This window comes from Mus musculus, chromosome 18 (genome assembly GCF_000001635.26).
Source record: "Mus musculus strain C57BL/6J chromosome 18, GRCm38.p6 C57BL/6J".
Lineage (NCBI taxonomy): Eukaryota > Metazoa > Chordata > Mammalia > Rodentia > Muridae > Mus > Mus musculus.
Window position 1 is genome coordinate 34205090 of NC_000084.6, and position 122667 is coordinate 34327756.

The 122667-nt window shown below is 41.9% G+C and overlaps 1 protein-coding gene and 1 pseudogene across 32 annotated transcripts; one reads left to right on the forward strand and one right to left on the reverse strand.

Annotated features, from left to right (window-relative positions):
* Positions 1-2685: 2685 nt before the first annotated feature.
* Gm10548 (predicted gene 10548) lies at positions 2686-16683 on the reverse strand (annotated as a pseudogene). The gene is made up of 2 exons (NR_040534.1): positions 16394-16683; positions 2686-5024 (listed from the first exon to the last, which is right to left on the reverse strand). The product of NR_040534.1 is annotated as a predicted gene 10548 (transcript).
* Positions 15208-117101, forward strand: Apc (APC, WNT signaling pathway regulator). 31 transcript variants are annotated; one of them, XM_030250283.1, is made up of 18 exons: positions 15824-16187; positions 55916-56068; positions 60969-61133; positions 63209-63290; positions 63967-64165; positions 67350-67458; positions 71475-71588; positions 74180-74263; positions 84749-84853; positions 90942-91040; positions 93334-93712; positions 94877-94972; positions 96173-96226; positions 99494-99633; positions 100477-100554; positions 101174-101290; positions 105604-105818; positions 106916-113492. In XM_030250283.1, exons 4-18 carry the CDS (start codon positions 63251-63253, stop codon positions 113490-113492), a joined length of 8406 nt encoding a protein of 2801 aa, XP_030106143.1. In that variant the 5' UTR covers positions 15824-16187; positions 55916-56068; positions 60969-61133; positions 63209-63250. The 31 variants fall into 31 exon arrangements, with proteins under 31 accessions (XP_006525592.1, XP_006525601.1, XP_006525597.1 ...); XM_030250284.1 differs by lacking the exon at positions 15824-16187 and adding an exon at positions 42587-42645; XM_030250290.1 differs by lacking the exon at positions 60969-61133 and having other exon boundaries at positions 15794-16187; positions 93637-93712; positions 106916-117101.
* Positions 117102-122667: the final 5566 nt, after the last annotated feature.

The following is a 122667-nucleotide window of genomic DNA, read 5'->3' on the forward strand; positions in this document are numbered from 1 at the left end:
ATACAAATAACTTTTGTTATTATCTGAAATCAATTTGTATCAGTCATATGTGGTTTTTGTACCAAAGTACATCTTGGTAGAACAGCTTAGATTGTTTGCTTTAATTTTCAGAACTACTTTCCCCCAGCTGTAACTAGCCCAACGATGACTGGATAGTGCCGTGGTCTCCACATAAGTGGTTCTCTGGGGACCTTGAGGACCCAGCAGTCTTTGGTTACTTAACTCCAAATGGAAACTTTCAGCAGAGGAGCTGGAGGAGCTGGAGGAGCTGGAGGAGCTGGAGGAGCTGGAGGAGCAGGAGGAGCTGGGGGAGCAGGAGGAGCTGGAGGAGCTGGAGGAGCTGGAGGAGCTGGAGGAGGTGGAGGAGCTGGAGGAGCTGGAGGAGCAGGAGGAGCTGGAGGAGCTGGAGGAGCTGGAGGAGGTGGAGGAGCTGGAGGAGCTGGAGGAGCTGGAGGAGCAGGAGGAGCTGGAGGAGCTGGGGGAGCTGGAGGAGCTGGAGGAGCTGGAGGAGCTGGAGGAGCTGGAGGAGCTGGAGGAGCTGGAGGCGGAACTGAAATAAAAATGAAACCACTTCTGTCTTTCCGTTGTTCAGCCCCCTACAAACTTTGGGGACCAGAACAAGAGTCTCCCCAAGATCCAGCTTGTTGTCTTTGTTTCAGAAAGCACCAAGAGTAAGAAAATTTGTACTTTTCTGTGGGAAAACTCTGTTATTTAAGGTCAGTCGAGGTCCGCCAATGACCAGATAGCCTCTGAGCTCGGTGGAATATGGAAGACTCCGTTTCCTTTTCTGACCTTCTCTGGGGAGTTAAGAATTCTACCTGTGGAATGAATGCCACATAGCCTTAGTTAGATTACAGGAGCAACTTCTTTTTTTAAAAAATTTTTATTATGTATTTTCCTCATTTACATTTCCAATGCTATACCAAAAGTCCCCCATACTCACCCCCCACTCCCCTACCCACCCACTCCCCCTTTTTGGCCCTGGCGTTCCCCTGTACTGGGGCATATAAAGTTTGCGTGTCCAATGGGCCTCTCTTTCCAGTGATGGCCGACTAGGCCATCTTTTGATACATATGCAGCTAGAGTCAAGAGCTCCGGGGTACTGGTTAGTTCATAATGTTGCACCTATAGGGTTGCAGATCTCTTTAGCTCCTTGGGTACTCTCTCTAGCTCCTCCATTGGGGGCCCTGTGATCCATCCATTAGCTGACTGTGAGCATCCACTTCTGTGTTTGCTAGGCCCCGGCATAGTCTCACAAGAGAGAGCTATATCTGGGTCCTTTCAGCAAAATCTTGCTAGTGTTTGCAATGGTGTCAGCATTTGGAAGCTGATTATGGGATGGATCCCCGGATATGGCAATCACTAGATGGTCCATCCTTTCATCACAGCTCCAAATTTTGTCTCTGTAACTCCTTCCATGGGTGCTTTGTTCCCAATTCTAAGAAGGGGCAAAGTGTGCACACTTTGGTCTTCGTTCTTCTTGAGTTTCATGCGGTTAGCAAATTGTATCTTATATCTTGGATATCCTAAGTTTTTGGGCTACTATCCACTTATCAGTGAGTACATATTGTGTGAGTTCCTTTGTGATTGGGTTACCTCACTCAGGATGATGCCCTCCAGGTCCATCCATTTGCCAGGAGCAACTTCTTTTCTCCTGATAAGAACACAGTCAGCTAGCACCTGAGATTCCTGAAATGCTTCCCTGTGCTAATGAGGTATTTCGGTACCCTACGTCTTCAGCGAATGACCTTTGCCTATCCTGGATGTCCTTATTCCCAATCCCCCAAATTATATAAACCTTGAATCACCCCCAAGTAAAGTTGATTTGACTCCCCGCTGCTGGTCCTGGGGTGATCATTCACCCTAAGTACTCACACCGAGGGCTTCTGCCCTCACTCCCCTCACCCTCGTTTGTCATCTCTGCTCCCACTGTCCTCATGGACCTGATGATCCCCGAGGGAAGAGAGAGCCACACTCTACAGCTACAGTTCTTGAATTCCCAGCAACAGAATGTGATGTTTCTTCTCCTTCATTAACAGGAGCAGTGCGGGGCATCACCTGCTTCCAACCACAACCACAGATGGGTTCCATTCTGGTACCCAAAGGAGTCACTTCGTTCCCTTACTAAAGGCAAAGACAGCATCTTCTTTGCTTCTGTGGGAATAGCTCGGTCTGGATCAGGATTCTTCAGCGACATAACTAGAAACAATATATCAGATAGCTCCTTATGAGGAGATCTTGATAAAAGCTCTGTTTTATTCTTTCATAATCTCTAGGAGCTAATGTATGATATAAACTTTTGGCCCTATGCAAATTTCTTAGAAGTAAATAAGGAATTGAAGCTGCTACTTTGCACTCGATCACTATCAGTTTTAATAACTGTTTTTAAAGTAGCTTGTTTTGAAGCGAGCTTTGTTTTTCTGCATCTCGTTCTCCCATCTGTCAGGTTTTGTAACAAAGCCATAATATGCTGTTCTGAGGTTAGATGCTGTGTTAATTAATGCACTGCTGTGCTAGAAATGCTTGCTTAGACGGCATGGGTAAGGACAGGGGCTTGGACTATGAATAGTAAGCTACAATAAGCATTTTTAAAAAGTAAACCATCTATGATACAGAATCAATTTTAGAATTAATGCATATTTCTTAGTTGCAGGTATATTTTAAAGGATTATGCCAAAGCAAAATGTATTTGAAAACATTTATTGCTTAGAAAATGAAAGGATATACCAATGAAGAGATTCAGCTACTATTATTTTTTTCTAAACGATTTACTTACTTTGATTTATGCATATGGGTGTTTTGCTTGCATGTATGTCTGGGCACCATGTGTGCCTGGTGTTAAGGGAGGCCAGAAGATGCTGTTGCATACCCTAAAACTGGAGTTACGATGGCTGTGGGACACCAGGTGGATTCCGAGACTCAAACTCAGCTCCTCTGGAAGAGTAACCAGTGATCTTAACTGACTCATCTCTCCAGCCCCAAGACTCTTACATTCTCAAGTAGTCCTTCATTTCTTATCCCAGCATAAAGTTAAGTAACTTCTCTCCTTCCTTGGACTTTATTATACTGATAAAACAGTGTGTGTGTGTGTGTCTCTCTCTCTCTGTGTGTGTGTGTGTGTGTGTGTGTGTGTGTGTGTGTGTGTGTTGCACGAACACGCTTGTGTATTAAGGGTAGATATTTGAATTGATATGGAAGAGCTCCCTGAAGAGAGGTAGAGTTTCTGCTTCAATTAATTATTCTCTTTAAACATTTCATTCCCACTACTAGAAAGGAAGACCTCCTCATTTCCCTGACTTCCCAGTCCCTCGGCTCCCGACTTCCATTTTTCTGCCATAGATGACGGCGCCAACACCAAGCTATCGCAGCAGCAGAGCACCCTCCCCCAGAGTGAGTCCAGTGCCTTCATCCCACTGCACGTGCCCTTGGTTCAGAGGAGACTTCTGGGGTTGAGGAGGAAAGACTCAGACCCAATGTGTCACAGTCGGGGAGTTGATGTTTGCACAGCTTCTTCCCCATCATTAATGTCTGTCCTGCTCTGATGCCACCACATCCACTCACTGACTCATTCCTGCCCCTGACTTCGTGCCCTGCCTCTTTGCTGCCCTTTGTCATCAAGGGAGAAGGAAAAGCAGTCTATTATTTGAGAGATTTAGCTGGGGTAACATATCAAATGCTCTCAGGCGGAGGTGGTTGTCAGCCTGCTCCTCTCTTTGTTGCTGTCATCGAGCTCCGGGAAGTAAGTACTGCCTTTCCAGCATGACATTTACAGACAGGCATTAGCATACCACACATGCCTGATAAACACTTCTGCCCCTTTGAGGTCATATTCAGATGTTGAATGGATGGATAATACATCCCAGCCTCTGAAGAAGCTGCACCATCACTGAGCTGTTATTGCTGGGAGAAGCTGAAAGCTGCTGCGGACTCCAGGTCAGACGCCCAGAAAGAGAAATGCCCCTCCAAGTGTACCCCCTGGAACCCACAAACACTTCAGATGCTGAAGCAATGATCTCACACTCATCTGAGTAATTCTCCTGCCTACAGCACACACTAATGCTAAGACTTCAAAGAGTATACCATAGAGTAATGCGTTTAAGATTTACAGCCCACAGCTCAAGTGGAAATAGTTTATTTCTCTATCTCGGAATTCAGCTTATCTCTAAAGTCCTCATTTTTACTGATGGGAGGAAACTCCATCTTACCACTCTTAAGATAACTAGGTATTTGCACTTTCAAAATCAGTCTCTTGGAGTAAATATTCAGCTCAGTAAGACTGTAACTCAATCTTTTTGGAGCAAGTTCAACGTAATTACTGTTCAGCAAACAGCCTTGAAGAGTTTCTTCTTCTCTCCCCATCAGGATGGGATATATGTGGATGGAAGAGAAGAACGAATGGCCACACCTGGCTGTGCCCCCAAATGCCTCTGTTCTTGCTGCAGCCTTATTTCATAACTGAAAGATATATAGTTTTTCATCTGACCCCTCCACCCCGAGGTCAAGTGGAGCTTGGCGACTCAACCTCACGTCCATCCTTTAGGCTGCCCTCCCTACAACCTAAGCTGTAGTCACTGTGTCCAAAAACGGGACAATGTCTATCATGCCAACTCCTTCACTTGCCGGAACTCTGACGTCCTCTCCCCTGTTGAGGTCATGATTATCTCTGGTCTCTGTATGTATCTTTCATTTCTGCTTGGTGTAGTTAGGCTGAGTTTGCGGCTGGGGCCCTTTGGCATCTTGGGCTTGACGGCCTGAGGCTTCACCAGTGCCTTGATGGCCTCTGCACGCGCACTCACTGCCTTTGCACTGTTGGCCTGCATCTTCTTCAGGCCTTTCTTGTTGTGCTTCTTGGCAAAGAGCATGTTCCTCAGGAACTTCGGGTCAACCCCCTTAAGAGATTCGTATCTTTGCGACCGGGGTTTCTTGATGCCATTTCTGTGCCATTTGCAGGACTGGTTGTGTGGGTCTTGGACTTGGCCATGTCTGCACTGTAACCCGAGGCTCCCTGGACCATTTGTTGATACCTATAATGCAAAGAAATACTTAGGTTTCAAGATACCAATGTGGCACCACTGAGCATGGCTATGAAAAATGTGTCCTGGCACATCATACAGAACCCTACCACAAAAATACAAAAGATGGAAGAGCAGCCAGAGTGTGGGAATAGAAATGCAGTAAACTGACCAAAAATTGACAGCCTCAAGTAATCACTAGTTTTGTTTTCAACATTATAATTGAATTATAATTTGATATCATTTAATCTTTAATAATGGCTGTCTTTAATAGCCAGCTCATAAAATCTCTAAGATTTCACAATCAGCTCTCCCCATCAAGCTAGCTCCAGCCTACTGAAGATGCTGTTGCAACTCTAAGGACCCTTTGCTCATTCCCCATTCTAGCACAGCAGTGGCACCATGAAGGGAGACAGAGTGTGTGGTTGTTTCCCTTGGACCTCACTAATCACAGACTGCTGCTGGGGCTGCCTTAGGTTTATAGATATCCCCCTGAATTATTCAGACCCGTTGCTAGAGTTGAATTAGCCATGCCATCAGTCAAGCCTTGAGCTATGTGGGGACATGGTTATGGGTTTCAGTGAAATCAATAGATTCATTTTCTTTGTTAAATTCCATTCATTAAAATGTTCTAGATTTTTATGGCAAAGCAGATCTAAAGTGTACATAAAAGAGTCATCATTAAAATGAACTTAGACACTCCTCAGGAGAAAAAAAAAGGATTGTGTTTTAGAGGTGTGTTGATCTTGTGTTGTTTTGGTTTTGTCTTTTGGAATAGAATTTCACAGAACTAATCTGCCTTAGAAGTTGCTTATGTAGTCAAGATGACCTTAAATTCTTTTAAATGAAATATTTTGCATCCTTTAAATATTTATTTATTTATTTATTTATTGTGGGGGGGGCAGAGTGCATAAATACACGTGCTGTGGCATCCTTGTGGAAGTCAGAGGACAGCTGCTTCTCTCCTCTACCTTGTAGGTCCTAGGGAGCCAACTCGGGTCTTCAGGCTTGGCGGCAATGCCCTTACCCACAGAGTCACCATAACGGTCTCCACTTTTCTTGTTGTTTAAAAAAAAGATAGATTGCTGATGGAGAAATTGTTATTCTGAGCTGTTGTTTATGTTAAAATAAGTCTGAAAAATAGTTAACAATTATCCCAGATGTTAAGTTGGCTTTTTCTTTCCTTTCCTTTTCTTTCCTTTCCTTTCCTTTCCTTTCCTTTCCTTTCCTTTCCTTTCCTTTTCTTTTCTTTTTGTTTTTTTTTTAATTTTTTTTGGTGATTTTTCTGAACTTCCAATTTTTGTTTCCAATAAATCCACTACACTTGTAATATAAAATGAAACAATTTTTAGTAACCTAATAATCAAGTTTCACTGCTGTTGTCTCTTTAAAGGCTAGAAGGACTAAATAACATTTTCAGTAAAAGCCAAGGGAAATAAACATTACTGTGCCTGATTTCGTTTAAAAGCCAAATATCCAGGAACTGGATATGGCTAATTATCAATTTCTATCCAGATGGAGAGTTTTCCTTTTCTCTATCACTAGATGGAAAAGCTCAGCGTCTCTGGCTGCTTTATTACATTCAGCTGATTCAGTTGGAACACATTCCAAAATCGGTGGAGTTCAGAAGGGTGGCATATTGTATAATAAATGAGAAGTTGATATGGATGTGGTGGCATAGCTTAGTTCAGTCTCTGGCAGGTTCATGTGTGAGTGCACACATGCACTTGCACACACACATACATGTGCACATACACACATGCACATGCACATGTACACACACATGAAAAAAGGAAAATAATAAAAATGGTAATGGTTTTATGATGAAAGACTGACTGCAGGTCGGTTCTATGACCACCTTAGTTGGAATCGGAGCTCAGATGTTCTTGTAATAATCTATTGCTATGTAACATTTTGCCAAGACTCAACTACTTACAAGAAATATGTATTATTTCATGGTTTTTGTGGAACGTGAGCCTGGTTTTGCTGGATCTGTCTGCCTCAATGTTTGCAATGAAGTTGCCAGCAGTATGTATGTAAGTAAGTACCCGAATGTTTGACTGGGGAAGAACATGGATCCAAGCCCTGCTTTCTTAATCATGAGTTTTAGAACACAGAGTAAAATTTAGAAGATAGTGTCTTAATAAAATGGTGCCCTAGGTTGTTTCTCTGTTGCTGGGATAAAATACTGACCCAAAGCAGCTTGGGGGAAATTAGGGATTTCTTTGGCTTGCAAATTCTAGGACATCATTGAGAGTGTCAAGGTGGGAACTTGCCAGTGGGAACTGAGGCAGAGACCACAGAGGAACAAGTCTTACTGCCTCGCTCCCCATGGCTTTCTCAGCTTGCTTTCTTACACAACTCAAGACCTCCTGCCCAGGGCTGGCTGGGACTTCCCACAGCAATTATCAGTTTAAGAAAATGCCGTAAGACATGTCCACTGCCCATCAGATGGAGGCAATCACTCAGTTGAGGTTCCCTCTTTCCAGGTGACCCTGGATTATGTCAACTGACATAAAGCCAACCAGCACAGATGGACCAGGGGCGTGGATTCATGTTAAATAATTGCTCATGCGGGCATGTTGGGTAATGAATCATATGGTGAGAATCTGTGAGAAGTGCTTCTTTTTGGTGAAGTGGAGATGAGGGCAGAGAATCCGGGTGGCTGGGCTGCTTTTCCAAGCCAAGCAATTTTAGAGACAGAGCCAGGTCACGCTCTGGTCTCGGTTTGCCAATCACTCTGTGTCTTCATTTGTCAAACTCTCTTATTGACTGGTAGAACATGCTCTCATTCTCAACAGTCATAGCTTTATTTACATTATGAACACTTACTGTGCAGGAGGGAGATCCATATTTTATTATAAATGAGTGTTGGGTCTTATCTGATTCATTTTCTGCATCAATTGATAATGATGCTATGTGAATTTTCTTCTTTAGCCTGTGATATGTAATGTGGCTATATTGGTTGGTTTATGTAGTTAAGATAGATGGTAGCTATTTACTTGGTCATATTGTGTACTTTTTAAAATGCATTTTTATTTGAAATGCTAGCACTCTGTTGAGAATGTCTGCATCTGAGTTTATGAGAGATGTAGTTCTCTAGTGTTCGTTTACGGCACTGTATGATTCAGGGTATCCGAGTAGCACTGGCCTCCCAAAGTGAGGAGAGAAGCATGCCTGTCTTTTTGGTCTCCTGGAAGACTGTAGAAGGTTAGTAATGATGTTTGCTGGAGCTGTCCAGTTGAGAACATCTGTATCTTCATCTACAACATTTTAACGGCAAGTTCAATTCCTTTAATGGCTATAAGGCTATCTGGTTTCATCTCATTTGACTTTCAGTAATTTGTGGGTTTTATACATTTGGTCCGTTTGTTTAACTTCCACATGTAGAAGGTTTTTCTGTTGTATTTTTCTCACTGATTGCTTTAAGGTCATAGGCCAAATCCAGCATCGTTGGCCTTCTAACCCCTATAAGAATCTATCGTGGTGCTTGAGAAAATAAAATGGCACTCCATTTCTTGCTCTCTCTGGAACCCTGGGATTGCTCAGGGCACGTGCCACCACCCCTAGTGATTTTCTTTTAAAAAAGTGGCTCTGTAGACCAATTTCTGCCTCTTTACATACATAACCGTGATCTCTGGTTCAGTGCCTTTGTGCTATAATTCCAAGAGAGCTGACGGTTGGAGTGGTCCTGGAAGCAGGTCTTCTGCCATAACGGTTAGCAATAAGACCGTACACATAGTCGTGACTGTGAGTAAACACTTGCAGCCCAAGTTCAGCTTCCCATGGTGGACCTCAAAAATCACTGTGGCCACTCTAAGAATGCCTGACACAAAAAGAACTGTGACAGTGAAGAAGTCAGCTCAGGGCCTTTGGGAAATTCCACTAGACCCCTCCCCTCCTGGAAGAGAGGGGTCCTGAGCACACGGGTACAGCTCTCCAGAAGGGAGAGACTGATTGCTGCATCCCTCAGAAAGAACCACAGGGTAGATTGACTGTTGGCTGCCTGCAGTTATGGGAAGCCTCTACAACCTCATTCCCTAAAAACCAATCAGTTTAAAAGTCACACTGTTCTGTCAATCATGTTATGCCTAGTTGCTGTTGCTGTATTCTACCCCTGAAAAACTATATAAAAAACTGGCCGAACAGGCTGCCTGAGATGGCCACCTCTCCTTTGGGTGCAGGACGACCCCAGCACTCTGGAATAATAAACTCCTCTTGCTTTTGCATTGATTCCCCAGCTCCACATGGCTCACTCAGAGGGTCTCTGGTAGTTAAGGCTCGTCAGAGTCTTACAACAGGGCATAAGTACTAAATACTAAATAGAGTACTAAGTAGTAAATGCTAAATAGAGATGATGCCCTCAACCAATTGTGTTCTGGGTGCATTACATTTGTGGCTTTCACAAAAGATTGTGACTATCACTTAGACACTTCCATCAACTTGGGGCCTATGCTAGTGATAGTCTATGACAATTAATATTCATTGGTTTCATAAAAAAGTAACCCTGCTGCTGACACTTTAGCTGTACAGAAAGGAGGGAAGTAAACATTGAAGTATCAGCCTCAGAGATGTCTTTAAAACCTTGTTATTAAAACTTCTTAGCATATATAAAAGAAGAAGATTATTATGAATAGTTGTTGTGCTCATGATTCAGCTTCTAAAATTATTAATCCTCTTGCTTTTGATTGGATGCTTTCAATTCAACAAAGAGAGAGAAAGAGAGAGAAGAGGCAGAGAGAAGGGAGAGGGAGAGAGACCAATCTCATCATGCCCTCTTGTTGGCATCTAATGAAAATAGGCATGAGTGCAGCAAACAATACTATTTCAATCAAAGGAGAATTATAGGCTATGAAAAAAGAAGTTGCCTCTAGACCTAGATGGCCACCAACAGGTTCACAGAAGAAATGGGCTACTTAAAAAACCAACACTCTCTCTAAGCCATCCAAGATGAAACAGAATAGAAATATCTAATATACACATTTTCTCGATTTTTATTCCAGAGTTCTTGGATTTGGCAAAATCTTCCAGCCTCTTTGCTGTTTATCGGTTTGTCTCACCATATACTCAGATTTATTTATATTTAGATCACGTTTCTCAAATGTTTATTAAATATGATAGCTAAATTTATATATCGAGTTAACTAGGTTATGGAATTCACACAGAGCCAGTTCCCCCGCCACCCCCATTGGTTTTATCTATACTAGTGTCTCCTGAAGAGATTTGCTTTGGAATTGGTGGAAGGAATGAAGGTGAATGAAGTGCCCCTCACCATTGTAGACCTGCGCCTGTTCCACTCCTTGCACCTAGGTACTCCTGTTTTGAGTTTTCAGATTCAAACTGGGACTTACACTCATGAGATGCTCATTTCACAGGCCTTGGGACTCAACGAATTGTATCACTAGATTTCCTTCTTGCTTGCAGACAACAGAGTCTTCCTGAACCACTAAAGACCAATTCCCATAAACACACACACACACACACACACACTTCCTTCTGTTTCTCTAGAGGCCTTTGAATAATGTGCCAGATACTAGGCACTTTCACACGCACTGTTTTATGTAATCTTTGAAACAAGTCTGAGGGAGCTGTTATCATCCCTATTTCTGAGGTGCAAAGAGAAGTTCAGAAGGGTAACTTGGCTAAGGCTGCACAGAGAAGACAGAACTCCTAACTCCATATTCAGATATCCTCCATATCATCTATACTTGCATAGCTTTTTAAAACTTCAAAGTACTCTTTTAGCTTATGAAATAGATAAAATTAATGGTAAAAGTCCTGAATCTAATTTATCTTCCATGTGCAAAATATCTTAACTTTCTTCCTCTGTTTAGAGAATTGTCCTTCTCATGAGGCAGAAGCTGGTCTTGAAAGAGTAGTAAACTCAGTGCTCCAAGGTATGCTAATCATAAAACAGATAGCAACATCCCTCCCCCCACCCAGTTCCTGGGTTCAAGGAGTATTCATTCAAAGAAAGTCACCCTGACCAACCCTGACCATTGCTGGAACCCGCTATACAAAGGTGCTATTGCTAGGGGCTCTTAGATTGTTAGGGGCTCTTAGAAACTGTCTTGAGAGTTAACAATTACCATTCCTTGTGACACTTGTGACTTTGTACTTCCTTGTGACTCTTAACTGGTATTTTTGGTATTTTCCAACAACGCCCTTCCCACCTCCTTGAGTTGTGGTTTCTTCCTTTAAATACCCCCTAATCCAGCTACTCGGGGCGCCACAGTCCTCTACCCCTGCGTGGTGTATGACCGTGGGCCTGAGAGCGCTCTTAAATAAAAATCCTCTTGCAATTTGCAGCAAGACCGTTTCTAGTTGGTGATTTTGGGGTGTCGCCTCTCCTGAGTCAGAACGTGGGGGAGTCCTCACGTTGTGGGTCTTTCAGTCTCACTATTGAAATTGAAAATCCATGTACTATACTAATGTTCCTGGTAGATCAGTTTGGAGTTGTGTTACTACATATGGTAGCCACTCAGCACACATGACCACTAAGCACTTGAAATGTGGCTAGTGTCCATGTTGGACATACTGAGTCAAATAAAATACACTGTTAGGTGGCTAGAGAGACGGTTCAGTGGTTAAGAGCTCATAATTTTCTTTCAGAGTTTACCGGGACCGTGCGGGGCAGCAGGCAATCACCTGTCCACCTCCAGCTCCAGAGGAGCCAATGACCTCTTCCAGCTTCCTGGGGCCCTACACAGAGTGCACAACCCTCCCCCACATATGCACATAAGTAAAACCTTTGAAACATATAATTAGGGTGTGGTGGCGCATGCCTTTAATCCCACTGGGGAGGCGGAGGCAGGTGGATCTCTGAGTTCCAGAACAGCCTGGTCTACAGAGTAAGTTCTAGGACAGCCAGGGCTACGTGGAGAACCCTTGTCTTGAGGAAAACAAAACATAAAATAAATAATTAGAAATCCACTTGTCTTAAAATACATTTTTATTAATTTTTGGAGAATGTCAGACATGTATGCAATGCATTTTGCTTAGATTGACCCTCCAACTCTCCACCTAACTCTTCTCAGGTCCATCTCAAATCCACTCCCTACCCTCAAGCCCCTCCTGTTTTTTCATTTTTTTGAATAACATATCAAGTCTAATCTGTGCTGTCTTTATATTCAAGGACACGAGGTCATCCACTGGGGCCTAGCTTACCAGCTGGGGCCACACCCTCCAAGAAAACTGACTTGCTCTTCCCCAGAAGCGATCCACTGTCAGTGGCCCCTCAGCTTGGGGTCCGGGCTCAGGAGTTCCTCCCTGCTGCGTGTGAGCTTGCTTATTGACCAGATTAATCTAGAGCAGACAACCACAGCCACTGTGAGTTCCCGAGCACAGCAGTCCTGTTATGTCCAGAACACACTGGTTTACTCTGCTCCTCCCCAACCTTTGACTCGTACAATCTTCGTGCCCCCTTTTCCACAATGTTCCCTAAGCCTTGACTGGAGGGTTCACTTGTGATTTTAAAACACCTTTCTTAATGTGGCTCTTCAAAGTCTTAAACTGCACAGGTGGCTTGCATTATCCTTCTGCTGGACAGCATGAAACATCGGGGTTAGTGTATGACTGAGTTGCCCCCGTTGAGGTGGAAAGCGAGGGTTGGGAGGCAAAGTGACCTATTCCATTCTACTGAGAGCGGTGCTGGTGATCACAGCTGTGTCTAGTTTGGGGGCATCAGAAATAGCATTGACCATCTAAGTCACCAAGCATCACACTCTCAGTTTAGGTTCCTATGCCCAACAGTGGCTCCAGTAGAGGCCTCAGGACCACAGAGAGCACAATGGTGATTGTTGCTCATGAAGACCATGTAGGTACCTAAGGCCCTTCCAAGAAATTCTTTTCCTGTGCAGGCTCTTCATGGAGTTCCCTTCCCTGTCCTCATTCACAGGGTCTTTCCTCCTTTTAGCAATGAACTGTAATAAGATGCAAGTCACACACCTGTCACCAGCTAGTGATAATCTCACAGTGAAGTGTTCAGTCTTCTCAGCCATACCATAGAATTGCTGGTGACAAGAACCCTGTGGAGGTTTGAATGACAATGGCCCTATAAACCCATAGGGAGTGGCACTATTAGGAGGTAAGGCCTAAGTGTTATTGGGGACTTTGAGGTTTCAGATGCTCAAGCCATGTCTGGTGTCACCCTCTCTTCCTGCTGCCTGAGCGTCTGGATCTAGACAGAACTCTCAGCTCCTTCTCCAGCACCATATCTGCTTGCATGCTGCCATGCTTCCTGGGATGACAACGATAAACTGAACCTCCGAATTGTAAGCTACCCCAGTTAAATGGTTTTCTGTGGTCCTGGTGTCTCTTTGCATTGATAAAAACCCTAAGACAAAGCCTGTGTTTCACATAATTGTTCTTATTATCTGTCAAACCCTCTTGGTGATAACTGAATACTTGTTATCACTGCAGATCCAGAGATCTAGAGGCTGGGGATCATCCTTCTTGTTTGTAGATAGAGAAACTACCGCTGGGCATGGTGGCGCACGCCTTTAATCTCAGCACTCGGGAGGCAGAGGCAAGAGGATTTCTGAGTTCGAGGTCAGCCTGATCTACAGAGTGAGTTCCAGGACAGCCAGGGCTATACAGAGAAACCCTGTCTTGAAAAGAGTCGGAGCCCTATGGCCTACTCTGTCCTTCATTCCAGGCCCAACCAAGACTTGAAACTCGTGTGTAGGATCTGCTCCATTTCCCGGGTATTTCTTCTTTTCTCGCACTGATAATATATGTAAGTTTTTAATAAAAATACAAAAATTTAAAAACAAGAAATGATAAAATGAGTGAGTGCTCCTCCTGTCTAAGAGGAGAGAATGGCAGCTTTTTCAGTCAGGAGCCCAGGGAGGATCCACACAAGAGCAGCATAGGATGGACAGTGGTTCAGGTGGCTAAAGGAAGCCACAACACAGCTGAGTGCCAAAGACGCTGCCTCCACATCCCTTCCCTAAATGGAAGGACAGGCCTGGACTCTGGGTCAGCACTATCTTGAAAAGTTTTCTTGGTCAAGTGACATAATCACTTCATACAATGTGAGGATGGCAGGCAACCTAGGAGGGCTATGGTAAGGACTAAGGATCTACCTCAGTACAATGGACATACAATAGCCATCTCAGTAATTTAAATTTTTCCTTTGCTCACCTCTACACATACAGATAATATAATCTCTATCTACTGATCCATTGCCCCTGACATATATGAAAAGTGATTTACATTTCATTTAAAGAGCCAGTAGGTGAAAAACAATATAATACACCACTAACTGCTTAGGTTCAAATGTCCGCATTCATTAATTCAACAGGTATTTATTGAGTAACCCCCCTTGTCAGTCATGGTGTTAAAAATGAAACATCGTCCTGCTCTTAGGGAGTTTACTGCTTAGTGAGGAGACAATAAGTCAACAATGAATATATAATTTAAAATCATAGTCAGACACTGTAGCACATGTCTGTAATTCTAGCACTTGGGAGGTAGAAGCAAGACGATCTGAGGTGCATCTGAGGACAGGCTGGGGAATCTGAGGCCCTCTCTTAAAAATGAAATAAAAATTGAAGGGCCAATTACAGCAATGCACACCTATAATACTGGGGAACTAAGGTGGGAGGATCAAGGTCAGCCTGGGTTACAGCGATATGGAGAGGACACTCAAAAACATCCTCTGGTGGAAGAAATGACAAGGTGTGGTGGTGATGCTCATGCCCAGGGCAGGGCAGATTTAGTTAGGAAAGAGGACTGAGGGGCCTGTCTGAAGTGGCAATTAAACCAAAACGTGATGGATGACAAGAAGTCAGGCATGTATAAGACACAGGGAGGTCTTGTGGCAAGTCAACTTTCCATGTACAAAGGCAGTCAGGAGTTAATGCATTTGAGCTGTCGAGGGGAGGTTCAGCAGGCTGGAGGGACTACTCTGAGTTCTGCCCAGTCTCATACCCTGGCCTGGAGGCTCTTTCAACATGGCCTCTACCATTCTAGCACCGTCTTCGAACTTTACTTCTATTTGTCCGTCTTCCCTCACAAACTCATTCCGCCTAAACTTCCTGTGTTCCTGTCCCCTTGACATGCTCCGTTCCAGTATCTTCCCAGGGCATCTGGTCAGTCAGTCTTAGGGTCATATGTTACCTGTGGGAAGAGATTGCGCAACACCGTCCCTTGGTTTGTTCTTTTTCTATTCCTTATCACTACCATCATTTTTAGTTTTACTTTTTTTTTTTTTTGTCTATTCCTTCATACTAGAGTGTGAATTCCATGCGTTTATATTCCCCAATGCTGTAACCCTAGAAGCGGGATCAGTTTGTATAATAAGTGTTAACACCCAAAGAAAATTATGATAGACAGGTAATGCAAGCTGTCTGATAGCTGTTTGAGACAAACTGGGGATGTCCGGAGCAGGTAGGTTTGGAATTAAATCGGGAGAGGACGGACGGCTGGAGGGGCACCTACAGAACAAAAACCGATTTCTGTCTTCTCCACCGGGCTAGGGACTCCCTTTGCTCTAGGATCCATATTCACTCATTTATCTATTATCAGTGCGCTAGCCCAGGACGTGGCAATTGGTGGATGCTTGATATGAGCAGATGCTCACGATTAGCTGTAGTGTGCGCAGGAAAAGTCTACCAATTTGGTTTCAGTTCAATTGAGAAAGGTGAGCAGGTTAGAGACTCAGGATCCCCGGAGCAAAGACCAGAAGAGAGGAACGAAATACCGCAGAGGCAGGGCATAGGCTGCTGCGGCTGCGCAGTCCAATCCCTCATTCCGGAGCAGCGGGACGCCGGCCAGCCGCTCCCATCGCGCGTGCGCACTGCCCGCTTCCCGCCTCCAACAAGATGGCGAAGGCCCTGTGCTGAGGGGGCGGAGTGTGGCTGCCGGAAACCCGGCCGCTACCTTGGGGGAGCTTCGGGCGAAGGCCCGGGAGCAGCGGACCGAGGCTGGCGCGATGCTGTTCCCGGGGAGCGCAGTCGGCTACCGTTGAGGAAGGTGGAGTGAGGAGTGGCCCTTCCAGCGCCCCCTATGTACGCCTTCCTGCGCTCGGGGCCGGTCGCCGCGTTGCCCGCCTCCGTACCGCCCGTGACTCTCGGGGCCCGGAGCTCCGGCGGCGGCCGGGGTCGAGTCCCGGGGGAGGGGAGGCGCCCGGGCGGCGCCCGAGCTTGCGGCCGCGGAGCGAGCGTCTGGCAGGTGAGTGCGGCTGCGCGTGCCGGCGACTCCCACCCGGGGCGGCTGCGCTGGGACTCGACCCCAGCCGCCCGGTTCCGCCGCCCTCCGGTCTGCACGCTCCTGACTTGCCCCGTCTCCGGCCTTCTGCTGGCCACGGGCTCGCAGGTTTCCCTCCCCAGTCCGCGGACGGAGGTCGCGACTCCCGCCGCCCTCGCACCTTTCCTTACCTCGCAGGCAGCCTCGCCCTTACTAGCAGTCTTCTGTCCGCTCTAGGTGCGTGGGTCGTCCAGCCCATTTCTTTTCGCGTTCAACCTTTAAAAAAACAAAAAACCAAAACCTGAGTTCTGGGAGGATTGTCTGAGCCTGACTTATGGGGTTGCAGAGGAAAGGCTGGTTGTTCAGAGGCGGATGTGATCTGGTTTTGAGTAGAGTCCCGGTAGGCTGGGATGGGTAGGTTAAGAGCCCGACTCCTGCCTGCCTAGTGGAGTCTACGATGGCAAACCGATTGTTCGCTTTTAAATCATTTATCTCTGTCATAGGCTTTGGACTCAGCTTTTGAGACGGAAGCGTTAGGTTTTGTAGATCCATTGAAAGAATTGGGGAGTGTTATATTCCTTAAAAAACAAAGAAGACCTTATAAATGTAAGATAATGCCTACTGGCACAAGGGAGGATTACTTTCTTTAGGTATTAGCCTAAGGAGCGCATAGAGGCTTTAAAATCCTAATGTGCAAGCCCTTTGTTGTTTTGCTTTGTTTTTAAAGAAAGGACTGATGGAAAAAGCGTTTTAAATTCAAAACTACTCAAATGTCTTGTATGCTCGGTTGTTACTAGTGCTTAACAGCACTCGCAGCACTTGCTAGCCTCTATAACGTGGGGTTGTGCCAATCTCAGCTGCCCCTCAAGGGTAGTCGCGATTTCCAGTGTGGAAAAACTGTCCTGAGTAACTTAGGAGCCTTGCCAAAGTTTGCAAGTGCAAACTGCCCCTTCAGAGTGGCAGTGGAGGAAGTCATCTGGTAGTTTGTCGCCTCTGACTCGGATGTGTCAAGAGCCCCAACGTGGGATTAAAAATACATAGAAAATGCCCAATGAGATTGCAAATGAGTGGGGTTTTGAAAGCTGGTTTAGAAGACTGAAGCATTAGCTCAGTGGTAGAGTACTTGTAAGACGGACTCTGTTCATTCTCCAGGATTGTTTAAAAAAAAAAGTTATGGGGGCTGGAGAGATGGCTCAGAGGTTAAGAGCACGGACTGACCTTCCAGCAGTCCTGAGTTCAGTTCCCAGCAACCACATGGTGGCTCACAACCATCTCTAATGGGTTCTGATGCCCCCTTCTGGTGTGTCTGAAGACAGCGACAGTGTGTGTGTGTGTGTGTGTGTGTGTGTGTGTGTGTCTTTTTTAAAAAGTTACGAATTAAAGTTTTAGAAATAGAATTGCCCACCTTAAAAGAAGAACTCTTTTTGAGTTTTATATCTCATTTATTTGTTGTCAGTTTCTCTCTTCTAGCACTGAAGACTGCATGCTCTTAGGTCTGCCTGTCCCTCCAGTGCTGTGCTTTCCTTTCAGTTTTGAAGGGACAAGGGGGAAGTGGAGCCTTCTAAACTTAGTGGCTGAGAGAATCCCAGCTGTCTGAGGTGTACCTCTTCCATCAGCTGTCTGAGGTCTACCTCCTGCGTTTCCCAGACAAGAGGGAAGTGGAGCCTTGTAAACTCAGTGGCTGAGAGAATCTCAGCTGTCTGGGGGTGTACTCCTGTGTTTCCCAGGGCTTTTTTTGTTTTCATTACTACCTCCTTAATTGCTCATATTTCAGAGCTGTGTGCCTTTGCAAGAGCAACCCTCTCCATCTCTCTCTATTCAGATCTGTCCATTATCACTATTTGGAGGCCTCTCCCAGTTTCTCCCTCTCTGTGCTGTATGCATGTTACTGTTTTCTACTGAGCTGCCAGATACAAATCTGGAGGCACTTCCAGATTCCAAATTTCCCTTCAGGATTCTCCCATCCAGGGACTCAGATGTAGTTAGACTCTTTCCTTCAGTTTTGGCTTTGACTTGTGTTAAAATTATTTACTAGTAGCTGTGGTCATGTTACCACTTAGACTTCTGTATCTGTAATACCTTGCACGGTGGATCTAGAGGGAGTGAATGTGTTAAATGTCCATGTCAGTGCTTGCCACATCCTTATCGCCATCTTTTGTTTTCACTGTGATGTCACTGTGAAGTGGAAGTCCCTTAGCGTTCCACTGTGCTTGGGGCCATCTTGACAGGGGGTCAGTAGGTAAACGGGCCGTCTTGGAACCTGACAGCTGGAGTTAGCTCTCCAGGACCCATGTGGTTGAAGGAGATAACCAATTCCTGCATGTTGTCCTCTGACCTACATCATACACAATAAACGTAATTAAAAAAAAACATTTAAAAAAATCACTAGAGAACACTAAGCACCAAACCTAATGGCAGTTTCTCTGTCATCGTTGGTTACTATAGGCAATTGTAAATTACATAATACTCTGTAGTAGTAAATGACGTATTCTTAGTGTTCTCCAGTGTACTTCCTGGTTTCCTGGTCCTCGTAAGTTCTTTGCATGTCCTGCCCTCTTTCAACTTTATTCTTTCCTTATCCCTGTATCAGCTAGGCTGCGAATAGATTCACAAACAAAGGGAATGTAATTGGCCGATGCATATTTAGAAGTCACATGAAGTGTGGTTTGTTTAGAGATCATGTAGTCAGTACTAAAAGTCCATTTTTCTCCTTTTTTTTTTTTTTAAACATTATCTTCCTGTTTGAGTTCTTTGCTCAAACTTGCTTCTCTCCTGTTAACAGTGTTCATGTTATGGCCTTCATTTACTGCCGTAGGAAGTTGGAAGACTCCTAGACACAGCCCAGAGTCCTCAGCTCTTCTGTGATAGGGCGAGCACAGATCGATGTTAAGTCTGGAGCAGTATCCGTTTGTCCTGAGGGCGGAAGGACTGCAGCACAGCATGGGGCGGAGTGGGTCCCAGACAGGGAATTCAAGTCATCGAGCCTTTGTATGTTCTTTGGTGTGTTTTCTTGATAGATCATGCCATTCTTTTTCTTGATGATATAAATCATTTCTGTGTGGATTGTCCTGATTTCTGGATCTCTATTCCCACTACCACTGTTTGCTGGGTATTCCTATCTTAGATGTGCGGCTAAAATTCACATGACAACAAACCGAATCAGTTTCGTGGGCATGCATCTCTGTCCTATGGTGTGTTCATATGTGTTTGTACGTTTGGCATTCTCTTCCTCCCTATTTCTTGTTGTAACTGCTTTCTCTAGTCCCCAGTCTTGAACCTTATAGTCAGGTAGGCTCTTCTCCACTGCCGGGTAGTCATCAGCTCTTAACCACGGGTTAGTTAGGCTCCAAGTTACAGAATACTTAACTGGGTGATTTAATCAGTATCTCACATAAAAAGATGATCAGAGTTAGACGGCCTCGTGGCTAGTCAATGTAGCTGCACGGAAGGTTCTCGAGGGCCCATCTCTCTGACTGACTCGTCTTAGTGTATTAACCTTTGAACATAGGCATATGCCGTCATGGTTCTTCATGGCTCCCTTTTTCCAGGTATCACTTAATTGTCTTTGGTAGCCAAAGGCAAAGGCCTCTTATCTCTTAATTAGGTAAGTAAATCTCCCACAAAAGGCCTGTATCAATCAGGTGCCTCTCCTAACTGTAATATTTGTAGCTGAAGAGAGACAGAGTGTCCACGGCATACTTCTACATTGTTCTGTGGAGAGATAAATTTTAAAAAGAGAATTTGCTAATGACAGTAGCAGCGTAAAGCACTGTTTAGCTGTGCATTGTTATAAACCATACATAGACTATTTGCCAAACATTTTGATAACCATAAATAACTGTTTAAAGTAGATTCTTATGGAAAATTTGCAAGAATCAAATAGCCTGTACTCTCCCTGAGCTTACATTTTAGTTGAGGACATGGCCAGCAAACAGCGTACATCTATGTACAGGTCATACTTAGGCTTTGAAGTAAATCAAATGGGTTCCAGTGATAAAACTCAGTACTCTGGATAAGTCTTAAAAGGACTTGAACGGAGGAAGTAGTGGCAGAGTCATGGAAGGGGCTACTTGGGTGATGGTCTGTATTGTCCTTGCCACCTCAGTCCCTGTTAATGTACTTATTTATTAATGTACATTAATAATATATATTTTAATGTATGCTATATATTATATCAATATTATTTAGAGTACTGCATATATTTACTGAATCTTACATTTCCTATGAACTTTCTATGTAGGATCATTTTTACTAATCATAAAGAATATGAAGCTCATACTTTAAATGTTCTCCTGGCTGCTTGAAAGGTCTTTGTTTTCCATTCTTCGGTTTTTCGAGACGGCTTCTCTGTGTAGCCCTGGCTGTCCTGGAACTCATTCTGTAGACCAGGCTGGCCTCAAACTCAGAAATCTGCCCAACTCTGCCTCTCAAGTGCTGGGATTAAAGGCGTGGTCACAATGCCTGGCTAACGCCATGGCTCTTAACATTTTCTTTTAAAATAATTTTGTTATGTCCTTTTAAGGAAGGAAACCTTTTTTAACTTTGTTTTCCACTTTATTGTTCTGTGATACAGTATTCTTTGGACTTCGTGAATGTATGGATCAGTTCTTATCAGTCCCACACATTTGCCAGCCAAAGGTGATTCAGATAATCACCTTCAATTCAGTATTCTCCTTTGTTAATTAGGTTCTTCATTGTGATGATTTCTGCCTCTTATGTGCCCTGCCCCCTCTTATTTTCTCTTAAAGGCTTTATTCTGGACAGTTTTGTCCTTAAAGTATCTATTTTTCATCTATATCTAATATTTGATCACTCATCCGATAAGTGCTTAAGTTATTTTTTCCAAATGTATGTAACTTTTTATAGTCTGCAGTTCCATGTATATATATGTCATATATGACATATGTGATATATATTATATGTCATATGTGTGTGTGTGAAACTTAGTTTGGCCATTATCCTCGTGAGTATAATAATTAGGAGTTAATTATAATATCTGTCAGTTATAATAATCTGCAAACTCCAGAGTTTACAAATCTCTACATCTGTTGGAGAACTAATTTGATATATAGGATGAAAATAATCTTTTTGTGAAGATTTTTATGTGGTAGTATCAAGAGTTTGGGGCTGCAAGACCACCTTAACCAAATTTCACATTGTTAACTCTGCCAGACTACCTGCTTGACTTACATGTGATCAAAGGTCACGATCTCTGCTATGATGTGAATGTGGGGAGTGGCCTGAAGAGGTCATTATTAAAGGCTTGGTCCCCAAGGTGCTGCTGTTAGGCGCTGTAATGTGAGATGTTGGTATTGGTAGTGTCTCCTCAAAGGTCACTTTGCTTTTGGGGCTCATGTGATGAGCTGCTTGCTTTGACTTATGTACACCCACCATCTTGTGCTGCTCACCAGCGTTCCAGAGTAGTGGAGTCAAGAGGTTATGGGAAGCTCTTCTCTTTGTGCTAACTTCTCAGGTGATTGTTGGAATGGCAAAGCTCCGTGGTCTCCTAGTTCTTTGTTATCTTAAAATGGAGGGACCCTTGAGAACCTCGGTCCCAGAGCCAAAGTTGTTTTTACTATTCTTGGCAGCTGTGTCTGGGACTCTTAGTTTGGTTAGCCCCCAGTCTTGCAGTGAAAGCAACATTAAGTGTTTGTTTGTTTGTTTTTAATAAACTCACCAAAAGCAAAAGTTGAGATCACTTTTCTGAGTTGCAGCTTTCAGTGGGTTTGAACTGTTTACTTCTCATTATGTTAGTGGTTACTTGGTGCTTTGAAGGAGATTGTTTAGTATCTAACTTAAAGTTATTTTCAGAGCAAGTTGGTCTGAATTGCTTGTTGTTCAATTTCCAAAGAAGTCCAGACATTTGACAACATGTTCCAAGAAGACCAAACATTCTTTAGTCATCTCTTTGTGTTAATCCCTCTTTGTGGCATACATGAGAGACTCAGGAAACATAAAAACTAACATGCAGTTGTTTTCTTAATACTCTATGTTTGTTTTTTGAGACAGGCTCTCTCGATATCCCTGGCTGCCTCTAACTTGGAGATTCCCCTGCCTCTGTAATTAGAGATCTGAGCTGAGCCACTCCCAGCTCTGATATATGTTATTTGCCAGCCTAGTTCCTCTGCAGAGCCCAAGGAAGGGAGGCAGGATACTGTATTGGATTGTGGTCTAACCCCTGCAGACATGATGTGAACATTGTAAAGCGGGACTTTGCAGGGATGGAGAGGACGAGCGCTGAGTTACCAGGGCTTGCAAACAAATTGCCCTTTAGGGTTTTTTTTGTTTTGTTTTGTTTTTGTTTTTTTGTTTGTTTGTTTGTTTTCCGAGACAGGGTTTCTCTGTGTAGCCCTGGCTGTCCTGGAACTCACTCTCTAGATCAGGCTGGCCTTGAACTCAGAAATCCACCAGCCTCTGCCTCCCAAGTGCTGGGATTAAAGGCATGTGCCACCACTGCCCGGCCCTTTAGTAGTTTTGCTAGCACTTGGGTGTATTTTCAATAATTATTGTGAGAACTCTTATGCTATGTGATATTTTGATTTTTTTAAAAAACTTTTTAAGATTTATTTATTTATTTTATGTATATGAGTACACTGTAGCTGTACAGATGGTTGTAAGCCTTCATGTGGTTGTTGGGAATTGAATTTTAGGACCTCTGCTTGCTCAGTCCCTGCTCCCTCTGGCCCAAAGATTTATTTATTATTATACATAAGAACACTGTAGCTGTCTTCGGATGCACCAGAAGAGGGCGTCAGATCTCATTATGGGTGGTTGTGAGCCACTATGTGGTTGCTGGGGTTTGAACTCAGGACCTTTGGAAGAGCAGTAAGTGCTCTTAATAGCTGAGCCATCTCACCAGCCCTGATATTTTGACTTTTAAAATCACATTTATGTTGGGGTGTGGGTGTCCACCTGTGTCACAGCATGCATGTGGAGGGTCAAGGACTGTGTGGGGGGCCTCAGTACTCTCCTTCCCCCATGTATGTCCCTGGGATCAAGTGCAGGCTGTCAGGCTTGGAGGTCAGCACCTCTATCCACTCAGGCATCTTGCCAGCCCAGGGAGTTGTGAATTTTACTCTCTCAGGGACAAAATAGGAGTTTTAAATCTTACATGTCTATAAAATGCATAATTTGTATTTGAATTCTGAGTTTGATTAAAAGTAGAAGTCAAGCTTGGAAATTCTGGACTTTACATTAGTGGGCTGTCTTCCTTGTTTGGAAGGTTATGTTGGAAATTTAGAATAACATTGGTATTTTAAAATTATTTGAGATGCCATCCATATCTGCAATCAGATTGATGCATCAAAAACATACAAAAGCAGCCCTCTCGGTAGGAAAACTAGAATTGCTGGGTTTTGCTTGCTTCTTTTTTGTCCTCTGCCAAATGAATAACTAAAGGGAAGAGCCGTGCCGTGTTGGTTATGGCGCCTTTGCTTCCTGCGTTGTCTTTCCTTTGCCCACTTGCCTTCAGAGCACTGGATGATAAAGTAAGAAGCGATTTTTAGACTCAGAAGAGGCCCTGCAAGCATGGAGTCTGTTGGGCTCTCCCAACTTGCCACCTGTGTAGACTGTGACGTAGGAATGCCCTTGTCATTGTTTCCTCACGTGCTTTCTGCTTCGCACCTAGTCCTAGGCAAGGCCAGGATGGTATCTTATCAGATCTGTTGAATGGCTAATGCACCTTGATTACTTACATACTTGTTGCCAGAGCAGTTAATCTTAGGCTTCATGAATTAAAGAGTAAATTTTTATTTGAAACAGTCTTAGCCCATGGTATAGGGAGCTGTTAATTTTTGTGCCAATCCTGAGCCTGGCCTGTCTTAACTATTACTTACCCAAAATGCTTGAGACGAGAAGTGTTTTGGATTTTTATCCTTCCTGGATTTTGCAATATTTATATATGCATAATTTGGGAGTGGGACCCAAGTCCAAGTATGAACTAGCTTATATTCCTCACACACCTCAAGCTGTGCATGTGTGGACATAGTCATATAGTCTTCTGGTTGTGCCAGGACCAGACCCAGGGCCTAATGACATGATGAGCACAGACTGTATTACTCTTATTTTGTACATCAGTTTGTATTTTGACTCTGGCCTGTTACATGAGACTTGAGTGTTCATTTTCCGGTCATGTTGGTACTTACCAAGTACTTAATTATGGGAAGTTAGATTTGTGGTTTTCAGATTAGAAGTGCTCAAGCTGTTTATTTTCTGAAGAGTTTTACTTAAATTGTAATCTCAGTAAAGCAATTGTGTTAGATTATGTACCCCAGACAAGGAACAAATGATACTATTTGATACTGTTCCACAGTCATAGCATTTAATAGATTTAATTAGTGATTTTATTACCTTATTTCCAAAATCTCATTCTGCTTGACTGACAAATACTACGCTCAGTTTTTCCTGTTGTATTCTTTTGTGTGCATTGGAGTGTAGTTTCAGTTCCTTTAACCTCAGACCTTCTACCCACCTCGGTCTTTTAATTTCTTCATAGTTTTATTTCAGAAAAATCTTCCATAGGTTTTATAAATTTCCGGCAGCCTTTCCTTAGTTTCTCACTTCAAATACATTTCTCCTGTGTCTTCTCTAACATTAATTTACATATTGATAGCATTTAAGAATATATTAGCTATCTGTTGAAACAAACTTAAGGGTTGGAAAGGGTTACTGTGGACAGGTATCTTAAAATTTTTATTGTTTAAATAGTTTATCCCCTTAATTTTGTGTGTATGTATCTGAGTCTATCTAAGTGTACAGGAGCTGGAGGAGGTCAGAAGAGGCATCAGATCCCAGAATGGAGTTGCAGGCAGTTGTGAGCAGTCATGTGGGTGCTGGGAACCAAACCTGTGTTCTCTGCAAGAGCAGCAGGTGCTCTTAGTCACCGAGCCATGTCTCTAGCCCCTAAAAATTGTTTTGGTCTCTGTACTTCTTTGGTTGAATACTTACCAGCTAGCTGCATGTATGTCCTAATCATACATCATATTGAGTTGAAATTAAGTTATGACTTTCATAGAAATTTAATACTCACTTAAAAACCAAGTCATTCCGGGCGTGGTGGCGCACGCCTTTGATCCCAGCACTCGGGAGGCAGAGGCAGGCGGATTTCTGAGTTCGAGGCCAGCTTGGTCTACAAAGTGAGTTCCAGGCCAGCCAGGACTACACAGAGAAATCCTGTCTCAAAAATAAAAAAACAAAAAACAAAACAAAAAACAAAAAAACCCAAGTCATATTATAGAAAAATGAAGTCAGTTACAACAATATAATGTCTATGCCAACATCAAAATTTAGATATTCCTTCACTTTCATAAAAAAATTATGTATTTTTGGTATTGGTAGAATTTTTCTCACAACTTAATATTTAATAAGGAGTTGTCATGTTACAATTTCCCATTAGTTTATATTGAGCTAGTGAGTTTTTTGATTCAGAATAGAATTAGGTCTTTGATAGAAAGTTATATTCCAGTGTAGCCAAGAACTTGTTCATTAAATATTATAAAGGTGCTGAGGGCTGAATTTGAACCATGAAAGGAATGGCTTTTCACCTGTAACCAGTGGTGAGCACTTGGCTTTCTGTGCCTGGAAAGTAGCTGGCTGTATGCTTAGGGTTTTTCTCCTAGTCTGTTTCACTTTTGTTGAGTTTCCAGTTAAAATGTTTTGTCTTGTAGCTGCTAAAGGCCTATGATTCTAGGAGCAGAGGCTTCCTGTTTACTGCTTGATCTGTACCTGTCATTTACTTTGAGTATTTTATATAATTTAATTCTTACATAGTAGATGTAAACTGTCATTTTATTGAAATTAAGCTCTCATCATTGGTATAAGAAAAATCTGTTGAGAATTAATTGCCTTTAGTTCTTAGAGAAAGCAAACTTGGATTCAAATTTGGCAATTGTCTTAGTGTTCTATTGCTGTGAAGAGATACCATGACCACCACAGCAATTCTTTTTTTTCCCTCTTTCCAGACAGGGTTTCCCTGTGTGGCCTTGGAACTCTCCTGTTGACTAGGCTGGCCTCAGACTTACAGAGGTGCACTTGCCTTCCAAGTGCTGGGATTAAAGGCATCTTACAGCAACCCCTGTAATAAAAGAAAGCATTTAGTTGGGGCTTGCTTCCAGTTTCAGTGGGTCAGTCCATTCTCATGCAGGGAGCATCGTGGCACACCTACATGGTGCTGGAGAAGTAGCTGAGAGTTGTACATCTGGATCCCCAGGCAGCAGGAAGAGAGAGACATGGGCCTGACTTAGGCTTTTGGAGCCTCAAGAGCCACCTTAAGTGACATACATAACTCTCCCCACCAATGCCTCATCTACTCCAGCCAGGCCACACCTCCTAGTCCTTCTCTAATAGTACCACTCCCTGATGACTAAGCTTTCAAATACACGAGCCTTTGGAGGCCATTCTTCAAACGACCATCACAGCTTTAATTTGATCAGGAAAACCCATTGAACGTCTATGTGGTTCACTTGTAAGTCTACAAGATGAAGGCATAACATATTTTATGCTTTTTAAATACATTTTCTGAGCTTATAATATGGAGCCACCTCTTTTATACAAAAGATAACTTATACAGAGACATTTAAAACTCATATCCCACTTAGATGAACAAACATAGATCGTTTCTTGTCATATCACCTTGGGTGCTCTCAGATTGTAACACTTGCTTATTCACCTTAACCATAGCTGCCCCTCCCCCTCCCACCAAGGAGTAAATGTCTAGACGGTGGAGGAGAGCTTGTCTGGCAGGCACAAGGCCGTGGCTTCAACCCTTAGCACTAAGATGGAGGGAGGAGTGGTGATGAGCATAATTTTAGGCTAAAAGTAGTTGACTAAAGTAGTTTGAAGTTTCTCCCACTGTTTGTGTACACCTGTTCACGTGTGTTGGTACACGTATGTACATGTGGAGACCAGATTACAACCTCAGGTGTCATTTCTTAGGTGCCATTGATGGTTTGTAGCTTGCCAAATAGGCTGAGTTGGCAGGCCAGTGAGTTTCAGGGATCTACTTGTCCTGTCTCCAACAGCTGGGATTATAAGTGCATCACCACACCCAGCTTTTTAGATGTCAGTTCTGGGGTTGAGCTTGGGTGCTTGTTGCTTACAAGAAAAGCACTCTACCAACTGAGCCATTGTTTGTTTTTTGTTTGTTTGTTTAGGTTTTTGTTTTTGAGACAGGGTTTCTCTGTGTAGTCTTGGCTGTTCTGGAACTCACTCTGTAGACCAGGCTGGCCTTGAACTCACAGACATCCACCTGCCTCGGCCTTCTAAGAGCTGGGATTAAAAGGATGCACTACCACTGACCAGCTATCGTTCCCATTTTAAACATAAAAGAAATCAGCTTTGTCAAGAAACAGACTTGAACATTTTTTTATCTTTGAATAGGTATTGCATGCATGCAGTCCACATTTCAGAACTGCAACTATTTGTATATAAAACGAAAGTAAATCTCCTATTTTGCCTCTCAGACATCCATAGAAGCAGAGATAACCAGTTACCAGTTTCTTATTTGTCTTTTCAAGTTCTATCCCACAGAAAGACAAATTTCAATAAATTGCTCTGGATAGTCCTTTGGAGGGCAGAAATGTATATTATTAGAGTATTATATTCAGGAACTTGATGTACTTAAGAATTTTCATTGATAACTTGTTCACACTACAACAAACTTTTCATCTCAAACACTATAAAGCAAATATTAGCCAACAGTAAACAGCCTTTGATCACAAAGCACTTCAGTTTGGAAATCCTACTGTTTGGAGTTTAAAAGTGGCTCCATGATCAGAGGTTACAGGAAAATGTGGCTGGGGCAGCTCAGTTTGTAGCCACTGGGCAGGGGATTTCAAGGAATGTCCACTGGGAATTACCAGGCTAAGGGGAGAGAATCAGAGTCTTGTGCTAATTGCTTACCTATATAAACAATTTTTGTCACCTTGACTGGAGCTAGAAAATTCACTTCCAAGTTGACTTGCACACTCACCTGACTTTAGGTTAGTGTTGATCTGGGCCCCTCATGTAAGCCTCTCTCCAGGGTTCCTTAAGTATCCTGTGGACAGTGGGATTGGTTCTAGAGTCAGGAAACCAAGGCAGGAGCTATCATGGTTTCTGTCACCTAGCTGTGGAGGTCCCTAACCCTTACAGCATCTCCTTCATCACACAGCTCTGCCTTACTCAATATAGAGTTTTAAAGTCTCTAGGGATCATCTTGGAAAGTGGTCGTCGTCCCTCAACATAACCTCTACACATAAGGATTACAATAACTTTCCTGGCTTGGTGTCTGTAGTTACCTCAAGGATAAGACTTTCAGAGTACTTTCTACTATGCATGCATTGATCACTTACTGTTTGGAATAATGCTTGCTGGTCAAACTTGAGGCCTTGCCCTTTACCATTTGAGCTACCTCCCCGGCTCTTGCTTAGTAGCACAGGCTACCTGCCCTTGAATTCCCTGTGTAACCCAGGTTGACCTCACCTTCACTTCCTTTGTGTTGGGATTACTATTACAGGTGCCCCACCATGCCTGGCTTGGTTTACTTTGATGACTTTCTCTTTGATATTGTAGGACACATGTATTAGATATGGTTCTCCAGAGGAAGAGAACCCAGACAGAGGGGTGTGCTGGGAGGGTGTGCTGGCCATCTAAAGGGTGGAGAGGAAGGGAAGAAGCAGGTGTGATGCAGTCTGAGTCAGAAGGCCTGTGGGGGCGGGGCTGAGGAATGAGGGGCTGCCTGATACCCTGGAGACAGAGCCAAGGAGCTATGCTGCCTTAACCCAAGAAGACAGAGCTCATCCTTCCGTCTTTTTTTTTTTTTTTCTGTCTAGATCTCAACAGGCTACAGGATGTCTGTCCACATGGGTGAGGATAGTCTACTGGTTGAGATGCTAATCTCTTTCAGAAGTGGTCTCTCATAGGTACACTAATAACACGAGATACACCAGATATTTGGGTGTCTATTAACAGTCAAGTTTCATCACTATTGGCAAATCTTGTGTTACTCTGCTATAGCTGTTACTCCTTAATCTAGCCAATGGATTGTCATCCAGATTTTAATGGGCATAGGGTATCTTTTATTCATAAAGGTATGAATTTTTACTATATTCTGCATTAATTTAAGATGCTGAAATAATTATGCTGCTTGAATAGTGTGGAAGAATAAGTGTCACACTATAAGATGGAACTGGAAAATTATCTGTTATTGTTTAAAGAGAGCTTTTGATGGGCTCGGGAGATGACTGTCAGCACGCTTGCCACATAAGCATGAGGATCTGAGTTAGATTCCAGCACCCATGTAAAGAGCCAGGCGTGGCAGCATGCGTCTGTGATCCCACACCTACTCACAGTAGGGAGGTAGACAGACAGAGGATACATACACATACAGTGCGGCTTGCTGACCCACCAGGTCAAACTGGTAAGCTCCAGGTTCACTGAGAGACTCCATCTCAAAAACGAGGAAAGGAGCAGTTGAAGAAGATTTTACACATTAACCTTGGCCTTCAGACACACTGCACACATATGTTCACCCAAAGTAGTAAAAATACCCAAGGTAATTTTTAGAAATGACCTTGAAATATTTAGTTGCAAGAGGGTGTAAGGACAGAAAAGTCTGTAAATCACATATTTATTTAATTCATGTGTCTCGTGCATCCAAGTTAAATGTCAGGTAGGTAGTTGAATATTCAGGGGATAAGGTTAAGATAGAAATACCAGTTTGAGATTAGCAAATATAGTTGAGTACTAACTAGGTAAGAAAATGATAATGTAAGTGGACAATCCTAGAATAAACTATCCCTTAGATAACTAGTGAAGATTGTTAGTGCTTTTAAGTAAAAGTTTTGTTGCAGTTTTCCTCTTAACCCAGATAGCTCCCAAATAATTGAGTCTGGACTATGATATTTATTTCAAGCTTTAAGGGCACAACAACTGAACAGTATTACTCTATCTTAATCCTCTAAACTAATCTTGCTACCTCTCAGTCAGAATCCCAGTGATACTTGCATTTTAGTTTTGCTGTGGTTCTCCGGGCTCCAGGTGTTTCACATGATGTCTCCTGGACTCTTGTCTTTCTCCTTCCCTCCTCCCTTGGCTGGGAAGAAGTCTATCCCTGTTCTCTCCCCTGCTCAGTCATTGGCTGATCAGCTCTTATTGACAAAGCAGAGAATAAATGGGGAGCAGTGTTTACATAACATTGAGATAGGAAATTCTCAGGATAAAAATTGCAACCAGATATGGGGGACACAGAAATCAACACTTGGATAATCTTCACACAGTGCCCGATAACATTATACCTACAAAAGAGGCAGGGCTATTCAGTGAAATTAGAAGGAGGAGGAAAACCATTAGAACATGAAATAGAAGCTCAAAGTTGAAGTATGTCTAAGAAGAAAGGGAGTAGTCATAGTCAAATATTACTAAGCAGATGGAATTTGACCATGTCTTTGACAGAAATTAATATCAAGGAGGGATTTGTACAGATTAGTAATACTAGGGTGTGTGTGAGTGAGAATGGTCCACTAGAAAAGGAGAGATTATGTAGAGAGAAAAGACTAAGTAAAACGATAAAGAGTGGCTAGGTAAAATCTATTGCATAGGTGTTAACCTTTGATAGCCGCAAGGGAACCTTAGAGGGGGTAAGGTTAACCCACACTTATGGCACCAGATCGGAAAGATGGGGACTTGTGCTTGGAATTGCAGCACTTGATAGGCTGAAGTATGGGGATTTCTGTGAAATCAGATCAGCCTAGAGACAAGAATTGGAACAAAAGAGACAAACAACAGTAGGGTGGGCAGCTGGATCTGTGATGGTCATAATGAAGTTGCTTGCCTAGGGTTCCAGTCACCAGCCACTACCGCCCAGCTGCATATACCTTGAGATGTGCTGGAGTATGCAGGAGGTGGAAGGCTGACTTTGAGTTGTCGGCAGTGGAAGAATTCCCCAGGTCAGAGCAGAATGGGAAAGGCAGGTTTATTAAAAATACTGCAAGGGAGCTGCCGCCATAGGAAGACAGCGAGCTGTGTGTGTATGCTAGTGGCCTTTGTTTGCTGTTCTTAACATACATGGTTGGTTGGTGTTTGACTCAGGGGTGGGGGTCGGGGCAGGGTTTGTAGGGTAGAAGTTCTGTGTTGGAAGTTCATGGGATAGTTAATTTTGATTGGCTGTGCTCAGTCATAGCCTTTCTGTAGTGCCCATCAACCTAACTTGTCCCCCACAGCTAGGACTCTTCAGTGGTCCAGCTGCCTGACTTTCTTGTTACCCTTTCTCCTGTAAGCAACATGGTAAACTCATTGGTACCCTTAGCTGGTCTTGGATGGAATCTTTTTTCTGGTCTTCAATGTCCTCTGAATATGAGTAAAGTAGACATTCATTTATGTCTTCTCAGGAAAAGGCATGCTACAGATATAATTATAAATCTGTGTGTTATACTTGACAGGGTATGTAAATAGTTTTTCTTTAGTAGTTTTTATATTGTTAAATAATTGTATTGATTCCCTGAGAATCTAGTACAATATACTTTGAACGTATTCGACCCTGCCAGCACTCCCATCCCTTCCCACCCAACTGTATGATTACTTCTCCTTTTCCTCTGTCTCCATCAAATCCAGCTTGTGGTCCAGCTAGTGCAGTAGTAGTAGGATTGGGGCCTGCTCTAGTGGGTTACGTTATTAAACCAACAAACAACTGACTCTCCCTCTCCCAGCAGCTATTAGGTATTAACACACACACACACACACCCTCACCCTCGCACACCCTTCCTCTGCCAAGATTTAGTCTGGCTAGAGCGTGTTCAGGTCTTGTACATGCTGTCCTGTTGTACATAGAAATCCAGGCGCTTTTATTGTATCAGTGAAGTTGGTCTTTAACTGAGCACATCATAGGTAGTAAAAATAGATTTGTTCCAGGTTTGAGGAGACATGCAAAGCTTAGAGGAGGGAAGCAAACTGTGTAGGAAAGAGTAGCTCTGCTAGGCAGTGTCGAGTGCCCTGACATGTCTATACGTTAAATGGAAAGGAAAGTGAACTAGCCAGCTGTCCCTGAACAGTAAGAGTGCCACTTAGTTCTGTCCCCAGCGTGCAGAGGACCTACTTCATTTGTGCTTTCAGAACTTTGCAGGCAGCGTACTGTTCTTAGGGCCAGAACAGTGTTGTTTGTTTCCCCCTCTTTTAGAAGATAGGGTGCCAACCCTCTACTTGCAGGCTGATGAGTTCTTATATAGTCAGCTTCTGTGAGACAGTTACCAAATTCCCCCAGAGTGTTTATCACTTCAGTGGATTTGTCTCTCTCTCTCTGTGTATTCACTTGCGTGTATGTCTGTTTGTCTGTAAAAAAGAACTTTGTACTCTCAGTCATGAAAGACTACTTACTTAGAAAGGTACTCTCCTGCCCCACTTATTTTATTTTATTTTATTTTATTTTATTTTATTTTGGTTTTTCAAGACAGGATTTCTCTGTGTAGACCAAGCTGGCCTCGAACTCAGAAATCTGCCTGCCTCTACCTCCCGAGTGCTGGGATCAAAGGCGTGCACCACCACGCCCAGCTTCCCACTTATTTTATTGAAAAAATTTTTTTAACATTAAATAGCAGAATTCTGAGGAAAGACTAAGAAAAGGCCCTTTTCATGTTCTATGGGATATAGTATGGCTTAACATCAAGAGACTTTTTGATAGTTGATACCAGTTGAGAAAGGTATTTGAATGTGAGATGAAATTTAGTTCAGTTTTTGAATCTTACTTTTGGTTTCTATAAAAGAACCTGTGTGCTATTTCTACCTAACCTTGGATACTTTTACAAAAGACATTCTTAAAGACTTATGAAATTATATGTTTCCATTCTAAATACATTAGCTGGACTGGGAGTGTATTTAGTGGTAGAGAATGTACTTTGCATTCAGACGCACTTGTCCCCAGAACCAGGAAAAGGCCACCACATCTGATCTGAGGGAGGGAGGTCTCATGTGTATTCTGTGCATTGAATTCATTCCTCTCATCTCTCTAAATGTAGTAGAGACATTCTTTATGAATCCATTGATTAGCGACTCGTTTTCTTACTGAAATAAAGTGAAATCTGTGTGTTAAGTGCTACCTGTAGTAGCCCAGAAACCCAGTTTTCTGTTCTGAGTGACAACATTGTGTTACATTAAGGAAGGTTTATAATTTGTTTTCCACGTAGCAAACTTGGATTATTTGGCCTGTAATAACAAGCTTTTCTTTTCCGATATACAGACATTATTGTTTAAAGTGCAAGAGAAAGCAAAAGGAAGATACTCAAAAGAAGAAATCGGCCTATCAGCAGAAGATGCTGCCGTCTCTAATTGCTATAGAGTAATAGAAAAAGGACATGTGGGCAGGGCCTTGTTTGTTTTGTTTTTGTTTTTGAAAGTACAAGCTTAGGGATATTGCCAGGTATCTAGCACTTGGTTCAGGGACCCAGTCTGGGCTACATGAGATATTGTCTCAAAAAACCCCAAAACAACAACAACAGAAAGCAAACAGACAGACAAATAGAACTAGGACGTATTGGTATGAAAATCAATCTTTTGAGCCAAGAATTTGGTTTAAAGTTCTAATCATAGCATTCATCAAGCACTATATTGATTCTTTTCTAATCTAGGTTTGGGATTTAAAAGTTAAATTATAATTGATTTTTCTTTGCAAGTTCTGATATAGTCAAGGGCTAATTTATATTACAAAGTAATAAATATCTCATCAGGTAACCTAGACATTTTATGGTAACTGGAATATTAATGAGAAAATTGAGTCCTGTTTTACTAGGATAAATAATTTCTGAAAAGCAGGATTCTGTGTGCTCTTCTCTCCTATAGCCCTCCCTTTATATTCATGTCAGATAGACAGACAGATAGATAGATTTTGCATGAGAGGAAACATGTTTGTCTTCCCTCATTGTCCTTCCATCCCAAATAATCTTCCTTGTTATGCCCACACATGTACACACACACACACACTCACACATGTACACACACACACACACACACACACACATGTACACACACACACACTCTTTGTACTTTTCGTATGAGTGAGAACAAAGTGCTTGTCTGAGTCTGGTTTATTTTGAGTTTGCCAATTTCCCTGCATATGATATATCCCCTCCTCATCCTCCCATGTCTAAATAAAATTCCTTTCTTGTATTTTTATTACATTTATCTGAGATGGACAGCTAGGCTCCTTCCACATAGACTGAATATTGCCACAGTAAATATGAACGTTGAAGTATCTTGGTATATTTGCTCAGGTTCCTTTGGTTGTATAGCTAAGTCCTTTGGTGGTACTAGTGTTAGTTTTGTGAGAAACTTCCATGTTGATTTTTGTAGTGACTTGCTAGTTTAATTTACAGTCTCACCAGCAGTATGTTGGAATCTATTGGAGTCTGCTGCATCCCCACCTCTTCACTAGCATTTGTTGTTGATTTTTTTTTTCATTCTGAATAGGGTGAGATGTAATCTGGTGGTGTGTGTGTGGTGAAGTAAGGGGTGTGTGGGGTGGTGTGTGTGTGGTGAAGTAAGGGGTGTGTGGGATGGTGTGTGTGTGTGGTGAAGTAAGGGGTGTGTGGGGTGGTGTGTGTGTGGTGAAGTAAGGAGTATGTGGGGTGGTGTGTGTGTGGTGAGGTAAGGGGTATGTGGGGTGGTGTGTGTGGTGAGGTAAGGGGTATGTGGGGTGGTGTGTGTGTGGTGAAGTAAGGGGTATGTGGGATGGTACATGTGGGTGGGGTAAGGGGTGTGTGGGGTGGTGTGTGTGTGGTGAAGTAAGGGGTATGTGGGGTGGTGTGTGTGTGGTGAAGTAAGGGGTATGTGGGGTGGTGTGTGTGTGGTGAAGTAAGGGGTGTGTGGAATGGTACATGTGGGTGGGGTAAGGGGTATGTGGGGTGGTGTGTGTGTGGTGAACTAAGGGGTATGTGGGATGGTACATATGGGTGGGGTAAGGGGTATGTGGGGTGGTGTGTGTGTGGTGAAGTAAGGGGTGTGTGGGATGGTACATATGGGTGGGGTAAGGGGTATGTGGGGTGGTGTGTGTGTGGTGAACTAAGGGGTGTGTGGGATGGTGCATGTGGGTGGGGTAAGGGGTGTGTGGGGTGGTGTGTGTGTGTGGTGAAGTAAGGGGTATGTGGGGTGGTGTGTGTGTGGTGAAGTAAGGGGTGTGTGGGATGGTGCATGTGGGTGGGGTAAGGGGTATGTGGGGTGGTGTGTGTGTGGTGAACTAAGGGGTATGTGGGATGGTGCATGTGGGTAGGGTAAGGGGTGTGTGGTGTGTGTGTGGTGAAGTAAGGGGTATGTGGGGTGGTGTGTGTGTGGTGAAGTAAGGGGTATGTGGGGTGGTGTGTGTGTGGTGAAGTAAGGGGTATGTGGGGTGGTGCATGTGGAGGCCAGAGGAGAACATTGAGAAGCTTTTATTTTTTTTCTCCCCCAAGCCCACTCCATGCCTTTTTGTTGGACCTGGGGTCTAACTGAACATGGAACTTGCCAAGACAGATTGCCTGGTCCAGCAAAGCAAGGCCCTGGGGTGGTCCTGTCTACTCCCTAATGACAGACCAACCGATGGCACTCTGCCTTTGCTGTGGGCACTGGTGTCCAGCCCAGGCCCTGGGGCTCATGCACAGGCGCGCTCTACCTGTGGAGCCATGCGTGCAGCAGGCGCTCTATCCAGCTCCCAGCTGAGTGTTTATCCGAATTTTCCACATAGCTAAGGAGGCTGATTTTAAATGTTTTTTTTAATATGTATTTTAGCTGTTCAGCCCTTGCCTAGTGTATAGTAGGCAGACTTTTTCTTCTTCTGTAAGCTGTTCTTTGTTGTGTGGAATCTTTTTAATTTCCTGGAACCCACCCATCAGCCCTTGCTGTTATCTCCTGAGCGCTTGATGATCTTGTCAGAAAGACCTTGTCCCTGCTTCTCTCTTGAAGGGCTTTTTTTTCTCTAGCTCTTCTTAATTTCCAAGTCCTACATTAAAGTCTTTGGCTCATTTTGCATTTATTTTTCTGCAGGGTAGGGTAGGCAATTGGTCTAGATCCATCCTTGTACAAGTGACTGCACAGTTTCCCAGAACCATTTGAGAATATCTTTTATCCAGGGCACTTTTTTTTTTGACACCTTTGTCAAAACTAAGATGTTTATTTTCTGCTTGTTATTCTGTCCAGTGGACATACTGCCTGTGCCTATACTGTCCTGGTTTTGTGGTCTGAAGTCTATTTTGTGATTTTTTTTTTTTAGTTGTTTTTCTGTTCCTGCTAATAATGTCATTAGATCCTCTAGATTATCCAGAGAAACAGAAAATAGCTCTAAAAGTCGTACCGAAGCACAAAAGACCCCAGAGAGCTAAAATACTCAAACAGAATGTGCAGTGGTAGAGGGATCATAATACCAAATTACAAAATATATTTTAGACTTTAGTAACAGATTTTGTTCCTTAAGAAAGAGCAGTTTATTATGTGCCTTGACTCTGGGGCTTTAACAGCTTACTATAGTAAGAATTTAGGAAAAAGAATTTAAAGGTTGATAAATAAAATTCCTATTATAGTCACACTATATTCTTTTTCTTAAGGTTTTTTTTTTTTTTTTTTTTTTTTTTTTTTTTTTGAGACAGGGTTTCTCTGTGTAGCCCTGGCTGTCCTGGAACTCACTCTGTAGACCAGGTTGGCCTTGAACTCAGAAATCCTCCTGCCTCTGCCTCCCGAGTGCTGGGATCAAAGGCGGGCGTCACCACGCCCGGCTATTCTTTTTCTTATAAACATGTTTTTCCAGTTGAAAATACTTTCAAGCATTACACTTAGCTGTAAATTTTAAGGATATAATTTCTTATCATTTTTCCTTTTGAGTAGGAAGAGACGCTAGTCCTGTTGCCTTTTGTAGATTTTACTCTAATCTTACATTCTTCTCTATTTAAAAATATGTATTCCATTGCCTGTAGAAGGAAGCTTAAAGTTGAACCTAATAGGTAAGATGAACCTCTCAGCCCTCAGCACCTTCAGGGCTGCTTCTGTCACTGTCACTCTCTAGTCTCCTCTTGATAAGCTAGGCGTGTTCTGACCTGCCATCTTTTAACCATATAAAACTTGAATCAGCTAATGATTAAAGCTTCTATTACACATGCCCCAGTCCTTCCCAGGTTCACCAGCTGATGCTGTCTGTGTTTATCATTATGTCCTGTATGCTCACACACTTAACAAAACACGTGAGACATTACCGTGCAGACTGAGAAGCAGCAAGGACAGGAACATCAAGGCTCCAGTCCGGGAAACAACGAGAGGACAGTTTAATAAATGTATAGAGAGGGCCTTTTCTAGTTCAGATGCTGCGAGCACATATAGAACACCATGGTGTGTGATAGAAAGCTGGAGGACCAGAGTGGTGGTGAGGCTATCATGGAGTGTCTTTAAAAATGGAGGGCATGAAGAAACAGGCATTAAGATTTGGGGAGCAGAGTTCTTTGATTACTGGGGACTGAATCAAAGGTTTTCTTCATGGTAGGTAAGTACTCTTATACTGGGCTGGACCCTCAGTTCTTTTTTGTAAGCACATACACATATCCATACACAGACTTACACACATACACATAATTAAAAATAGAGTTGTTGGCTGGTGAGATGGCTCAGCAGTTAAGAGCACTGAGTGCTCTTCCAGAGGTCCTGAGTTCAAATCCCAGCAACCACATGGTGGCTCACAACCATCTGTAATGAGATCTGATGCCCTCTTCTGGTGTGTGTGAAGACAGCTACAGTGTACTTTATGTGTAATAATAAATCTTTGGGCTGGAGCAAGTGGGGCCGAAGCGAGCAGAGGACCTGAGTTCAGTTCCCAGCAACTGCACGATGGCTCACAACCATCTGTACAGCTACAGTGTACTCATATACATAAAATAAATAAATAAATCTTTAAAAAAAAGTTGCTTTTTAAAATGTTAAGAGAAAATGCATAGCCTAGGTTATAACTCAGTGATGCACTGCATCGTACACAAGGCCTTGGTTCACTCTCCAACCCCCGACTCCCAAAGTTAGTTGGCATTGTATATAAAATTTAAATGGTCTATATTTTTATTATATCACATGAATTATGTAATTGTTACTTTCTACAATATTCTAATCTTGGAAAGGTTTCAGAAGTACAGTTAACCAACCTGTTGTTAACATTCGTAAAGTTTTTAACATCTTAGTAATAATGCTGAATATTTTTTTACAATATAAATATTTCTCTCTCTTGTTTGTTTGGTTTTTTTTTTCTCATTTGTATTTTGTTGATACTAGGATTGAACCCAGGGATAAGCACTATCATTGAACTGTATCCCTTCCTCTTGTTTTTAATTTTTTTTATGTGCATGAGTAGTTTGCCTACATGTATGTGTCTGTATCATGTGTATGTTTGGTGCCTGCCAGAGGACAGAAAGGGGCATCTTATACCCTGGAAATATATCTCTTTGTAGGCAGAAATCTGTTCTTTTTTAATTCTGTAAAGAGATGGTTGAATTTACCATTAAAAGCAAGAGTCAACTAAGCTTCTCAAAGAGGAGTATTGATTCTTACTCACTTCAAAAATGAATTAATATCATTAATGTCCTTGTCAGTTCTTTAAACTGTCAAGTTTTTTAAAAAGATGTAGTATGTACTGGTCTGGTATGAAATTGAACGGTACTCTGAGGGAGGAGTGAGGATGATTGTAGGAAAGATGGAAAAAGATGCAAGAGACAGACATGGGAGGGCTGCAGGTCCTTACCACGCCAGCCCCGAGTATATTTCTCATACACTTCTTATACTACAGTACTGTAGGAAGCAAAGCCATAAGCCAACAGAAACAGTTTTGCTGAAATGTATGTATAAGACATTTGTTCTCACCTAAAAACCTCCCTGTTCCTTCCATCAAGGTCAATAGAATCTTCGTCCCCTCGCCTTGAGCTTCAAGTGCACCTCCTCTTATCATGCCATCCCTCTACAGGCTGGGAAATCTGCCAACAGACGATGACCTGCCTTGACTCTGCCTGACAGGCAGACTTTCTTTTTTTCTCTGCTTCAGAGAAGCGGCAAACAGCTGCTGACAGATGTGTGTGCGCGTGCGTGCGTGCGTGCGTGCGTGTACTGTGTTTGAATGGGTGCCCTCTGAGGCCAGAATAGGGCATGGGATCACCCAGAGATGGAGTTAGAGACAGTGTGAACTTTCTTATGTGAGAACCGAACTTGGGTCCTCTGGAAAAGCATTCTTTAACTGCTGAGCCATCTCTCTAGCCCCTAATTGTGAGTCTTAAATTGGGCTTGATGAATATATAGAACATAGAACATACAGTTGAAGACTAAAAATGTCTATTAATCTTATTTGGTTGTGTGTGTATATTAAATATATTTGTAAAAAGCCTATCTGTCTATTGGTTATTTGTTTGCTTGTTTGTTTGTTTTTGAGTCAGGGTTTCTCTGTGCAGCCCTGTCTGTCTTGGAACTTGATTTGTAGACCAGGCTGGGCTCAAATTCAGAGGTCTGCCTACATCTGCCTCCTGAGTGTTGGGATTAAGGTGTAAACTACTACCATCCAGCATGGTCATAAATTTTTTAAGGTTCAAATTTTCAAAGATAAATTTAATTCGCTATCTAATAGCACTTACAAATGAAGCCATTTATTAAAAACAAACATAAAAATGAACAGATATTTAAAATTAGAAGTATTTCTGAAAAAAAATGAAATCTTAAAAGTCTTGATATAAAACTTATTTCAGTGTTATAATTTGGATAAAAGTTATCTTTATGCAGGGGCAGGCGGATTTCTGAGTTCGAGGCCAGCCTGGTCTACAAAGTGAGTTCCAGGACAGCCAGGGCTATACAGAGAAACCCTATCTCGAAAAAAATCAACCTTCCCCCTAAAAAAGTTATCTTTATTTTTTATTACTTCATCCATTTGTGTGAGAGAGTGTCCCTATGTGTAGGTGAGGGGCCCAAAAGATGGTGTCCTTGAAGTTGGAGTTGCAAGTTATTGTGAGCTATGCAAGAATACTGGAATCCAGCCCTCAGCCCTCATGATAGAGCATCAAATGATCTTGACAGCTGAGATGTCTCTGTAGCCCCCAAATACTATCTTTAATTCATGTATATGTAATGCAGTCATAGCATAGAATATAGATATAGGAGCTCTATTCTTATATATGTATCGCCTGGTACTTATATATCAATTCACACTTAGCAAAAGGTATCATCATTGTTTAAGTTGTTAATTGGAGTTTTAAAAAAACAGTAAGTTTAAAAGAGAATTCAGTCTTGAGGAAGCTGGCTTAAAAAGGCTTTTATTGGATAATTGAGGTTTTTGTTTTGGCTTGTTTTTTTAATAATCCAGATGGCCGCATGATTACAGTATAAAAAGTCTTTGGGTTTCTTGTACTTGAACTGTAGTGGTTCAGCAGCATATACCGAGCATAGCTTTCATTGAAATGTAGTCATTTGGTGAACCATGTCTAAGAAGGCAGTGGGTTCATTCTCCAGCGCCCCTCGGTCATTGAACCACTCACCACTAGTAGTGCATGTGGTAAAAATGTTGACAGGTTTTGAATGTCAACTGATTTCTTAAAGTCTAAGTTACTTTTAACTCATAGCCTGAGTCAAAGTATTAGGCTTAATTGTTTCATAGACTATTAGAAAATTGTTTTGAGGAACTTTTAAAGTACATTCTTGATTTTACAAGATGATTTTTCTTTCTGGAAGGTCAGTCATGTATGAGAAATTCTGAGTGTGTCACAGATGATGACTGTACAGTGAGTGAGTCCTACAGAGTGAGTGCGACTCTTCCAGTTAGAAGATCTTAAAAGCCTTTGTAAAACCAAGCCATTTCATGAAAGGCACTTAGGATCCAGTCAAGGCGATTCACAGGTTTCCTTTGTTCAGTATGACTTTTTTTCTAAATATGTTAAGACTTTAGTGTATAATTCTAGTTACAGTTACAGTGTGGTCAGTCTACAGAAAAAGAAAAAAGAACTTATTTTCCACAATCTCAACTTCAAAAGAATAACTCTATTTTTGTTGTGTTTTATCTCTAAGATTTAATTTTTATTTTATTTGTGTATTTGTGTGTGGGTTTGTGCGTATGAGTGCATTGCTGGTTGAAGTCTGGAGAGGGAGTCAGCTGCCCTTGGCTATGGAGTTACAGGCATAAGGTTGCAGGCAGTGTGTGCAGGAGCAGTAGAGTTCTTCACCACCACACCCTCTCCAGCCCTCATTTTCTATTACTATATATAAAATGTCTTAGGAAGTAGAATTGCCTCTTAAATGCTACTTAACAGCTTCTTGTCATATTTGAAAAAATACAAGAAGTTATAATGAATCTAATTCATTTAAAAACCTAAAATTTCGTTTATCTTTAACACATAAGTAGATAGGGGCTAGGGCAGAGATACAGCTTATTTGGTAGATGCGTGCCTAGCATATAACAAGTCCTGGCTTCAGTGCCTAGGTCCTCATAAACTATGAGTGGTGGCATACACCTTTAATTAATACCAATTAATACCTTTAATTAACTGATACCAAATCATGGAGGCGAAGTCCAGGGTCATTCTTGGTTCTCTTAAGTGTGAGGCCAGCCTGGTTGCACAAGGCCCTGTCTCAAAATCAGTTTTAAAAAATTTCCTCTTTTAAACCGAGCTTAAATTAAACTTTTACACTAGAACTTAATGTGACTCTTGTCCTTTTAACTCAGAAATCAGTAAATGAAATGTAACTATGCATTAGGATTGGTAGTAATTAACAGCATGTATTGTATGCCCGGGGGTGCTTTAAATATGCTCTGCATATACCAATTCCTATTTTATGCTTGTTCTCATTTTATAAAAGAAGAAATCTAATCACCAAGAGGTCAAGTGACTAGTTAGAGGGTGGGAGGAGCAAAAGCATTTAGTTCAGGCTGGAACTCTGAGGTCAGACACAAGTCACTCTGCTCTGTCATCATGGCTTTTCTAGTAGCTGTCCGAAATACAGTTGTAATTAGAGTTAATTTACCGAATAAGTTAATGATTTGCAATGTCAAGTTATTCGTTGTCATTCGCGGACTAGAATTATGTTTCTCTGCTGCATCTGAATCATGGGAATGAAACCTATTTACTGCCCCTCCCACCGTCAGTATCCTGCATCCCGCGCGGGGCTTTCCACCCTGCGGAGCTCCTGGTTATGAGAGTCAGTCCGCGTCAGGCTCTCTGGGTTTGCCGAGGTAGAGGTTTGAAGGTGCACAAGAGGCTTGGTGTTCCTCTGGACAGTGCAGTGCGGTGGAGTCGGGGGGGGGGGGGGGTCTCTGTCCTGCTGTGAAGCGCGGTCAGAAGTGTGAAGCAGCTGTGTAATCCGCTGGATGCTGACCAGGGCGCTCCCCATTCCAGTCAGGAGCCTGCAGATTGGCTGGGCGTAGGCACACGTGACCGACATGTGGCTGTATTGGCGCAGCTTGCCGGGGTGTCACTGGAGACAGAATGGAGGTGCTGCCGGGCTCGAAAATGGGGTAGGTGCTGGGCTGTGATGGCCAGGTTTGCTACAGGGGAGAGGGAGGAGGTGATTTTTCCGTGGACTGCCTTAAACCGTTGACCTTTCCTTGGCTCAGGCTCTGCTGCCACATGCCAAGCCTGGGAGGCAGGGGCGTCGTCCCACTCCTCTCCCCCACCCCCCACTGCAGTACAGGAGATGAATTTCCTGTGCTTCTGATCCTGGGATTTTGACAGAAGAGGAAGAAAGGGGGAGGGGTAGAAGTGGTAAGGGGAGGCTGGGGAGAAAGCCGTTTTGTTTTTTATAATGCCTGTTGACAGTGGAGTGGAATAACAGTATCTAAGGAAACGAGTAGAGGACAACAAAGAATGGAGCATAGTCATGGCGAGGAGAGAAAGCCCTAGCCCTTTGAAAGGCAGCTTTTCCTCCTTGGCCACAAGGACACAGGCAGTGGTAGCCAAGAGTGGGCATTCAAAGCTGCAGCTGATGGCTCATGTGGAATCTAGCAGAAAGGACTCCCAAGGATGGGAGGAAAAAAGGACATGCACTGCGGAGCCCAAGTGATCATTTGGTTGACTGGCGAAATATTGTTCAGTAGTAATATGCCGCTTTTGTACAACATATAAGTGAACTCGCCGAGAATAGGGTGGCAAAGAGATACCAGTGTCTTTGTTAGCTCCAGAATGCAGTGGTCGAGGCTTTCTGTGGTGACTGCAGCAGGGCTTTGCTGTAGACAACTGCAGAGCTCTGAGTAAGTGCCCCTGAGCACTTACTCAGTAGCAGACCGCCGCGTACAAGACGATGGCTCAGAGCTTCTCCCCAAATAGGAGAAAACACATATTTTGCTTTTTAAAGGAGGAGATATATCAGATTATGAATATTTTGGCAGTAAAATGTATCAAACGCTTTGATTTTATATCACAAGAGAGATGCCAGATGGTTTGATTTAATATAAATCCTATAGGAAATCTTAATGCATTATGTATGGAAGTGGATCTTTCCCTTTGTTAGTCTAGCTTTTATGCTGTTAATTAGATCATCCGAGATCAAATCACTTTAGAATGTAAATTACTTTGTGGGCAGTAAATTTTTTATAAATCCTGGTACTTGAAACCTATATTTATTAAGTAAATTTGTATTTCTCTTTTGTTTTTTTGAATTTAATGTAATAAAATCTACAGATAACTACTTTAGATGTACGTCAATTTACTGAGTATCCATAAGATATACTCAGTATAAAGTATTTTAATGACATTGAATTGTACTTTTACTTAGATGTTTAAAAGTGTCCATCTGCAGGTCGAGTCTTCGCCTTATTTCTGTGTATGTCTATGGCAACCTCCTGCACTCCTGATGCCCTGAACTAGACTAGCAGTGGCTTTGTGGAGCCCTCTAGGAGCAGTGTCCAAAACAGTCCCTTTTAAATTTATGTGGTTATCTTAAGAGAATTTCCAATTTTGTCTCAGTAGTTTTTCAAAATAATAAAGAATTATTACTTGAGTAAATAATATGACATAAAATTTTCATTGACAAGTTAGAACAGTTTATTCATTTCTGCTTTGCTCTTTGTTGCTGTTTTGAGACAGTCTCATTGTCTAGTTCAGACTGACTTCCAACTTACTGTGTACCCCAGAGCAAATTCAAACTTTCAGCCTTCCAAGTGCTAGGATTATAAGACTATCCCAGTATGCCAGGCCTAACTTTATTCCTGAATTTTGTTTTGTTTTATGTTATGTGATTGTTAATATCAGGATTAAAAGTGCTTAGGATAGCCTTTGAATCTGATAGAAACCATAGCTAGGAGTAAAGCTATCACACAGAGCTGACAAGTGAATTAGTAGCTAACATTAGCCAATCCCCAGAATCTGAGTGTAGTTCTTGAGCTTATCAAATTCTCATTTTCACAGATATTGCCTCATTTAATCAACTAGCGAATGTAGCATTATTTTCAATTTATGTGTTTCCCAGTTCTCTTACTCGGGTGTGTGTAAGGATAAATACTTCAGTGTATTTCACTTCTATAAAATTACTATTAATGTCTCAGTGTAGAGCATACAAAATAGTATATGGCAATTGATTTGAAAAGCAGTGTCATGCCTGTGGACAAGAACCCCCACATGAATGACTTGAATGTTTTCTTTTTTGAGACAGGGTTTCTCTGTGTCCCGGCTGTCCTATAACTCACTATGCAGACCAGGCTGCCTAGAACTCACAGAAACCACCTGCCTCTGCCTCCCAAGTGCTGGGATTAAAGACTTACACCACCAGTGCCTTGTGAATTTTAACTATGAGAGCGCTTTAGAAAAGATTTTATAGCTTAAGTTACATTTATCTGTTCATTTGCTTATGTATTTCCTGTGTGTGTCGGTACATGACAGCCTAACTGGACTTGATTCTCTCCTACCATGTGGGTTCCAGGGATCAAACTCATTTTATCAGGCATGATGACAAACACTGTTACCTGTGGAACCATCTTGACAGCCCCATTCACTAGCATATTTAAAAATCAGGCTTCTAAACATTTCTACATTAGGTTGCAGTATCTTTCGAAGTTAAATAAATAGAAGACTAATTAAAAAAAGATCACTCCTATTTAGTGTAACATTCAGTATTTCACTGGGCTTTTGTAATCTTTAAAATTACTTATTGCTAATTACTGTATCTAGAATTATGTGACCTGTTTAGAAATTCATAAATTAAATAATCAAAAGTATGTTTTGTGAACTGAATCAAAGCTATTCACGATTTTGTTTGCATGAATTACAATGTAGGTTTTTATCTCCCTGTTTTTCTCCTTTACTGATTTTCCGTGCTGTGACTAGTATCACAGTTGTACATGTTTAAACGCTTTGTGACTCTAAACTCGTTTCCCGTTGGAGGGTGACTCTGAGCGAAGCCCTCTACACCAGCGCCTGCAGTGCGCTAGCACTTGATTTAGGATGACAGGAGCACCTGAGGAAGTATATGAGCTACATACTCACCAGCGTGCCAGCCACATGCCAGACCTCGGGAAGGAAATGAAGAGCCAAATAAAGCCTGGGAACGCACCTTTCTGAGACACAAAGCGAACCGTTACATTGAAGGCGCACTGAACACTGGTAGCTTTAGCTAGCCTTGGGCACCTTTTTTTTTAAAGTTGATATTATCTGAAATGTGCTGTGATTTGCAGGGAAAGGGTAGAGTGTTCTTTGAGGATGTTATATAGGGAGAGCTTCCTCCTCTCTGTTTCCACTTCTCCTTCCATTCTTCCGTCAAAGTGTGTGTCTTGGTTTTGTACTGCTGGGGATTGAACCCCACAGCCTTCATGCTACACGAGCCTCTGTGGTGGGGGCCAGGAGCCTTTTGAAGTGTACAGTTCTTGGTGTTGAATGCATCGTGCATCCACAGCTGCTGTCATCTCCAGAATTTCTTCTTGTTGTGGAAACTTTTGAGAACATTGAAGCCCCATTTCCCTTTTTTCTTGTCACCTAGCAGTCAGCTCACTACTTTATACCTTTGTGAATTTACCTGTTGAAGGAACTTGTTACAAAAAGATTCATATATTTGACCTCTTGTGACTGGCTCAGTTCATTTAGCATAATGTCTTCATATATCGTTTAAGTTATACCATGCTTTAATCTCCTAGGTTTTAGCTTCTTTCCTTTTGAAGCTAAGGAATACTGTTACGTGCACACTACCTGTTGTTTATTCGTCCACCTTCATTCAGGTGTGCTCCCAACTGTCCCCAGTAGTGCTGGGTAATCATGTGTGCTCTGAGAGCTGTTGTCTTTGCTTTCATGTCCTGTGTGTGCTACCCAAATGTTTTAACTCACTGCCATTTTGAAAGACCTACCCATTTTACTTCCTGCCCACTGATTTTGTGCTGCTAACAGTTGTATGCCAGCCTGTAGGGTTCCTTTTTCCTAATTCTTCTTCGCTCAGACTGCAGTGGTCTATACTCGCTCACGACTGCTCACTGGCTGTCTTAGGTATGCTACTATCTTACACAGCACACAACACTTACTGGCTTGAGGTGGCGTTGTGCTTAGGTTATAAGCATGTGACTGTTTCTATGAAGAGGAGTTCAGGAGCATCTTGCTTGTGTGAGAAAACTCTTAATTTCTCGGGAAGCTTCAGTCAAGATTTTGGTCATCTTGGCAGTCATGGGGTCTTGACTAGACCCGAGGCTCATTCCAAGATGGCTCCCTCATAGCCTCAGCTTCCTCGTGGCTGTTGTCAAGCAGTCTCAGTGGCTTGTTTTGTGGATCTCCATGGAACTTCAATGTCTTGATGGCATAGCAGCTGGCTTTCCCCAAGTGAACAGAGCCAGAGAGAGGAAAACAGGAAAGCACTTGTGACTTGGTCTCAGAATGTCTGTACACCATATTTCTGTTGTTTCCCTTTATTAAGAGCTACTGAGTCTAGCCTTAAAAAAAAAAAAAAAAAAAAAAAAAAAAAAAAAGACCAGTTAGGCCTCTTACCGGAGTAGAGTCAGAGAATCTGCATAAACATTTGAGGGTTGTTGCATGAACCAAGAAAATGTCACTGGAATTTAGTCCTAAGAGAAGTACGTTGTCATCATATTGGCAGTGTACTGTTGTAAAAAATTACCACAAACTTAGTAGGTTTGTTATGTATTTGTGAGGATTAGTTGGTTGGTTGAATTTTTTGTTTGTTTGGTTTTTAGACAGGGTCTTTATAGCTCAGGTTACCCTTGAACTGTGCATGTAGCTGAGGATAACCTTGAGCAGTCACTGATTTTCTCACTCTACTGCTGAGTTTCTGGATGTATATCCAGTTTTATTTGGTGGTGGGATCAAATCCAGGGCTTTATGTGTGCTAGGCAAGCACCCTCCCAACTGAGCCACAGCCGCAGCCCACTGCATGGTTTAAAACAAAATTTACTATTGACCTTTCTTGGGGGTCAGAAGTTGACATGGTTCTCCCTGTACAGTGAAGAGGCACTTCAGAGGCACTGCGTGTCCTAAAAGCTGGAGAGAAGCAGTCATCTTTGCCCTTCTTTCCCCTGGCTTCACTCCCTTTCTTCATCCTCACTGTTATAATCTGTCTCCCTCTGAACCTGATGCCTTGCTTCTGTTGTCACGCCCTTTCCTGACTGACCCTTTGTCTTATTCTGAGGACATATGTGGTAACATTGGTTCTGCCAGAGTTCAGAAGAATTTGCTGCACAGGCCTTACTAATCACCTCTGCAAAGTCCTCGTAGCCAAGGACGGCCATGTGGTTATGGGCTTGGGAGATGACGGTGCGCACAGCTTCCTGGATTGCCATTGTGTTGCCACAGGTGTCCTAACACAGCTTTTTTTCCTTGAAGCATTTTAAAAATTAATTTTGAAAATCATTCTTTTGTGAATGAGTGTTTTTCTGTATATTAACTACTTAGGACTTAGTCTATGATAGAAACTGAAAGACTTTTTGCAGCACCTTTTATGGACTTTCCAATCAACTCCAGCCTCTTTATACTATCTAACCACATGCACAGTGGTGTTTATATCTCTCCCTCCCTGGTTTCCGTGATTCCTCTATATGTGAGGTAGGTGTGTGTGTGTGTGTGTGTGCGTGTGTGTGTATGTCTGTGTCTATGTCTGTGTGACTGATGTGTGTGTGTGTGTGTGTGTGTGTGTGTGTGTGTGTGTGTGTACACACACACATATATAGTATTCCTGTTATTGAACTTGGGAGTCACAACCGGTGCCCCAGGTTGGGTCTGGTCACCCATCCTTAGTGATTAAAAGCCAATTGAAAGAACCAAATTGAAAGTGGAAGCAGAAGACTTCTTCAGTGTGGCCACATTGGGAAGAGAGAGATGTGACTCCCTCCCCCATCCATCTTCTCTGTCCTGGATTGACACAAGGACAGGTCACCCATGATGGTAGGATTTGTACATCTAAGCAGTTCAGGTCAGTTATGTGACCACTACCATCATGGGTGACCTGTCTTTGTCTGGACTTTAGTCTCATTCTGTAATCTGAAAAGTTTTTACAACTATGTGGAATCTCTTTCCAGGGGACAAGTTTCCCTCTGCTTCTTCCATCATGAGATTCTTGAGAAATTTCTATTTCTTTGAGGATCCCTATTTCAATAGTATGATAGTCAGACGGAAAGACATGGGTATCCCTTTTGTAATATCCTCATTTCTGCCACATCTGTTGCCTTTCTTTCCTGGAATACATTTGTATTGATGTCTGCTGTGGTCTGACAGATGAAGCAGTTGTGAGCCAAGAGAACAGTAGGTGGCGCACACAGTCTGATAGGTCCTTTTCAAGGAGTAGTCTCCTGCCCCCCAAATTCCAGTTGACCAGAACAAGGGACATATTAGCTTATCTTTTATAATATTTTCCCAGAGCTATTTTAACAAAGTGCCACAGACTGGTGGTTTAGAACATTAGGAATCCCTGATTTTACTCTTTTGGAGACCAGAATATTAGAAAGATTCTTTCTGAAGACTCCAAGGAAGAACCTGTCTCTTTCTTAGTTTTTGATGCTTGCTGACATCCATTACCTCACAGCTGAGTCCTCAGCCTGTCTCCATTGTCAGACAGTATCCCTACTGTGTGTCTACTTGTATCTGTTTAGTCACATGGCCTTGAATTGCATCAGTCATTCATTTAGATCCCTTTTTAATACAATATCTTAGCTTTATTACTATGCAGAGACCCTGTCTCCAAAAGGTTCATATCTATAGATTCCTATGACTCAAGCACAACCCAAACCATTGTTGGAAATGAAAGTTAGCAACACATAAAAGAACACACAAAGCAGAAATAGTTTTCCAAGGTGATTTTTTTTCTTTTTGTAAAAAGGGTAGGTACCAGAGCCCAACCCCTGCTAGCCATCGTACTCTGAAAGTGAAAACCAGCAGCTGGGCTTGCCCCTGACTTAGATGGAGACTGCATCTCTTCCCACTGATGGAGCTTGGCTTTGTAGTCTGACATGATTGGTGCTGTCAGCACAGAGTGGAAGGGGCGTAACTACTTTTGATAGGAAAAGGTTTCTTATACCACTAACCCCCACCCCCTTATAATACTAGTTGATAGTGTATGGATAAGAAGTTATCAGATATTTTTTATTCCATTATGTAGCCACAGAGAGGAATCCATTATGCTTTAATGGAAGATAATCTTTTTGTTTTTCTTTGACTTTGTCTTGCTTTCTGTTTGTTTGCTTCTGTAACTGAAAGGGCATTTCATGTCTGTTTTTCTCATGCATTTATCTTCTGTGTGACTAGAATTGGGAAGATTTTTTGTGGAATTACAGAAGCTGTGTGTTACATACAGGCCTCTCCTAAAGATGTGTGTGTGCGTGTGTGTGTGCACGTGTGTGCGTATGTGTGCACGAGCGCGTGTGCTTGCGCTTGCCTTAGCTGGGGAGACAAAACATGTCAAAGTAAAATAGAGTGCAGTTAGGCCAAGGTTTGTCATATTTACCACTCCTTTGGCAGGAGTGTGCAGTGTGGACTACAATTGTCAGGAAGGCTTTGTGTGAGGCAGCTGATCTGGACCTAAAAGAATAAGATGCATCCTAACAAAGCAGAGGAGGAAACAGCCTGGCATCCACAGAGGACGTTAAAGTACATACATGCATACATGCACACACACACTCCAAAGGTACTCTCAATTCTTTTCTAGACTTATGAAAATTAGTCAGGTTCCTGAATACCAAGCAAACTTTAAAAAAGCTAATACCAGTGGTTTCCACACACAGTCTGTGGCCAGTCTCAAAGGCAGCAGTCAGTGACAGTAAAAGGACTGGTTCTTTGTACCTTGTAGAGAAGTCATTGAAGGAACAAAAGACCAGACAAACATGAAGGAGAAAAAAGGATGAAGAAGTTTAAAATGGCAGAATATGTGTAGTGTTGACAGTGTGCTTAGACAGCTAGAGGAGACAAGTTGGCATAAAGCACAAGAAGGCCGACCTCTGAAGACATTTCTACAACAGTTTAAAGAGTCTTTCTTCCCAGAGGGAACTTTCCGATTTCAAGCCTGGCTGAGTTTCACAGCTTAGTATTCAAACTGTTTCAGACCACATTAAAAAATGAGACATGCACCACTTCATTTTATGGATGTAGCATAATCTTCATTCAAAATCTTAAGGCACACATACATACATGCATGCATACATACATACATGCATACAGGGTCTCATAAAATACTGAAATACTAAAAATTGAAGAGAAAAGAGCATGAACAAGTGGGGTTTGTTTCAGTAATGGAGGATGGCTCAGCATTAGAAAAACATACACCATAAGAGGAAAAACACCCAGCAACTGTCTTAGTTAGGGTTTCATTGCTGTGAACAGACACCATGACACCATGACAAGGTGTCTCTTAAAGGACAACATTTCATTTCGCCTGGCTTACAGTTTCAGAGGTTCAGTTCATTATCAGCATGGCAGGAAGCATGGCAGTGTGCAGGCAGACCTGGTGCTGGACGAGCCAAGAGTTCTCCATCTTGATCCAAGGGCAACCAGGAAAGACTGTCTTCTTCAGGCAGCCAGGAGGGGGCTCTCGTCTTGTACTGGGTGGAGCTGAGTATAGGACCTCAAAGCCCACGCCCACAGTGACACACCTGGCTCCAACAAAGCCACACTTACTCCAACAAGGCATACCTCCTAAGAGTGCCACTTCCCTTGGGCTAAGGATAGTCAAACCACTATAGCAACCTCTTGTAAAACTTTTAAATGGAAGGAAAGTCCCTAAATATGCTTAAATATTTATTATAAAATTTAAGGATTTTAAATGCTGAACTTGTAAATTGTCCCTCTTAAAATCAGGAATAAGATAATTTATGTAACACTTTGTACGTTCAAGGTAATAATACGATAAAAAGAAATGCGATGTAAATATTCAAACAAGAGGATAAATGTGTCCTTAGTTTATACAATTGTATTGCAGTAAATGTGCTAGAAAAACTTAAAATTAATAGTATTAATAATCCGAAAAGGTTAGCTGCATAAAGGATACATGATATAGTGCGATATTTTATGCATATAAACTTAAATTGGGGAAAAGAGAATAAATGGCTCTGAAAGCATATGTTCTTTCTTGGTAGATAATTTAGGGAATTTTACTTAGGGTGCTAGATGGAGAGTCCTGAGACATAGTATGATTTAGTGTCATAGAAATTTAAGTCTCCCAAGTTAATATAAATAAAGTACAGTTGGGTTATAATTACATTTCTGTTCAATGAAAAATAAGTGGTTGAATATTAAAAATAATTGATTTCCTACACAGAAGACCACTATACTCTTTTGATATACAGTTCTATATAAAATGGAATTTTTGATTCAAGCCTTCTCTGATAGTATTCACTACAGATTCTTGTTGACCAATCTTTCATTCCTGAAATAAACACCACTTATTCATGCTTTATTCTTTTCTAGTATTGGGAATTTCCTGTCTCCTAGGACACTATTAAAGTGATAGTATAGTTTTGAAAGTGTGAACTTATAATCTCAAAAGAGAGAAGCAACCAAATGGAAGACAAGGAAATTAAGGGACTGAAAAACAAACAAACAAACAAAAAACTCAGGTAGCTTGAGATGAGCCTCCTCATCACAGTTCCTTTCGGCATGGTAGACTGCCTCTAATTATAAATTGGCATTATTAAAGATAGTCATGCCTTCTCGTTTTTGTGGTTTTGAGGATCCTTTCTGCTGGAAAGACTAGGTGCAACAGAAACTGTGTTGGCCTACAAAGGGTTATAATATTGGTTGTTTTCCCGTACAGAAAAGGGCGTGCAGCTTGGCATGGCGGTGCACACCTTTAATCCCAGCCCCTGGGAGGCTGAGCGGGAGGAGCTCAGAGAGTGTGAGGTCAGCACACAGACCTAGGGAGGTCTAGACCAGCCAGGGCTACAGTGAGACCCTGATCCCCAAAAAATGGTCGTGCCCTCCCCGCCCCATAATTTAACTGCGATGGCCACCTTAGAATTTACCACACTTGGTCCAGACAACATATATAGTCGTTGCAGGGAGTAAGGAAGGAGGGTGGAGAAAGAAGACAACAGACAAGAGCGAATGTCACTGGCTGAGGCCTAGAAAAGAGGGGGGGGGGGGGGAGAGGATGGGGTTGCAAGGTTGCATTGGTTGTTACAGTGAATGAGATATATTCTTCTTGGAATTAAATCCGTTGTAAAAATCAGCATATCACTTGGAATCTGACAGTGTTACATCTTCACATTGAAGATCTCTCTTGTTTTGTTTCTTCATTTCCCAGTCATTATTCTAAGATCTCTAGGCTGTGGTAAAAAGTGGCAAAAGTAGACAAACACCTGTGGTTCTCTGTATTTTGTTGTTTGTTTTTTGGAAAGAGGCTGAATGCCTTTTTATGTGAGGAGTGTGTGCATAGGTTCAACCTGATGTGTCATTCCTCAAGTGTCATCCACTCTGTTTTTGGGCAAAGGCTCTCACTGTCCTGATTAGGCTGGGCTGGGAAGCCAGGCCTGCTGAGTTCCAGGGACCTTCCTGTCTCTGCTCCCCCTCCCCCATGCTGGCATTACAAGCAGACACTGCCTTTAAAACAAAGCGAAAGCTTGGGTGTTGGGCATCTGCTGGGATCCTCAGGTTTGCTTGCACCGTGCCTGGCTGTATTGTACATCTTCTTAGAAAAGTATCTCATCTTTTTATGGGGTCAGTTTGGTAAATTATATTTTCTGGCATGTTGTCTGTCTCATTGAAATTTTTAAAATTCTTGGACTAATGGTCTTTTATGATTTGCCTGGTTTTCAGTTGGTATTAATTCCATTATCATCTAAAAGTATTGATGGATATGTCTATTTTTAAAAAACTAAAACTCTATTACTTAAAAAAACAGCACCCCCAGACTTAAAATAGTAATGAATTCTCCACATTTAATCCTAATTATGTATCTTTTACATTTACATTTTCTGTCTTGTTTATTGAATGCTGTGTTTTTCAGTAAGCCTTTGGAGAAGAGTCTCTAGATAATTGCTTGCTTTCACCCTACCTCAAATATTTCTGGCACAAACAGAGATCTATATTGGCTCTTAACTATAGAAAACTAAGTTGAGGTGTGTGCATGCTCTCAGTAAAGTCAGGTTTTGAGAGTATTTTCCCATCTCACAAGGCATGGTGCCATTGTGTGATCTCATCTTTCCTGTGCTTGTGTGGGTGCTGGGGACTGAACCCAGAACCTTGCACACTCAAGGCAAGAAGTCTACCACTGAGCAATACCTCCAAACCCCCAGTTAAAACAAAAAAGTTGTTGAATGACTTTCTATTTACACTGTCTGATAAGAAATTCTTAGGATTGCATGAAATGTATTCCCAAAGTAATGCATGAGCTCACAAGTTTTGTGAAGAGCAGCTGCAGGTGAGGGAGTGACCTCACCTGCAGCTGCAGCATCCGAGGAGGGTTGCAAGGTAGAGAATTCCTGCTTCATGCGGCTTACTGTTTCCTTTTCCATTGTTGGAGCAGAAGGACTTCAGTGACTGAGGTTGTTTAGGGGAGTAGAGGTCACGAAAGTCACTAAAGATTGCCATTCAAAACAAATCTGGGGGTTCAGCCATTAAGAGTGCATGCTGTGGCTTCCAGAGGAAGCCAGGGTTGGTTCTCATGCTGACTGACATTAAGCAGATCACAGCCACCTGGAACTCCAGCTCCGAGGATCTGATGCCCTCTTCTGGCCTCTCTGGGCATCGCACTCCTGTGCACAAACTGACCCAACATCAACCCCCATCTGAACACTTGTAATAGTTGCTGCCTGCTGTGCACATTTGCTCTTTTTGTGATTGTGTAATAAGTGTAGCCTAAGTACACTTCATTTTTCATTGTCCTTGTTTGTGTGTTGCTTTAGAGTAGCATCTGTTATTGTATATGAAATAAATGACTTTGAAACTTAATTATTAGAGCTTGGTCAGACCCCCACTTGTCAGGTGATTTCAATGTGCTCTGTATTTCTGGCCTGCTTATTATTGGCGTGTCTAAAACAGAGAAATGGTTAATCCCGTGAGTCCTCCTCCGTCTCTAGGAGCTCGCATTGCCCTGCAGAAGTGGTTTACTTCTGTACTCATCTGTTGGTGTAGAGAAGGACGGCTTCCCTGTTAGGTCTTGTTAAGAAGCTATGCTACATATGTGTTTTTATAGTTTATTTACTTACACATTTTTGTTTTTCAGTCTGTACTGTGTGCTGACTCCTAACAGTGTTCCTGTAAGTTATATTAAAGCAGTTGGTAAATGTCCAGCTGCAAGTTGAAGTAATAAAGGGGCAAATGTTAGCTGACAAGTGATGACCCCGAGCCTAAGACCCGTGGGTCCAAGTGCAAGTGCTTGTCCTTTGTGCTTTGGAGACTTCCTGTAGATGCCCAGGTTCGCCAGTGACTTGTAGAACTGACTAGATCCAAGTCCCTTGATGTGTTGTTAAGGTCCCTGAGTCGCACCATTCCCATATATCATGAGTAGCCAGAATAATATTCTTGTGTTACATAATCCAGAATTGTTATTTTTAATTTTTATTCCAAAGTGAGTTGACATTAAACTGCAGAGAGAATGTGGGCTTCCTGACTCTTTCTTGATCCATCCTAGTGTACCTTGTATCATTCTGTGTGTGCCCAGTCATGCCAAGGGCCTCTTAGTACTGAGCTGGTCTCTCCTGTCTCCTGTATTTTCTCTCCTTTCTTTGAAGTCTTTCTTCTGAGGGCATCCACCTTAACCTTTCTATCTTTTAGTCTCAGTTTAAATACTGACCACTTAGAGGATGGGCTGCCTACCCCATCAGGATTTTATGTTTTCCTTTGTGCTGACTTTGTGAATGGCTGCACTTCTGTGGCATCGTAAATCTTCAGAACTACTTTGCCATAGATTAAATTAAATGAATGTGGTAGGGATGAACTCTGGTCTCATTCATGTATTCTACTTCCGAAGGCCTATAGGCCATGTCCAAATCAGAAGCTAAAGTGCAGCATTACTCACACAAATTCTTTATCAGTGGTTGTATTCTGTAAGTTTGACATACAGGAGGAGTTAGGTCATCTTTAACCTTGAAACAGTCTCACCAGATAGAGAGCTTACCTGTAGCACTGCAGATCTCTTCCGATGGGACTGAGGCTCTGCCTTTTGCTTGAACCCTGTTTCTCTTCAGCTCAGACCCCATGTTCCATCCTCTTAGGAACTGTTGCTGCTGGGACCATGGCGTTTGGAGCCCAAGCCTGCGAATAAGCACCACTCCTCCTGTCTGGAGAGCTTTGCTGCCTTTGTCTCTTTCTTCAAAACAAAACAAGCAGCTACTCCATTCTTAGTGGTGAATTTCAAAATCCTTTTTAACCTTATAGGTCCAAGGGTAGCCAAGGATGGCTGCAGCTTCATATGATCAGTTGTTAAAGCAAGTTGAGGCACTGAAGATGGAGAACTCAAATCTTCGACAAGAGCTAGAAGATAATTCCAATCATCTTACAAAACTGGAAACTGAGGCATCTAATATGAAGGTATCAAGACTGCAACTTCTAATTGTAGCTTATCCACTTTCAGTGTTTCCTCTTGTAAACTTGGAATAGCTAAGACACTTTATTTACTTAAAATTATACATAATAAACTCTTAGAAAAGTTAACATATTCTTAGAAAATGCATTAAGTTAATCTACTGAGTCATGCAAAGAAAATAAATTAACCTTGGTGTTGGTTCATTCTTAGTCTTTAATCCTAGAAATAAGATTCCCCCCAACTTTATCATTAGACTTGATTTAATGGAAAGGTTTTCTGTGCACGTATAGAGACTAGCTTTATTTTACAGTGTATCTCAAGTATTACATTGTCTTCTTTAGAAAATACAGGTATCACCAAGCCTAGGTGATAATTTCCATGGTACTTCCAAGCCCTGAAGTTGGCTTTCCAGGTAGCAAAGACAGTTGGAGAGTATTTAGTGTGTAGAGGTGAAAGCCTTCTGTCTTCAAAGCAACTGATTTAAATTTCAGTTACTTTAATCTCCAGTTAGGCAGCTTCCCACTACATTTAATAACTTCATAGAATTGGAGATTGTCAATAGAAATGTTTATTTCCTTCCTTTAAAAAAATCTGTTTGTGTTGTTTCTGTTGCTTGGCTATTTTAACATCTTAATTCTAGCTTCCTCCTTCTGAACACTCTACTTTGCATATCTTCACATATTTCCTAGTCTGTCTAGTTCTTTCTCTGTCATTTCAAAGTCTCCTTTCTTTTCTAGACTTCCCTATCACTGAGGAAGCTGATCTTCTCTTTCCTACTTATTCTTTAGCTCCAACATCCCATCCTAACAGGTCAGCCTTTTGATCTCACAACTCTCTTACCTAACTTTCTATCGATCTCTTTTTCCATTCTAATTGCCATAAAACACTTTGGCAATAAAATCTCCAAAATATTCACTTCATAACCCTTTGGAAATAGGTAAACTATAAAAACAAACACTTATTTCTCCTTATCATTAGCTACATATCAGTGACTTAAAATACCTGAGTCAGTTATCTAATAGGTTAAAAAGGCCATCTGTTACCTTAACACTCCCCAACACGGTGTACTTTAACTGCTGGACAGGGCTGTGCGGGAGAGTTGGAGGAAACCGCGTACAGAGAAATGTCTGCTGGACTGGGATACTTGGCAGACCTCCTCCTAGAGGGCCTGTTTAGATAGTACAGATCTAATTTGTAGTGCAGAACTCAGATCTTGATTTAAATTTTTATTTAATTACTTATGAATTCAAAAATAGTTTTTAAAGAAACACTTTGGACAAGACAGGCATTTTAATTAACACTTTAATCTCCACTCTGCTGAAGTAGAGTGTCTTTTCAGAGTGATTGTACAAGTCACAAAAACTTGTACAATGGGATATCAGGATGTATGTTTAAAAACTTGTCCCAGTCTATATCAGGAGAAATAGAATCTAAGGTATCCCTGGATTTGGTGATTACCCAACTGGTTATGCACACATCCTGGCAGATCTATCCATGTATGTCATTAGTATTGGGCCTATGGTAAAATAGCAATTACAGCCTTCATTGAAGTTATTGATGTATTACTTTCTTAACATGCTCTGCTGTTAAAGAGCAGAACCGTGGCCTGTTTAGTCTTCCACTGATGTATAAAATGATGCAATTGAACCCATTGGTGCTTTCCATTTTGGGTTATAATTAAGTATAGCCGTTCTTCTCCCTAAAACCATGTTAGTAGACTCTGGGACACATACAATCTCAGTTTTCCTGACCTTTATTAACCTAGGCATCACAGAGAAAGCCAAGACACAGCTTCAGATTAAATTAGGGAAGCCTAAAACTTAAGCAATAGTACCACCTGCTGGCAAAAGAGGGTACATCCAGCTGTCAGTTACATGACATCACTATAAAATACAAAAATACTGTGAGGTAACAGCCAGGAGAATGTATATAAAGAGTTAGGGAAATATGAGCAGACCACATATTTGAGGAAATTGAGGAAATACTTGGTATACATATGATATTGTGGCTGTGTTCAGAAAGAATACCTATTTAAATATACCTATTAAAATATTGTAAAAGAAATGATATGCCCACTCCCCAGAATCATGAAAAGCAAAGCAAGGCTGAGATTATTGTGATTTTTCTCTCTGGGGACACTGAATAAGTACAAGCCAGGCTTATTCTGGTCACCAGCAGGCAACTCTGCTGGAAGGTATCATCCCTGAAGGCAGGCAAGAAGAGCTCTAGAGACCGCTGCCTTGAATAGGAGGAGGTCAGGGAAAGGCATGTGTTAGCTTGTAAGGCCTGCCACAGAGAGAGAAACTTTGGTTTCATAAAGTATTTGCCAAGTTTTGAACTCTTTGGACCAGATTAAAAACCTCAGCTCCAGGATGGACTTTCAGTGCTAAGAAGACAAGCACCATCAGAAAATAAGCAGAAGTGGAAAGCCATAGTGAGATCCTCAAGAGATGCATCTGCTGTGCCTGGTGTCGGATGTGAGTTTACGAAAAGTAGGAAGTTAAAGGCCAAGGAAGCCAATTTGCCATATTTTCAATATAAGTAAAAAAGGACACACTCAAGAAACAAAATCAGTTTTAAATTACCTGAAAACTAAGTTAGGTTTAAACCATTCACTGTTACTAATAGAATGGAAACTAGCAACCCCAACAGTGGGAAGGATAAGTTCTGGAAGAAGAATGCACCCACCACCTTAAGCCTTTCTTCTTCTTACATACATTCCATTGGCATACTGTCAAGTTTGAAGAATAAGAAAATGGTAATCAAGAAAACAGAATATAGGTGGTAATTCAGAGCAATCCAGGTGTTGGTGTTAGTTAGCAATTCTTTACATAAATATAAGAATGTCTTGAAAAAAAAGGATATTTGATAAAATGCTAGAAATACTATAGATTTTTTGACAGGGAATTGTATTACAATAAAAACAAATCAGGTGTGGCTCACAGGAAGCACAAAAGTTTTCACCTCAGCAATGTTGGGCTCTTCTTAATTACTGGTAATTTCTCAGCTCTAGCCAACCAGCATCAAGTATCCCAAGCAAAGCAAAGGTTTCGCTTGAGTAGGTCTAGACTTGTTAATCACAACTGACTCTTCATCCGCAGTTAACCAGAACCACAGAATCTTAATTCAAAATAACAAATGACCTCCATAGAGTCTTTAAACTTCCCTCTGGAACATCACAAGCCAGGCCTCCATCTTTTGCACTGCCCTCAACATTCTTACCTTCCAAGCTCCACAGAACAGCCTACCAAGCTTTGAATACCCAATGGCTTTTTACCTCAAAGTTCCAAAATCCTTCCATAGTCTTCCCCAAAACATAGTCAGGTCTGCCACAGCAGACCTCACCATCCTGGCACCAGCTTGTCTTAGTTACAGTTGTATTGCTATAATGAAACACCAGGAGCAAAGCAACTTGAGGAGGAAAGGGTTATCAGGCTTACACTTCCATATCACAGTGCATCTTCAAAGAAAGTCAGAACAGGAGTTCAGGCAGGGCAGGACTCTGGAGGCAGGAGCTGATGCGGAGGCCATGGAAGGGTGCTGCTTACTAGCTTGCTCCCCATGGCTTTCTCAGCCTGCTGTCTTACAGAACTCAGGACCACCAGCCCAGGGATGGCACCACCCACAGTGGACTAATCAATCACTAGTTAACCAAATGCCTTACAGTCTGATCTAATGGAAGCATTTTCTCAACTGAACTTTCCTCCTCTCAGATAACTCTAGCTTGTGTCAAGTTGACATTTAAAACAAAACAACAACAACAACAAAACCCAGCCAGAAAAGGCTTCATCAAAATTAGAAACATGTCTTCTAGAAGGCTTCAATAAAAAAAGTTTGAAAAAACAATTCGTCTTTCACTATTGAAAACCACCTACCATACTACAAAAAAATTCAACAAAAGAACTTATTTCAAAATATAAAAGGATTTCTTCTATAAACACTAAGATAGTGAATTTGTTCGGCAGGTAAAGGCACAAACATGGTGAGAACAAGCAGGGTGAGCCCAGAAGAAAATGATGTGCTGCTGACATCTTCAGTCCCAGCACTCCTAAGAGCTGCGAGAGGAGAGGCAGAGAGAGACAGGAGAATCATTTCCCAGAAGGTCCTGTTAGCCTGGGAGTCTCTGGCTTAGCAGCAGCCTCAGCAAAATAGATGAGAACTGACTCCCCAAATTTTTCTGACCCCCACAAGTGTAATACACACTTGAGTAGACAGACAGATAAGTTTAACTATCCAGGTTTTTTTGCTTTTGTTTTTGTTTTTTTGCAACATGGCCTCAAAAATTAAAAAGATAATTAGAAAAGGAAGATAAATGACCGGGTATGGGCCGAAGAGTTGGCTCAGTGGTTAAGAGCACCATCTGCTTTTCCAGAGGTCCTGAGTTCAATTCCCAGCAACCACATGGTAGCTCACAACCATCTATAATGGGATCCAATACTCTCTTCTGATGTGTCTGACAGCTACAGTGTACTCATATAAGAAAAAAACCTGTCCAGGTACACTACTGGAAAATATCTCAGTATCACCTGTCATCAGTAAGACATTTGACTCCGACTCAGATGACTAAGATTTAAAAGACAGATTCACACTGATTGGAATATTGAAATGTTCACACTGCCCGTGAGCCTATTGTAAACACATGCACACGGGCACAGAGGCACACAGGCACTCACATACTCTACAGCATTTTCTTTTCAAGGTAAACCCTGTGATTGAAGCATTGGAATTCTGAGAAATTACCCCAAGAGAAGTAAGTACTTCTGTCCACTAGCTGTCTGTACAGAGCGATCATATTAGCACTCTTCCTAGCAGCCTTCATGAATGCATGTGCTAACATGGAGGTGTCTTGAAGATAATTATGTTAAAGTAGAAACACAGAGACTCAAAGGACTCTCTACTGTCTAGTTCTTTCTGGGAACTGAAGATGCATTGACCAGAACTTGAGGGGACCAAAGCTGGAAAGGCTAAGCCACCAAGGACTGAAGATCTGTACCTGTGCACAGTGAGCTTCAAAACAAAACACAATTGAGCTTACGTTTGTTAGCAGGCGTAGAGTATTCATTACGTAATGTAAGTCATGCTAGATGTTGTCGTCGTAAGGCAAAGTAACTGGAAGTGAGTGAGTTGGCTTGTCCGGCTTTGCTTGGTGAAGTTCGTAATTAAAAGCACTTCACAAAGATAGCCTAGCAGACACATTGGAATAAGCTAATACTTTATAAAATTGCTACTCTTAAAACCCTTGAAAATTGTAGCCTTAAATTTCATTTGTTTTATCTACATGGCTGCTTTTATCAGTAGATTTCTAACAGCTGTACAGAAGCTTTGGTATTGGCCTTGAGAATTAAGCCTAAGGTGACACAGGTTCTCAACAAAAAGCATTCTACTGCTGAGCTGTGCCTAGCCACGGAGACTTCCTGTTCAGTTATTTACTTGCTATGTCCGTGCATGTCCATGTGTGTCCCTGTGTCTGTGTGCATGTGTGTTGGCACATGTGGAAGTCAGGACAATTGGTGGGAGTCAGTTCTTTCCACCATGAGTTCCATGACTCAAATTCAGATACTAAGTCTTCCCTTAGAGCAATAATCTCATTACAGTTGTGGATGTTCACTAATTTTAAGATTAGAAAATGTGAGCACTTATCAGAATCACTCAGTTTTTACAGGGATTTGGAGAGGGACTAATTAATGCTCTCCAACTAGGACCTGAGTGTCCTACCTAAGCACTCTACCAGCTTGCCCACTGATTTAGATTGTAATTCTGTCACTAAAGGGAGAGGGAAGTTTTCTCTTTGTTTATTCAATATAAACACATTTAATGGGATTTTTTTTTGCATACTTTGTTTTTCTGTATGATACACTGTGGCCCTCTTGGCATAAGATGATAGGATTGGTCAAAGACTGCTGCAGCTGTTAGCTATGGCTGGAAGAGCTAGAACCCTGGAAAAAGAAGTCATAGTCTGCAGTGTTAGTCTGAAGCTAAGGAAGAGAAGTGACCTGCAGCTCAGTTATGCATTTGGGCATGCTCTGCACCCGCTGAGGCGAGGTCTCCCCATCCCACAGTGAGGATTCACCTGGAGAGGATTTTCAGCGTGAATATCCTTGACCTTCACATTGCCACACCTATCAAAGCCGTTCAAATGACAGCACAGTCTGCTGTGTGAAGGGTACATGCTAAGACCACAGGTCATTTGTTTTCAATGCATACTGTGACAGACCAAGGCAGGACCTGGAGCTGTCCCTCTAGCATCAGCTCGCCTTCTGCTAGGTTCCCTTTCAGTGCTTCCAAGATCACCTTACCATACAGTGACATGGCCTTAAGTTTCAGGGTTGCAGATGTTCAGTGCATTTTCCTGGACTGCCAAAAACAAATCGGTGAAACAAGGACATGCCGGAAGCTCCCATGGCATGCGTCACTACATAGGAAGTATGAAAGTTATTAAGGAGCACTAATTTAAAAAAAAAGATTTATAGGTAGCCAGGCAGAAAAATTGGATAGAAAATTATTTCAAACTTAAAAAAAAAAATCAAGAAGTACTTTCTGTGAGGAGAAAGACAGTGACATAAGGGCGGCAGGCAGCTAGCATGCAGTTACATGAGTGCCTGCAGAATGAACCCAGGCTCCGGCGGCTCTCCTCGGGTGTGCCTGGCTGAGTGGTAAGTCACTAAACAGCAGACTTGGCTCCTGCTCATGCAGATACAGGCCTAAGAAGTGTGTCTTCTAACAGCCACTTTTCTATGGCTTAAGCAAGTCTGTAGGTGTCAGCTGATGGAAAATGGTAATAATTCTAGTTTCTTAAAAGTAATTAGCCCATATTGTAAAACATAATGGGTTTGTTTTACTATGCCTTTTAATGTATGCATATAATCACACACCTTTACCTTCCTTTTAAGTGTGCCATGAAGTGTCTTGCATGGAGACTCCTCAAATCACCATTATCACAAAATACCACTATTATTTTTGTTGGGATATAACAGTGAATAATAGGTAATATGTTTAATATACACTATAGCCTATGGCATGTTGTCAGTGTGAACTGAAATAGCTTTCTCAAGAACCCAGTCAGATCTAAATGCCAAGAAACACAGAATCATGTGTTGCAAAGGTTATTTGGCATTTCATGCTGATGCACTGTGCTCTCTCAATAGGAAGTACTTAAGCAGCTACAGGGAAGTATTGAAGATGAGACTATGACTTCTGGACAGATTGACTTACTAGAGCGTCTTAAAGGTACGTTTTTAAAAGCACTTTAAAATACTGTGTGAAGCTCAGTGTCCAGGTCAGCTGCTCTCACTGGATGCTGGGCTCAGCTTGCTCTTCTTCCCCACCTCCCCCTGGGTTGTAGCTGTTGAATACAAATAGATAAAAAGCTGTTTGCTTGTTTCTGTGTCACATCGTTGGTTTTAGCTTATCCCCTCAATTCTGATCTGTTTATAAGACTTGTTTCATTCTACCAGTCACTAAATACGCTTCAGTAGGCCGTGTGCCGCACGGCTTCTGTGGCAGATGGGTTCAAAGGGGTAGAGTCTTTTTGCCTGTCTTTCTATGCCGTTTCTAGTAACATCTGTCTTCAAATGTCTTTCTTACTCTGTTGCCTAAAAATCCCAGTGCCAAACAGGGGCCTTGCTCAGTAATAAGTGAAACCAGACAAATTCGTTTTGAGTTGCTAATATTATCTCCCGGGAATCTTAGGATTTTGTATGATTTCCCTTTAACACACTTGTTTTCTGTATGACTCATGCTGACTTTGCAGGGCAAGTTTTAACTATTCTAAATCATTATTCAACTACGTATATTTGTAATTAAAATACAAACCTGAGGACTCACTTTTAAAATAATGTAATAACATTAGGAATATTTTACATGGCATAAAGCAGTTACTACATAAGAACTTGTTTCTGTTTAGAATTTAACTTAGATAGTAATTTCCCCGGAGTGAAACTACGCTCAAAAATGTCCCTTCGCTCCTACGGAAGTCGGGAAGGATCTGTATCCAGCCGTTCAGGAGAATGCAGTCCTGTCCCCATGGGGTCATTCCCAAGAAGAACATTTGTAAATGGAAGCAGAGAGAGTACTGGGTATCTAGAAGAGCTTGAAAAAGAAAGGTAACAGGGGAGTGGGGGTGGGTGGGTATGGGGGACTTTTGGTATAGCATTGGAAATGTAAATGACCTAAATACCTAATAAAAAATGGAAAAAAAAAAAGAAAAAGGTAACATGTGTTCCTTGTGCAGTAAGTACTGTGTGTGCGTGGGAGTTTTACAGTGCAAGAAACTGACAGGTGATAGCCTGCACCATCGTTCTTGCTTTATAAACCAGGCTGGCCTCGAACTCAAGAGATGCCAATGCCTCTGCCTCTGCCTCTCTCTGCCTCTGCCTCCCAAGTGCTGGAATTAAAGGTGTGTGCCACCACAATCTACTTGTTCTAAAAATATAAATGATTGTGCTTGCAATAATTCTAAAAGTAGAAATAAGGAATTTTCTTGAAATTCTAAAGTCTTATATTTGACTACTTAGGTATTTTAAATATTCTACACATGGTGAATCCTTGGTATAGTGGTGAGCATAGCTACCTTTCAAATAATTTGTACATTGAGTAAAACCCTAAATCATAATATTTATATCTAGTTGAATTATCAGTGACATAGTAGAATTTCAGGTTATCTTTTGAATGAAGTTCAATAGCTACTAGATCCTTTATGAGGAACCCCTTCTAGAAAGCAGAGGAGGAGGAAGCACAGTGAGAGGATGGTTCTTTACATGTCATTTTCCACTTAGCCTGGGCTCTGAGCTGAGTTCTTGCAATGAGCTATTCTCCTCGCAAGTTAGAATTCTCTCACCACACATGGCAGAACCATCAAGATATTTTCAAGTATTTTAGGACTCAGTGCCAGGTGGCGACGCTCTTCTGTAAAACACTTGTAAAAGCGGAGTGTTAAGTTTACATATAAAGAGCAAAGCCTGGAGCCCTGCAGAGATGGCTCAGCTCTGCCAGTGGTCCTGAGTTCAATTCCCAGCAACCACGTGGTGGCTCACAAGCATCTGTAATGGGATCCGATGCCCTCTTCTGATGTGTCTGAAGACAGAGACTGTGTGCTCACATACATAAAGTAAATAAATAAGCCTTGGCCTGGGGGAGAGGCAGCCTGGAAAGACAGCTTAGCTGTTAGGAGCATATAGTGCTTTTGCAAAGGACCCAGGTTCAGTTCCCAGCACTCATATGGTGGCTTACAGCTGGCTGTAAACCTAGTTCCAGGGACTCCATAGGCAGCATGCATATGATACACACACATACAAGCAGGCTCACATTCACATAAAATAAAAAGATAAATAAGTAAAATGACATATAGAACGTAATGCAGCATGCTTCACTGGGAGACAAAGGCATTGTTATTATTTTGGCTTGGGGTAAGGCCATTGGTAACAGTCAGGCTGGCCATGTAGACTAGGAGGGTGTTGCGCTCTCTTTAATCCCTTACCTATGCTGGTCTTTATTTTTACCCTGGGCTACCCAAACACCGTCCTGATCCAAAAGGAGAGTGCTCAGGCCCAGGGTCTTTGTTCCCTTTCATTCTGTAAAGCAGCAAAGGCCATGTGAGCAGGCCAGACTTCCCAGGCACTTACTTTGGTGCTGATATTATTAGTAGAGAGCTTTAGCGAAAAGAATTTTTTAAATGGATTTTACTGCCAGTGCTAGGTTTCATAACAGCTCTTGGTAATGAAGACTTGCAGTGGCCGTGCTCCTTTTATCTCAGCCTCTCTGACACGTAGGGGGATGTGCTCTGGGCTCCTGCTGCGGCATCATTTATCTCTTGCCAGATCCTACCTACCCATTTATTTTCTCACAATTGAGGGTGCTTAACTTTGAAATTATTTCTCAGGAAAGGTCTTCTACATACATTTGTACTCATTACAAATATTTCCCAAGGAAATACCAAACAGAATTTTTAAAATAATGTATCATCAGAGAGGGGAGCATCATTGCATGGCCAAATTCCAGACCATAATAGAAAATTTTCACAGATCTGATTACATGAAAATCCAGATTTTCCAAATAACAAAATTATCTTAAGTGATAAATTGAAAAGAAAAGAATGCATATGCAGCCTAGTGAGTAAGGTGTACCCTCCCCAGTCTAGAAGTCCCCTAAATGAGAAGCAGAGGTTACAGAAAGGAGTGGGTTGCAGACCTGGAAGAGTGCTTCGTCTCATTCACATCAGAAGAAATGAGCTCAAGTCATGGTGATATCCTGGAGGTTTATAAATCTGTACTCTAAAAGTGTGTCATACACTTAAATTTGTAAAAATTATAGCTCATACAATTGATACAACACCTTACTAGGACACTTAAGTTCAAATTCATGTACCCTCAAATTTTATCATGTGTGCATGCATGAACATGTATAGAGTGAAGTACATAAAGACATTCACATAAAAATATATATTTTGATTATATATTATATCAAAATACTTAAAAGTCCCCAAGTGCCCCCAGCAAAGAATTGGCCATAGTATTTCTCTTTCATGAGTTTATGAATATTATGAGGTACACAGAGTATTAGGCAGCTATCAAGAAGTATGTAGCAAGTCTTTTGTTCTCATATGGAATAACCTCCAAGATAGATGAAAAAAACATGTATAGGACAACATATATATTAATAAATCTAGTATTTATGTTTTTAAGTATACATGTAATTATGCAGATTATTATATTATTATTGTTCACATTTTATAGAAAATCTCTGGAAACAACACAAGAAAATTATACCGTACATTGCTTGGGGAAAGGAGCCACACAGAACAACAGTGAGCGTGTACTTGTTAGTCCTATTGAGCTTTATCTCAGTAACAGCCTTCTATTATATGTTTATGTTTATAATGGTCAGATGTGTAGTGGGACTGGTTCCTAGGGAATTACGTAAATTCATCCTGAGATTCCAAGATTTAAGTCTCTGCCTCAGGGTAGCACCCTCTGGCTGTGGATGTGAAGTTTATTTACAGAGTTGCTGCACAGTGGCCTGCCTCAGCATAGCATCCTCCCTCAGATGCAGCGCCAGGCTTCTCTCTTCCCCAGCGTCAGTGCAGTGTTCCTTCTCTTTCTGGCTGTGAGTTCTGTTGTCGCCTTACCTTTCACTTGGTACTCAGAAGTCAGTGGTTGTAATACCCAAGTGCTACTTCAAAACCCAAGTCAGTGCGTTCTCACTGGTTCATTATTGTCTTCCAGCAGCAGCTGCTGAGAGCTACCAGGCAATATGTATTAGCTTGTGTAAATTTACCTTTCTTCTAAACAGATCATTACTCCTTGCTGATCTTGACAAAGAAGAGAAGGAAAAGGACTGGTATTATGCTCAACTTCAGAACCTCACAAAAAGAATAGATAGCCTGCCTTTAACTGAAAATGTAAGTAACTTGACAGTGCAGCTTTTAGATTTGGTAACTTGACCTTTGAGTACTCAGATTATCTAGGAAGAATTCAAGAGAACTGAATTTGTAATGATATAAAATGTAATGTGTCTTAATCAGCTATTAACCTAAATACATGATTAATGAGTATTTTCGTTGTTGTTGTTCTTGCTTTGGTTTGTTTGTTTTCATGGGGTTTTGTTTCTGTTTTTGATCAGATACAGAATTTGATGTATCCTGGGCTGACTTCAGACTCCCAAATACTAGGATTACAGGCCTCCTTTACTGTACCCACTTGTTAGTTAATTTTTAATAGAAGAAAAAATTATTGTGTACCAACAGATACTTATTTTAATTCCACATGTGTTTGGATCTGAATCCCACTTAGACAACTATATTTTTAATGGGTAGAAACATTATACTATCTGCTTGCAGTTTCTGTACAATGCAGGAATCATGCCAGATGGTTTTTACAACTAAAATGTCCTTGACAATAATTTGAATCTTACTCTTTGTAGTATAAATGTCACTGGCTATAGGCCCGGATCCTACTGTGTTTGTAAACTCTGTGCCCTTTAACAAATACACTGAGGTTTAAATTGTCTAAGTCTCAGGAATACACAGAAGTACCATAGAAGAAAACCAACTTACTGCAACTTCCACATTCATGTTGTGCCGTGCACATGGCTCTGAGTTAAGCCAGATCACCTCACAAAGTGGATACATGATACGTGCCTGTAATGGCTGTGTCCAGAACAGCTTTAGAGATGGGCATGACTGAGAGAGACAGTGGGGGAATGAAGAAAAGACAGACAAGACAGACACATGGACGGACGCACATGCACACACACACACATACACACACAGAAACAGCAGATTGGGTTCTGATGGAGAAACAGCACCCTGGATGCTCAGTGTTTATAGTGTTAAACGAGGAGGTGAAGTTATTGCATACAGAAAAACAAGGAGGCAGGCTTAGCTAATCTCAGTAGGAACAGTCTCTGTAGGAGAGCTGTCTTCAAGCCATAAACATCAGGCCAGAGGGAGAAAGCTGTGGTGGGCATTCTCTATACATACCATCAGAATTCACACTTAGACCAGGAGAAAGGCTGTGCCATTCTCCATGGGTCCTTGGCATAGGCTTGCCCATGTTAGCAGCACACATTCACTCTGGCCTTCCTCTGCTCCTCACATGGAGTCTTAGCACCCAGGAATTTGAAGAGAAGTATCAGAAATTCAAACTGTGATGGCTCAACAGTTAGAACACTCACTGCTCCTCAGCGGATCTGAGTTTAGTTCCCAGCACCCACATGGACATTCACAGTCATCTGTAACTCCAATTTCAGGGGATCCAGTGCCCTCTTCTGACCTCTGTGGACACCAGGCACTCATGTGGAGTGCATATATATGTGCAGGCAAAACACTTGTGCATGAAAAATAAAAATAAGTCTTGTTTTAACAAATGGAAGGCCATCCTTAGTTGTCTATAATTTGACACCAGTGTGGGATATATGAGGTCCTATCTAAAAGTAAAGGAAAAAAGAAAACTTAGAAAAACGTTCATAATCTCAAGACTATATGTTTCATCGATATTTTGTACAGTATTTAAAAGGGAAAATAAGACAGGTGTATGTGGCTTATTATCTTATCCACCAGACTTCGGAGGCTGACCCTGGGGGTAGTAGTGAGTCCAGGGCCAGCCTGGGCTGCAGGAAAGTGCTTTCTCAGTATAACCTTCATTCTTAGCTTAGATTTTCACGTTCTTATAGTAGTTTTAAGAGAACCCAATAGGCAGAAATTGAAAATAGAAGGAAGAAAAGCCTTCCAGAATATAGTTACCTGGGCTTCCTGAGAGTAGGAGCTATAACTCAAGGCTTAAAGTGCTCACTTCACTTGTTACAACTCAAGAGCAGTGGGTCAGTACCAGAGATCAAAAGGAAAGAGCAGGTGTCAGATAAATTTATTATTTGCTATTTATGAAGTAACCATGTTTGATAGAATACACAAAAATACACGATCATCGTGGGCCATTAGTAACACTAATAAATTTAAACCTGCTTGTATTTTATAGTCACTATACTTTGCTTTCTGATTGGGAAATCAAGTTAACAAGCATCTCCATATAGAAATATTTATCTGTGCCATATCCAGGGATCCACCCCATAATCAGCATCCAAACGCTGACACCATTGCATACCCTAGCAAGATTTTATTGAAAGGACCCAGATGTAGCTATCTCTTGTGAGACTATGCTGGGGCCTGGCAAACACAGAAGTGGATGCTCACAGTCAGCTAATGGATGGATCACAGGGCTCCCAATGGAGGAGCTAGAGAAAGAACCCAAGGAGCTAAAGGGATCTGCAACCCTATAGGTGGAACAACATTATGAACTAACCAGTACCCCGGAGCTCTTGACTCTAGATGCATATGTAACAAAAGATGGCCTAATCGGCCATCACTGGAAAGAGAGGCCCATTGGACACGTAAACTTTGTATGCCCCAGTACAGGGGAACGCCAGGGCCAAAAAGGGGGAGTGGGTGGGTAGGGGAGTGGGGGTGGGTGGGTATGGGGGACTTTTGGTATAGCATTGGAAATGTAAATGAGCTAAATACCTAATAAAAAATGGAAAAAAAAAAGAAATATTTATCTGCATATCAGAATATCATACCACTTATCAGCTCTAAACCATATTATTATAACACTCTGTGACATATTCAGCATTTTGATTTTTGTGGAGTGGTTGGGAAATGGAGGACAAATGATAAAAATAACAGTACAGGCTCAAAGAGAACAAATGACGTGCAGGGGAGCATGGTGATGCTTGTCTTCAGTCCCCAAAGCCCAGCACTTAGCCGACAGGTAGGCAGGTTCTGTGAGATGAGTCCAGCCAAGTAGTGCACTTCAGGCTTAAGGCTGCATAGTGAAGCTCTGTCTTTAAATAAATGAACAGCGTGCAGGCTGTTTCATCTGTCATGTGCTCCTAACTTTGGTGTGCCTTCAAGAGTGCATTATGTGTATGTTTTGTTTGAGGGCAACTTAAAAGTTTGGAGTTCTTGAACCCAGACTGCCAGGAGCAGTTTCCTACAAGAGGGTGAGGAGCGTGAAGAGCACGCCCTCCTGCTCTCCATGGCTCCCAGTGTCTCCTGACAGTTACCTCAGTACACCTGTGAGGGTGTCAGAGCCACTGGGATTGCGTTTACTACAGCAGTGAACGGCTTTGTGGGCACTGTGAGTTGAACCCCAGTCGTCTGAAATGGGGGCAGTCAGTGCTCTAAACCATTGAGCCAACTCTCCAGATCCAGTGTTTAATATATAGACAGTTTTCTTACTCCATTTTCTTCATATGGCACGTGGAATTTTTCTCTCTGTTTAGCCTGTACACGTAAGCCCTAGTTAAATCAGAAGGGTAAGGGTAGTGAACATCTGGTGTATACTAGGCTTTTGTTTGTGATAGAATCTCACGTGGCCCAGTTCTCCTGAACTCCCAGTGTAGCCAAGAATGACCTTGGACTCTTGACCCTCCTGCCTCTGCTTCCTAAGTGCTAGGATTGCAGGCATGTGCCATCACACCAAGCTTTATGTGGCACAGGTTGGGTGAGCACTGTAACAACTGAGCTGTGTCTGCTGTCTAAAATACTAATTTTAATAATTAGAGATAGTTCCTCGGGGTTCTGACTTGTAATTCAATGGTACTGTATCTGCCTAGAGTGTTCAAGGCTCTAGTTGATTCCTAATACCACAAAAATTAATCAGGTGCCCCAGAAGTTCAGCTCACCCTAACTGGACCAGTTGCTTATTTTCATCAACACAGTCTAAGTTAAAGCCAGCTTTTACCTTGGGCAGTTCCCTGTGTAGTCAGGGACCCCAGTTAAGCCTGCTGCCATGCTCATGATTTTGGGTTTCTCAAGCATGGTGACTTTCATAGTTGTTTACTCAATTTCTTAACTGATACTTATGTGCTTTTTGGCTTTACTAGTAAACTGAGAAATTAATGTGCTGTTTGTGGTCTTAGTTTTCCTTACAGACAGACATGACAAGACGGCAGCTGGAGTATGAAGCAAGGCAGATCAGGGCTGCAATGGAGGAGCAGCTTGGCACCTGCCAGGACATGGAGAAGCGTGCACAGGTGATTCTCCCACTGCACACTACAGCTCTGCTGATGGTTCTGTTACTCCATTGCCTGTGTGGCGGGCGGGGCTGTAGTTAGTGATGCAGCGGTTACCTCGCTTAGATGAGGCCGTCAGTTGGGCCTCCAGCACCATCAAGGAGAACATTCAGAGTCTGCCTTGAATTGGCTTCAGGATAACAGTCTCTCGTGGCTGTTGGACATTATAACCAGTACTGACATAATTCTGCCTCTGCTATGACACTTGGGTATTAATCTTTCTGCATAGAATTACAGGGAAGAAATATTGATTCTCCCACAGATAATAACTAGCTTCAATTCCTTTGAGATTGCTGTTTCTTGTGCTCTAAGTTTATGTAGCAACATTCAGAAGTTCTTTCAAAAAATAAAAAAGGCAGCAACGGCACGTGTTTGAGACACAAAGGAGGCGTAAGGAGTACCTAAGGGAAGGGAGCAGGAGGGATGAGGGAGACGATAACCCACAGGAAGGTCGAGAAAGAACAAGAACTGCCTTGATTGTAGAGCACTGCCTTGTGTACAGCTCTCTGAGTGGCTAGGGTGGCCCTGTAGAAGACAGGTGTAATTACTCCCTTACCTTGCTTTTCTGGCCATTCTGTTACCTGGAAATGACATAGTTCATTTTGGTTGCTAAGATTAACATTTTAGGAAATTTAACTTTGTATTTTGAGTAACACACACATTTTCTACTTGGTAATAACTGTGTGAAAATTAAGTTTAAAAACCACAAACAAGACAAAAAGCCAGCTGGTGGAAGGGCTGGCATTCAGTGACAGCAGTGCAAATGGTGTCTCCTTTGTAAGAACAGAAGAGAAATGACAGTGGCAGGAGTGGTGGCCCCAAGAGTACACCAGAGCTAGCACAGTGCAGGAGTCATAGAAAATCAGTTATTCTGTAAGAGTTTCCATACTTATAAGGACGTCAGCAAAGGATGCTACAGCCCCTCCCCTGCTCAATCTAAATGGGCTTTATTTTGTGTAGTTGTAAATGTTCTAGATTCATCTCATAGACCTCAAATACTATACATGATACTATTTCTTTGCTTGTTTATAATATGTAACTTACACTATAATGAGTTAAAAGGTGAGTATACAAATGTTTATAACATATCTGAGAGTAATTTTCTGTATAGTACAGTGAATGCCTACAAATGAGTGACAACAGAAAGCAGACACCAAAATAGTGAGATATAGTTCAGCCACTGTGTGTGCACACCTCTGTAAGCCAGCACTCAGGAGGCTGGAGCAGGAAGGTGGGATTGGAGACCAGCCTGAGCTACGTGCTGATTCCGCTCTGAAGAAGAGGGGCTTGGATGTGGACAGCTCCACCCTAAAACAAATTCAGTTGGCTAATAGCTGTGAACAATGATGGCACTCTTAGTCTTAACATAAAGAAGCTACAATTAATAGAAGAAAATGTAAAACATTTGAGTCCTTAAGATAGAATGGAAACTCAAAAAAGCAATAAAAGTCATTTTCATAAAAATTTAAAGCACCTGTCCTACAAAAATGAAAACGAAAAATATTTTTAACAGTATAAAGAAAAACAGTTATTATCCCTGAAATGTAAGAGGATTAATCCTGAGGGCTAATTCTTTTTTGGTTTGGTTTGGTTTGGTTTGGTTTGGTTTGGTTTGGTTTGGTTTGGTTTGGTTTGGTTTGGTTTGGTTTTGGTTTTGGTTTTTTCGAGACAGGGTTTCTCTTTGTAGCCCTGGCTGTCTTGGAACTCACTTTGTAGACCAGGCTGACCTCGAACTCAGAAATCTGCCTGCCTCTGCCTCCCAAGTGCTGGGATTAAAGGCGTGCGCCACCACCGCCCAGCTGAGGACTAATCCTTAAAGACTGCCTTTGTTTTTAAATGACCAAGGATTGGCCAACAGTCTGTTTAAAGGATGGAGATGTCCAGTATAACATGTAGAGATCACTGGTAAATAATTCGAGGAAATTTAAAGTAGAACCCAGCCCTGCTCCTGCCTTTGTGACCTTTATCTCTGTTACTAGTTTGGTTATTTACTTAGCTTCCTCTTTCAATGGCATCTGGTCCCACGTTAGCATGTTAGTAAAGGCTAAGAAAATGCCCATCAGGTGTAACAGAGCCTACTTCTGGGCCAGTGCGGTGTACACACCTTTAATTCCAGTCCTGGGGAGGCAGAGGCAAGTCGACCTCTTGAGTTCCAGGACTGCATAAGGTCATCTCCAAAACAAAAGCAGAAAGCAATCTCAGATCATGTGTTTGAGCAGACATGCCTTTCAGTAGTTCCTTCACAGTTTGAATGTAGAATTGTGCCATCTTTGTGGTTCTTATATTGCAAATAGAAGTAATGTTCATTTGGAAAGCAGAAGACAGAGAAACACAATTCTAGGCTACCCTCAACCACACAGCAAGCTCTAGGCAAAGTGTGCTAGACAAAGAGACTGGGGGTCATGGGGGAGCAGGGCCAGCAATCAGATGTAAAGTAAATAAGCTAAAAAAAATACACCCATGTCAAGACACTCCAGGGGTACCACATATTAATATGCACACTACACATAAAAATCAATGAATATCTGACTTGTTCTCGTCTTCTATTTCAGCGAAGAATAGCCAGGATCCAGCAAATAGAAAAGGACATACTGCGCGTGCGCCAGCTTTTACAGTCCCAGGCGGCGGAAGCGGAGGTTAGTAAAGCCCCCTTCTGGTACAAGTCATGTAAGGAGCTCTCCCAGAAAAGAAGATGTGTGTAGTCAATGGGGCATCATTGAGATATGGACCTTTTAGAGAGAAAGGCGGTTGTCATTGTTTTAATTTATGCATTTTTATATGCATTGGTGTTCTGCCTGCACATATGTGAGGGTTCCAGATCCCCCTTGAGTTAGAGTTACAAACAGTTGTGAGCTGCCATATGGGTGCTGGGAGTTGAACCTAGATTTCCTCTCCAGCCCTAAAACATTTTATACTTTTCAGCAATTAAAATTTAGTCTTTAAATGAATTTATAAAATTCTTTGGCAAATGGTTGGACCTGGAGGGCATTATCCTGAGTTAGGTAACCCAATCACAAAAGAACTCAAATGATATGTACTCACTGATAAGTGGATATTAGCCCAGAAACTTAGAATACCCAAGATATAAGTTACAATTTGCAAAATACATGAAACTCAAGAAGAACGAAGACCAAAGTGTGGACACTTTGCCCCTTAGAATTGGGAACAGAACACCCATGGAAGGAGTTACAGAGACAAAGTTTGGAGCTGAGAGAAAAGGATGGACCATCTAGAGACTGCCATATCCAGGGATCCATCCCATAATCAGCCTCCAAACGCTGACACCATTGCATACACTAGCAAGATTTTGCTGAAAGGACCCAGATGTAGCTGTCTCTTGTGAGACTATGCCGGGGCCTAGCAAACACAGAAGTGGATGCTCACAGTCAGCTATTGGATGGATCACAGGGCCCCCAGTGGAGGAGCTAGAGAAAGTACCCAAGGAGCTAAAGGGATCTGCAGCCCTATAGGTGGAACAACATTATGAACTAACCAGTACCCCGGAGCTCTTGACTCTAGCTGCATTTGTATCAAAAGATGGCCTAGTCGGCCATCACTGGAAAGAGAGGCCCATTGGACTTGCAAACTTTATATGCCCCAGTACAGGGGAACGCCAGGGCCAAAATTGGGAGTGGGTGGGTAGGGGAGTTGGGGGGAGGGTATGGGGGACTTTTGGGATAGCACTAGAAATGTAAATGAGGAAAATACCTAATAAAAAAATTTTTAAAAAGAAGAATAAAGAGCAATCAAAAGAAAAAAAATTTAGTCTTTAGCATAAACTGTCAGTTTGTATAATCAAATCACCACTTGAGCTATCATTACCCTTTAAGTGGGCTTTTTCTTATATGTAATTCATAATGAGAAATTTGATCAGACATGTTTATTTGTGGTTATCCCACAGTCCTTACTGAAATGTAGTAAAAGCATTAAATGAAGAGTCACAAATACCAAGGAAAGTGACAGGAGTAAAAATGGGGGCTCTGGAAAAAAGTTCGACAGACTTAACTTTTATAGCATATTAAGGGCACCAAGGAAGGCTGTGACAGAGCTTGGTGTGTATCATGGAAGCTTAAAGGGTTCCCAACTGGCTATGCAGGTCACCTGTGAATATAAGTATTAGAAGGGACTGAAATGAGCATTGGCTGCACTTCCAGAAGAACCAGGCCCAGCACCTGCATGGCAGCTCACAAGCATCCATAACTCCATTTCTGTGGGATCTGGCGCCCTCTCCCCTCCTCCATGGGTAGCACACTTGTACGCAGTACACATATATGTACATGAGGCAACACCCATACAGAGAAAAATAAATGTAATAAAAGAAGCAGATGAGCCCCTGACATTGCTCCACATTTTCAGCACAACTGTTGCTGTTTCTCTTTTCAGTCCTAACAGAAAATAAGTTGTCCCCACACACCACCCCCTTCGAAAAGGATAGGGATTTTTGACTAGATTACAGTAAACTAGCACAATGAATTGAAGCTGGAGATAAGTGTATAGAAAGCTGACTTGGTTGGAAATCTACTCAGTGGTGAGATCCCTGCTGTCCTCCAGCCTTGTCATCTCTCGGAAGCTTCTCTAAGGAACGCAGCTTACCCAAGAAAAGGCTCAAGAGCTACCAGCAAACCACACCAGCCATTCTCTGGTCACTGTAGCTGCAAACCTTCATTTAATTTTCCTGTAGCTAGCCCACTCTTCAGTCTGTGTGGACACTAACGACTGACTGCTAGGCATTTTAATAATGTTCTGATAAGAACGATCATAGAAGGAGAGTCCCTTGTTGCAGGCAGAAGGAAAGCTCAACACTACAGCTGACCTTCATACCCCAGCAGAAGCAGGGTGTGATTGTACACGCATGCCTGAACCTCAGCTTATGGAAGCAGAGCAGGCCAGCCTGGGATACATAAGAGCCTGTTACAGTCATTCACTCAGGAGAATTGTTTTTAAAAGATCTCATGAGAGTTAAATTTAAAACCATGATTGAAAATTAAAAGATTATTTTTTTTATAAAGTAGAACAAGACAATGAAACACAAAATAGAATGGTAGGCAGGCAGGATACTCAGCAAATGCAGGTGTCCACCATAGCTTGCTGGCCTGAGCTCACTGCCCCAGCCAAGGACCCATGTGTTGAAAGGAGAGAACCGGTTTCTGCAGTCTTTCTCTGAGCTCCATAGGCGTGAATACGGAGAACGTGCACACAGATTAAACAAGTAGTAATGAAAAGGGGTTGTTTTTAAAGGAAAACTCTAAAGCCTAGAAAAGGAAGAGAAATGCCAATAAAGCCAATAAAGCGAGTTCCTGTAGATTTCTCAGCAGCCAACAACCTAGGAATCCAGGGAACAAGACTTGTTTTATTTATTTATTTATTTTTTAATCTTAAGAAAATTTTCAGTTCCTTTGACACCAAGTATTTGAACTCATTCTTTGTCCCACAATTCAGTTCAGTTACCTCAAGTTGGTATTAGATCCCACAAGCAAAATTCATAGTTATTTGCAAGACTTTTCCCATTTAACAACAGGGTTTGGCTGTGCCCACTATAACTGTTTCTGCCTGGCTAGGAATCCCACTGAAGTGGATGCACTGTAGACCTTTGCCATCTTGACCCTACCTGACCCCACATGACAAAAACCAAGTCCTTTATCCTTTAAGAGCCCTGACAATATGCTACCCAATTGACATAACGCTTCCTGTTAGCTGTGATAATACCCTGGTGGAGAAGTCACAGCAGCTGGAATCAAGGACAGTGGACACTATTTATTTGACCAACTTTCTCCTTTTATTCAGTCTAGGATCCCAGCCCAGGAAATGAAGTCATCCATGGGGGCATGTCTTTCCAACTCAATCACAGTTGTTGTATAGCAATTTAGAAATTCAAGCCTTTCCAAACTTCCAGAGTGCTCAGAATTCACTAAAAGCTCTAAACTTAAGTGATTCTACTTTTATTAAATGGGGACACGACAAAAGCCAAATGGGAGACACATTGCAAAGTCCACGGATGAGGTGAGGTGGTGGCAGGTGAAAATATCAAGTGTTCTCCTCTTGGGATCTAGGTTTGTAATCCCTCATTTTCCATCTGAGTTGAAGACTTACAGGTTTTGACTTGTGTTTAGGATGCACCTGAAAATACTTGGCAGTTCCTCAAAACATTAAATGTAAAATTGCCACATAACCCAGCAGTTCTAGTCTCAGGTATCTAGCAGAAAGTCACATAATGATCTTAATGCTATTAATGATCTATTCAAACAGCCTTATTCATTGTAGCCCAAAAGGAAAGATGGGACAAATGTGACACTGTTAGGTGCACTTAAATTTGGGTACTATAAGTAAAATGTGGATAACTTTTGAAAACTCGTTAAGTAAAATAGACCACATAAGTCCATTTATAAAATTGTCAGAAGACTGGGGAAACGGCTTAGTGGACAAAGTGCTTGCTGTGCAGTGTGAGTTAGGATGCCCAGAGCCTACAAGCTCGCTAGTGACACCAGCTACACACTGAGCTCTGGGGTCAGTATGTAAAGTAGAAGGTGATCTCACAGAAGATGCCCAGTGTCAGCTTTGGGCCTTCACATCTGCGTACATGTGTGCACATACTTTTAATTAAATGTCTAGAAAAAATTTATTTTGAAGATACAACTCAAGCATGGTAGCACTTGATAGGTAAAGGGAATTGGGAGTTTCAAGGGCCAACCTAGGCAACATAGTGAGACTGTCTCTCCCTGACAAAAACTCAAAACGAAACAAAGGAGATGAGCTCTTGCCTGGTACACTGAGTGGAAATGTGGATTAACTGTAAGCAGGTGGGAGAGAATTTACTTAATGATAAAAATACTCGGTAAATTTATCAACATCATTAAATTGAACACCTCACGGGTATATTTTGTGGCACTCAGCTGCTTAAACAAAACTGCTTTTATTTATTTCATTAAACCAGTAATGTACTCTTATTACCCAGCACTCAGAAGGCAGAGGCAGGAGGATCAGTAATTCAGTGCCCATCTCAGCTACAGAACAAATTCAAGACCAGCCTGAACTATATAAGATCCTGCCTCAAACGGCATCTTTCTTCCTAGTCTGCCACCTAGGGTAGAAGCCTGGCCCTGTTTTACAGCAGGTATAGGATTGTTGTTACTAGAAGTCAGTAACAGCCACCCTCTCTCCCAGCAGAAGAGTAGTGATGAGGACAGGGACCCAGGAGTGCAGTGTTCAACTCTAGGATTGGTGGGAAGAAAAGAGACGGAGGAGGAAAAGGAGGAGGAGGAGGAGGAGGAGGAGGAGGAGGAGGAGGAGAGGTGGTGTTAGTTATCATGAGTGGGCTTGGCAGTTGCTCTGTGACCTTCATAGACTTGTCTTTCTTTTTTTTTTTTTTTTTTTTTTTTTTTTTTTTAGATTTATTTATTTATTATATGTAAGTACACTGTAGCTGTCTTCAGACACACCAGAAGAGGGCATCAGATCTCTGTTACAGGTGGTTGTGAGCCACCATGTGGTTGCTGGGATTTGAACTTTGGACCTTTGGAAGAGCAGTCGGGTGCTCTTACCCCCTGAGCCATCTCACCAGCCCCAATCTTTCTTTTTTTTTTACCTGAGTGTCAGTTACAAGTCTTAAGGTTTCTCTGTGTCTCTCTCTCTCTCTCTCTCTCTCTCTCTCTCTCTCTCTCTCTCTCTCTCTCTCTCTCTCTCTTCCTCTTCCTCTCTCTCCCTTCCTTCCTTCCTTCCCTCTTCTCTCTCTCCTTTCTTTCTTTCTTTCTTTCTTTCTTTCTTTCTTTCTCTCCTCTTTCTTTCTTTCTTTCTTTCTTTCTTTCTTTCTTTCGCTCTCTCTCTTCCTCTCTTTCTTTTTCCTTCCTTCCTTCCTTCCTTCCTTCCTTCCTTCCTTCCTTCCTTCCTTCCTTCCTTCTTCCCCTTCTCTGTATCTTCTCTTCCTTAGACAATCTCATTAATGTTTTAAGGCTTTAGGTATCATCTATATGCTGTTTGTTCTTGATTTTTTTTTAATCCCCTTGAGGTCCAGATTCTTAATCCTGTGTTCCTACCATGTATCACCACTTAGGATTTGTCATAGATTTTAAATTCAACCTACTTAACACTTGGGTGACGCACCCCTTTAATCCTAGCACTTGGGGAGGCAGAGTCAGGCAAATCTCTGAGTTTGAAGCCAGCTAGGGTCCACACAGTGAGTTCCACTTCAGCCATGGCTGCATAGCGAGACCTCTCTCAAAAAACAAAACAACCAAAGCCCGTCTACCGTCTTTACCAGCCCCCTTCTTTCTCCCTTTTAGTCCCCATCTTTCCTCTCCATAGACTGTGTGAGCAAAAGGTCATCAGAATAATCCTGCACGCCCTTTTGCCACTGTTAGTAACTGCTTACGCTGCCGTAGCAAATACCAGACACAAAGCATGTGAAGAGAGCAGACAGTTTGAGAGGTTCCAGTCTGCCTTGTGGGTAGGGCATGGAAGCATGAGCTTGGGGTTACAGTCAGGAAAGGAGAGGCAAGCGCTGGTGCTCTGTGCCTTCTCCCACCTCACTGTTTTATTCGGTCTAGAACCCAGCTGCTGAGTGAGTGGCACCACCCACATTCAGGGTAGGTTTTCCCTCCTTGGTTAAGCCAACGCACCCAGGGTTGTATCTGCTAGGTGAGTTCAGATCCAGTCAAGTTATAACTGTGATGAAGATTAACCCTCACAAGGTCCACCCACCCCTTGTCAACCTGACACCCAAACACATCCTTTTTAAATCATAAAATCCCACCATCACTGTCAAATATTCATGGTCTTTTCATAAGACAGTGCATTTAATCCATCTCTACACATTTCTGTTGCTGTCTGGAAATTGCCACTCAAACCATACAAACTCTGATCTCAGTTAAGCAAGAGTAGTTTATTGAATACATACCTTAATCCTGGACTGCCCAGTGGTCAGTGAGTCAGTTGTAAACATAACAGTTCATATTGACCTTTGAATTGAAGGGTCCTACATAAAGCTTTGTGGAATTTCTTACGATTAGCAAACCTCATACAGAACAAAACGGGACGTGTGATCAGCATGTCCTTGAGCCAAGCCTTCTCCGAGTCAGTGACTGGCAGGCCGGTTACAGCAACAATATGAAGTAGCTGGCAGGCTTGGAACAAAATGGCTACAGCTACTGGGGAGGGAGGTCAGACGTAACAATTTCATATGGTCATCAGGGCTAACATTGTTCAAAACCCCAGTCTCTTAACTGAGTAAAATAGAATAAAAAAATAGCTGTAACATTTTTAAAACATGGTGATAACAGTGGCGCAATAATACTGACTGATGGACCAGAAAAGCTTATTGTCATAATGATAAAAATACTCTAAAACTGGATTGTGATGAGACTGGTAAATTTATTGAAAATAACTTAATGGAACACTTAGTAGGTATGTTCTGTAGCACTTGACTACTTAAGCAGAATTGCTTTTAAGTTTTTACTTTTTTTTTTTTTTTAGCCAAGCCAGTAATGCACTCCTGTTACCCAGCACTCAGAAGGCAGAGGCAGGGGGATCAGTAGTTCAAGGCTCACCTCAGCTACATAGCAAACATTCCCATTCCAACATGAAAGACTGAGAGGATAGCAAGGACAGATGAGACCAAAATGAGAACGACAGCATGGCAGATCCGGATGCTGCCCGCCTCTCTAGTTCTGCCTCCTGCCATGCATGCAGCCTCTCTGTTAGGCTGCTTCTATCCCATGTGTGCGACTCTCTGCGGTTTGGCCATCTCTGATCTACTGAGCTTTTACTGCAGTGAGGCTTTACCTTCACAGCCTCATGAAGTGGTCTCTCGGGGCCTCCCTGCAGGGACTCTGCCTCTGCCTCATGCCCCAGCAGCTTCCTAGACTCTTGGCACAAGTTTCCCTGAGCTATAAATCTTAAAGTTTGCACAGCTGCAAGACCACTTGAGCAACTCTGTCCAGTTTTGCTGCCAGCGTGAACAGTAGTCTGACCAGTTTTTATCTATCTATCTGTTGTGCACCTTGGCAGCAGAGCCAGGGAACTTTCCATGATGGATTTCAAGCAAGGCAACATTGTTATTTCAGTTTCTCCCCTTCCCTATGAATTGCACTTTTCCAGCCTGGAGTCTTCAGTGGCTGGAGTCTTGCCTGTAAGGCACCTTTCCTCCTGAGTGTGAGTTTCTAGCCTTTATCAGCCAGCCTCTAACCTTTATCATTTGTCTGCATCAGTCCTTAATCAGCTTCAGACTCCCCTCCTGCTCCTTTGTTTGCCAGACTCCACATTTTCCCAATATTTTAGTTCTCTCTTACTGTAAATCTAAGAGCAGTACACGAGACCATACCACAGCCTGTATGGTATGCTCTCGAAATTTCCTCTATAACTTAGTGTATTACCTTTGAATTATGCCAGTTTTTCAGGATGCAGGGTTTTTTTTTTTTTTGGTTTGTTTGTTTGTTTGTTTGTTTGTTTGTTTTTGCCAGATGTAACACAGCTGGCTTCTAGCCCAGCTCCTATCGTCTTTGTTACCCTGGGAAGCCTGAGAGCATAGTTACTACTGTGTGCCCTTCTCCCAGTGCTCCCACCAGAACGGTTCATCAAGCTCTGCCTAGGGTAGTCTACAACCTGTAGGTTTCAACCTCTTTGGGGGAGGAAGACTGTCAGAAAACTCAGATATTTACATTAAGATTCATAACAGTAGCAAAGTTAAAGAGTAGCAATAAAATAATTTTATGGCTGGGGAGTCAGTAGGACACAGGAACTGTGTAAAAGGGTAACAGCATTAGGAGGGTTGAGAACCCGTGGCTTACTGCATTCCAGGCTTCTGTAGCCACAGACTAGTCCCGAAGCCTATCTCCACATGGGCAGGGGCGCCACAGCAGCAGCCCTGCTCCTCATGCCACTTCTGTGAGACGTACTTTCCTCATTGCTGTGAAAAATTACCTCCCAAAGTTGAAGAAGGGTTTGAGGGGACACAGCATCTTGTCCTGGGAAGGCATGGGGTCGGGATTGTGAGGTGGGCAACTACAGCACCCCCTACAGTGAGAAACAGGAGAGTGAATGTGGGTGCTCAGCCACTTTTTCTTTCCTTTCGTCCCATCCATCGGGTAGTGATGCCCACATCTAGCATGGCCTTTCTTCCTTGTTACTGTCCATAGCACTCCCTCTCTCATGTCCAGGAGAGTGTCCATCAAGTTAGCCAGAGTTAACCAAGGTCACACCAGTCCAGCACCAAATCCTGTCAGGGTTCTCTCTATAGCTGTGCTTACATCTCCACTTACCCTTCTGTGACATACCAGCCTCTTCTTACTAATGCTACTGCATTAGCCTCCCAACTGCTACTTAAGTCACTTAGGTTTGACCCGTTGGTTTGTTAGTGTTGACCACATGAGGCAGCAGGTGGCATGTAGTGTAGCTGGCAGAGTACTGACCTAGCATGCACAAAACCCTAGGTTTTATCCCTAGTACCACATAAAACCAGGGATAGGGTCACACATCTGTTATCCCAGCATTTCCAGAGATGAGGACCAGAAGAAGTTCAAGACATCCTCGGCTACACAGCAAGTTTGAGGCCAGTCTGAGTTACATGAGACTATCTGAGTAGTTAAAATGGATGGATAATGTGGTAGCCTCAGAATAACATAGGCAAATCCAGCAACATCAGAACATTTTAAAAACTAGCATATAAAATTATTTTTATTCTATATGTATGAATGCCTTTTTGCCTGCATCTGTATCTATGTACCACATGTGTAACTGGTGCCAACAGAAGCCAAAAGAGGTCATCAGATCCCCTGGGATTGGAGTTCCACCATGAGGATTCTGGAGCTCAAACGTGGGTGGTCTGGAAGAGCAGCCAGTGCACTCACCACTGAGCCGTCTGTCCTCTCCTGTAGCCACCTTAATTCTGCTCATCACTTTCCTTGTGCTTGAGCAAGTTTGTGACCTTTTGTTCTGCTACAAGAAGTCATGTTCCCCTGCTGCAGCTCTTTCCGTGTGACCCTCTGTTTACCATCCTGGTTATCAGGTCCTCTTTGCAGTGCCACTTCCTAAGAAAGCGCTCTGCTGCTTCAGACAGCTCCCAGCTTTCTTCATGAGGAGCTCTTGGCTTTCCTTTGACACACTTGTCAAAGTTTTGACTTTATTGTTATAGCTTTGGTTTTTTGAAAGTGTGTTCCCTCGCTAGGACAAGCAGACAGTGGTGTTTGCTGTGAGCATGCTGGCATCTTCCCCTATGCTTCTGCTATGTATTGTGCTCACCGGAATCCTTGACTAGTTTTATCATGGGTGACTGTATTCCTACTCTGCTTGATTGGAGTCTCTCTCCTGCTTCTGAGTCCCTTCCCTTTTGCTTAGCTACAGCTGTTACTAGTTTTGGGTGAAAATGATACATGTCACATTTTTAACTGGTCTAGAAAGGCTTCGGGGAAGGCGTTTTTAAAATATAATGGTACTTTTTTATGTCAGACTGTTAAAGCATAATCTTTACATTAGATTATGATAATTGCATTTTCCTAAAGCAAACAGATAGGAGTTTCTGTAGAAGATATGGGAGATTATTTTAGTTCTTGTGTCTGTGCTACTGGTTTACAAAGTACCCGATTTGTATATCCTGTTCTAAAATTACTACTTTTACTAGGTATAATATGTCACTTTTATTTCATATAACAGAGGGTAGGTACATTAGCAAAATTTTCTGTTTTATTTATCACCTTCAAAGAGCTTATCACTTGGTTTCATATGACATTTGCAGAAGATGTGCATATATTCTCCGTAAAAATGTAACTACGGGGAGCTATTTGTAACCCTTGGTGTTAGTTTAACTGCTAGATTTGCAGTTCTATTAAATGCCAAAGTCATGTGACCTTGCACCCAAGGACTGTTATTTTCTGTAGGTGGATTGTGTTCCTGATAATGAGAGAGCACATCTGGTGGAGAATGGCTTTACTGTGAGCCTCTGAAATCCTTTGTCAGTACAGCCCAAGTGCTCAGGGGATACTTAGCCAGGCTGGAGGTCGGACGTGCAGCATGCACTTCTGTGCCGTTGTCAGCCTGTATAATTGATTCATCGAGAGTTTTGAAGCAAAAAATAAGCAGTGAGCTCTAAAAGCATGCTGTTTCTGTATGTAATGATACTAACTCCATGTTAACAGAGGTCATCTCAGAGCAGGCATGATGCTGCCTCCCATGAAGCTGGCCGGCAGCACGAAGGCCACGGAGTGGCAGAAAGCAACACCGCAGCCTCCAGTAGTGGTCAGGTATGAATATTTTCAAACTGACAAGTCCTGTCTGTTTCCTTAGAATGTGTGCCTCTAGAGACATTCAGTATCAAAGCACTCTCGATTCTTATTACATTTAGAGACACTTTCTGAACGTGTTGGAACATTTCCTGCTCGGATCGCATGTGCGTGGCCTTCAACTGCTGCCGTGCGCATTCTGGAGAGAGTTTACTTCCGAGGGGCTGACCCTGGTGTTGCATGTTAGCACACAGTTCTGCTCTCCTTAAGGCCTCAGGACAAAGACATGCTTCTGATTCTTAACTGTCACAAAGGCTCTTTTAGCTCTTACTTTCTGGTATACTTTAAGTTTACACAAATTGAGAAATAAATCTTAATTGGAAAAGATTTTTCTGATGCTTATAAATAAAAAGCTCCGTACTGCATCATGTTTAGCTGGGACTGTGTCCATTTTTACCATCTCTACACTGTGCCACCAGTTTTCAACAAATGGTTTATTGAGATACATTCATGTATCCTATATTTTTCAAATTTCCTTCAACAGACAGTTTTATGTTATAAGGGAATGATATTTTAAAACTAAAATTTTATTAAATTGATTTTTACTATCAACACAGAAGATTGGTCTTTCTAAGTTGCTTTAGATATACTGTTTATATCTTTAAAAAAGGGACTATTCTGTTAATCCACTAATATATAAAGCTTAAAATACTATCAAAATATTTCCTTGTACTGAAGTTAAAGCAGATACTTTATTCCGCATCGCTAGTTAGTATTGTACAGGAAAGTTATTTAATGGTGAATTAGGATAAAATAGTGAGGTTTAAATAGAAGGTTTGAGTTCTTTCTCTGTGTTACTGTTCCAGGAATTCCTTGAGAACTGTATATTCCTACAGTGTAGGAGAAAGAAGATAAGTTTCATTTGACAGTTAGTTGTTGAGGCTTCATTGAGATCATATTCTAATTACTGTATACTTTAAAGTCTTATTCATATGGTAGACAGTATCTATACAAATCTGTGATACTACATGAAAATCATCTTTAAGTTGATTATACTCGATAGCAGAAATGGAGACTGTTGCAAATATAAAAGGATAAGAAGGAACTTTTTATAATGAAGTGGGTGGGAAAACCACAAAAGAAGGATCAGTAGGTGTCAGAAGAATTTGAATACTTTGTATCTGAGGAAACGGAAACAAGATAGGTAGACACAGAAGATCGGGATGGAGAGGCTCTGCAGTTAACAGACTGGACAGTCTCCCAGAGGACCCAGCCTCCAGACGCAGCACCCACATGGCAGAGCACTCCAGTCCCAGGGCATCCAGTTTCCTTTTCTGGCTTCCAAGAGCCAGCCACTCAAGTAGAACACAGACATACATGCAGACAGAACACCCATACATGTAAAATTCATTATTCAATTACATTTTTAACAAGAAATTATTTTTTTACTTTTACCTTTTTTAATTGAAATATAATTACATCATTTTCCCTCTGCCCTTCAGTCCCTCCTGTGTCCATCTGTCTGTGCCCTCTCCTGAAATTCATTGCCTCTTTTTCTTATTATTGCTACACACACACACACACATAACATATAAGTATATAACATACTTATACGTTTATGTTAAATGTATATGTAACATATAAGTATATAAACAAAACCTGCTGAGTCTGTCTAGTGTTTGAGTGTCCATGATTTCAGGGCTGACCACTTGATATTGGATAACCAGTAAAGGGACTCATTTCTGGAGAAGACTACTTTTCAGTTGCCTGTAGTTCTTTGTCTAGGCATGCCTCCCTCCCCACCACACCCTAAATATCCCCCTTCCACACTGGCATGTCTGTTGGTATTGTCCTTGTTCATCAGGTCCTGTTTAGGTGCCGGATCGTGGGTGAAACTTCCCTGTCATTTTAAGAGACATAATTTCACAGCAGATTTCCTGGTCCTCTGGCTTTTGCAGTTTTCTGACCCACTTCAGAGATGTTCCCTGTGGTTTACGTACAAGAGTTGTGTTGTACACACGCACAGGCAGTTGTTCTATCTACATTCTTACTTTTCTGTAATGGCCTCCACCTCTTTCAGAGAGAAGCTTCTTTGATGAGGGGTGGGAGCAGCACTGAGCTGTGGGTGTGAGGATAGGATTTAGAATGGAGTTAGGAGGATGCTGCTTTAATAAAGTATTGGTGATAGTCTCCTCTAAGAGCCGTGACCTCACTCACTCGCCCTGGGTGGCTGGCTAGACTTCCAGCTCCAAGCATAGTTTCAGTTTCTTCCTGTTTAGCAGGCCTAGTTCTAGTTAGGCAACTGCTGGTTAACCGCCAGCTATGTATGAGGACCACTGTGCACCCTTAGGGGTATTTAATATTTTTCTTCCTTCCCTCCCTCCCTCCCTCCCTCCCTCCCTCCCCCTCTCTCTCTTTCTTTCTCTCTCTCTCTCTCCCTCCCCCTTTCTCCCTTCCTCCCTTCCTTCCTTCCTTTCTTCCTTTCTATATTTATTTATAGGTTTTTAGTTTGTTTGAGTTTTTCTATTTGTTTTTGAGGCAGGGTCTCTGTAAGCCTGGTTGTCCTGGAGCTTGCTGGCTGGCCTTGAACTCAGAGATCCTTTTGCCTCCCAAGTACTGGGATAAAGGCATATGTCACTACTGCCCAGCTCCCTTAGGGCTATCTTACATGCTGGGTTTTGTTAATGGTTCCTAGGTGTCCTAGCTGGGTAGGGCTCTTAGTTGTTCCCCTCCCTTGTCAGCTTGCATAACATCTTCCAATGCTATGAAAGCTAGTCGTCAGGGAGGAGGCTTGACTTGGAAAAGTCAAGATCAAAGCTGGACATAATGGCCTGTACCTAGAATCCTGTGATTTGGGATGTAGAAGCAATAAAATTTTGGAGTTCATGGCTACCCTTGGCTATAGAGCCAATTAGAGGCCAGCCTGGGTTACAAGAGAATCTGTCCCAGAACAACAGCAAAAAAGTCAAGATTATGTTACTTGCAAACATTTATAGAAAACAAAAAATTTAAAATATAAAGATATTTACAAGTCAGGTATTTAATAAAGATGCTTCAGAATTGGCCAGTGAGATAATTCATTACATGTGTTTGTATGCAACTGCATAAGGAATGTCGGGGTCAGTGTTACAGTAGCTGTCATTGTGTGCTGAGGTCTTTAGAGCTTTTGTTTTATTGCTTATATATTTGTATATTTTAACTTTCCTAGAACTCACTCTGTAGACCAGGCTGGTCTTGAACTCAGAAATCCACCTGCCTCTGCCTCCCAGGTGCTGGGATTAAAGGCGTGCACTACCATGCCCAGTTATTTTAACGTTTTTAATAAGTCAAGTTTTTACATTGTGTAACAACTATAAGGTCATTTTTATTTTGGGAAAATGGAAGAAAAATGTACTGTTTTCCATTCCTCTGTCACTTAGGGTGTCCCCAGAGGCCTGATTGAAATTGTTGGGGTCTAGGAATCACCCCACAAACCATCAGACACTGATCTCAGTCAAACAGGGATAGTTTACTGAACACACACACACACACACACGACTGATCAATCAGGGATGCAGTCAGACTCAGGAGCTGAGACTGCAACCCTGACTGTTTTCCAGGGGTAGCTAATAAAGGCAAAAACCACAGAAACTCATAGCAACCATAAAAGCTCACACACAGCTACAGGAAATACTGCCGAGTGGTTGGGCAGATGGTTCAAGTCTAAGGACGACAAGGAAGGAGTTCAACATAGACAAGCAGTATAGTTACTGTTGTTAGCTATACAAAGCTGTTCTGACCTTTATTGCAATTGCCCCTAGAGGAGGGCGAGGGTCTGGGCAATTTCCAAGAATACCAAAGCATATCCAAACAGGATTTGCGGTGGTTAATAGTTACCTTGGACATGAAAAAGGTCCTCGCAACAGTATTAAGATGGCTGACCACAGATATAAAACAAAATGGCTATGGTAATGTCAGAAGGCAGCAGCCTTCTTACAGAGACCTCATGTTATTTAGTGTGAGGATGGCAGAAGAGGGAATCATTGAAAGGAGTCGATCAGTCATGGTAGCCTTGTCAGTAATCCCAGCACTGTGAAAACTGAGGTAGAAAGGTGGGCGGTGGTGGCGCACGCCTTTAATGCCTGCACTTGGGAGGCAGAGGCAGGCAGATTTCTGAGTTCGAGGCCAGCCTGATCTACAAAGTGAGTTCCAGGACAGCCAGGGCTACACAGAGAAACCCTGTCTCGAAAAAAAACAAACAAACGAACAAAAAAAAAAAAAAAGAAGAAGAAGAAAGAAAAGGAAGAAAAAGAAAACAGAGGTAGGATGGCCAGTTCAAGTCCAACCTGGGTTACATAGTGTGGCCAGCCATGAGCCACATGTAGAAACACTGTCTCAAGAAAAAGAAAGAAAGAAATTGGTAATTCAGAACCAAATATTATTCCCTCTCTAAATAAATTCTTTTGTTTTACATTAATTCCACCAACATTGTATACATAGTTATTATCAGTCCTCTCTCAAATCTTCATGTACATGAACAGTCAACATCAATGAGTCCAAGATTCCTTAGACACCAGTCCCAGGTATGTGAAAGGCTGATGCAGAATTATCACTTTAGTCAATTTTGTGCCTCCAGGGTACTGAGATTAAAAGGCGTATCTCCCTACAATTGGCTCTTCAACCTATCTTGATAGGATGTGTATACAAGATATCTTTTATTATTATTATTTATTATTATTATTATTCTCTCATTTATATTACATACTTAACTGAAGTTTCCCCTCCCTCCCAGACCCATACTCCTCCTCTGTTTCCCTTCAGAAAAGAGCAGGCCTCCCAGGGATATCAGCTGCACATGGCATATCAAGATACAGTAAGACTAGGCACAAAGCCAGATAAGGCAACCCATTAAGAGGAAAGGGTCCTAGAGCAGAGATACCCCCTCCCAAGAACATTGAGCTACACAGCCGTAACTATACATGCAGAGGTCGCGGTCAGCCCCATACAGGCTCTGTGATTATCACGTCAGTCTCAACAACAGCAAGAGGAGCGCTCGCTATCTAGTTTTTTGTTTTATGCACCACAGTCTCTGATAAATGATTGGTGGTTAAATAATTGAGCGAAAAACTAGTGGTTTTAAAGGAGAACGATACATCCTTGCTAGGAAAAGGATTTCTTGATCTGTAGTAATTTCTTTAGGAAGCTAAGTGAAGTAAATTATTCAGGCAAGTCCCTGCTTATTTATGTTAGACTTCTTCCTTAATGGGTTCTCAGCTTTGCAGTTTGAAGATCTTTGATAATGCCTTTGGCAGTGATGATGAAGCTCAAGCACAAGTTAGGGAGAGGTGGACCAGTGGGGAAAGCCATGCACCGCTGCTGGTCTCTAGGATTCCTTCCTTTGGGCTGTTAGAGATGGCATAAGACAAGAGTAACCTGGTTCCGTGTGGATCATATCCACTGTGACTACCCATTGTATTTCTGAAAATTATCTATCATTTGTTCTATAAATATTTCACTATTCATTTCCAAGATAAGAATGCTTTTCAAAAATGAATACCTACTGTCATTATCTCCCCAGTGAAACAAATGATTTTTTAATAGCATAGTATAGCCTATCATGATTCGTTTGCTATTGTTTCATAAATGTATTTATAATATTTTGTTTCACTTTAGGCCTAGATAAAGACCATGAATCAGAATATTGGCTTATATCTAAAATCTTTGCCACCAGTAATTTTCCCATCCTGTCCTCTGTTCTTTTTAAAACATAATTTAGATTTTGCCAGTCTCCCACCTAAAGTCCACAGCTTAAATATAACATCTTTAAAGCCTCCTCAGATACTTAATTATTTAATCCAACCTATGTCCACATTAGAATACACCGTGCTCTCCATATTTGTCTTTAGAGCTACCTTAAGTTTTATTTACTGCAGCTTTTCTGTCCAGAGCAGGTCATCGCCTCTTTCTGTTTTCCTCTGGTATCTTGTGCAGCCTGCTATAGTTTTGTTATACTGCAGTTATTTATCTCATCTTTCCCCAATAGAATCTCAGCTTCTTCTAAATTGGGAGCTTCAGAGTGGCCTATATTTATAATCTAAATTGCACTGCCTATAATTTGCTTAACTTCTAGAGTCCAGCTACACGTGTGGATCACGAAACAGCCAGTGTTTTGAGTTCTAGCGGCACGCACTCTGCTCCTCGAAGGTTGACAAGTCATCTGGGGACAAAGGTAACAGCAGATTACAAACCCTCTTGCTAGTGCTAGGGGTATTTTGCTAAGATGGTCTTCATGAACATTTAAAGAATTCTCGCTCAGTCTCTTAAAAAGAAAAATGACATTTTTATACAAAGAAGCATAAATGAGAGGAAATGGGAATTATAAAAACTACAGACTTGTTGCCTGTTAATTTCGTTTTCAGCTCATTATCCATTTACCTGCAAGCATCCTAAGCTCCAGCCAGGCTGACTTCTTCATCACCCCTGTGCCTTCCCACCTCAGTGTTGTGTCTGCAGCAGTGCACATGTTTGCCCCACCTTGAAGGGCTGTCAGTCTTTCCGCAGCTCAGGCGTCTGAGCTGTGTCTCCAAAAGACAGTTTCTTAACTCCACAGTCGGGATGAAACGCCCTCTTAAAAATCAGATTGTTTTTCTCTGTCTTTAGGATCTCACCAAGGCTACAAATGAGTGTTAATATTTATTGAAATGGACAGAAAAATATTCATTGAAACTGAATTAGCCAATATGGCAAATATCTTACAGTTATGGGAAAAAATGTATGAGAAGAAAATCATTTTAGTATTTTACTATGGTGAAATTATGAGCAATATGTCTTCAGTCAAAACTGAAGAATTACTGTCTTCATAGCATATTCTGTGCTTTGTAAATAATATGGGAATTCTTAGGAAACATTAAAGTAACATTAATTTAAGACATGAATTTTAGGGCTAAAGATGAAAATCATTGATAGAATGCTTGTGAAATATGCTCAAAGCTCTGAGCTCAATTGATTAAGAAAAAACAGTTAATTAAAGAAATGGCTAGTCAGTGGTAGCTCACACCTTTAATCTCAGCATTGAGAAGGCAGAGGCAGGTGGATCTCTGGGTTTGAGGTCTACACAGTGATAGCTAGGGCTAACCACAGAAACCCTGTCTCGGGAGTCGGGGTATTAAAGAGATGGATTTGAGTGATCAGTGGTAGCTCACCATAGTTTCTGTTGGGACCTCTCTAAGCTGGGCCAATAAGTAATTATCTCTGCATTGTCACCAGTTCTCTAGATTCTTACTGAAAAGGAAGACGCTGCTTCAGGCCATCAGGCCTAGAGCTGATGAGATTGGCTCAGCATCAATACAGGGTTGACTCAGGCAGGATGCATTTCCTTTAGCAGTGATTTGTGCATAATAATCTTCAGGCCTGGTTTCCTGTGTAATGTAAATCCCTTCATTTTGTAGCTCAGAAAATTGATGCTCAAGAGAAATCACATAAGTACTAGTACCGTGCTGCTTGCTTAAAAGTGATGGAGCCAAACTTTGGAACTAAGCCTGATGAAAACACATTTATCTTCAGGCCTGTTGCTGCCATAATAGAACTAGCATCAGTGGAAAGTGTTGTGTTTACACATTCCAAGCAGTGTTTGGCAACCTCAGCAACATGGACTAAGTCATTCTGTTTCTATAGGATATTAAGTAGCGCCCCTGGCTTCTGCCTTCAAAACCCCCTAACACTTATGTGCCGCTGTTGTTAGGACCAAAATTATGTCTCAGCGTACAGCCAGATGTGTCCTTGTGAATCTCTGACTTACACAGGTGATGCGCTCTTCCTATGTGCCCTCTCCTTTCATGGAGCATCCTCTGACTTGGAAGAGAAGCTGGTAACACCCCATGCTAACTGGATGCTGTTTTTCTGTTTGACTTGCTTCTAAGCTAATCCTCCCAATCTGTCAAAGCAACTAATGCTTACCACTTGCTTCTCAGAAAGAACATGATTCTGTGATTGTGGTATTTTTCTTTTTAATGGCAAAATAATTTTATATAACAGATTATATAAGTTTAAATGTCATTATAACCTGATGAAATGTAATGATTGCAGAGAATTAGAATTTAGTAGATTATAATTGTTGCAAATGTTTTCTATTCCTTAGAAGTAAAAAAAAGTTTTAAATTATTTGAAGAATTTAATTAAACAAATTGCAGAGAGAGAGAGAGAGAGAATATGAATGTGAATGGAGTATCTGAGAGAAGAAAAATTATTTTCATTCATAATAATCAATTACCTTTAGCTGATACAGGCAAATAGCAATTTCAGTGCTGTGAGAATCACAGTCTGCACTATTACTATTACTTATTCACATAAACCAACTGTGGATGTAATTTTTAAATAGCTGTCATCTCTTCATCCAGAAAAGTTTTCTTTTGCTTTATTTTAATTTTTATTGAATATAGTAAATAATCCCATTCATCACTTCATTAGATCTAGTTTTGGGTATTAAAGTTATAATTTTGTTTCTAAACTCATTTGGCCCACAGGTGGAAATGGTGTATTCCTTGTTGTCAATGCTTGGTACTCATGATAAGGACGATATGTCACGAACTTTGCTAGCTATGTCCAGCTCCCAAGACAGCTGTATATCCATGCGGCAGTCTGGATGTCTTCCTCTCCTCATCCAGCTTTTACATGGCAATGACAAAGACTCTGTATTGTTGGGAAATTCCCGGGGCAGTAAAGAGGCTCGGGCCAGGGCCAGTGCAGCACTCCACAACATCATTCACTCACAGCCTGATGACAAGAGAGGCAGGCGTGAAATCCGAGTCCTTCATCTTTTGGAACAGATACGAGCTTACTGTGAAACCTGTTGGGAGTGGCAGGAAGCCCACGAACAAGGCATGGACCAGGACAAAAACCCAAGTATGTTCTTTATAGTGTGCATCTCAATGCATGTTTCAAAAGCTTTCGGTTAGAGATTCTTTTTAAGTTAGTATGCTGTCTTTATGAATAGAAGGAATTTGCATTAGCTAACTAATGCTGCTAAAAAATTTTAAGGCTTAAATCTGCATTTCCCTGAAAAATTTTTACAAAGGAAACTGTTATGTATGGTACTGTGTAAGCAGGTCAGATATAAAGGTAATCTGGGTGGGCAGGCTTGCCTTCCTTCCTTCCTCAGTGCACCATTGCTCCCACCCCACCCCCAAAGCCAAGTACTCAGTTAAAGAGGACAGCCTTCCCCAGAAGACAAGGACCATCCAGTCAGGGATATATGAGAAGTCCTGCTAGAACTTCAGGCAAGCTTTCAAGAAGAAAAAACAAACAAACAAAAAATTTAAAGGTAGCTGCTTTGATGATGTGTGTGTGATCTCTGCATTTGGGAGATGGAAACATGAGAACCAAGAGTTCAAGGTCATCTTGGACTACACAGATTTCAGGATCAGCCTGTGTCATGAGACCCTGTTATAAAGAAGCACAAAAAAGAGGACTCTACTTATTAGAGCTAGAGTCAGTGTGAGCAGTTAGGTTGCCTTTGGATGAACATTTCTTTCTTGATGGGGGTACCCACAATTATTTAATAATTTACATTATTGCTTCTGAAAAAATACTTTCTGTCAAATAATGACTTTTGAAACTTACATATAATATTTAATATGTAGGTGCATATTCTTGGATACTATTTTCTTTAAATTTTTACAATATCTGTTTGTATAGGAAGCTTTCTGCTGGGTATCACATTTGTATGCAGCCATATGCTTTTAATTTATGACCATAATAGTTGTTTACACTGAAATTAGAAACAAAAATCTAACAGTATTATACCAACGTATGTTTATGATTAGCTCAGCAAACCTAGGAGAGATTTAGTCCACAGTCCTGGTTAAGGCTAAGCATGCTTATGGAACCAAGGAAAGCCCTCCGCGCAGCTGCTATTCTGCAGCTGTGGTATATACTCAGCCGTAAGCAGATGATCTACTAACCTTCTATACATGAGGGATGTGTCAATAACGTCTGCTTATTTAAAAATGTAACGACATCTTTTTTAAGATAACAAAGCATTATGACTCAGGTAACTTTATTTTTCAGTGCCAGCTCCTGTTGAGCATCAGATCTGTCCTGCTGTGTGTGTTCTAATGAAGCTTTCATTTGATGAAGAGCATAGGCATGCAATGAATGAACTTGGTAAGATAAAAGCTTTCCTAACGCCACAAATACATGCTGCTGAGTGTTTAAAACACAAAAGAAATTGATTATTACTACAAGTTTAGACAGAGAAGTTGAACTAATGTGAGGCTGCTAACTTTGATCAGCTGTTTCCATCCCTATAGGAAAAAGAAAAACCACTATTCCCTGTCCCCATGGGAGACAGAAACATCTATCCTCCTATGAACCAACTTCAGTATTTAAAATCTTAACTAAAGATTGGAAAAATTACCAAGTGGACCACCTGGGTCCCTGTTGCCCAAGTAGATCCTGTGTTGTGTCTGATGACAGTTTGAATCATTGTTCTTGCAATCTGTCGGGCATCTTAGATGAACACCAAGAAGTTATTAAGATTTTAATTTCTCTTAAAGGTTATCAGTATTTTACTGGATTTTAACAATGGTTGAAACTAGTGTATATAGAAAGACATGTTCTAACTGAAGTTAGAAGCACGTGGTTAATTTTGTAGAAATTACTCCTTTAGGTATACATCCTTTAAACCCTATGTAATCATTGAGCACCCATTTTTTCATGTTGGTTTTTCTTTAATTTCTAGGTTTATTTTACACATGTATTCATAAATTGCATCATGCTGAGCCATGTCATGTGAACTGGATATCTCTAGTCTCGCCACACAGCAAGAGCCGCACACTGAGTTCTGTCTTAGTGTGGCTGGCCCGCTTTTGTGATGTTCGTTCCATCACACCCAGCCCCTGCCTTGCATCCTCACCACCTCATTGTTATTCATCAGTTACTGTAAGCGTGGTACAGTTGTGAGCCTTAAATACGACAGACTGCACTGCAGGAAGGGAGTGTTGTCCCCTTCAGAGACATCACTTTGGGAAGCTCTGGTCTGTGGTTTGAGGCCTGCCCTCCATTCGTGCTTTTCTTCCCACAGGCCCACCTGGTCCTCTTTCCAATGTCCTGTGAAACCTCACTTAATCTTTTGGGTTTTCCCCATTTCGGTTCAGTCTCAGCATTTGTGAATTTTTTACCTAATGCCAATAATTAAGAAAAGGGATAAAACTAACAGCCAGGAAAACTCAGTTTTAAGATATTGGAGAGGTTTTTCTATAAATGTTCATATGTTCCAATGGACTGTAGACTAGGACTGACACATTAATTATCTGAATTTGAGAATAAAACTTAGACTCAGTATTTGTTCCTCTTCTTCTTCAGGTAGGAAGGCTACCCGGGGCATTTCATCCCAGGAGCTAGGTCAGGGGCTTTCAGGTGAGGAGCAGGATGGGGCCTCTGGGGGCGTGGCTGTGGGACGCAGCCACAGGGTGACCTTCCTCTCACTCCTCGCCTTCACATTCGCACTGGGGCAAAGGAGAGTTGGGCTTTGTGAGTCAGTGAGCGAGTACAGGATAGCACAGGGACTTGGCAGAAGGGGGAAGGGAGGAAGGAAGGAAGAGTTCTTAGGCCTAGTCAGTGAGCTCTGTCCCTTGGATGTGTGTGAGGGTCCTAGACAGTTTGCTTTGGGCACTGGAGTTTTCAGATGATTAAGACACACTCTGGCTTCCAAAAAAATTTACATTAATATTTTACAATATTTCTAGGTCATAACAGTCAGTAGAAGTATTTGCCAGGCCAGATATGTCCAGCCCTGTAGCAAACAGACTTCCCAAAGTAGCCCAGGAATCCCATTAAATATCAGTCTGAATGATGCTTATGATTGTGGAACCAGAATATCAGTCTGCAGAATATTGATATGGACCCCAATACTCATCATGCTAATGATGGCTAGCCAAGCCATGTTATAAAAATTAAATATCTTAATCTTGTTTTGACTAAGTCTAAATTACGGGTTCTGTTTAATATCATTTGACACAGTTGAAGTGCATCATATTTCAGTGAATCCTTTTACAGTTTTAACCTGTGAATTACGTTTTTTGCCTCGGAATTCACTGATTTTTTTTTTTTACCTGCCTCAAATTAGAAAGGGATCTTTTTCTCTAAAAATTGAAGTTTTATTAATGTTTCATCAGTCATAGTATTGTTGACGTCCAGTATATTCTCCTTTCCTCTTTGCTTAAAATCAGGTCCGAAAACTGATACAAGTTCTCTGACAATTGAATGCCATCCTAGCACCTTCTTTAGACCATTTTATCTTTCTTAGGAGGCAGTCTATTACTATACCAGGCAAGATTTCATGCAAATGCAAAGCATAGTGTTTTACTTGGCAACTGAGACCCTGCTTCTCAATGCTCTACATCTTGAGTAAACATCAGTATCCTGGGCCACAGTCTTCAGGTCTACAGTGACTTGCTGGTTGACAAGAGTGTCAGCTATGGTGCTGGCTCCTCCTTTGCTCAAGTGTACAAATACTGGTCTTCATTTACGCTGGGCCTGCCTGATGCTCTGTTCTCCCTCTCTGTGTTGTAGCATCCATCCCTAGTGCTTCACTTAATGTATCGGTCACGGTTGAGCTGGTGTTCTTGAGATTCACGTCTCAATCTAACTTTCCCTTCTTCAGTTTTATGTGTGCAGGCAAACACTCTACCACCAAGCCCCTGGACATGTTCCTACTGCTTATCTGACATTTCTCTTGACAATGGTATTCTAGACACTTGTAGCTGAACTCTCACAAACAGATCTTGTTAGCTCCATCCCCAAATCTGTCTTTTTCAGCATTCCTTTTGGAGTTCTAATAACCCAGCTGCTCAAATAAAACTCTTAGAAAAATCATACAGGACTTCATTTAAATCTCCTACAGTTAGAAACTGAGCACTTTCATCCTTTTTCTTAAGTGTATCTCAATCCAGGCGTGGTAGCACACCTGTAACATAGTACTCGGGAGGCAAACAAGATTGATCTCTATGGTCTACATAGGGTGTTCCAAGTCAGTCAGGGATGCATAGTGAGACCCTGTCTCAGAATCAGCAGTGTGTGTGTATGTGCATATGTACATGTAATTGTTATTTCTCATCCTGAGGCAAAGCACCATTGTCTCTCTGGTTCTACATATGTTTTTCCTACTTTCAGTCATAAGCCATTCTGCACATTGTGCCCACCGTACTGTATTTACAGTATAGCTCTACTTACACTTTCCTCTGCCTAACATCCTTAGTATAGCATGTAGAGTCTCTGTGCTCTGGCACCACCCACCTCTGTAGTGTCAGTGCCCCGCCTCACTGAGTTCTTACACACACTGTCTTTTCTACCTAGAATAACTCTTCCTCCTCCTTGTCCCACCCTGTTAGCTGCTCAGTCAGCCATTAGATTCCACCTTCAGGGTTGTTTCTCAGACCCTTTCCTTGGGGCTCTGCCCACTCCAGATCTCGGTGCTTCACATCGTTCATAAGTTTCATGAAGGCGGGGACTGAATCCGGCTCACTGACTGTACTTCTCTATTATTGCAAATAGATGGAGGAAAGTCTTCATAAATGTGGTTTGGATTTTCTTTATACAAATTTGCTTGCCTATGTTCAGAGAATTGCCTGTCATCTCTTCTTGCCATAAGGGTCTGTATGAGTCTTCATATAGTCAAGACACCTTATCTTACAGTTCTTAGGTCAGCATAGAACTTGATTTTGTAAATGTGCAGATTCTGCCAATGATCTTTTTATGCCATTCACAAAACGTTAGTGCACTGGCCTTTCAGGTTAGCAGCTTACTGAGACTTACAAGCATGGTTGGTATTGTTTTAATGCCTGAGCCACCTCTGGAGCAGTACAATACCCAAGTCCCATGTGACTGATGTTGATGATGGTGATCTATCAATAGTTCGTGTGCATTTTTATCTTTCTTTTATTCTCATCCTCACCATTTTGCTTCGCTTTTTTTTTAATCTCCTCCCTTTACTGTCTTCCCTCTCCCTTTATGTTCCCAGTCCTCACCTCCTACTGTTGACGGCGTGTGATTCAGCACACCTGCTAGTTAGGTAGTAGGAAGAAGGGAAATACTGAAACCTGGTACACTTGGTTATTTTAGAGTATCAAAGAAAATTAAGATTATTTTTTAAAGAAACTTGATAAAACTTTGTAGTAGGTTAAACATATCGTTCTTTTCATGAAGTAAGTTTTACTTCAAGCAAAATTTCATTTAAAAGTTTCATTATTCCTAAGGATCATTATTTGACACATTAAAAAAGTATTAGACCACAGGATATGACAAATGGAAAGTAATTTTAAAGCCCTTATAATAGCAGTAAGTTAATTTTTCTGTTTAGGTTTAGAAAGACCAGTGTTAACAAATAGCCTTCATTGTTGGCAAGGTACAGTGTACGTCAGTGAATAGAAAATAATGTTTATTTCATTCAGTAAAGCAAGTGGTGGGAGGGTCGAGACATTGACAGAGAATGACATCATTGTCAGTTGTAATTATGTTACACAAAAATTATTTACAACAGTTTTGTGGCTTTTAATTTTAAAGGCAAATTTAAACCATGTATTCTCAGTCTTAGCGTTCTTTCCCCTCTGGTTTTAAATTACCAAATTATACCAGTGTATTTGATTCTAGATTATTCTATGTTTCCTTTTGCCCTTGTTAAATTAGGGGGACTGCAGGCCATTGCAGAGTTATTGCAGGTGGACTGTGAGATGTATGGGCTTACTAATGACCACTACAGTGTTACTTTAAGACGGTATGCTGGAATGGCTTTGACAAACTTGACCTTTGGAGATGTTGCCAACAAGGTATGTCTTTTATAAGGTTTACTTCTTAAAGTAGCTCAGTTAGAACTAAAGAAAGAATTACTTATAACTAGTTTTTTGGCGTCTCCCACAGCAGCCCAGTTGAACAGTGACTCCTGGAAGCACCTTTCTCATGGTGACTGCATAGCCCTACTTAGTGGGTTGTCTTTTGCCCAAACAAAGCAAAAGCACACCTGAAGATGGAGCCCTACACTGAAATTATATTGGTGCTCCAACAGCATTGCTCATACTAGGAATGCAGCTAAAAAGGATAGTACCTTTACCTAGCAAGTATAGGTGACCAGCACTGTAGAAAAGGATAATTAATAAAACACTGTTCCCAGGAGTGAGATTAAAACCCTGTGACAGGGCTGGAGAGATGGCTCAGCAGGTAAGAGCACCCGACTGCTCTTCCGAAGGTCTGGAGTTCAAATCCCCGCAACCACATGGTGGCTCACAACCATCGTAACGAGATCTGACTCCCCTCTTCTGGAGTGTCTGAAGACAGCTACAGTGTACTTACATATAATAAATAATAAATAAATCTTAAAAAAAAAAAACCCTGTGACAAACAATATACACACTGAGGCCATCAGACAGAACGCCGTGCTCTGGTTTTTGCTTATCATTTCTCAGAATTTTGCTTGGGTTTCCTAGTTAGATAACAAAAATACATAACAGAAATAGGAGGCATCTATCCTTCATTTAGGCAATCTTGTTCTGGTTCTTGTGCAGGTAAAATAACATTTATGACTGAAATAAAAGCAGGTCTGAAATTTAGTAGCTAGAAATACGGCCATTTCAGGCAGATTCCTTGATGACTCTACTCCGCTTCTACTGTTACAGGCTACGCTGTGTTCTATGAAAGGCTGCATGAGAGCACTTGTGGCCCAGTTAAAATCTGAGAGTGAAGACTTACAGCAGGTACTACTTAGAATTTTAGCAAGTTAATGTACTAATTTATATTAAGCTTTGGTTTAGTATTTAGTGGCTTGTGTTAAAGTATGGCTTTACTAACACTAAAGTAAAGTAAATAATTATATTGAAGTAATTCTTTCTGTCATCCAAGTAACATTTTTGAAAAATTTACTATAGGCAGAGCATTCCTATTTTTATTACTATAATCAATCATATTTGTTGTGCAAATTAGTGGGCTTCACCTGTGACCTCTCAGTACATGCGAATACCATGCTTTGGTCTTAGCGATGGGGCATTCCTAACCTAAAACCTAAACCAGACACCACATGTGGAAAATCTGTTATAAAGCTGCTTTGTGTACTAAGTTATTAATATACTATAGAAAGTTACCGTCAGGTTATACATGTAAGGAGTATATATGTGTGGAGTATTATCTCATACCCAGGGTATCTCACACATACTTAAATATTCAAAAAGCCAAATTTAAAATCAAAGCACTTACGCATTTAGATAGGATGAATTTAAACTGCAACAGATTCTACTCTTACCTCTAGCATTAGAAACAAAAAGACAATTAGTCTTACTCATTTTACATGTAAATTGTTCTAAACTTGATTATTTCCAGGTTATTGCAAGTGTTTTGAGGAATTTGTCTTGGCGAGCAGATGTAAATAGCAAAAAGACGTTGAGAGAAGTTGGAAGTGTGAAAGCATTGATGGAATGTGCTTTGGAAGTTAAAAAGGTAATGTTAAAATGTTGGGTGCTGGAATAGGAGACCCACTAGCCTCTGACTCTTTAGAGCTGGTATTAAAGGCACACTCCACCAGAGAGACCCTGTCTAAAACAAGGAGGGAGGCAAGGGCCAGCATCCGAGGTTGTCCTCGTTAACTTGAGCGTGGTGGCAGGCACACACTATACACAACTCACACAAGCAGTTACATGCTCTTCATACACACGCACATAGACAGATCCATATTAAATGTGCATAGGCTCTATATAAAGATACCTTTGAGATTACTAAATACATGATTAGGACTGATACTTAAGGAAAGATACCAATAGCCACTAAGTGCTGGCAAGGGTACATGATGTTATTTGCCACTAAAACTACAGTGAAATGCTATTATACATACCATACTGGATTAAAGTTAAAAGATTAACCACACGTCAAGGTTGCTGAACCTATATTATCATTGGGAATATGAAATTGTATACGTACTTGGGAAGACATTTAGAGATTTTTTGTTAAACATACACCTGCCATACTACCTTGCCATTACACTCTTAAGAATTAACTAGTGTTCTCACAGATTTATACATGATGTTCTTCATAATTTTGTAATGGCCAGAAGTTAGAAGAAACTATAATTACTGTTGTTACATTTACATATACGTGTGTGCGTATACATACATACATACATATACATACATACATACATACATACATACATACATATATATATATATATATATATATATATATATATATATATATATATATATATATATGAATGAACAATGAAATTCTTCACAGCCATAAAAAGAATGAACTGGTTAAAACGGAAAAAAAAAAAAGTATTGCATGCTACCGCCCCAGCCTACCCAACAAGTTATGGCGGAGTTCAAGACCTCCCTGGGCATCATAGTGGGGTACTGGCTTTAAAAAATGAGAGTAGTGTGGGGGGGGGGGTGGTGTTTTTTCATAAGTGCACATGCAAACTAGAGCTATGTGTAGGATGTCTTCCTCCATCCCCGCCCCTGGTTGGTTGGTTGGTTGTTTTCAAGAGCAGGCCTCAGGGTGGGACTTACTATTCAGCCAGGGCTGACGTACAACTTCTGATCCTCATGCTTCCACCAACTGCTAGGATCACAGACATGGGTCTCAGCTCTTGTTTTACACGGTCCCAGGGCTCAAACTCAGGGTTTTATTCGTGCTGAGCAGGCACTCTTACCTGCTGAGGCAAATATGTAGCTCTCCGTCTTTTTTTTTTTTTCTTATGTATGGGTGTTTTGTCTGTGTGTATGTCTATGTATCAGATGCGTACCTGATATCCTCAGAGGTGTTGGGCCCTCTGGAAGCAACCAGTTGCTCTGAACTCCCGAGCCTTCACTCTCAGCCGATTTTTGGTAGGGTCCTCTCAGTGAACATAGAACACCTCTATTCAGCAAGACTGACTAGACATCTTCCTGTCTTTGCCTTCCAAGCTGCCTTGTCCAGCTTTTTACATGGATTTTGGGAAAATCAAACTCAGGTATTCGTGTTTGTGTAGCAAGCATTTTACCAGATGAGCTATCTTCCAGCCCAAAGAACAAATTATTGAAAAATAAATCAGGCCGAGCGTGGTGGCGCACGCCTTTAATCCCAGCACTCGGGAGGCAGAGGCAGGCGGATTTCTGAGTTTGAGGCCAGCCTGGTCTACAAAGTGAGCTCCAGGACAGCCAGGGCTACACAGAGAAACCCTGTCTCGAAAAACCAAAAAAAAAAAAAAAGAAAGAAAGAAAAATAAATCAGTAAGATGTATTTAAAGACACTTCTCCGGTTGGTTTTTGTTTTTGTTGGTGTGAATGCATGCATGTCTGTGTATCTGCTGGCATCTGCAGGCACGTGTGGAGGTCAGAGAAAACTCTCAGGAGTTGATTCTTTTCCCACTGTGGGCTTGAACTCAGGTCCTCAGGCTTGTGTGGCAGGTGCTTCTTGTTGACTGTCTCCTCGCCAGCCCACCGGGTATCGTGTGAGTGGTCTTAGTAGTTACCTGTAACCCTATATCTAGTTTCTTTGGTTCCTGGAGTTTTCTTTACCTTGTACTTTTTGAAACTTAGACAGTAGCACCAGCTAGAAAGCCATGGAGGGGAGGTGTTAATTAACCCTTTGCTCATTGAGGAGGGTGCTAGTGTTGAAAGCAAGTCAGTGCTTGTCTAGGCCCTGGGGTAAAATGAAAAGATGGGTTTGGAGGCATGTGAAGAAACCTTGAGAGGTGTAAATGTTTGTCCATTGATTGGAGTGAGGAGTAGCTACATTTAAAGTGATAAGAATGTATATGTGAAAGATGTACAGTTTATTTCTCTTCAATAATAATTCCATAAAATTGTACCAGGAAATTAGTGCCGTGGCTCCCACTTGCTGCTCACTTAGAGCCCTCAGTCCTTCCTTCCCTCTGCTTTGTCTTTAGATCCTTTTTGTTTCAGCTGTGTATTTAAAAGTAGAAAGTCCTCCATGGCTTCTAATTACTAGAGGATTTCTTTTCCTATAATGACTAAAGTCCTGGCTGGTCACTCCTTAGTTCCTCCTAATCTGATTTCAGATAACCTTTTCCTTTGTCTCAGAATCTACAGAGGTTTACTTCACTAGGGTTTTCTTTTGAATTTCCTTGTACATTGTATTTTTTGATCAGCCACTTATTACAGCTCCTTGCCTCCTTTCTAATCTCCAGCCATTTCTTTTCCTTCTCCTGCCCTGCACATCATCACCCATCCCATCCCGTGTGTACTGTGTCTATAGCTGTGCTCCTCAGCTACACCCCAGCTTGCAATCACTTCATGCCTCCTGTAATTTCAACTGTAAAACTTGTCTAATACAGACTTTTGGTCCTTAGCCTGTAATCTCTGGAGCATCCTACACTTAAATCACATTGTAATTAAAATTGAACTCAGGACCTTCTCATTTGTGTGCGTGTGTATGTGTGTGTGTGTGTTTTAGGTGTTTTGTTGTTGCTGTTGTTGTTGTTGTTATTGTTGTTGTTGTTGTTGTTGTTGTTGTTGTTGTGAGACTGGGTCTTGTGGAGAGAGGCTGGCCTTGATTTTGTACCAATCCTTCTATCTTAGCCTTCCAAGTGCTGGATTTCAGACATGAACTAGCTAGCTGATGAGTTACATAAAACTGGCCATTTATGTAAGGCTCTGTGTGTCTGCATAAGACCCTGGAGTTGAGACTTCAAGTAGTTCCTGGTGGGAATTTTGTTTCTGGTGTTTTCTCTCTTACATTATCTGCGTTATCCTCCTATACAGTGTTGTCTCCTTTGTGAGGTATTTGTTTTAAATTCAGACTGCAGCAGCCTCCTTTTTGCTGTTTTGCATCTGGATTGTCTGCCTCTTGTTCTGACAGGAACATTCCTAATAAAGAGTCTTTGATGATGTCATAAGAAGAAACACTGACATTTGGAGTATGACAAATTGTAACCAAATATCACTAATATCAGAGTTTTTCTGCAACAATTAGAATTTTTATATGTGAGGGAGCTTGGGCCTTTTTGTAATTTGTAGTTTCTTTAGGAGTTTTAAGGATTTGTGGGCTGGAGAGATGGCTCAGCAATTTAGAACACTGACTGCTCTTCCAGAGGTCCTGAGTTCAGTTCCCAGCAACCACGTGGTGGCTCACAACCATCTGTAATGAGACCTGATGCCCTCTTCAGGTGTGTCTGAAGAGAACAACAGTATACTCACATATATAAAATAAATAATTTTTTAAAATGAATTTGTATGTTAGCCAGGTGATGGTAGTGCACACCTTTAATCCCTTCTCAGGAAGCAGAGGCAGGCAGATGTCTTTATGAGTTTGAGGCCAGCCTGGTCTACAGAGTGAGTTCCAGGACAGCCAGGGTTACACAGAGAAACCCTGTCTCGAAAAAAAAAAAAAAGGATTTGTATGTTTTCTAGTACTTTTCAGACGTCATGTTATTTTTTACTCAATAACACATGAATACATAAATTTGTTTTTAATACAAATAAAGTATTATATAACCTGTTCTGCAGTATGTTATCATTCAGTACTTAGATATCTTTCCATATCCACACATAGTATATGAAGATGTTTTGAGTTTCTGTTATCCTGATAATATTATATTGTGATAGTGAATATCAGTTCTGTATCATGGAAAGATAGGTGGTCATTAGTTTAATCCTGTGTTGACTCATAGAAACAGCACTGACCCAAATTTCATTTTGTGTGAAACTGTAAATGAAAGGTTCCTGATTTACTAGTGAGGAATGTCAGAAGGGAGACCAAAAGAAAAAAGACTCTTAACTAAATGGCACATACTGTGTTTCAATCGTGACTAGGAATCAACCCTCAAAAGCGTTTTGAGTGCCTTATGGAACCTGTCTGCACACTGCACTGAGAATAAGGCTGACATCTGTGCTGTGGATGGAGCACTGGCATTTCTGGTTGGCACCCTCACTTACCGGAGCCAGACAAATACTTTAGCCATTATTGAAAGTGGAGGTGGGATATTACGGAATGTGTCCAGCTTGATAGCTACAAACGAAGACCACAGGTATATACCAAGTTCTATATTATTCTCTATTCTTTTATGTGAATTATTATAGTTTATTTCTTTAGAAAAACCTAATTCTAAATTGTTTTATATTATTATGAAAGCTCTAAGCAAAGAGGCCTCATTGTAGTGCAAAGATAACTATCAACTCCAAAAATAACTCATTTCAATGTTGTTGCTAATAAAGTTCAAAATATCCTATAGGAATCTACAAATATGGTAGTTGAGAAATCCAGCCATGCTGTAGAAAAAAGAAATAAAAATTCATTCTCCCCTACTTAGATGGCATAAAGAAACACAAAACTAATTTTTAAACAAAGGAAAACTTCTGAGTATGATGGAGGAAATATAAAGGCTCAGCGTTTTCCTAATGATGTCTTAACCAGTTTTGAAGCTTATTTATACCCTTGGCAATCAGTTTTAAACTAAAATAGAGTATGTTATTACTAGATGTTAATTTTTTTATATTTAAAAGACTGCAGATCTCTCCAAGGCCCAGAGCTCATTATATTGACTGTTAGCCCTTATATTTATATGCTTTTTGTATTTTTAAAACCTATACTTCATGTTATTTCTTAAAATAATGCTTATATACACAGTCTGCCAAAGTGTGCTTTGGACTTGGTGTCTTCACTGAGACAGAGACCCCGTACTCTGTAAAGTAAGTTTGCTGCTCTAGAAGCGTACTGGGTGCTCCCAGACTACAGACCCATCTGCCAGTCACTTGTCTTCTGCTTCCAAGATACCTCAGTAGTCATTTCATGATGTATGTATAATGTTAAATTAGAGAATTATTACTATGTAAATGTAGAAAATGTATCTGCTCAAAAAATAAAAATCCTTTCTCTTATAGTGGATCAGAATAGGACACAGAATAAATGAAACATAACAAACACTGTTACCACTTTTGGAATGATAGATGATACTTGGAAAAAATAAACATTGACTGGACCAAGAGAGCAGGAAGAGAGGAGATGGCTGATGTGCTCATAACGTGCTTTGTAATCATCCCTGTGTTAAAACTCTTTTCTGCCCCTTTACTTGTTGTCACTAATCACATTTTCCCCTTAATCTCATGTGTTTTTGTTTTAATTCAGGCAAATCCTAAGAGAGAACAATTGCCTACAAACTTTATTACAGCACTTGAAATCTCACAGCTTGACAATAGTCAGTAATGCATGTGGAACTTTGTGGAATCTCTCAGCAAGAAATCCTAAAGACCAGGAAGCCTTGTGGGACATGGGGGCAGTGAGCATGCTCAAGAACCTCATTCATTCCAAGCACAAAATGATTGCCATGGGAAGTGCAGCAGCTTTAAGGAATCTCATGGCAAACAGACCTGCAAAGTATAAGGATGCCAATATCATGTCTCCCGGCTCAAGTCTGCCATCCCTTCACGTTAGGAAACAGAAAGCTCTAGAAGCTGAGCTAGATGCTCAGCATTTATCAGAAACCTTCGACAACATTGACAACCTAAGTCCCAAGGCCTCTCACCGGAGTAAGCAGAGACACAAGCAGAATCTTTATGGTGACTATGCTTTTGACGCCAATCGACATGATGATAGTAGGTCAGACAATTTCAATACTGGAAACATGACTGTTCTTTCACCATATTTAAATACTACGGTATTGCCCAGCTCTTCTTCCTCAAGGGGAAGTTTAGACAGTTCTCGTTCTGAGAAAGACAGAAGTTTGGAGAGAGAGCGAGGTATTGGCCTCAGTGCTTACCATCCAACAACAGAAAATGCAGGAACCTCATCAAAACGAGGTCTGCAGATCACTACCACTGCAGCCCAGATAGCCAAAGTTATGGAAGAAGTATCAGCCATTCATACCTCCCAGGACGACAGAAGTTCTGCTTCTACCACCGAGTTCCATTGTGTGGCAGACGACAGGAGTGCGGCACGAAGAAGCTCTGCCTCCCACACACACTCAAACACATACAACTTCACTAAGTCGGAAAATTCAAATAGGACATGCTCTATGCCTTATGCCAAAGTGGAATATAAACGATCTTCAAATGACAGTTTAAATAGTGTCACTAGTAGTGATGGATATGGTAAAAGAGGCCAAATGAAACCCTCAGTTGAATCCTATTCTGAAGATGATGAAAGTAAATTTTGCAGTTATGGTCAGTATCCAGCTGACCTAGCCCATAAGATACACAGTGCAAATCATATGGATGATAATGATGGAGAACTGGATACACCAATAAATTACAGTCTTAAATATTCAGATGAGCAGTTGAACTCAGGAAGGCAGAGTCCCTCACAGAATGAAAGGTGGGCAAGACCAAAGCATGTGATAGAAGATGAAATAAAGCAAAACGAGCAAAGACAAGCAAGAAGCCAGAACACCAGTTATCCTGTCTATTCTGAGAATACCGATGACAAACACCTCAAATTCCAACCACATTTTGGACAACAAGAATGTGTTTCCCCATATAGGTCAAGGGGAACCAGTGGTTCAGAAACAAATCGAATGGGTTCTAGTCATGCAATTAATCAAAATGTAAACCAGTCTCTGTGTCAGGAAGATGATTATGAAGATGATAAACCTACCAACTACAGTGAACGTTATTCTGAGGAAGAACAACATGAAGAAGAAGAAGAGAGACCGACAAATTATAGCATAAAATATAATGAAGAGAAACATCATGTGGATCAGCCTATTGATTATAGTTTAAAATATGCCACTGACATTTCTTCCTCACAAAAACCATCATTTTCATTCTCAAAGAATTCATCAGCACAAAGCACTAAACCTGAACATCTCTCTCCAAGCAGCGAGAATACAGCTGTACCTCCATCTAATGCCAAAAGGCAGAATCAGCTGCGTCCAAGTTCAGCACAAAGAAATGGCCAGACTCAAAAAGGCACTACTTGCAAAGTCCCCTCCATCAACCAAGAAACAATACAGACTTACTGCGTAGAAGACACCCCAATATGTTTTTCAAGGTGCAGTTCATTATCATCACTGTCATCAGCTGACGATGAAATAGGATGTGATCAGACAACACAGGAAGCAGATTCTGCTAATACTCTGCAGACAGCAGAAGTAAAAGAGAATGATGTAACTCGGTCAGCTGAAGATCCTGCAACTGAAGTTCCAGCAGTGTCCCAGAATGCTAGAGCCAAACCCAGCCGACTCCAGGCTTCTGGCTTATCTTCAGAATCAACCAGGCATAATAAAGCTGTTGAGTTTTCTTCAGGAGCCAAGTCTCCCTCCAAAAGTGGTGCTCAGACACCCAAAAGTCCCCCAGAACACTATGTCCAGGAGACTCCGCTCGTATTCAGCAGGTGTACTTCTGTCAGCTCCCTTGACAGTTTTGAGAGTCGCTCCATTGCCAGCTCTGTTCAGAGTGAGCCATGTAGTGGAATGGTGAGTGGCATCATAAGCCCCAGTGACCTTCCAGATAGTCCTGGGCAGACCATGCCACCAAGCAGAAGCAAAACCCCTCCACCTCCTCCACAGACAGTGCAGGCCAAGAGAGAGGTGCCAAAAAGTAAAGTCCCTGCTGCTGAGAAGAGAGAGAGTGGGCCTAAGCAGACTGCTGTAAATGCTGCCGTGCAGAGGGTGCAGGTCCTTCCAGACGTGGATACTTTGTTACACTTCGCCACAGAAAGTACTCCAGACGGGTTTTCTTGTTCCTCCAGCCTAAGTGCTCTGAGCCTGGATGAGCCATTTATACAGAAAGATGTAGAATTAAGAATCATGCCTCCAGTTCAGGAAAACGACAATGGGAATGAAACTGAATCAGAACAGCCTGAGGAATCAAATGAAAACCAGGATAAAGAGGTAGAAAAGCCTGACTCTGAAAAAGACTTATTAGATGATTCTGATGACGATGATATTGAAATATTAGAAGAATGTATTATTTCAGCCATGCCAACAAAGTCATCACGCAAAGCCAAAAAACTAGCCCAGACTGCTTCAAAATTACCTCCACCTGTGGCAAGGAAACCAAGTCAGCTACCTGTGTATAAACTTCTGCCAGCACAGAATAGGCTGCAGGCACAAAAACATGTTAGCTTTACACCAGGGGATGATGTGCCCCGGGTGTACTGTGTAGAAGGGACACCTATAAACTTTTCCACAGCAACGTCTCTAAGTGATCTGACAATAGAGTCCCCTCCAAATGAATTGGCTACTGGAGATGGGGTCAGAGCGGGTATACAGTCAGGTGAATTTGAAAAACGAGATACCATTCCTACAGAAGGCAGAAGTACAGATGATGCTCAGCGAGGAAAAATCTCATCTATAGTTACACCAGACCTGGATGACAACAAAGCAGAGGAAGGAGATATTCTTGCAGAATGTATCAATTCTGCTATGCCCAAAGGAAAAAGCCACAAGCCTTTCCGAGTGAAAAAGATAATGGACCAAGTCCAACAAGCATCCTCGACTTCATCTGGAGCTAACAAAAATCAAGTAGACACTAAGAAAAAGAAGCCTACTTCACCAGTAAAGCCCATGCCACAAAATACTGAATATAGAACGCGTGTGAGAAAGAATACAGACTCAAAAGTTAATGTAAATACTGAAGAAACTTTCTCAGACAACAAAGACTCAAAGAAACCAAGCTTACAAACCAATGCCAAGGCCTTCAATGAAAAGCTACCTAACAATGAAGACAGAGTGCGGGGGAGCTTCGCCTTGGACTCACCGCATCACTACACCCCTATTGAGGGGACGCCGTACTGCTTTTCCCGAAATGACTCCTTGAGTTCTCTGGATTTTGATGATGACGATGTTGACCTTTCCAGGGAAAAGGCCGAGTTAAGAAAGGGCAAAGAAAGCAAGGATTCCGAAGCCAAAGTTACCTGCCGCCCAGAACCAAACTCAAGCCAGCAGGCAGCTAGTAAGTCACAAGCCAGTATAAAACATCCAGCAAACAGAGCACAGTCCAAACCAGTGCTGCAGAAACAGCCCACTTTCCCCCAGTCCTCCAAAGACGGACCAGATAGAGGGGCAGCAACTGACGAAAAACTGCAGAATTTTGCTATTGAAAATACTCCAGTTTGCTTTTCTCGAAATTCCTCTCTGAGTTCCCTTAGTGACATTGACCAGGAAAACAACAATAACAAAGAAAGTGAACCAATCAAAGAAGCTGAACCTGCCAACTCACAAGGAGAGCCCAGTAAGCCTCAGGCATCCGGGTATGCTCCCAAGTCCTTCCACGTCGAAGACACCCCTGTCTGTTTCTCAAGAAACAGCTCTCTCAGTTCTCTTAGCATTGACTCTGAGGACGACCTGTTACAGGAGTGTATAAGTTCTGCCATGCCAAAAAAGAAAAGGCCTTCAAGACTCAAGAGTGAGAGCGAAAAGCAGAGCCCTAGAAAAGTGGGTGGCATATTAGCTGAAGACCTGACGCTTGATTTGAAAGATCTACAGAGGCCAGATTCAGAACACGCTTTCTCCCCCGACTCAGAAAATTTTGACTGGAAAGCTATTCAGGAAGGCGCAAACTCCATAGTAAGTAGTTTGCACCAAGCTGCTGCAGCCGCCGCGTGCTTATCTAGACAAGCGTCATCCGACTCAGATTCCATTCTGTCACTAAAGTCCGGCATTTCTCTGGGATCGCCTTTTCATCTTACACCTGATCAAGAGGAAAAGCCATTCACAAGCAATAAAGGCCCAAGAATTCTCAAACCTGGAGAGAAAAGCACATTAGAAGCAAAAAAAATAGAATCTGAAAACAAAGGAATCAAAGGCGGGAAAAAGGTTTATAAAAGCTTGATTACGGGAAAGATTCGCTCCAATTCAGAAATTTCCAGCCAAATGAAACAACCCCTCCCGACAAACATGCCTTCAATCTCAAGAGGCAGGACGATGATTCACATCCCAGGGCTTCGGAATAGCTCCTCTAGTACAAGCCCTGTCTCTAAGAAAGGCCCACCCCTCAAGACTCCAGCCTCTAAAAGCCCCAGTGAAGGGCCGGGAGCTACCACTTCTCCTCGAGGAACTAAGCCAGCAGGAAAGTCAGAGCTTAGCCCTATCACCAGGCAAACTTCCCAAATCAGTGGGTCAAATAAGGGGTCTTCTAGATCAGGATCTAGAGACTCCACTCCCTCAAGACCTACACAGCAACCATTAAGTAGGCCAATGCAGTCTCCAGGGCGAAACTCAATTTCCCCTGGTAGAAATGGAATAAGCCCTCCTAACAAACTGTCTCAGCTGCCCAGAACATCATCTCCCAGTACTGCTTCAACTAAGTCCTCCGGTTCTGGGAAAATGTCATATACATCCCCAGGTAGACAGCTGAGCCAACAAAATCTTACCAAACAAGCAAGTTTATCCAAGAATGCCAGCAGTATCCCCAGAAGTGAGTCGGCATCTAAAGGACTGAATCAGATGAGTAACGGCAATGGGTCAAATAAAAAGGTAGAACTTTCTAGAATGTCTTCAACTAAATCAAGTGGAAGTGAATCAGACAGATCAGAAAGGCCTGCATTAGTACGCCAGTCTACTTTCATCAAAGAAGCCCCAAGCCCAACCCTGAGGAGGAAACTGGAGGAATCTGCCTCATTTGAATCCCTTTCTCCATCTTCTAGACCAGATTCTCCCACCAGGTCGCAGGCACAGACCCCAGTTTTAAGCCCTTCCCTTCCTGATATGTCTCTGTCCACACATCCATCTGTTCAGGCAGGTGGGTGGCGAAAGCTCCCGCCTAATCTCAGCCCCACTATCGAGTATAATGACGGAAGGCCCACAAAACGGCATGATATTGCACGCTCCCATTCTGAAAGTCCTTCCAGACTACCAATCAACCGGGCGGGAACCTGGAAGCGTGAACACAGCAAACATTCCTCGTCCCTTCCTCGAGTGAGTACTTGGAGAAGAACTGGAAGCTCATCTTCTATTCTTTCTGCTTCATCAGAGTCCAGTGAAAAAGCAAAAAGTGAGGATGAAAGGCATGTGAGCTCCATGCCAGCACCCAGACAGATGAAGGAAAACCAGGTGCCCACCAAAGGAACATGGAGGAAAATCAAGGAAAGTGACATTTCTCCCACAGGCATGGCTTCTCAGAGCGCTTCCTCAGGTGCTGCCAGTGGTGCTGAATCCAAGCCTCTGATCTATCAGATGGCACCTCCTGTCTCTAAAACAGAGGATGTTTGGGTGAGAATTGAGGACTGCCCCATTAACAACCCTAGATCTGGACGGTCCCCCACAGGCAACACCCCCCCAGTGATTGACAGTGTTTCAGAGAAGGGAAGTTCAAGCATTAAAGATTCAAAAGACACCCATGGGAAACAGAGTGTGGGCAGTGGCAGTCCTGTGCAAACCGTGGGTCTGGAAACCCGCCTCAACTCCTTTGTTCAGGTAGAGGCCCCAGAACAGAAAGGAACTGAGGCAAAACCAGGACAGAGTAACCCAGTCTCTATAGCAGAGACTGCTGAGACGTGTATAGCAGAGCGTACCCCTTTCAGTTCCAGTAGCTCCAGCAAGCACAGCTCACCTAGCGGGACTGTTGCTGCCAGAGTGACACCTTTTAATTACAACCCTAGCCCTAGGAAGAGCAGCGCAGACAGCACTTCAGCCCGGCCGTCTCAGATCCCTACGCCAGTGAGCACCAACACGAAGAAGAGAGATTCGAAGACTGACAGCACAGAATCCAGTGGAGCCCAAAGTCCTAAACGCCATTCCGGGTCTTACCTCGTGACGTCTGTTTAAAAGAGCTAGAAGGACAAACGTAGAAAAGCTGGTGTTAATCACTACTGCTGTATAGAGACTTTATTTCAAAGAAAACTTTAAAGGTTGAAAATTTTTGTAAATAGGTTTGATTCTTGTTAGAGGGGTTTTGTTCTGGAAACCATATTTGATAGTACACTTTGTCCTCACTGGTCATTTTGGGAGGCACTCTTATTAGGTAGGAAAAAATGGTAAAGCCAAGTATATTTGTACAGTGTGTTTTACATGTATTTAAGTAGCATCCATCCCATTGTCCTTTAATTATCACCTGTCTTAAAAATAACACTACAGATAGAAACTATATGATATATTGCTGTCATCAATCACTTTTAGATTATAAATTAAACTTACATCAGGGAGAAATTGGTATTTATGCAAAAAAAATTAGTCCTTGTGAATCCATCTAATGTCATAATTAATCATGTGGCTGTGAAATTCACAGTAATGTGGTTCCCCATGAATATGTTTACCCAGCCTGCTTTGCTTTACTGCATGAATGAAGCTGACGGTTCAATTTCAGAAGTAACAATTAATGATTCTGTGATCACATGGTGTGCAGAGAGATAGCTACAGTGTAACGATTCACACTATTTTGTGCTCAAATCTGTGTAACTGTAAAGCATTGAATGAAACTATTTTAACTGAACTAGATTTTATCAAAAGTAGGTAGAATTTTTGCTATGCTGTAACTGTTGTATATTCTGGTATTTGAGGTGAGTTGGCTGCTCTTTTATTAATGAGACACGAATTGTGTCTCAAACTAAATGAACATTTCAGAATAAATTATTGCTGTATGTAAACTATTACTGAAATTGGTATTTGTTTGAGGGTCTTATTTCACATTTGTATTAATAACTGTCAAAAGGGCCTCTTTTAAAAGCTAAATGTAATTTTTTTTCTTCAGATTCTATGCATTAAGAGTAAAATTTCCTCTTGCTGTAATAAAGACAATTGAAGAAGATTGTTGACACTTAACCATTCCTAAAATTTATTTTTATGTAATTAGCACCTCTCAATGCTTGGTATTTTTCCACTTTTTTTCTTACTCCTTGGGGGTTTGATTAAAACAAATGCCTATAATAGCACAAGACTAGGCACTGGACATAAGGGCCCACATAGAATATCTCCTTTTCCTTAATAGAATCCATACTTGAAAACCATTGATTCTTGACAGTTACCAGTTTTGTCTTTCAGGCTTTCCAGTGCAACTGTCTTACCCCGTCATCTTCTCCGTATTGATACTGGGTCTGAAATAAATGCCTACTACCACTCTGTATAGTAAGGCAGATTTTTTTTTGCAATCAGGCATAATCAGTATTTTCTCATACTCAAAAAATACAAGTCAGTGAAACATCAGAGATATGTAATGCTGTTATGATAATATTTCAAGAAAGATTCAAAAGTGGGCCAGGTCAGTAGGTAAAGGTGATGCCTCAAAGCCTGAAGGCCCAGTTCACATCACAGGATGCACATGGCAGAAGGAAAGAACCAGCCCCCTAAAGTCATCCTCTGACCTCCACTCGCCTGTCTTGGCACATTTGCATGTGTGCACACACAGACTTCTTACGTTGTCCATGAGGACATTCAGGGCTAACGAGAAGGCTCAGCAGGTAAAGCCTGGTGACATGAAGTCTGTCCCCAGAATCCTCCAACCTCCACACACGCTCCATAATTAGAAAGTCACAAGTTTTTTTTTAATTCCTACCCGCTAAAGACAACTTCATTTTTAATGGGTCCGGTGGTTGGGATGTTATTAAGTGCCCACTGCCCATATGAATGAGAATACACTGACATACTTAATAGCCAAGAGTTTCAGTTCTTGTCAAATGTTATGTGAAGTTGTTTTATATCAGTATTCCATATTGTTCTCCAAGGTTGCCATAAGCAATGGGAGATGGGAATATAGGTCACAGCTGGTTCTCTTTCATTCCTAGTTTTCCATTAGAATTACTGCACGTCAGTTTTTATAAGGCACTTCAAGTAGTTTTGTGGAAAGAGATGAGGTTTTAGTTAGAATACAATTGCCTTTTAATTCATGTTTTAAGAAATTAATGTTAGAAGTAAAAGAAGAGTCCATTCCACCTATTGGAGACGAAATTCCCATGGGCAGCCCTGCTGGGAAGGGTCTGTCTTGTGTTGTCCCTTGAAGATGGAGTTGCTGGATTAAACCCTTTGGCTAGAGATAATGGCTGTGAAAGCAAAGGGGTTGACCTTAGTTGTGCTTTCAGAAGTTCACTGGATGATTCCTTAACTGGTAGCAGGCCAAGTACTCCTGGATTTTGCTTGTTTCAGATGGCACACTAAGCCCAGTCAGTGTTGGGGCTTGGTTACTGGGCTGGATGCTTATTAAAAGGGCAAGGACCTACTTAGCTTTGGACTGCAGCAAAGAAAGCCTAAGGTAGCAATTTCAAACAGGTGTGGTTGGATCACCAGAAGTGTTTGTTAGATCATTTCTGGGCACACACCCGCAGTTTGATAAGAGTTGATCTGGAGAGGGCTACAAGAATTTGCATCTGTAATGTATTTAGGGATGGTGGGTGGTATGTGGGCTTCTGGTGTGGGGACCGTACTTGGAAAAGTACTGTCCTAAGTGTGTACAGCACAGCTCTTAATAAGCAAATGAGTTCCTGATCTACCAAGTAAATGCTCCTTGGCATGGGAGACCTGAATATTGACTTGTCCAGTCTCCTAGCCTATGTCGACTCATTGTAGGGAGGAAACTCACCATACTTAGGAATACGAAAGTCAAGATGTCCACTGCCTCTGAGTGCATCACTCTTGTCCCTTTGAAATAACTACTGTTAAAAGAGGGTGTGTGTGGTGGGGGGGGGGGTACTTAAAATACTTAGTTTCGATGGGCAGTAAGAGGCTATGGAAAGGGAAATTCAGGATGAGGGAAGATTGGTTGTAAGTGAAAGGAAACTAATCAATTTGTTAGTACACAGTAGAAGTGATTAATTGGTGAAAAAAATTATATTTGATAATGAACTTTACAAATTACCAGGGTACTAACTAGGTAAATAAATAAAAGATAAGCCCTGTAGGTATCAACCAGCAATAAGTAATGTTAGAGTTTTCTTTATAGTGTAAAATGTGGATCATGTTACCACAAAGTTAATTGAAAGATGACTTTGTCACTGAAAATGGGAGATGGTTGCCAGGGTTTCTTTGCAGCTAAGAAAATGAAAAAATTAAACTGTCCAAAGCTAAAGGGTTTACATGGTCAGATAATTCAGATATACCTAACAACTTTTCAGGAGTCAAGGCTAAAATACAGTGTATATTCTTTCTCATTTTCTAGTGAGCCTATCTATTTCCCTGTGTACTAACCTTAGAAAACGACTTTGTAATGTGGAATTCTATGAACCGTGACTTCTGTAAACCCAGGTCATTTTCCTCCTGTTCTAACTCTGCTTTTTGTTAGGCCATTGATGCATCTTTCCGACTGTATGTTCTGTGTATAATGCTGTTCTTGGTGCTAAATAGACTTTCTTTCCTCTGATATTCAGGATAATTTTTCTCTATACTTCTGTTCACTTGTTTTCTTGAAGTTATCTGATTGTTATTTTTAATTAAAAATACTTAAATGTATACTAGTGAAGGTTGCCATTGAATATAAGCATTGAATACTAGTAAGAAATGTCTGTTGAAAGAAATTGCCTGCCCATTAACACATTCCCATGGGACCTAAACACTACCCCACTGATGAACCACTCAACTATGTACCCAGTCTTTCCCCTAGTCATGGCTATATCTGAAGACCTATATGGTCTGCCTTAGATTAAAACTAAATTGACGCCGGCAGTGGTGGCGCACACCTTTAGTCCCAGCACTGGGGAGGCAGAGGCAGGTGGATTTCTGAGTTCGAGGCCAGCCTGGTCTACAGAGTGAGCTCCAGGACAGCCAGGGCTACACATACAGAGAAACCCTGTCTCGAAAAAAACAACAAAAAACAAAAAAACTAAAGTAACTAGGCAAGTCAATTTGAAGTAAAAGTCACATTTCCTTCTGGCCTGGTATTGTCACATACACTTGTGATCCTAGTTGGGGGGTGGGGAGTTCAAGGTCACCTTTAGAGGTGGAGGCCAGCCTGGGACGCATGCTGATTACTAGCCGAACAGAACACTGGCCTTCCTCTGCCCTCCAGGAGTCACAGCCTGAGCACACGTGCACATACACCACACACTCACGTTGACTGGAGAGGCTGACTGCTGTGACTGGCTTACGCGTGTGTAACAAGCCAGGGAAGGCAGAGGGGCAAGATTCAGGAAGGAGGCTTGGAGAGAGAGACTAAGACAGTCACCAGCCACTACAGTTACCCTGCTTCTTTCTGCTTTTCCTGACTTGGCATTTGTGAACCAACACCAATTCCTTGAACATCAATTCACTTGAAGCCAACAACGCCACATTTAGACACAATAGTTGGGTTTTGGTAGTGCTGGGGAATCACATGTGCAAGGCAAGCACTTGTACCAGTGAGCCACACTCCCTGTCTGAACTGTCTCCTAATTTCAAAGAGGGAAGAAAGGAATGGGTCACCTCCAAAGGAAAGGATTGACATCAGATTTCCACCATACTAAATGATAAAATTACTGCAAGACAGTGGTGCAATATATACAGCCCTTGGAAGAAAATAAAAACATTCCATTTGGGGCTGGAGAGATGACTCAGCAGTTAGAAGCACTGACTGCTCTTCCAGAGGACCTGGGGTTCAATTCCCAGCAACCACATGGCAGCTCACAACTGTCTGTAATGCCAACATCTGATGCCCTCACACAAGACATACAGGCAAAACACCAATGCACATAATATAAGTTATCTTTAAGAAGAAAGAACATTGTATTTGTCTAAAGTACTTTTATTATTTAGGGTCCTTTAAAGTTTTTTAGTCCTTTAAATGACAAGATGTCTTTTTTAGTTGCTGTGATGAAACACCATGACCAAAAAGCAACTTGGGGAGGAAAGGGTTTATTTCGCTCACAGTTCTGTGAAACAGTGTGTCATTAAAGGCAGGAAGTCACACAGGGCCAGAACCTGAAGGCAGGAGCTGATGCACAGATTATAGAGGGGGCGCTGCTTACTGGCTTGCTCTCCCTGGATTATTAAGACTGCCTTCTTACAGAACCAGAGACCACCAGCCCAGGGATGGCCCCTCCCAGGCTGGGCCCTCCCATCAATCACTAATTTAAAAAATACCCTATAAACCAGGCGGTGGTGGCATATGCCTGTAATCCCAGCACTTGGGAGGCAAAGGCAGGCGGATTTCTGCGTTCAAGGCCGGCCTGGTCTACAAAGTGAGTTCCGGGACAGCCAGGGCTATACAGAGAAATCCTGTCTCGAAAAACCAAAAAAAAAAGAAAGAAAGAAAGAAAGAAAGGAAGGAAGGAAGGAAGAAGAAAGAAAGAAAGAAAGAAAGAAAGAAAGAAAGAAAGAAAGAAAGAAAGAAAGAAAGAAAGAAAGAAAGAAAGAAAGAAAGAAAGAAAAGAAAAGAAAAGAAAAGAAAATCCCCTATAGGCTTTTCTTATTTATAAGAGGCATTTTATAGAGATATTTTCTCACTTGAGATTTCCTTCTCTCAGATGACTTTAGCTTGTGTCAAGTTGACATAAAACTATCCAACACACTAAGTATATGTTTAGAATATCGGCTCACAGAGTCTGAGCGCTAAAAAGTCAGTCTTGAAAAGTGCAACAGAAACCGTTTCCAGAACAGACATTCTATAGTGAAGACCTAGCTGTTGCTCCTGAACACTGGGCTCTGGGCACTAGCATAAAGATGCACCCAGAAAGAGTCACTCCACGCTACTTGCTCCCCGCTGAAGTCTCACTGCGGTGAGAATAGAGGTTGCATAGTTACCAAATCTCTATGGAGGAGGCTAGCTTTCTAAGATTGCCTGAATCTCCTGGCGTCATTTAAAAAGCACTGGGAAGCCAGAGACTATGACCCTGCTGCATCACTGCACCAGTAAAATAGAGCGGTAACAGTTGGAGCAATCGAACTCTCAAAAGCAAGCAAGATGGGAGGGTGGGAGACCTGGCCTACAATTCGCAATGTTGCTGGCAAGAGAAAGATGATCCTCTGCAGCCACCACCAGCCCCACCTTCGCCACCTGTGGCAGACAGGAGAGCTGGCCCCAGGGCCTGAGAGCAGGAGAGCTAGCCCTGTACCTCACCGGGGCAGCACAGTAAAGACGACCCTGGACAGGGTTTGTGGATGAGCCCAGTTAAGAGGACAGAAGAGCAGGAGAACTGACCCAACCCCTTTGCCTGCTGCAGCACTCAGAGAGCAGACCCAACACTTCACCTGGGCAGCAGAGTAGAGGGCCTCTGCTGGTATGGGCATGGGTAAGCCACCCTGAGGGCCACCGGAGGAGAGCTGGCACTGTCCTTTGCTAGCTGCAGCATTGGATTGCAGCATTGCAGCCAGGGTCAGTAGTGCTGGAGAGCTCGCCCTGGTGGTGCCCGTGCAGGAGAACTGGCAGGCTGACCACCTCAGACACCTCCCAGGCCTAGATCCAGGGCTTTGAGTTGGCCCACCCCAACATCTACCTCATCTGTGATCTGCTGGAGTGCATGAAGGGGCTGGTCCTACAGATCCACAGCTGCAGGATCTCTGTGACACAGGGCAGCAACGGGATATTCAAGAAGAGTCCCACTAAGGATCCAGCATTGATAGTGTAGTGAAATCCAGAGGCCTCAAACCAGACTAGTGACTCATTATAATGAATGTTTACAAGCAAAGAAGTGTGGACAGAGGGGTATACTGTGGGACACACTGTGACACACTACAGATTCTACAATGAGATTTTTTTTTCTTTGCGTGTGTATGGGGGGGGTTGCAAGATTAGAGGGTGGGTGTAAGGGGACAAGAAGATGAGTCGGTTGGGGTGCATGATGTGAGGTTCACAGAGAATAAAAAGTTAAAAAAGGAAAAGCAAACAAGTAGGTAAATAATTGTGAGTCTCAATCCAAATCATTCAAAACAGGAAAGATGAAGTGCGTATAGTTTTAATCTTACACTTTAGAGTGCTGCAAACCCCACTGGGAAACAAGGGTTCAGATTTCTCCACAGTTAACAGTTGATCTGGGGAGAAAAACACTGGTAAGATGCACGTGTTCCTATAAATAAACTAGTGTCCAGCTTCTGTGCACATTCCTGGTGAACCTCAGTGGGTCATCAAGACAAGACATGAGGTAGAACGGGAGCTAGTTAAGAAGAGAAAGGACATTAGCAAGAGTGGAGGGGAGCCAGAAGGTAGTGGAGAGATATATCAGATACATTGGGTATATGTATAAGATTGTCAGCAAAACCCATTGTTTTACATGATTAATAGATAAATTTGTTTTACCTTTTAGTAAAGGAAGATGAAGGAGAATTACAGTACACAAAATAGCATGCAGGTATTAAGCATATGAGTAGCCATTGGATAAAATAAAATCCTCCATTAAGAAAAGACGCCAGGGCTGGTGAGATGGCTCAGTTGGTAAGAGTACCCTACTGCTCTTCCGAAGGTCCGGAGTTCAAATCCCAGCAACCACATGGTGGCTCACAACCATCCATAACGAGATCTGACTCCCTCTTCTGGAATGTCTGAAGACAGCTACAGTGTACTTACATATAATATAATATAATAAATAAATAATAAAAAAACAAAAACACCTCCCATGCCTCCTTGGGCTGGAGAAGTGGCAAGAAAGAAAGAAAGAAAGAAAGAAAGAAAGAAAGAAAGAAAGAAAGGAAGGAAGGAAGGAAGGAAGGAAGGAAGGAAGGAAGGAAGGAAGGAAGGAAGAAAGAAAGGACGCCAAAGAATCAAGAATAGGTAAAAACAAAACTGCAGTACCCACATTTCACGTGCTGAGAAAGCAGTGATGGCCAGCCTATGCAGAACTATGCGTGGTTCTGGAGGAAAGGCATTACACAGGAATGGATGGGCATTAGTTATGGGGCTGGAAGTAGCTTTTCCAATCCTTTCACCTGGAGGTTGTATGTCCTGGGTGACGAGTCTTGGAGAAAACGAATGGATGGATCCTGTTCACATTTATTGTGTGTGTATATGTTTGGATGCAGGGGTGCCATGGCACATGTAAACTAACACTGGGCATTAAACAAAGATAGAAAGAGGGCTGTGTAGGTAACATTGGCCTCCTTGCCATGGCCAGGTTCCCTAGTACCTGGAATGCCATGCTTTTCCAGGAATTGTGTGTGCTTTAAAAAGCATGGCTGCACTTGGTTGCTGTATCCTAGCATTTGTGGGCAGAGTGCTGAAGCAGGAGGATTTAGAGCATGATACCAACCTGGGATACATAGTGAAACTCTATTTTACACACACACACACACACACACACACACACACACACACACGATACCAACCTGGGATACATAGTGAAACTCTATTACACAAACACGAGTGAGAATTTTATTGTATCAGAACCAGATCTGATCACATACTAAGAAAGTAGGAAGTAGCAGGAAGTAAGGTGACGGAGACAGGTCAGGGCGAGCTAAGCATCCGTCAGTCATCTGCTCTCACTCAGGGTAAGGAAGCCAACTATCCGACCTCACTGCAGCTTACACTTTTGCAGGGGTTTGGGGTTTAGTTTTTTTTTTTTTCTTCTGTACAAATGAACATCAAAATCCAAGCACAGTGGTCCACAGTGCCTATTAACCCGGAAGCAGGTCATCCCTGGCTATATAGCAAGTTCCAGGCCAACTTGGGGAATATGAGACAAAGCCCCCCTCCCCCGCCCCACTGCAAGAGAAGAGAGGTGGATGAAGGGGCTCAGAGGACAAAGGTAAAAGGCATACTGTAACATGTGCCCACATATAATAATTCTTTTAAAATTAATGTCTTAGTGAACCTATTTGTTTTAAAAATTGCTTTGTAGATGTGGAATAAACAGTGTACTGGCAAGTTTTCTGTCAACTTGACACATGCTGGAGTTCTCACAGAGAAAGGAGCTTCAGTTGGGGAAATGCCTCCACGAGATCCAGCTGTGTTTTCTCAACTAGTGATCAAGGAGGGAGGTCCCCTTGTGGGTGGTAGTCTTGGTTCTATAAGAGAGCAGGCTGAGCAAGCCAGGGGAAGCAAGCCAGTAAAGAACATCCCTCCATGGCTTCTTCATCAGCTCCTACTTCCTGACCTGCTTGAATTCCAGTC

What these genes read in the sequence shown, in the direction of transcription:
- Apc (XM_006525529.4), top strand. Translation starts at nt 16,023, where the DNA reads ATGTACGCCTTCCTGCGCTCGGGGCCGGTCGCCGCGTTGCCCGCCTCC. An exon ending in GCTAGGTCAGGGGCTTTCAG is followed by an intron (nt 96,227 to 99,493) that starts GTGAGGAGCAGG and finishes TTGTTAAATTAG; the next exon opens with GGGGACTGCAGGCCATTGCA. An exon ending in GCTACAAACGAAGACCACAG is followed by an intron (nt 105,819 to 106,915) that starts GTATATACCAAG and finishes GTTTTAATTCAG; the next exon opens with GCAAATCCTAAGAGAGAACA.